The sequence below is a fragment of the Stigmatopora argus genome, chromosome 24, assembly GCF_051989625.1.
Source record: "Stigmatopora argus isolate UIUO_Sarg chromosome 24, RoL_Sarg_1.0, whole genome shotgun sequence".
Taxonomy (NCBI): domain Eukaryota; kingdom Metazoa; phylum Chordata; class Actinopteri; order Syngnathiformes; family Syngnathidae; genus Stigmatopora; species Stigmatopora argus.
The window spans coordinates 1,138,408-1,282,586 of record NC_135410.1 but is presented as its reverse complement, the minus strand read 5'-3'; the positions used below and the strand labels follow the sequence as shown (position 1 = coordinate 1,282,586).

The window sequence follows — 144,179 nt, the reverse complement described above, 5'->3', positions numbered from 1 at the left end:
GGGGTGACATGGATCGCCTGACGCTCATCCATCATCTGTGGGGATGCTGCTGGCTGGCTTCATGGTGAAGCCAGCCTTACTCTACAAGTTTGACCGTCTTCATGCTTTAAAAAACAAGAACAAAGCCTTGGTGCATGTGTACTGGACGAGCAACAGGAAAGCCTGGATCATGAAGGCCTTCACAAACTATTTCATCCTGAACGTGAAGCTGTGGGACTTGAAAGGGGGCTCCCCTTCAAGGACTTGGACTGAAACTCCCAATAACCTGTTTTTTTAAAATTTATATCAAGGGGAAAGGAACTATTTTCACTGTGAGTACAGTAGATATTATATTTAGATATTAATACATTAGTCTTTTCATATGATTATAACTGTAATATTTAATGAATACACTTCTTGATAATTGTACTTGGGATCTTGGGTATTTTTGTATAGGCGCAAAAACATTTAGTATGGTAGTAAAAATAGGGCTGATCCTACTTCATGGTTTTTCGATTATCACGGCCATGTTTGGTCTACATTATCTGTGATATTCGAAAGTTTACTGTACCACAGTTCTAGTTAGTGTTTAAGGACAGGGTGCAAAAGGGTGTTTAGGGTGATAATTTTTATTCCATATATTACGGTCACATAATGTGGAGATGTCCAATTATAAAAAGCCAACAGGAGGAAATGATTAAAAATAGGCACCGAAGAGAAGAGACAGGGGAATTAGCTCCGTCTTTAATTACACTATGTATAAATTAATCAAAGTGAGGGATGGGGTTCATTTCCTACTCATCTTTAATCACCATCAATACGAATTGTGAGGAACATTCTTTTCTGAAAATTCAAATAGCATACATAGCATGCCCTTGCCTTACTTTTTGTATTTGTTATTCACATTGAGAAACACTGATCAGTCATAGAGCTATTGATTTTATTTATGTCCACTACCATCACATTTACCTTCCAGTACTACAACATTTTCATAATGTTTATTTTTTTGTCTAAAAACAATAAAAAAAAAACTACATTAGGTTCATAAACATGAAAGTAAACTTAGAATAAATTACTTTGATATGTAAATTATGTATGGGATGTAAGAGCATAGTTTGGGTAATTGATTTAGTGTCTTCATTGGGAGAGGAATCACCGTAAGGGACCAAGAAATCAAGGTGGGGAAAAATCATTTTTCATCCTTACAAACTTATATCACAGACTTTAACAAATCAATGCAGGGTTGCAGCTCTCAAGCTCATATTGATATGGTTGATCTAACTACAGTCGTCCTTCTACTTACGAAATTAATTGGTTCCAGAACTTGTTTGGTAACTTGGATTTTCTGTAAATAGCGCAGCATTTTATATGTAGTACATTGTCCAATTTAAATACCACTTGAGCTTGTCAAGCTTCCATTTATATAAAAATATTTTTCCATCGGAAAACTCACAACTTTATCTTCACTGCATGTATTGCAGAGGAACTACAGCTTAGAGGGAACATTGTTTGTAAGTAGAGATATCACTGAACTAGCGTTAGCGGAACATTTGGCAAATCAGAAGGTATTGATGTTATATCTATTTTACATTGGCATCTGCCCATTCATCTAGAATACATTAAATCTCTTCATCGCTTCACGTTGAATACAGACTCATAGTCGTTTTAATGCGAACAAAACAACATTTTCCAAAATAAGCCTTTTACATGTGAAAAGTTGTGTGATATCAGCATTGGTCCGAACCACAGTTCGGTCGCTTTCACACATAAAACAAACTGTGGCATGGCTTGCTTCCAAGCGATGGGAGACCATCTTTGATATGTGGTCTCGAATCGGCTGTTTGATCCATACAAGAGCTGACTGATTATTATTCTCACCAGCGCAAAAGGCACGCACCATGGACTTTTTAGGTTTGGTCAGGATTAAACAGGGTAGGTATGAATACGCCAGAACCATTTACCTATGGGTTAATCTATGCAATGATAATGTCACAAGGTTTTCTGGAATTTTTCCATCTTACATAGAAATGAAAACATTGTGAAGCGAAACAGACAATGTGAGACTCCCCCAAAAAACATGCTGCTATAAAAATACTTCACATTCTATGGGGGTCAGGAGACTGTGTTATCTATCCCCTGTCATACTACCAGACTTTTATTATGGTAAAAAAATGGCTTGTGGACATCCAAAAGCAACATCTATAGTTTTAGATGCTGAATATAGCGTTAAATTTTAATCATAAAATACTAATTGTTTATTTAAATTGCCTGGGAGGCAAGATATTTTTGTGTCTGTGAGGGACATAACAAAAAATTGTGATGATGAGAAAAAGTTTGAGCCACATGCTTTCTTGGTTTTTGATGTGTACACTAAGGGGATTTTCACACTAGGAAAGTCCATGGTTCGCTTTCTTCGGTCCAAAGCAAAATACAATACAATGTTTTCTGTATGATGCAGTTCCTTTTCTCAATGCTTTTGGATAGGGTAACACTGTAAGACTTCATTCTACTTTTAGTGCTAAATATTTTAAATGTCTCAACATTTTATATGTGGATTTTAAAGCATAATTTTTATGTACTCTCTCTTTACTCTCATCATGAGTTTCCACCCTTGTTGATTTTGCTCTGAATGAAAAATCATACACGCGGATTGTGCAAAAAGCTAAATAACAAATGCAAACCACAATCAATGTTAGATTTCTCGCATCAAAAAATGGGTTGTGAAAATGAACGTTTACAAGACAATAGTTGTAGCAAGACAGTGAGTGAGTCAGTTTATGATGTAATTATTCAAAGTAATGTCAACATTCAGCAAGTAAAAAGAACAACCACGGATCCTCGAACTCATGGCTGAGTCACCCTCGCAGGCATTTTGAGTTTTCAGTTATAGCTGGAAAAAAAACACCATGATGATAATCGGACATAGGCCCTGTCGTCATCATCAACAACAAAAGCCTAATTGTCATCACACCCAGAAACTGCGTATGACAAAATTGGTAGTGCTTCTCCATAAGGTGCGTTTTCTCGGCAAAAGACCCAAATAAGTGATAGTTTCGGACTCGTAATGATGATGGCTTTTGATGATATGCATCCCCTTCTTTCATTGTCTTATGAATGACCCCTGACAGGTACACTATTAACTCACTCTCTGGTGAGGGGGGAACCCCCCACCCCTTTTTTAGATGGGGGAGGGGTCTTGAGTCAAATGAGTCTGGTCATGTCCCTTATTGGCTACCACATTAGTATGAAGTAATAATTGAAGTTCAGGATTGATCTGGCATTGTGTCATTTCAGTAATGGTGGATTACAATGAAAAGAAAAGTTATAAAATGTGATGGACGATAGCAACTCACTTTAGATTAGATTTAGGTATTTTGTTTGTTGTTGTTGTTTTTTTTTTTAATTGTTTCTCCAGCAAGTAACTTTTTTTTGTCCCATACGGCTGAAGTCTAATAGAACCTTAAAATAGAGAGAAGAGATCGAATTGCATCACAAGGTTAACTATGAAGAGATACTTCAGTGAAATAGCCACCTACGCGCATTGTACATTGCTATTGTCCCCCCAACTCCCTATAGCCAAGGCTCTTGTTTAGTTTTAGTTTATTATATTGGCTGTTAAAAACACTGCACCCACTTTCAGTGCGTATGTGGGTTGCACTAAAATATTAAACTCTGGATTGCTGCATGTCCAAAATATGTATATTACAATATGGGTATATCAGGGGTCACCAACTTTAGTCCCTGGAGCCCCTATCTAGTCCATGGCTCCATCCTCTACCACACCTGAATCAAATGTTTAACTGAGGTGTGTTGGAGGAGGTAGACATGGAAAACAGATTTGATTGGCTGGTTCACCAGTAGGCATTCCCCAAATGCACATACAAATAAAGAGTCAAATACAGTCTTTTGGAATTTTCACTTGAAAGGAAAACGAACAGTTGGGGCCAAGTCCCAACTCCATTCTGACCTTGCACATATTTTCTTTTGTTTATTACGATCGAGGGCCATGGCTATAATGTACGTCTCAACCCTCAGGGAAGGCGTGGAAACAGAAGTGAAACGTCATTAGTCAAAACAAATGGAGGTCTGGAAGTCTTGTGGAGTCTGTGGTGGACGGGGGTGCAGTTCCGAGATCAGATTCGCAGCACTGCAAGGCATTCTGGATCCTCTTTGTTTAGACCAGGGATGGCCAAGTCCGGTGCTCGAGAGCCCCTATCCAGTCTGTTTTCCATGTCTCCCTCCACCAACACACCTTAATCAAATAATTGTGATGGGTATGCAGCTTCTGGACATCTTGCTGATGAGTTGATCATTTGATCCAGGTGTGGTAGAGGAGGGAGATATGGAAAACAGACTGGATAGAGGCTCTCGAGGACCGGACTTGGCCACCCCTGGTTTAGACCAAGTAAGGTTAGGAGCAAAGCATTTACTTGGTTGCAAGCAAACATACAATAATATGAAACTGATAATGATGAACAAAGTAAGTTTAATAGTAAAGCAAAGCTTTTCTTCATTGCAAGCAAATGTATATTAATAATATGAAATAAAATTCTGACAGTGCCCTTCCTTGAGGACCGGAAATGTGCTATGCACCTGTTGCGGGTACCATTATAATGAGCATTATCCAAGGATGGAGGGGGCTGTTGTCATTAAAATTTCTGTACAAAATATAAGATTCTACCCTGTAATTGTTTTCTTTAACTCTTTTTAAAATTCCTTATATCCTGAATCTGTTTTAAGTTTTAAGAAAAGTTTGTGCACAATCACATTTCACCACTCTAACAAGACTTTTCACCACATATTCAGAGCACTTCTTTGCGCTGACTGAAGTTCCATCATTTGCATAATCCACCATATCTGGGGCCCCACAAGCAGGAGAGGGTCATATATATCAGAGATAATATATGGCTAACAGAACAATGTCTATCCATCCATTTTAGCACCGCTTATCCTTGTCAGGGTTGCAGGGTGCCGAAGTACATGCCAGTGGACCTTATGTGAAAGGCTGACTAAACCCTAAACCAGGGGTGGGCAAACTATTCCACAAAGGGCCGCAATGGGTGCGGGTTTTCATTTCAACCTATGAAGAGGACACAATTCCACCAATCTGGTGTCCTACAAGTGCAATCAGTGGTTTGCAATCAAGTGCTTCTTGTTTTCTGCCAAAATCTCATTGGTCAGCGGCCCTCGAGGACCAGTTTGCCCACCCCTGCCCTGAACCGATCGACAGTTAGTCACAAGGAAGACATTGAGGCAAAAAAAAAAAACTCACACTTACAATCACCAAGTTAATTAGTAGGAATCGATTCCATGCTGCCTGAGCTGAAGTGAGACTAATTTATCTTTACACCATCAGCAACTTTGTAGACTTAGAAAGAGTTGTGACAGTTTTTATCCATCGCTGCCCTCTAATTCCTGAGATGCTCAGGCATTAAGTATTCAGAAGATTTTCTTTGCTCCTATCAAGTGGCTATTCATATCAGTTCATTCACATTTCGGACTTATTAATAATATTAATGTTTTCAAATTTCTATTTGAAGAAAAACAACAACACACCCAAACAAACAAAACAAACTAAAAAAACATGGTTGGCAGAAAAAAAACACGTCATTAGAGCTGAAATGTTCAATTAATTGGTTCTAAATGTTGAATTAATCTTGTTTTATTATTTTTCTACAAATACAATATATTTTGGACTGTCATCTTTTGACAAATTCTGCCAATCACATTCTGTATATTTTGGAATAAAATAAAGAAAATGTTATCTAGTTGCTCTTTAAAAAAAGCATAGTAGACATTCAAAACACATTTTCCCTTTTTCTTTCTATCTTTCTCTCTACTTTTTGAAAAATGGCACAGATTATGTTCTTTGGTCTTTAAAGACGACTCACTGTCTTTTCCCCTGACTCTTATATTATTTGTGTATGAGACATGCAGCTGTGGTTAATTCTCAGATTTAATAGAAATAACAGTTTCAGACAATAAATACACTGGTGACGATGATAATGGTTGTTGTGACAGCTTTAATTGTAAATCTTAGAAAATGCACATTTAACATGAATGAGTGTGACCACTTCTTTATGCAGTCCATTTTTTCACACAGCAAGAAAATGTTTCCAACTCAACTGTGGGCTAAGATTCTTTCCAACTAAACTTTGGGTGAGAAGCCACAACATGTTCTTTCCTATATGGTCCAAAAAGTTCACAGTAGCAACATATTCTGGTTCCGCTGTTTTATTGACACATTTTATGTCCCATTAATTTACCTCTACCTTTAAATCAAATGTGCATGAATCACAAACAATGTCTGAACTGCCCTAAACTGGAAATACAGTCATACCTCTACTTACGAAATTAATTGGTTCCAGAACTTTTTTCGTAACTTGAAAATGTCCTACGTAGAGGTGTATTTATGTAAATTCTCTAATTCGTTGCACGGTCCTCACATGTCTACCAACTAAACCCTTTAAAATTGGTCAACATGTCGCAATTTTGTAAGAAAGACGTGAGAAACACAAAAATGAGAGAAAATGATCATATAATTATTTATTAAGGTCACAAATAAATAACAAGTATATATAGAAACCCCTGTTAAAATGAATGGGAACAAGAAAAAGCTAACATGATGCAACATAGAGATAGCAGACAAACATGAACACACATTTAATAAACAACACATTAAAAATTCAAACAACAACATTAATCAACAACAAGCATTTACATGTTATGATTTCTTTGAAATGTACATTTACACCCAATTTATAGGTCACTACTGGTTCTTACCTGCTTCTGCAGTGCTGGTTGACGAACATTTTAGAAAAAAAAACTATCCAAAAATGATTGCGTTTGACGACTTTTAATAATATTTCTAAAATGCACAAGACTCGTAAACACATTTTCAGGATGTTTTTTCCACTAAGTGGGAAAGTTCGTTTCTCCCCCGTTTTTTTCTGATTTGTGCTGTTGTGATGGTGGGTGCTTCCTCCTCGGCTGCCTTCTCGTTGAATCCCTCGTGTATTGCGTTGCATTTGATCAAGTTCCGTTTTGGTGCATATCGACCAACTAACTCGTCAACGTCCGTATTACTGATCACACGGCCCATTGCATGTCCCTGAAACACAATTTCACCCACTGAAGGCTGTGGTTCAGGTTGTGACACTCGGCCCCAGCTTCCCCAAGCAAAAATAAGTTTAAGCAGACAATGGGTTAAAGAAAATTGAGGGTTGTTGTGAAACAGCCAATGAGAGCCCAGTATATGGGGGAGTGAGCTTCTTTGAGAATCATTGCATCCATGCCAATATTTTCAAAATAAAATAACGGATAAGGAATGCATGTACTTTTTGGGGGGTTTCATAACTTGGATATTTTTCTTATCTCGAGGCACTCATTTGCATATAAAAAGCTTTCGTAACCTGGAAATTTCTCACCTAGAGACATCTGTAAGTAGATCTATGAGTGTATTCCTATCTTGCAGCAAGGTGTCCCCTACTGGCTAATAATACCGCAGTTAAGTCATGAATCCCGAGACATAAAAGAATAAATAAATAAAAAATATGGCGCTGATGATTGATAGATAGTGGCCCATGCTACATAGCTACCAAATTTCAAACTGACCGGTTATCGAATAACAGTAAATTAGAATATCAAATTTAGTGTCAATAAGAATAACAACTTAAGTGGCGACTTGACAGGCACAGCAGAGTGGCTCGAGCAGCAGGGGGATAGAATTGTTGAACTATCAATTAATCAGATGCATAGAACACAGCTGGACCTTGGGGATTGCAATGTTATATGCATTGGATTTTCAATAAATCAAATAAGGACCTCAATTTTGGGGTTTGAAGGTGAAGCAGAAAAGATAAATGGCAGAATAAAAATTCATTCATTCACTCTCATAAGCATTAAAGTGAGGTGTATAAATAGTTTCATCTGTTTACATTTTGATGGAAATAGAAGCTTGTTATGACATTTGTGTATGATACACACATTGCCAACTATTCTATTTTAAGAGAAAGGCATCAGTGCCAAGATTTTTAAGACAACAATTAGTAGACCCATCGTTTGATAGAAATAAAACATTGACACGCATCAAATATAACTGTAAAAACAAGCAAAAGGCATAATACTAATCATAAGCCAGTAAGACACTCGAGTTGCATTTGGTCATACCCTATTTATATGAATAAGACAAGGAAACTCCTGAGGCCATGCCACATGTCTATATAATTGACACTCCTATCAAGGCATCACATAGAACATATAAATTACTATGCACCAAGCTGATTAGACTCAATTTTTCACCTCTTCATCAACCATGTGTCAGAATTCTGTCTCTCTGAGTTGTACAACTTCTGCAAGACATCAATTTGGTCTCTCTTTGATGCTCCAGCCTGTCACATTGCATTGAGTCTGGTAGGGAGAATGGAAGTATACCACAAGGCATGATGTAAGAGTAGGAGAAAAGCTGCTTGTTTACATACATACCACCAAGGTAATAGAACAACTGTGCTGTAAAGTTTGCTGTTATAGTGTGCATTTTATTTGGTCAATCCTATATTTTCTTGATGGTCATTCAAATGAATCACATTCTTAAACTTTTTTTTCTAATGTGACAGCAAAATGACAAAAATAAATAAATAAAAGTTATCGAGTGATAAGTTTGACTTGTTGACTTGGAAATTGGGTTAAATGAAGCAATTCCTATTTGTTCAGATCATTCATTGGAAATGACCTATTTTGTCTCAATAATATGTAAGTATGCTTCTCCTACTATTGTAATATTGTAAAGCAAGAAGGCTGATTGGACACTCTAAATTGGCCCCTAGGAATGAGTGTCTCCTCGTGCCCTACAATTGGCTGGCCACCAATTCAGGGTATCCCCTGTCTATGGCCCAAAGTCAACTGGGATAGGCTCCTGCACCCCCCGCGACCCTAGTGAGGATAAAGCGGTTCAGAAAATGAGATGACAGATGAGATTGTAAAGCAAGACAAGGCAAATTTATCAGATTTATTTGTATAGAAAAATTCAAGAAGAGTAGTAATCAAATTTATTTATGTCACATGGATTTCAAAAACAAATGAAATGATGTATACTGGAAGACACATTAAATCATCAAGCCAGTTAAAATACTTAAAAAACTGGACGCGGCCTGGTGGGGCGAGTAGTTAGCGCGTCGGCCTCACAGCTATGGGGTCCTGGGTTCAATTCAAGGTCGGTCCACCTGTGTGGCGGTTGCATGTTCTCCCCGGGCCTGCGTGGGTTTCATACGGGTACTCCGGTTTCCTCCCACATTCCAAAAACATGCATGGTAGGCTGATTGGACAGTCCAAATTTCCCCTAGGTATGGGTGTGAGTGTGCATGGTTGTCCGTCTCCTTGTGCCCTGCGATCGGCTGGCCACCGATTGAGGTTGTCCCCCGCCTCTGGCCCGGAGTCAGCTGGGATAGGCTCCAGCACCCCCCACGACCCTAATGAGAATAAAATGGTTCAGAAAATGAGATGAGTTAAAACCAGAAACTAGGGATAAATGGAAAAAAAAGGATACTTAAAAGTTTAAAAATCAAGACAGTTTAAATAAAATATAAAAACAAAATTACTATATATTTATTGAAATTTGAAAGTTATGAATATGCCATGATAAACAATACTTTTTATTGCTGTGATTTAATACAGGCAACAGTTTGAGCATACTTCAAACCTTCAGGTAACTTAGACCAAAGAAGACAATAGTAACTGAATGCTTGCTGCCTCACCCTCTTTGGTTCGGGTTTGGTATGGTATTACACTTCTTATGTATTGCATTAACCTTTTTAACCCTTTTGCATGAGTAACTATGAGCCATTGATTATGTATTCATATCTGATTTCATTCATATCTATTTAAATATTTGTTGGTCCTATTCATATGTATCTTCTAAAAATTACGATGATTCTTTTTTCTACTGTAATGAACTAAGTTATATTTATTTATACCTCTAGCAGCATGTTGTGTTATGTGCTGAATCTTCACTTTTGCAACACCCCCTCCTGAGGACACCATTGTCCTTATTTTCGGGGTATGCAGCTTTTTAAGGTTGTCTCAACGCCAATCGTTGCTTAAAACGCAATCAAAAAGTCACATTATATTAATGAAAAAATTAACTCACATAGAGCATATTGTAAATCATTTTATGAAACAATATGAACCTGGGTTGGACTGAAAAGATCCAGTGGTCACTGATTTGTGCTGCTTGATTGAAATCTTTCTGCCGATGAATGGATAAGGTCTTTACCATTTTATCGCTGATGACCTGACAGTTATTTCCACTCTAGGATGTTGCAAAATTATCTTTATTTATCCTGTTGGGTGGGGAAGTAAATAGTCTACCACTGTCCTGTTGGACTTTTTGATATTCTTTGCAGACACTTTTTCATGTGCCTGCTTTTTTTTTGCACAGGTTGACATCAAGTTTTGGGCAAGTCCAGATCTATGGTACCCGGACATTTCGTCGCCGGACACTTCGTCGCCGGACACTTCATCCACGGACGTTTCGTCGAACGGACGCTTGGTTGCCAGACAGTTCGTCGAACAGACATTTCGTCGCTGGACATTTCGTCTACGGACAATTCGTCGCCGGATTCGTCGCCGGACAATTTGTCGGCAAAATTATCAATAAGTTGCGTATTATTGACGTGTGTGTACATGTTTTTCAATTTATGTGTTCCTGGGTGACAGAACGAAACGTCCTGTTCTCGTGTGTGTATAGACAAACTTGCTTCGCCCGTGCCCATCCCACATTTTATACTATTATTGTCATGTCCCAACACCTATGTTAAAATGGTTAGATTAGAACTTCCACGTAAGCATCTGATACACTGAATTATATTTTTTAAAATTTGTTCCATATATAAGTCATACCGCATTGCAAGACGCAGTAGTAGTAGTAGGGATTGCGTTATATATCCACTAGATGGAGCTCTAATAACAGAAATAGTGGTTAGGATCAACTAGATTGAACTGTGCTAAAGGGACTTTCATAGAATGATTAACCAGTATTGATCCATATATATAAGGTGGACTGTCAGCCTGTGAGAAATTGAAATATTTTAGTTAAAAAATAAAATAAATACGGTATTGATATTGTATAATTTATATGTAATGATGAATACATTTATGAATTAATAGAATGTAAATAAAAACAAATGTAATACAATTAAAATGAATAAAAACACTCGAGGGTTGATTCTTTTGCATAACAATTATGCATGTCATGACAGTGATAGACCCCCAATTCAAACTGAGAAGACAGGGTGTGAGTACTCATTTTTCAGGATTGAGAGAATGAAGGTTCATCTGCACCTTACAGTCAACATGAATCGGACGTCTGCCGCCGTCAATGGCAGCCGATGGGTTAAATGAGTGCTGAGTACTCATTTTTCAGGATTGAGAGAATGAAGGTTCATCTGCACCTCACAGTCAACATGAATCGGACGTCTACCGCTGTCAATGGCAGCCGATGGGTTAAATGAGTGCTCTATAAGGGTTAAAAATAATATAATTCAGTGTATCAGAGGCTTACATGGAAGTTCTGATCTAACCACTTTAACAGAGGTGTTGGGACATGACAATAATATTGTAAAATGTGGGATGGGCACGGGCGAGGCAAGTTTGTCTATACACACACGAGAACAGGACGTTTCGTTATGTCACCCAGGAACACATAAATTGAAAAACATGTACACTCAAGGCCAGTGTTCCCTCTAAGCTGCGCGCGTGCGCAATTGCGCACTACTCTCGTCTTCTCTGCGCAGCAGCAATCATATGGCGCGCAGTAAAAAAAAAAATCTGAGGTTTTTTTTTTTATATATATTTTTTTTTACCCCTTTCCCCATGATGGCGCCGTTTAAGCGGCAGCCAGTGGCAGTAGCTCTGTCCACTTATATTTTTCGTGTTTTACAGCATGTTTTACATGAAAAATTAGAGGGAACATTGACATGCACCTGCTTGTGGCAGGTGTGATACTGGTGTGCCCATAGCGAGCAATGATGATGTCGTGACCGGGTGATTCGACTAAAGACGTTTTGCCGACGGACGTTTGACAGACGGACAGGTCGCCGAATGGACGTTCCGCCGAACGTTCATTCGGCGACCTGCCCGTCTGTCAAACGTCCGTCGGCGAAACGTCTTTAGGCGAATCATCCGAGTACCGATGATGTCGCTCACACTGGTACTCAGTGCGCTCAGGAGGTTGACTTTCTGCTCAGACCAACGAAAAATTAGAGGGAACATTGCTCAAGGCAATAATACGCAACTTATTGATAATTTTGGCGACGAATCGTTCATCGAAAAAATGTCCGGCGACGAATTGTCTGTCGACAAAATGTCCGGTGACGAATTGTCTGTCGACAAAATGTCCGGCGACGAACCGTCCGTTCGACGAAACGTCCGGGGACGAAGTGTCCAGGGACGAAGTGTCCGGCGACGAAGTACCCGTCGACGAAATGTCCGGTCACGAGATCTATAGCTGACCATTTTATATTTTAGTCTCTGTTGCCATAGTATATCTATATGGCCCTAGTTCTTTGAGGCAAGGATGCTTCTGAATAAGTGCTGCAGCAACCTTGGCCGACTGCTCACTTATTGAGTAGGCAACATATAGAAAGAGCTTCTCAAGGATGTCTGAAAGGATTGTTACAGAATTGAGCTTTCATTTCCTCTGGTCAGCACAAGCTCTGTATTAGAAACACATTTAGGTACTGGAATCTGAGTGGCCCAGCGCTGTATACGTTGACTAAAATGTTTAGATGAAGAAAGAATCAGTGTGAGGATGAGCGGTTCAGAAAATAAATGAATGAAACTATTTTTACAAAATCATTCTTATTATAATAATAATTAATTATTCTATTTTTTACTAATTATTCTTATCATAAAGCCTTTCTTGGGACATCCAACAGCTCCTTTTTAATGGAGCATTTCACTGGAAATTTAGTTTTGTGCGATGTAGCTCGCAACACAAAATACAATTTTTGCATAAATCAGAAAATACCTTCAGTTCTATTTCATCCCTGCTCATTGCCAGTAATTTATGTGGAAAAATTTGAGTCATTGTTACATCGAAAAGCTTCACTATGCATCCCTCCAGTCAACATCAATTTGTATTCATTTACCATATGAAGATTATCCAAATCTTATAAGCAGTGCCAGCGAGTGACCCATCTTCATCCATCTCGACCCTTGTGTTGCTTTTCAAACTAACCAAGCCTGCAAGCTCCTCACTGTATAGCACCCTTAATGTATCTTGTATTGTCCCTTGAATAAAGCAAGTCTGTTATATCCCAATAAATATCCACTGATTTTGCCATCTGCTCTGCATTCACAATTCAGTTTCTATTTAGCTTCACCTTGGTCAGCATCATTGTTTAGACAAGGATGCCGAATGGGCGTGGTGTGAAGATGAACTAAATTGGCCTTTTTTCCTCACAATCTACTAAAAATATGCATCTAGCGTGATTGTTCCACTCAAATGTATAGCAAATGTTTAGGATAAAAATCAGATGCCGAAGCAATTTAACATAACTTTTAGCAGAAATCTGATATTTAGGACCAAACTGGATTTTTTTCTTGCGAACTAGATCAGATGTTGCATTGGGAATATTCACAGTTCATGCTACTATCATTTAAGAACACATTTATTCTGAGCAATTTACACTTTTTCAGAATAGTATGACTAATGATTAAAACACTGATTACCAAAAAAACCATCAACAGAAAATGATGGTAAATCACTAGCATTAATCGCCAACAGCAGAATTTTAAACTGTGTTTTTATTTCATGAATAAAATCAGAGCAGACTGTGGTTAATGTATTGTAATCAAGATAAATCAGTAAAGTACCCACCGAGGTGACAATTAGACTTTAAAGATCAGAAGTACCTTTCTAAGTAGAATGGAATAGAACTATTGATATTTTCTTTTTTTTAGTGTTGCAGTTGTGTCATAGAAAATCCAGACAATGCAATTTCACCCATACAAAGGTATTCATGTACTTCCTTTATCCATAGCAAAGCAATACGGGGATGACTTTTCTTCAATTTTGTGATCCTTATGAGCAATTTCTTCAGTTTGTATTTTGTGTTAATGAGTTACTGCTGAGTTTGATCCTGTCTCCCCATGGTACCAATATCCAGGGTTCAAGTGTTAAATTAGTAGCATCACAACACTTCCTGGTCCAGTCCCTGGCAAGGTCACTTGGCCAAAGCTGACATTCGGGGACAATTGAGCCAGATGGTCCCCTCTACACACATTCCCCTCTATTTACTTTGTGAAGCAAAGATATCAAGCATGACAGATAGTTTTTGATGTCTTCTATTTCACGTCATTTTTTTTTTTACTGTAGCGTAATAATATACAATTATAAAATATAATTATAGTTATAAATGGGAGAGCTGGCCGAGAGAGTGAGAGATAGAGAGCGAGAGAGAGCAAGAGAGAGCGAGAGATGGAGAGCGAGAGAGAGCAAGAGAGAGCGAGAGAGAGAAAGAGAGAGAGGGATAACATGACTACAAAGTCATTCAATGTACTACCCACTACGTTAAAAGGGGAAACAGTAAGAAGGAGAAAAACCAACAAATACCTAAAATTCATGTCAAAATCAAGGAGAAACCGATATAAACAACACTCAAATTAGGAATTATAAAACGGAAATGAAGGCATCACTTATCCTTAAACATCTTTGCCTTTAGCCCCCCCCAAACAAACAAACATGGAAATATATGGTTTGGACCAGATGCAAGCTTTCACACTAAATTTTGGTTAGAAGACCACAGCTTTGGGGGAATTACCATCATGCATTTACATCACAAAATATTAATTTAAATTGTACATGTAAAGGACTTTTAAAAGTCTTGACAATTTAAAATGCTATTGTAGATAGCATAATGCTATGTACTTTATATTAGAGAGAAGAGCAGCTTTGAAACCTAGAATAGATCTGTGAAGTTACCAGTCTTTAAATCCTTTACTTGAATGAAAGAAGCAGTGTAATGTGTGAATGAGTTTAAATCCTACAAATATAATGAGCTAATCAGTCTTTTTGACATTCATCTTTTCTTTTTGTCCATCATGTACAAAGACTTAAGGCTGACTAATTGGCCAAGAGGAATACTTGAATGAAAGGAGTGTGATATGTGTGTGCATGTGTTTAAATCATATAAATACAATGAACTAATCATTTTTTAAACATTTATCTTGTCTTTTTGTCCAACATATAAAAGGACTTAAGGCTGACTAATTGGCCAAGAGGAATCTTTATTTGAATGAAAGAAGCAGTGTGATGTGTGTGCTTGTGTTTAAATCCTATAAATACAATGAACTAATCTTTTTTTTTAAACATGTATCTTTTCTTTTTATCCATCATGTATAAAGACTTAAAGCTGACTAATTGGCCAAGAGGAATCAGTCAAATAAGGCAGACTTGAGAAGAAAAGTGGTTTTCAACATGTGGCGATAATAGGGGCTTACATTCTGTACTGAATAATTTTCTGATAACATTGACAGCTGTGACGGTCATGGCAGGACCACACGGGATTGAGGCCTTGTCGGCTTCAATTTCCTACCCAACAATCCTACGGTGACCTTTGCTACATCAATGGTTAAAGGATCAAACATACAAATGTGACGATGTTGCACATATTCACTTAGAAATGACAAGCAGAAGGACTCGGCTTCGCCGGTCACACCTGCTTGGGCGAGGTTGTTATTGAGCGTGTTTTGGTAATCTCTTTGTGTAAGTAGAAGCACCGTGGCTAATCCACACGTGGGCAGATAGCAATAAAGGATGAAAGTGGAAAAGTTTGGACAGAAAAAGAAAGTGTTTCGGGGAGCACCTGGAAACTCGCTGGCGGAAATTCTTCCAAAAATGACGTTTGTAAATGACGTGGAAAGGCGTCCTACTTTATGACTAATCAGCCATGTGTGCGTTTAGGCACATCATGTAAAAACAACGATGTATACATCAACTCTGCTTTCAGATCTCACAAATGAAAGATTCACTTTACACAATTAGAGAAAGTGAAGAAATCCAATCACTCATCTATTAGGATCCAACAGCCATTTCTGGACACCATAAAACATTTCAACTCTCTACGATGCACGGTTTAGAAAAATGTAGCGAGAGAATCTTAACATACACACACAAACACACACCCACACATCCATCCAGAAAATCACGCTTTATAAGGATTGTAGAAGAAGACACCTGACAGACAAAGTTATCTAGCATTTAATTTTTGGTTAGCAGGAACAGAGTAACATAATTCAATACTGCTATTTCCTTTGCGCCTCTTGACGGTGTGCACCAGTAAAAAAAATCCCGGGGGAATAAAGGCATTTTATCTGTTCCTAAGGGAATCAGCGGATTCCACTCCATTAATTAGAATAAGGGGAATGGCCCTGATCAAGCCATTCCTTCTCCATCTATTAGTGTAGGAATGTGTTCGGAATGAATTATGTTAGCTATTTCTTTTTGGTGTTTTATTTCCAGATTCTGTCTCATTATGTTGCGTTAAATTATTGTTTGATGTCCCCTTTGTGTTTCAAAGATGATGGCCATGTGCTGTATGTACCCCTATGTTTTGTGAATGAGTTACTCTAGTCTGAGTGCAAAAATGTAGACATCGGATTATTTATTGATCAAATATGACATTTTTTACAAAATCACAGGGAGATACAACAGTAGGTTGAAAGAGCCACACATGGCTCCAGACCCTAAGGTGCGACTAAATAAAAAAATTAAAATACTGCAACCCTTGAAACATTACAAAAAAAAAAAAAAAAATAGTTGTACATGTACCAACAGTTTAAAATTATTAAACCGCCACTGCCCTACAGTGTCATACATACTACTATACACAGAAAGACAAAGACATAATCCTACTTCCAGACGTTTGAGATTACCATGATGCAAAAACAAATACTTGAAAATTGGAGTATCTATTTTGTAATGTCACATTTTAATTATCGTTGCATGTATTTTTTCCTGTTTAAAAGGGTCATCCAGCTGAGTGGTAGAGTGGCTACTTGGTGGCTTCTATTGACTGGCTGCTACTGCTGCTTCTGTTTGGTGTGACAGGTGAGTTCAGTCTTATTTTGGTATTTTGGACAAGGCGGCCCGCGGTGGACTAATCAGCACGCCGGCCTCACAGTGCTGGGGTTGAGGGTGTGATCCCTCATTCCTCACTGTGTGGAGTTTGCATGTTCTCCCCGGGCCACGAATTCAAGATGTCACCTGCCTGGTGCCTATAGATAGCTGCTCTCACTTGTCTGTGGGATGATTGTTTATTTCATTGTTAACTGGAATTGGCTTGAAACCAATTCAATGTGTTTAATGCCTGCTGCCCGTGGTTGTCTGGGATAGGCTCCAGCACCCCCTGTGACCCTTGTGGATAAGCAGTAGAGAAGAATGAACAAAAAAAAAACATTTCCCATGACAGACTTCACATAGCAATACATTTGCTGATGACTTCATCAATTCCCGCTATGCTCACCGCACGGAGGTGTCAAACTCAAATTCTAAATGGGCCAAAACAATACAGTAATAACCAGGATAAAGTCGAGGGAGAAACTCAAGGTCTGTTATTTTAAACTTGACTGCATTTGTTCATTATCTCTGGGTTGAACACTGTTGTTCTTTGCTTGTTTATACAGAAAGGTCAAATATAAAAATTCACAAATGTCAAGAAAAACAAATTGTTCCAAAATCAGTCATGTATGAGGCTGGTTTATTATTTTATTTTTTTAAATGTTCTGGTCCAAAAATGATTACGTACTAATTCATTTATGTGATTTTATCCTATTTTTATAGCAAGGAATATAGACCAAAAAAAATAAAATCATACCAGTTAATATGATGAAGTAGTCATTGAGTTGCTGGATTAAATCATTCAGACAGAAGATGTGTTACACCCTGCATTTGCTCTTGACACACAGGGGGAAATAATCAGAACAGTGAGATGTTGTTGTTACTTCAATCCAACTTTTACTGTAATGATTCAACACAAAAACCCATAACATACAATTACACCCATATATATACACATTATCAACACGTTAGAACCCAAAACATAATGTACAATTACACCTATATATATATATATATATATATATATATATATATATATATATATATATATATATATATATATATATATATATATATATATATATATATATATTAGCAACACTTTAGAACCCAAAACACAATGCACACACACTCGTTCAACACACGGTCATAACTTGTTATATCTTTTCCTTTTACAACTTCTAGTAGTCCTACTATTATTCAACAGGGCAAACAATGCAATATCAATAATATAACATCCTTTCTATGACCGTTATAGACACTGTCCAGCATAATGGTGGCCGAAGGTAGCGTGCTAAATGCTATTCCATGTGCGTGACACGAGACTCTCACATTCACGCCCGTAATTCAAAAGTAAATAAACATTAATAACCATTATCTCTTTTCTCACACGCTAAACAGTGTATATTACAAACCCCAAACTCAACCAGCCTTTACAACAAACAGCATACCTTGACACACAGGGGGAAATAATCAGAACAGTGAGATGTTGTTGTTACTTCAATCCAACTTTTACTGTAATGATTCAACACACCTCCCGTGCCTCAAGCTATTTGCTAAGACATCAATAATCGAATACCGATCTTCTTTAACATGCCCCACACTTGCCATGTGGATCAAAGGATCAACAATCGAACACCGATACACACATTCAATCCAAACTCGTTGTGCATTCTCAACATTCAATCATTAATAAATCAAACACTCTAGTACAGGGGTGGCCAACCCGCGGCTCTAGAGCCGCATGCGGCTCTTTGGCTGATTTCATGCGGCTCTTTAAGCGATATTCTGGCGTAAGGCGTAAGTGTAAACCATGGTCAAACACACCGTAACAACCCCATTCAAGAGATTAATTTACCCGACCGCTAGATTCACGAGATCCACCAACTTCAGCAAATACCGCACTATCGCCACATACGGCGCTGTACGGAGCCACTGTCCGACCGCAAACGCCACTATTAGCCACAAATAATGCTCAGAATTGCACCAAACTTCATCAATAGTACACACAGGGTCCCAGCACGTAGACAGATATGCAACGCTGATTGAAAACTTGCACGAAAGCTTTGTGACCCGCTTCCGTGATCTACAACTGAAAAGACCACAGATTACGTTCCTTGTCGACCCATTTAATGCGGAGATGGACTGTTTGAAAATCCCGCTCGTCACAGATGAGGCTGCGGCGGAGTTGGAGATGATTGATCTTTGTGAGGAGGATCAACTGAAAGCTGTTTTCAGGGAAGGGACCATTGAGTTCTGGAAACGTGTTCCGATGGAAAAATACCCCAACATCAAACGAGCTGCGCTAAAGATCCTGTCGATGTTTGGGTCAACGTATGTCTGTGAGTCTGTGTTTTCCACCCTGAAACATGTGAAATCAAAGCATCGATCTGTTTTGACTGACACTCATGTGAAAGAGTTGCTTCGAGTGGCAACAACGGAATACAAGCCAGATTTGAGGAGGATTGTTCAGGACAAGGAATGCCAGAAGTCCCACTAAGCAGCATAGTAAGAGAAAAATGTCATTGAAAATTGTTATATTTTTTTTTGTGGACTTGCTTTAACTGAGAGTTTATGTGTGTGTGTGTGTGACAGTGCACACAATGTTAACTGTTGAAAAAAATAACTGTCATTATCTTGCTGTGGGTCATTTTCAATAAATCTGGCTGAGCAGAGGTCTGTGTGTGCTCATGTATGATGTGGCTCTTTGCAGTAACACAGTAAAAAAAGTGGCTCTTAGTCTCTGACTGGTTGGCCACCCCTGCTCTAGTATGTCACACTAATAGATCAAACACTCTAGTACAGGGGTCACCAAACTACGGCCCGCGGGCCGGATACGGCCCGCCGGCACATTTGGACCGGCCCTCTGAACAATACCAGAGACGCTATCGGAATTTTTTTTTTTTTTTTTTTTTGATTTTTTTTTTTTTTTTTTTTTTTTTTTTGGGATGCGGCCCGCTGGCACATTTGGACCGGCCCTCTGAACAATACCAGAGACGCTATCAGATTTTTTTTCCTATTTGGCCTTGAAGACTGGGACATTTTAATCTTGTGTTTGGTTCATTGCACCCCTGCTGAGCCCACAAATCATCCCAGTGAAGTGGGGCTTCGCATTGCTTCTTTGGTGACACGCGCGGGGAGAGTGTTTCCCTTTGATGCATGCGGGCACGTCCACCGTTGCATGCACGAGCAGTGTTACCGAGACATCTGGACGATCGCAGGTGAGGGCGGAGCCCTGGGACCATCGCGGACTATTCAAGCATATTAAAACTGCAACCTGTTTGAGAACGGAATAATGGCGAAAAAGTTAGGTGTGAGAAAAATTGATTCAGAATGCAGGATATTTAACCTGGAGTGGACAAACGATTATTTTTTTGTTCAATGCAAAGAAAAGGCTGTTTGTCTCATTTGTCAAGAGAGGGTGGCGGTATTCAAAGAATACAATCTTTGCCGACACTATGAATCCCGTCACAAAGACAAGTACGATAGATTGCAAGGCCAAATACGAGCAGACAAACTCTCAAAGCGAAAAAGTGGACTACTATCTCAGCAGAACCAGGCATCCGTTCGGGCCAGCTTTTGGGTTGCTAAATTGATAGCAAGCAGCGGTAAGCCTTTCACTGACGGAGAGTTTGTTAAGAAATGTATGGGTACTGTCGCGGAGGAGGTGTGTCCCGAGAAGAAAGATGCATTTAATGCCGTAAGTCTGTCGGTGAGTACAATGACCAGACGCGTTGAAGAAATCGGGAGTAATGTATATGCCCAGCTGCAGCAGAAGACGAAATAATTTGACTTTTTTTCATTAGCACTGGATGAAAGCACGGACGTGCAAGACACAGCGCAACTGCTCATTTTTATTCGTGGAGTTAGCGCAAACTTTGAGATATGCGAGGATCTGGCAGCCCTCCAAAGTCTCAAAGGGACTACAACGGGAGAGGATATTTTTGACAAAGTGTGCCAAACCATGGAGAAGTTGGGCCTGGACTGGTCAAAGCTAGCTAGCATCACGACTGACGGGGCTCCTAGCATGGTGGCCGAAACTCGCGGTCTAATAATGGGACGCATGAACCGGGAGTTGGAAAAAAGGGGTCTCACCGCCCCGCTACGAGTCCACTGCCAAATTCACCACCAAGCACTGTGCTGCAAAATGTTGACGTGGGATTCTGTAATGACGGTTGTGGTGTCGTGCATAAACTTCAGAGCAAAGGGAGAAGATTGTGCATGGCACAACAGAAAGTTAATGTTCCATGGCTTTTTCTGTTACAAACTGACACCGGCCCCCCATCAGAGAAGGGAAAAGTTATGTGGCCCTCACAAGAAAAAGTTTGGGGACCCCTGCTCTAGTATGTCACAGATGCTTATCAAATGTTGTAATTTTGTAAAGCGGATATAAGTGTAAAATGTTATCTGGCCTCAAACATCCAGAATTGCCTGCTGAAATATCTGACTTTTTTACTTTCAGGAGAGATGGCCAAAAGACACTGGAAAACAGGTTCCAAGAAATACAATGATGAGCATTGGGATGTGACCTTTTTGTGACTGCTTACCCCCAGAATGGAGCTGCTTTTAGAACAGACCGGCAAACCTTAGGTCATCAGGGATTAATTAGCTTTCTGAAAGCTGGCCAGCAGATGTCAAGGTAATCTTTGGATGGAAGCTATAGAGGTCAATGTAATATCTCACAGCAGAGAATGGAACTCTATGGGATGCCATACATAGAACTTTGCAATCCACTTTCTGTCGTGCACAGTGTGTGGAGGAATTAGGGTTAAGTATCAGTTTGATTTCATCCGATACTGGTAAGTAGTAGTTGATGGACACATTTTTATGTTTATTAATCTTTTGATTCTCCAGTTAGAACCAATGTTTGATGGAAATTTCATTTGAATTGGAGCTATGTATTATACTATGTGTCATTCATTCATTCATCTTACATATTGCACATCCTTGAAAGGGTTGCTGGTGCTTAACCCAGCTGACTTCGGGCGAAAGGCAGACTGCACCTTATACTGATCACCAGTCAGCCGTAGGGCACACAGAGAGACAAACAACCATATGCACCCACAATCATAACGCCACGAGCGGGAATTGAGCCCACGCCTGCCCGCACCGAAGTCATGCGAGTGAACCTCTACAGAGAAATGTGTGTATGTTCAAACCACGAATCAAAGTTGTTGTTGTTGTTTTTTTATTGGTGATGTTTAATATCTCGTTTGTTCGTACTTGCGTTGGAAAGTTGACACAAATATAATTAAGTCTTTTTTTTAATAAAAAGAATGTGTAACATTTTTATTTTTATTTAACTCAAAGTATCAAGTGGATACAGCCAATGAATACAGATACAGGAAGTGTAAAATGTGTAATCAACATTACCAACTTACAAATCAAATACAATTGTGGATTTTTTTCAAACTTTAATTAATAAATTTAAACTGATAATTCTTAACATGAGTCATCATATGTTAAGGGAGCAGTTGGACATTCATTTGCAAATTAAATAAGAACTGAAAGCATTTCCTAGATTACATTGTCAGACAGTGCATCAGTATAAAATATAATAGTGGTATCGGATGCTCACAAAAGAATGTGCAAAAATCTTCTCATGTAAGGGAAACAAAACAATTTGGTCAGTTAGTTATAGCCTTGACATTCTTAAATTTGAATTTTTAAATACCTGCTTAATGGCAAAGCATTCCCACTCAAGTATGCTTGCACTAACTCAATTTCTAAATTAATTATAGTGTTGTGAGTATTATTAGATGCATCAGGATCACTTGAGAATCTTGTCATGTACAGTATAACGTTTTGTTATGTGTAATTGGGGTTTTGGGATGGATGTGTGTGCGTTCCCCTTGTGTGTGCTGTCCGTGTGATCATTGCATGCGTCTCTCCTATTGAGTCCCTCCTGATTTACCATCCCTCGTCTGATCAGGTGTATGTATTTTATAATCAACCCCTGTCTGGCTGTGTGTTTGTTAGTCTTTGTCGGATCATCTGCTCTACCCTGCTTTGTCTGCGCGTTACGCTATGTTGCCATGTCATGTATCAAGTTCCTGATTTCCCCATGTTTCATGTGTATGTATACACACACACACACACACATATATATATATATATATATATATATATATATATATATATATATATATATATATATATATATATATATATATATATATACATACACATATACACATTTATAGAGATAGATAGATATATAGAGATATAGATTGGTATAGATAGGTATAGATAGATATAGATAGGTATAGATATGTATTGATAGGTATAGTTAGGTATTAATAGGTATAGATGGGTATAGATAGGTGTAGATAGGTATATATATATATATATATATATATATATATATATATATATATATATATATATATATATATATATATATATATATATATATATATATATATATATATATATATATATATAGGTATTAGATATAAACTTTAGTGTCACTCATGAAATTGCTTCAGGAACCGAGTCATTGGATCAGACAGAACTATGACATTCTTGGTAGCCGGCTGAAATGAATCATCTCATTAACAGTCATCAGAGACACTGGTTTCTCTTGCGTAACTGGGGCAGAGTTAGTAAAATGGAATATCCTATTCTCCGTTGAAATATAAAATTGCATCATATTAACATTATTCTCAGAAATTCACGATCAGTTGAGAAAAAAATCATAGTACAGCTCAGCTCGGCCTCCTATAAGCACCAATGCCACTATCCTAAACTTGGGCTGGCTAAATTGTTAAATGGGCCAAATCCCATCATGTTAAGTACTCAGTGAGTAATCAGATCTTCTGCTCATTCCAGTGTGGAGCCCATCCTCTTGAGTTTTCCAAACAGATTGGATATTTGTTTCAGGTCAAATTTCTCCTTAAGTATTTTGTATTTAACTTTTAAAGTTCATGTCGAAGCAATTTCTGATAGATCAGTGGTCTAATAGGCGGTTACAAATTGCCTGACAGATTCCCTGTCAGCTGTTCTTTCAAAAAGAAGCCAGGTGCCTTTAATGTAAAATAGCATTGACAAAACAAATGGTGCTCTAAGCCAACTATTACACAAGAAGCAACTACTAATGGCATGAACAACAAAATCTATATAGCACAGCTCAGGTTAACTTCACCGAATGAAGCTGCCAGGGCAATTAATTCAAGAGTATATTCTATCAATAGTAAAAAACAAATACAGATAACAGTAGCATGTAACATGGCTGAAAACAAGGGAGAAAAATGTGTGCAGCACAAACATCAGAATGCAGCATCTTAAACGTCTCAGCAAAATAACACTCAAAGTCCTTTCTTCCTTGTAATTTCATTAATGAACGGATACTGTCTACTGGTGGCCAGTGGGAGGAATATTTATGTCTTTGCCACTTGAAAGAAATATTATCTCTTTGTATTGTGTATCATAAATATGGCAGCAACGCTTTAAATCACATTGCGACATAAACCACACACACGAGATATGTTGAAATCAAAATATTCATATCTCTATACTATTAGGCTGTAAATTAATTTCAAAGTTTGTATATTATATATGAGCTAGAATAATTTTAAAATAAAGTATATAGAATGAACATGGGCGGCCCGGTGACGCAAGGGGTTAGCGTGTCGGCCTCACAGCTCTGGGGTCCTGGGTTCAAACCCAGGTCACGGCCACCAGTGGGCCTGCGTAGATTTCCTCCCGGTTAGTCCGGTTTCCTCCCACATTCCAAAAATATGCATGGCAGGCTGATTGGACACTCTAAATTGCCCCTAGGTATGGGTGTGAGTGTGTATGGTTGTTCGTCTCCTTGTACCCTGTGATCGGCTGGCCACCGATTCAGGGTTTCCCCTGCCTCTGGGATAGGCTCCAGCACCCCCGAAATCCTAATAAGGATAAAGCGGTTTAGAAAATGAGATAGGATGAGAAAATGAACAGGTCATTTTATGAGCCGTTCCCTTCAAAAGTCAGACAATACTGAAAACACTAATGGATAATTGATCAATCTTGAGCCAAAAGTAGGCATATATTGGGTACACGGTTGATTGGTCGCTGGTCTTTTGGTCGCCGATCTTTTGGTCGCCGGTCTTTTGGTCGCCCGGAAGGTAAGTGATAATTACCATTTAAATTGTTGCTCAAATTCCCTAAATACAAACTGTGAATTATTATTTAGTCATACTTAATGCCCTAGTAATTATTAGGCTAAAGAAAAGCTCCAAATTTCCCGGACTTATTGTTTTTTGTTGGAGAACTTGTCAGAACATGTAGCTTCTTAAAGGGACAACGCATGTACATACAAACTCTTATACACTCACACATCAGCTCAGTGATCTTGATCGTGTTCTTTTACCTTGTTTTGTCGCCGGGCTTTTGGTCGTCGGTCTTTTGGTCGCCGGTCTTTTGGTCGCCCGTTGTTGCGGTCGGGGCGACCAAAAGACCGCAACCAAAAGACGGCGACCAAAAGACCGGCAACCCATCGACAGCACACAATATATTGGGCACTGATACTGATGATAGGATGGGGACAACAATATATGGCAATATGAGAGATAATCACAGCTGAATTTATAGTATTATTAATTAAAATTTAATGTGAAATATTTGCCAATAGTCTGTGTCTCATCCCATATCCCTTATAGCTTTTATTACATTTAATACCAGGTCAAGAAAAGGGTAATATGATTTTGCTAATTATACATGTTAATATATATATATATATATACAAAATACAAATTACAAAACAGTAATTACATATTTGATTGACTAGCTGTCAGGTGTGTGTCAAGACGCTTAAGTGTCAAAATGCCTATAGTAATTTGATTGCTTTTAGAAATACTGACCCAACTGAAGCCTGATTAAAGATAATTGCTCCCCATCAAGCAATGACCTAGTCTGACAGATTGAATCGCTGCATACATTCACACCGACACAGCTGAATGGATCTCCATAGGTAGAAGGATTGCAGAAAAGAGCTCCTATGAATGCTATCCATCAATTTCAATTTAAAACATATTCTTGAGAGGCATTCAATCAAGACCAATGGTAAACTGCTGAGAAACAACACACATATATATATATATATATATATATATATATATATATATATATATATATATATATATATATATATATATACAGACGCTCCCCTACTTACGAACATTCAACTTACGAACAACGGTACATACGAACATGTCTGCAAATTGCGTTTAAGTCCAAAAATGTTCGCAAGTCCAATTTTGTATTTCGCCTTTTTCGGAGTAGTACTTCTTTCCGCCGCTAATACCGACGCCTGGCGCTGTGAGAGCTCAGCTCACCCAGCATCTACCTTCTTCTTCGTTGCAATGCGGAAGTGCGTGAATGTATCTCCAGTGTGCAAAGAACCTTTTTCATTTGTATCATTAAATATCTCATGCATCCAATATTGAATATGGTTGGTAAAAAGCTAAAGGCTTCTATTGAGGGAGTTGCAAGGAAGAGGCAAGCCATTTCATTTGAAACGAGTGGCAATAATAACGAAGCTTGATGCGCGTCAGAAAGTGGTGAGCGTTGCACATTCAGTACCATTTATAAACAGAAAGATCGAGCAGCAGGACCCAAATATTGAACGTTGCACAAAGTTTGCAAATCAATTGAATGATGCCATACAGTGCTACTGCATCATTTATGATGAAAAAAAGAAGAAAACTGTGCAATTGTCATTAGGTCGCTTCTTTTGGCCAGTTTCTAATACATAAATCTCTCTCTCTCTCTACAGTACTGTACATATTCTCTCCATTTTATTAAATGTTTTTTTTCTTCAGTACAAACCAATGCGTGTTACTTATACAAGCCTTAAACATACAAATGCACTTATATAAACCTTCAATATACTTATATCGGCCTTAAACATAAATTATAATACAAAATATAGCACTGAATCAACTTACAAACAAATTCAACTTATGAACAATCACTCGGAACCAATTGCGTTCGTAAGTAGGGGAGCGTCTGTATATATATATATATATATATATATATATATATATATATATATATATATATATATATATATATATATATATCAAGGCCTTCTCTGCTGGCCTAAGAAATATCTGAATCATACATTATATTTTGTCCATCAATACTTATTAAATAATTCCAAATTGTCTGTTAGCTTCCTTTCATTGCTTTTCTCGCTGGTTGCACTGCTTCCAGATGTGTGTTTTCATATTGAAGCATTCAACTAATCACATTTCAGCCATTATTTGTTGCCAGGGTCAGAAATCCGCCTCAAGGCCTTCACAATCAGTTCTGCAGGCTCTGCTGCATTAAACAAGCCTCAATAAGACTGTTGCTTTTACCAATCAGATTTTGAGTTGGCAACACAACAATGCTTTGTCGCAGGCGTAGGGATACGTCATCGCTTTCACCAACTATGATTGGCTAGTCATAGAGTGGATTAGCCAGAGCTACCAAACTGTATCTGGAGCGAGCTGCACAAGCAAATATATTGTTGCGTTGATTTAAAGCCATTTTCAAGACGGACTTTTCAAGAAAAAAAAGCTGGACATCATTAAGAAAGGTCAGACACCTCCAAAGCAAGCAAATCTGTCACAACCGGGAACGAACATACGACAGGACAGGCTTGACTTTCTGCATTAGCTTCGATGGCGATAGGAAAGAAGGAAGAAAGAAAGCAGGATGCATATTGTGTACAGTTAAAAATGATTTTTGGTGAGTAAAATATGGCTATATTCCTAAATAATATTTCAATTGTATGAGGTTATTATTGATTATTTTTTATGTGTCGCAGCTGTAGCTGCAGTAGAGGTTTTAGAGCCATAAAATAGTTTTTGAGGGTTGGATTGATTCGCTGAAGGCGTCGCTAGAAAATGCACGCCCTACCGCTGTATATATATATATGTATATATATATATATATATATATATATATATATATATATATATATATATACATATATATATATATATATATATATATATATATATATATATATATATATATGTGTGTGTCTAATTCTTTCAAATTACAAATATACCCCAGAGAGATGCTATGAAAATCATATTGCCAAATTTAAAAGAATAAAAATGCCAAATATATAAAACAGCCTGCTTGCGGATTGCACACATATCATACCCTGTGGCCATCCATTGGGAATAAAGAACACCCCGCCCCCTCTTTCAATTGCAAGCACATGCGTTATTTAATGACGTTACAGGAATTTACAATTTTGTAAACATTACCAGTTTGTAAATTTCTAATTTGAAATATTTTCTTCAGTTTCCTTGATGTTACATGCTACAGTTTGTGGGCAGTGCATTCTCCCAGACAGCAAGGGGTCTACGAACTACACATAACCTTGAAGTGTCCCACAAGCATTGAGATAGAATCACTATGCAAGCTCATGGGATTCTCCTCTGTTGATGACCCTGAGCTCTGAATGGGTTGACTTTCCCCTGAAGGAACATTCTACCCGCCACTTCCCATTCTTTCACATTTTGCCTGCTTAATTGATTCACCCAATTTTCAGGAAACTGAAGACCAAGTTTAGCCCATATGTCTCTTACCAATAGCTCTGACCTTGCTCAGCAAATAAGGGAGTATAGTTACGTGACGACACAGTTGCTGGTGGGTTGAAATCTCTCCTTGTGGAAAAGGTAGTTTCTAAGTGATATCTATTAACTAGTATAAAAACTGTGCTTTTCTGTTCAATGCAAACAAGACTAAACATAACCAAATCGGTGCAACTGAAAAAAAAGTTTACTTTGATCCCGGAGCCCATGTGTAGTTAGAATTAATGGCTGCAACATTTTTTGAAACATACTAATTGCTGATTTGATGAGGCTTTTATTCAAGCATTGCACCTGTTTATAAAACCAGGCCTTATGGTATGGAATAAAAAAATGCTCATGTGGATGAATCCCATCTGGCTACATTTTCCGAGATATTAGCAACATCAAGAGAACTTCTCGTTGCCCCCTAGAGATCTTCTGTCCAAACTGGATTTTTTTTAAAGTTCACCATTGCAAAATAACAAATAAAATTTTGTATTTAGGACGTACAGACTTTTCAGGAGATAAACAACATGCACTGCTGGTTATAAATGCATTATAACCAATTTTGTATTAGTATACTATATACTGGTTCTTAAAATATGTTCTACATATAAATGTATGCCCTAAAAATATTTTGGAATGGATTATAGTGATTTACTGTGGCAAAAGATTCTGTCATGCATCTTGTCATTCTAAGGCAAGGACAATTTATTTGGAGAGCAGAATTCAACACACTGTAATTCAAACTGCATAAGCATTGCTAGCACATTTAAAATCCATGTGTCAGGCCCAGGGCCAGACAGGTGGGTGGTTGCTCCTGTCACCCAATCACAAGTCCAGCAGCTGATGGGTTAAGCAAAGGCATGCGCAGCTCAAGCATCAAGGACTTTTTAGGCCAACCAGAGCATGACCACGTCTCTGGATCGTCTTAATCAGTTCACTGTTAAGTACCTTCTCCTGCTACCTCCTTGTTTGCCTCACCTGATCCCCGACCTCTTGTTTTGTTCCCAGGACTTTACACATGCTCAGGACCACGGACCATGGACTACAGTCACAATCTCGACCACGCATCTGGTACCTTTGCTTTGGATTCCTCTACGGACCTCTCAACTATCGACTTGCACGCTATGCAAGACGACACTACTACGCTTCTCCCCTTGTGCCTTCGCCTGGCCCTACCTCACAGACACTCAAAATAAACAGAAAGCTCCACATTTAGCTTGTGCGCATTTGACTGCTTCGGGGCCCTCAGTCCACGATTGTAACAGCATTAAGGCAAAAGTCAGACACCTGGGAAGAAACACTTTTATGATTTCGCCTCATTGAATAGCTCACCATTCAATTTGGCTATGTCACATTGATGGGATATTTTGATGTTAAATACTGTGTTTCTTCAAAAAAAAATTATATTTTCTGTGCAAAAATGTACAGTAATTGGTGTTTAGGGTTAGCTCATGAAAACTACTTCTACAACCCCACACAGGTTGGGTATCGTGTTATCAGGACCCCTTAAGACCTTCTTGTTTCCTTGGTTTGCAGGTAACAGTCAATTAATCAAAGCTCAGCGTCCAAAAGTAAGATGTGGGTACTCAATAAAACCGATACTTTCAGCCAGCAGAACGCTGCCTCATCGCCAGATTGACACTTTCGGCACAGCTGTCAGTTTTGCCACCTACATTACTTGCTTTTTCAAGAATAGTTTGTGATTGGATTTTTTTTTCTCATGCCTGGTCTCTTCTCTCAAGTTCACGTGATCCCATGGTGTTTGACCTCTTACTGAACACAGTACACTTACATGTTGCCATTCCTAAGCTTCACCGAGTATCATGTTATCTTATTGCTGTCGGCTGACATGCTTCTTCTCTAGCAATCCAATAATAAAGTTGCTTTTTTTACTCAGGCCTGCCAATTGTCTGCTTTCTTGTCCACACACCTCAAATCCTAACACACAGTTAAATTGGGTACCAGTTCCGACAGAACCACATTTCTCATCTCATCTTATTTTCTGAACCACTTTATTCTCATTAGGGTCGCGGGGGGTGCTGGAGCCGATCCCTGATATCTACCAGCCAATCCTGGGGCAAAAGGAGACAGACAACCATGCACATTCACACCCATACCTAGGGGCAATTTAGAGTGTCCAATCAGCCTACCATGCATGTTTTTGAAATGTGGGAGGAAATCGGAGTACCTGGAGGAAACCCACACAGGCCCGGGGACAACATGCAAACTCCACACAGATGGACATGACCTGGATTTGAACCTAGGACCCCAGAGCTGTGTGTGAGGGCGACATGGTAACCACTCACTGCACCGGGCCGCCGTAACCACATTTCATGTCGTGTAGTACCTATAACCTCACGTGTCGGGGATTTAAGTAAACACCTGAAGTGCTACCAAAATACCTTAACAGCAGAAGATAATTATAGGGAAGGGCCATTGGGATGAGTGGTTAAAGTTTCGGCCTCACAGTTCTGGGGTCGAGGGTTTGATCCCAGGTGGGTCTTCACTGTATGGAGTTTCCATGTTCTCCCTGGGTTTGCATGTGTTTTCTCCGGGTACTCGAGTTTCTTCCCACATCCCATAGACAAGCATGGTCGACTGGTTGAACAGTCTTCTTGTGCCCCAGGAATGGCTGGCCACCAATTCAGGCTGCCAAAGTTAGCTGGGATAGGCTCCAGCACCCCCCACAACCCTTGAGGGGATATGTGCTTTAGAAAATGAGTGAATTAACAGTAAACACCTTGACCCCCCAGAAATCCTATTAAAAAAATCTAAAGGAAATTGTGTTTCACACAAAGGGGTTTATATAAGGTAGATCTGGAGGTCGTCCACATCGGAGTGAAAGCATATTTTATAAGTTGACCAAGTGGCAGCATGTTCCGAATGGGTCTGGTGATGTATTCATGTGTTTCACCAGAAAATATAGGAAGAAGACTGTCGAAGCACGGCACCTTGCAAGCCAGCAGTGTGTCATAGTCAGAAGTAAGTAAATTTGATTTCATAAGAAACAGAATGATGATGACTATCTGCTGTTTAAAAACACTGAACTGATGATGTGGTACCATTGCAGAAAATCAGTGTTAAATATGCATTTAATCTGAAGCAGCACAATTTGAGGAGGACTACTCTCCACTACAGTTGATGCAAATGTTATACTTTTATTTTCTGTATAAATACAGTAAATAACAAAGCAAAATTCATTAAAAAAGAAAAAAAACAGACACAAAGAGCTGATTTTATGCAAAAATAGTAGAGTAACAGATTATTGAAATTATTGAAGTGCATCTGGAAATGGGATTTGAAGACCAGCTCAATTATGGATCCAGTTGTTTTGCCATCATGCCACAATTCACTGCTTAGAACATGTCACAGTAAAATACTGTATCGCCTAATAAGAAATATATTGTAGAGCCTGGCTAGCACATCCTCAAAGCAATTCTTTGGTAATTGATGTTTCTACCCAAAATGAGTCTGAGGACCAGGCTGATTTTTTTTTTACTCTTATTGTTGCTGTAAAGCCTTACCCCATCAAGCAATCATTCATTGGGTAGAAGGACAGTTTCTTTTTCAAGTACCCTTATAAGTTAGATTGCATTTGTTGTGTGCCCTGCCCTTCTCACCATTCACATGTGCCATCTAGTTTTTTTATTTTATTTTAATGCCAAACTTTAAATTATGATTAGTGACCATCATGCGCATGTGTGGAACATGCAAAATCAATCACAAGGAAATCTGTCTGCTGCACGTGTTAAATATTGAATTCCATCTATAATTAAAGTGATATGAATATATGAAAGTAATTAAAATTTTCTCTCCTCATTTCCCGTTTTCCTCTCATGTGACCCTGAGGAATCAATGCAAATGCAGCAGATATGTTTGTGCATGCGAGCGACTTCCTTGTCAAGTAGTTTTGTGCACCAGCATCCTGTTGATGGATTGCCAAACAAATCTACATGCAGTGTTTAGTACCTAAATTATAAATTAATTCCATTGCCATGAACAACATGCTTCAAGATCACCTCCGTTACTTTAATTAAATGTCCATATTTTTGAGGGACCCTTAATCTGTATAAACACCAATGCCGGATTAGGGACTGATCTCCTAACTGTGAAATATATATCAATCTTGATATTTTTTGCCCTCTCGCTTGCACACAGCTGGCTCAACAGTACATTAAATTTAGTGTATTCACGCCGCAATTCCCCGGCGTTGATGGCATGGGAGATATAGCTGATGTATTTTCTGCACCACTTATCCTCAAAAGGATCGTGGGGGTGCTGGAGCCAGCCAATTGTCGTTAGTAGGTGGAGGGACACTCTGAATTTGCTACCAGCCAATTGCAGGGCACACTGAGATGAACAAAAATTCACGCTACTCACTTTTAAAAAGCCCATCTACGTGTCCACAAGGCCCAAGACCGATCTTTCTCACTTTCTTCGATGAATTTGTTGCATGTTTGCTGAGCCTGGATGAAGGGATACGGCTTCATCAAGCCAGGTTAAGTTCACAGGTATGGCTTTCTCAACAAGTCCATGAAACAACTCACAAAATGGAACAATGGAGAGTGCATGCACACATTATTTTTTTTACTTCATTGTAGCAAGAACTGCTTCTTCCACAATATTAAAAACTAAAAGCAAGTACAGCCATGATGCGAGCACCCTATTTTAAGATTTTTGCTATACGACCATCGTGATGAAAGAAAAAGATGCTAATTTGTTATGTGAGCAAATTTACACTATACTAGTGACAAGTGAAATTCAGAAAGCCCCATTTGTGTAGAAAATGAAATAAGGGTCCGCCACATTCACATTACGAGCTTTGTTGTTGAACAGGTTTTGCTCGTATTATGAAAGTTCACTTACAAGTTCACAAGTAGGCTTTTTGTGTTGTGATTGGATTGGATTGGATAACTTTATTCATCCCGTATTCGGGAAATTTCGTTGTTCCAGTGGCAAGAGGGTGAGGATGCAGGAATAGGAAAGGCATTTTAGACATAAGTAGATAGGTAATAAGTAAGTTAATAAATAAATACATGAATAAATATATAAATAAATAAGCGTGTTGCTTAGCACATATATACATACACATAAATGTACATGCATGCATACGGTAGGTCTTAACACACAGCCATTTTTTTGTTAAAGAGCCTGACAGCTGATGGGAGGAAGGATCTGCGGAAGCGCTCCTTCCTGCAATGAGGGTGCCGCAGTCTATTGCTAAAGGAGCTTCGGAGGGACTCCACAGACTCATGCAGGGGGTGGGAGGTGCTGTCCATGATGGACATCATCCTGGTCAGCATCCTCCGCTCTCCCACTTCCTCCACAGAGTCCAGAGGACAGCCCAGAACAGAGCTGGCCCTCCTGACCAGCTTATTCAGCCTGTTCCTGTCCCTCTCCGTGCTCCCGCATCCCCAACAAAGCACTGCATAAAACACTGTAGAGGCCACCACAGTGTCGTAGAAAGTCCTCAGCAGTGTCCTGCACACTCCAAAGGACCGTAGACTCCTCAGTAGGTAGAGGCGGCTCTGGCCCCTTTTGTACAGGGCATCTGTGTTTGTGGACCAGTCTAGTTTGTTGTTGAGGTGAACACCCAGGTACTTAAAATTCTCCACGATTTCAATGTCTGTACCCTGGATGTTCACCTGAGTGGTCTGTTGAGTTAACTACAACTACAACTACAACAGGGGCCTATGTCCGATTATTATTATTATTATTATTAAGTTTATGTCAAAAATATGTGCTTCTCAAAAAGGAGAGAAAATCCTGGGTACAATAGAGGACTGGTTTAATGTGGAAGTTGCCCAAACATATAGAGTCATAAATTATAATGAATCAGATCAGATCTCATCTCATCTCCTCTTATCTCATTTTCTGAACCGCTTTATCCTCACTAGGGTCATGGGGGTGCTGGAGCCTATCCCAGCTAACTTCGGGCCAGAGGCGGGGGACACTCTGAATTAGTGGCCAGCCAATGGCAGAGCACAAGGAGACAAACAACCATTCACGCTCACATTCATACCGACGGGCAATTTAGAGTGCCCAATCAGGCATGTCTTTCGAATGTGGGAGGAAACCGGAGTACCAGGAGAAAACCAATGCAGGCCCGGGGAGAATATACAAACGCCACACAGGTGAACTGACCTGGATTTGAACCCAGGTCCCCCTCTGTGAGGCGGACGCGCTAACAACTCCGCCGCCGGGACGCCCATCAATCAGATTTAACTACAAATTAATAAAGAATGCCGATGAAGGTGTTACTTCAATTTTATAAAGATGTTGCTTTTATTTGGTTCATAGAAAAATGTTGGTATTTTAGTTTATGTCCAGCACAAAAATAAGACACAGCAAAATCAAAACTCTGGCAACAATTCAGCAATCAATCTGTATTAGTATTCAATGTAACACTTGGCAAAAAACAGATAAATGAAAGGGGAGATTTCTGAAGTTAAAAAGTAAAGTGAAATTAATGTGGAACTGTTCTGTCTTAGTCATGTGGTACAATATATTTTCTTCTTTTTACTCTTTCAACAACATGCAGTGCTGAAACAAGATGGGTAAACCGATGTAACACAAGCAGATGCTTGCTGGAGAAGATGAATTGCTCAAGACTCCTGTTAGAATTATTATGAATATTCTATATGTGTTGTAAGCATTTTTCAATAAGTAATAAGGCTATAAACCAATTCATGGAACCATGGACACTTTTCCTCCACATCGTCTTCTCAAGGCCCCACAGCTCGAGGACACATTGTTTTCACACACGCTTTTCGGCAGAACACAACGGGACTGTTTTGACGGGACTCCAGCAGAAGATGGCGATAATCGCATTATTGTTTGAAAATACGGCTTTGCTTTGTTTACCTTGAAAGCATTCCTCACACTGTTGTTTTTCTAACCAGCGAGGGTGTTATTGTACTGATTACATAACCATGTTTTTCGAGTGTCGCGATTAAATACAATGATTCAGTTACTGCAATTCAGAATGCACTGTGGACTAAGACGGCGTCGCATCGCATTTTCCTTGCAAGTTCGCCGCAGAGTTTGTTGAAAGATGTTTTTCCTTTTTTAATTAAATATTACTAATAATGATTTAAAAGGTTTGAATCATTATTCCAACATTTGGTCCTTCGAGTAGCCGGGGTCAACACACCGATAGGGAATCCAGACGCTGCGGTTTAATATCTGGAGTGACCGTGCACGGCGAGAATCCCTTTTCCAGGCCGGACTATTTCTCAGCAGCGCCTGTTTTCTAATCGGTTGACGACTATCCTCTTGGTAAGCATCTTTCGACATTTCTGCCGAGTCCGCGTGTGATGGCTGCATATTGTTGACGGGTTCCGAGTGCGTGAAGGGCATCACACGCGAAGGCCTTATTTTGAGAAGTAAGGCTCGCGTCCTGGGGATTAGCGATTTTAAAACCCTGGGTATACTAGTCGATGCCAGGTAACGAGACAGAGCATGAGTCTATAAAACTTGGGGCAGTTCGGGGTGTCCTGTACCGCGGTCCGGATAGGTACAAATATAACTCTGACAGTATATCAGGCTAGGGTATACATTTGTGTTGCGTGTGTTACGTGTGTCGTTCCGCGGAAAAAGAATTTGCTAACTGATAACTAAGTGCGAGCGCGCTCCCTTCTAAAAATGGGCAGCGCAAATGTAAAAGCGGCTATTGACGACGATCCAAAGATGCGTCTGCAGTGTAAAGATTGGAAATTTGTTGAAAATCAAAGCGCTACAAGGGTTAAACACCTAAACTTATGGATAAATAAATATGGATTTGCTGGCCAGCTTAATATGCATAAGATATTGAAATCTTAACAAAATGGAGCAGGAGGGATATAATGATACCTATTATTGGTTTATGATACATGGGTTAAGTCAGTTGATAACGGTGGGACTGGAAACACAGAGGCTGTGTTATTCCACAGAAAAGAGGACGGCTAGCCCGGTGGGGAAGGAATGTGTTGTTGTTGTTAAAAAGGAGGGCCCCCTCCGACAAATATGACCAGGTCGGGAGGGCCCGTGGGGGACATGGGGAGAAAACACTATCTCCCCAGGCCGGGGCGCCGCCAATGAGTGATGTGTTTATTGAACAATATCCCATGATCGAAGTTGCTAATACTAATGTGGGCAAGGAGCAGGCTCCTACTAAATTTGGATGTTCGAATCCAAAAGCTGATGGTGGCCCGTTGTGTCATGACGGGCGTAATTTGAATGTGAGAGTGCATGAACTGATTGATCGGGTTACGGGGAAGTTTAAAACAAAAGTTAATTATACCGTGATCAGCAGAGCTAAGCAGAGGGATGGTGAGCTTTTTGCAGAATGTCAAATCAGGATGACGGCTTGTTTTAAGGCCAACAGCGGCCTCGCTGAAGACCACGCGGTGGGCAGCATTTATCAGGAGCAGCTAAAAAATGTGTTGCATGCTCATTCAAATGTGTTGCATGCTCATTCAAATAATACTTATATATATTACATATATCGCGTGATTGCCTGGACAAAAATGTCTCTAAAAACAAGGCAGGCCTGCTCAAAATGATTTGAATGAGGATTTTGAACATGAGGATGTTGAGCAAATTTTAAACCAGATATCACATTCTTTGGGATTGAATTCAATTGGATTTTTTTGTGTGATGCTGAAAGTTGTAAAATGGCAATTAAAATGGTTATTTCAAAGAATGAAATGGCTTATTGTGGCTTATCCTGGTGTCGTCCCCGTCTGCTAGCGGGAATATTTTGGTTAACAGAAATACAAAACAGCAAATTAAATGTTTAGCGGGGTTGCCAAAACTGCGTTTTGGTCAGACTCTAAACTTGCCGAATAATGCTTTGATTGCGGGGGGAGCGCTCTGTTTTGATGCGGCTGAATATTACAATAATTGGCCTTGGGGGTGCTGAAGCAAACTTGAGGGCAGAAATGGGTTTTGCTATGATATAGTTGTGCTTGCAGCATATTGTGAGTATGGGGCTTGGCAAACTACGATGATATGATGATATAGTTGGATATCGGGAGAGTAATTAATTTAGTTTATTAATTTAGTCTTCTCTAAAAAATAATTGCTCACAGGAGGCACAGGAGGGGAAGCATTTGGACACAAAGAAAAGAGAGCACTTTGGAATTTGTAAACAAAAGATAAGGCTGCTGCTTCTGCAGCGAGCGTGAAGGTCACAGTCAGCGGGTAAGGGCGCGCTTCCGTTTAAACATTTCAGAATAAGAACAAAACATGGTCTGCAAGGGATGCAGAGTTCCGCGATTATCTTCGCATTTATTTTTGGGATTTAATCAGAAATGTCTTTCGAGGTGATAGAAGATCTGTTTGGCAAAGATTGATTTGGTAAAAGCTTTGGAATTGGGAATAATACTGTTATTATTGGTTTCTTTTTACTTTAATATAGGAGATTGGCTGGTTAAAGAAAAATGAATGGATTTTTTTACAATATTATGGCATATTGGTTACAATCTGTGGGTCCTTTATTAAGCATTGAAAATTGTAATTAGGAAATGCCTAGTAAAAGGTGGATTTCACTAATTTAATTATTGTAGATTTTTCTTGTGGTAACAGGGAGCTATAAGAAATGGCTCTTATCTTAAGTAAACATAGTATGGGGTGATTTGCAATTTATGTCTTAGGTATTAAGGGTTATTTGGTTGTTAAAGAAATCAGACATGAAATTAACAATGCGGAAATGAGAAATTTCATGGCATTCGTCCAAATTGTTAGGTAAATTGAACCTGGCTGGGGTAGATAAGATAATTGGTTAAGGATAGGCATAGTTTCCCTAGAAGAAACATGGAGCGTCTTTAGGTGCACAAAAGACTTTCCTTGTTTGACCTGAAGGGGGCGTATGCTTTGCTATAAGTCATATTGATGACTATTGGGACGTTATTACTGTCTATTGCTTTAGGGGCATACGCATTAAGCAATTATGGGGTTAATACAACTGAATGTTACGGTGATAACGATGGGCAATGTCTATGTTTTAAAAATAACAGCTCCAAATTATAAAATATCAACCTTGGAGAAATGCTTTAAGTAGATGGGTTGATTAGAATGGGAATCTAATACATTAATTATCTAGTTTCTTCAGGCATCAATCTTGATGATTGGGGGAGCACTCTAAATTTCTTGATTATGAGTGCCAGCGTGGATGAGTGTCTGTCTTTTGTGTTTTAATTGGCTGGCCACCAAGATATATCAATATTCTAATATCAAGGTGGAATATTTCTGAAATCGCTGATAAGCCTTTCAAGGACGGCGGTGGCAGAGTAGGACAGAAACAAAAAGAAAAGAATTTCGCCAAATGAAATTTTTTGATTTCTGCAATGGGAAATTTTGGGAACCTGGGGGACTAAACAAAAACAAAAGACTTATCTGGGAGGGCTGCCATTTTGAGTCATGGTAAATTTCATGCCTCAAAAAAGGGGGAGGTTATATATTCAATCTATATGCAGATATATGGCAAAAACACGGGCGATTCCCCCTTATGTCAAGCTACAAAATTTCCATTTCAAAGGATACACATGGAATATGTGGGGTACATAACAGTCCTAAAACAGATTGGGGAAACCTTGTTGCAGAAACTGGTCTAGATTGGCAAGCTTGGATGACACACGTGTGCAAAAAACCATCAGGCCTTCGATAAAATTAACCCATACGGTGGGGCATTACAAATCATAATTCAGACTGACAAATTAACTTGTGAATCTTTGTCTGACGTTTTTCCTAAGTCCATGGGTAAGAAGGTCGTCGGAGATGGAAACACCCGGATCCGCCATAGTAAAATTAAAATCTGAGATGACCAGAGAATTCATTTCTGCAACGGGGAGTTCCCAAACGGGAGGCGGTAAGAAATAATTGGTTATTGTTGATGGAAAATGCAGCTATTATAAATCAAACCTGTATCAAACCTGTATCAAACCTGTATAACATGTATGGGGGGCCGACCTCTCTTAAGAGTAGTACCCGCGCAAATTACCCCTGATTGTGTAAAGGAGATAATGCAAAATTTTTAGTGTTATATAAAGGTCTCATACTACAAGTTCTGTTTAGAAGTGTTACACAAAAGAGGAAATAATTTATAATTAGAATTATACCAATATTTATTACAATAATTTATACCAATTATTGTGGCATAAAGGCTCATTGAACTGTACTCATATATTGATCTTGGATTGAATCGAATTTTGCCAGACTGTAATATCTGTACATACTGTATCGTTTTTCAAAGAATTGATATTGACAAAAGATGTAAGCCCAAAATGTATGAAATGGAATAATGTCTACCCAGTTACAACGGCAGCAAAGGACAAGCCTAACTTTTCAACACATGTCGCGTTTAATCATTTTACCTGCTTAGTCCTCACAGGGCACGGACCGGCACTGGGAGCGATAAATGTGACGTGGTGTGCCCACGTCCTAAAACAGACTACACCCCTGATTCCACGTTCTGACCTATGGTGGTGGTGGGGTCAAAACAAATTATACGACTCCTGTCAAAATGACAGCAGGACTTTGTGCCTTGGTCTCACTGCTATTACCAGTGTCTGTTTTTCCATCTACAGTAGAGGAGATACAATTGGCTGCACAGAAATCCGGTATGATGGCGGGCCCCTCGCGACGGCGTCGCATGGAGAGAGGGTGATCCGACATACATTGATGCGATTGGCATCCACGAGGATGAGTATAAGTTGGCTAATCAGATCGCAGCAGGTTGGGAGTATATTTTTCTTTTAATTACTCCAAACAAAAATGTTGATTGGATAAATTACCTGCATCACAATGTCCAAAAACTTGGAAATTATACTGAACAGGGATTTGTGGCGATAAAGGAACAACTGGCAGCCACTAGTCTGACGGCGTTCCAGGATCGTGCAGCGGTTGAAATGCTTCTTGAAGGAGCAGGGGGCGTATGCAACGTTTGAAAATGTTGCACTCAACAACACGCCCCCCACTGGGTCCCACACCAGGGCCAACGATGGCCTGCAGACCCTAAACCGCAAGATGAAAAAGCATCCTGGAGTAGAATAATGTCCGCTGACAGATTTGTGGCCTCACTAATAATGATTTGGCCTAATTTGTGGTAGCCCTTTTTGCTACGATTTTGACATTATGTGGGTGTTGTATTATTCCCTGCTTAAGATCTTTGATGAGCCGACTTATAACCACTGCGATTGCCCCTACAAATTCCAAATTGCATGAATTATATCTCCTACTGAAGTGCTGACACTAACAGTGAATTCCAAGAGCATGGTAATTACGAGGATGGATTGGACGAAAATGATCTTATTTTCTGCCGAACGAGTAGAGCCTAAGCGGGTAAAATTAAAACAGCCAACGGTGATATCCCTCTATTTTGAATTTGTCATAAAATGAATAACAAACATATAGTAAAAGGAGGGAATGTTAGAATTATTATGAATATTCTATATGTGTTGTAAGCATTTTTCAATAAGTAATAAGGCTATAAACCAATTCATGGAACCATGGACACTTTTCCTCCACATCGTCTTCTCAAGGCCCCACAGCTCGAGGACACATTGTTTTCACACACGCTTTTCGGCAGAACACAACGGGACTGTTTTGACGGGACTCCAGCAGAAGATGGCGATAATCGCATTATTGTTTGAAAATACGGCTTTGCTTTGTTTACCTTGAAAGCATTCCTCACACTGTTGTTTTTCTAACCAGCGAGGGTGTTATTGTACTGATTACATAACCATGTTTTTCGAGTGTCGCGATTAAATACAATGATTCAGTTACTGCAATTCAGAATGCACTGTGGACTAAGACGGCGTCGCATCGCATTTTCCTTGCAAGTTCGCCGCAGAGTTTGTTGAAAGATGTTTTTCCTTTTTTAATTAAATATTACTAATAATGATTTAAAAGGTTTGAATCATTATTCCAACACTCCTCACTGAAAAAAAGGCGTAATCTCTTTGGATATTCATTTAATTTGGGTTCGAACTCAACAGCAAAACAAAGAAATACATCTTACCTGAGTTTACTGAAGAGGAATGAGAGAAAACGAAGTATGTACTGAATAACATTAAAAGCAATTGTTTACTTTTGTGATGTTTGCTGAATAGATGTTCATTTTTTAAGTAAATCATTCATTCATTAAACAACCATTCAGGCTCATACTGGGCCCTAGTGGCAAATTATAGTGTACAACCATCCTACCAAGCATGTTTTGGGGATGTGGGAGGAAACTGGAGTTCCCAGAGAAAACCCACGCTAGCTGCAAACTCCACACAGGAAGGTCGGAACCCACCTGGGATCGAACCCTGGATCTCAGAACTGTGAGGTCAACGTTGTAACCACTCACTCACCCATTAGGCGGATCAATCATTCAATTTCTGAACTGTTTATCCTGACCAGGGTTGTAGGGGCCTATCCAACCTAACGATGGGCACCAGGCAGGGGACATCCTCAATCGGTGGGCAGCCAATTGTAGAGCACAAGGAGATGGAAAATCATTCATGCTCACACTAGGGGGGAATTTATATTGTTCAGCCAGCCTAACAAGCATGTTTGTGGAGTGTGGGAGGAAAGCGGATTACCTGGAGAAAACCCGCGCAAGGCCAGGGAGAGAATGCAAATGTCCCACTGGAAGGTCTGGACCTGGGATCGAAACCTTGATCTCAGAACTGTGCGGCCGACACGCTAACCACTCGTCCACCGGGTATCAATCAATTAAAGAAATAAAATAAAATGATTAGGGTAGTGTAGTGGCTCTTCTGCCTGACTTCGGTTCGGGCAGTCTAGGTTCAATTCCCATTCGGTGGCAGTGTAATTGTACGTGTGAGTGGTTGTCTGTCTCTGTGTGCCCTACGACTGACTGGCGACCAGTCTAGCTGGGTGGGTTAGGCTCCAGCAACCCTTGCAACCCTTTCGAGGATGGGCGGTATGGAAGATGAATGAATGATGAAGAGGGGTTGCATACATTGATGCAGGTATTTGAGTGTACAAATTTTAACTTGTGGGAAGAGATTCCATGCTAAATACAGCAAAGTTTGATACTAGATTTCATAGGAAGTGTAGAAGGGATAGTCATGGAGATTTTAATAGTGATGTTAAATCAAAATGACAAATGAATGTTAACTTGACACCCTAAATCAGTTTATTACATCTTTCAGATGACAAATAGACAAACCAATGATGCATTTCTCAGTAATGAATAGAATTAATCTGGAACCCAGTAATATTATTTTACAAAACAATATAGCGGTTAATAAACTCAGGATTGATTTGCCCTCATATAATCATCAAGCAAAAACCATGAGTAATAAACTGATGCAGCTATGATTGTGGGGGTAGAATGGTCGAATGTCCGTTGTATCTATGGGGTTTATTAATCAAATGATGCAGACAGTCCTGATCTGTTCAGCTTATTGAACTTTGTGAAGATCATTTGGATCTCTAACATGATAAGAAGCCTATTGATTTTTTGTTGGTGAACACATACCTTTTGCCTTCTCTTGGTTTATCTTTTTCAATACACTATTTCTTTCGATATTGACACTAATATAGACCCAAAATTTGTCTGTAAGAGGAACCAAAACAGTTTTTTAATGTTATCTTTCATATCATTTTAATGTCTTATCAGGTTTACAAAACAACTTACATTTTCTGGTAGGTTTAGGTTCTTTCAGAGCTTATTTTGGGTCTTTTGATTCTTTGGCTTTTTCCCTCTGCGTGACATGTCCTTGTAAATACCCATTGAGTTCACCTGATGTTTCCCCCCACCTGTTTCTCCTTATTCGTTACCTCTCGCATACCTGTCAACCTCGGCCAATTGCTCCCCTTATTAATGATTACAATTCCCCTTATTAAGCAATAAAAAAAATTAAAAAACGTACAAATGGGCGGTCCAGCAGTTGAGTGGTTAGCGCATCGGCCTGACAGTGGGGGACCTGGGTTCAAATCCTGATCGGTCCACCTGTTTGGAGTTTGCTTTACCTGCGTGGGTTTTCTCCAAGTACTCCAGTTTCCTTCCACATTCCAAAGACATGCATGGTAGGCTCATTGGACACTCTAAATTGCCCGTAGGTATGAGTGTGGTTATAAATGGTTGTCTCCTTGTGCCATGCGATTGGCTGGCCACCAATTCAGGGTGTCCCCTGCCTCTGTCCCAAAGTCAGCTGGGATAGGCTGCAGCAGCCCCCTAGTGAGGATAAACATGTTCAGAAAATGAGATGAGATGAGAAAACTTTACAAATGCAACCCGGCACATATTTAGTCACAACGTCGCACGTAAAAGTCTAAAATTTTCTCCACAGTGGATGGCCTTCTGACGTGCAGCAGTCACCGATGATGTTTTCGTCTGTTACCAGTGACCGAGACGACCAGGATTAGAGCCAAAATGGGTAAAACAAGATCAGTTTTACCAAACACGTATTTAAAAAAAATACCGGACAAGAGTTGTTATACGGCGTACACAATTTGAAATGAGAAAAAACTTATCAAATATGGGAAAACGTATAGATTGACAGGTATGCTCTCGTGTCACCCAGCTGTTTCTGATTATCTAGTCAACCCCCTTCTGTCTATTTAAACCCTTAGTAATTGTCAGCCCCTTGTCAGATTGTCAATGCATGCCCATGTCCAGGACTCCTTGTGCTCCTCGTGTTTTCTCCTGTAAGTTTGGTTTTGCTATTTACTATTACTACTACTCTATTCACTTCTTCCGAGCTTTGTCGTATGATTTCTTTTAAGTGAAGTGGTTATTTTTATTAAATTAATACAAACTACACCCTTATCATGTCTGCCATCTTCCCTGCATTTGGATTCGGTCCATTCCTCCGCTTACCCCTCATGCCAAACTTAAGATTTTCCGGCTACTTTAGTTGGTTGGTCCTTTTGGTTGTTTTTCTCTAAAATCTCAATTCTCAATAATGCATCCCCAGATGTTTCCAACTGGTTTCTCTGAAGGCCATCAATGGATTGAATGTTAAATACAACAATGGCAGCTTTGGCGATCAGAAAAATGCTTACACATGATAAAACATTCAAAAACTTGCCACCTACACACTCAAATGATGCATCATAGCTGGATGTCATATTTGTGGAAAAATCCGACAGTGCTATTTATAGGACAGAAAAAAGTTGAATGAGAACCTGAAACTAAGAAATTTCTGCCAGTGACCGAGCTAAGTGAAGTGGCTTCAATCCAGGTGAACGGTGACTCGCAAATAAAAAACTCACTGACTGAAAGTGGTCTTTCAAAAAAAGTATTTTACAGAGCGGAAGAAATTGCACATGTAATATACATTTAAATACCTCATTATGTACACTCAATGCTAGTGCAGCTCAATTTGGAATCAGGTAGTACAGTAATCCCTCGAATATTGCGGTGAATGTAGACCAGACATGGCCGCAATAATCGAAAAATCCCGCAGTAGGATCACCCCTATTATAACTACTTTTTTTCCCTTCAGAGTCATATTAACCAGCGGAAGACAGGGGAGTGGCTTCAACTTTCCAGTTTCATTCTGGATTTTCACATTTTTATGAAGTTAAAAAAATAATACTACCGTAATAATTAATAGCAGAAACAATAGCAAAGTGTATATATATATATTACATATATATATATATATATATATATATATATATATATATATATACATATATAATATATATTATATATATATATATATATATATATATATATATATATATATATATATATATATATATATATATTTATATATATATATATATGCATCACATTATCGAGAACATTCAGGACAGGATGGCCTGAGTCTGTACATATTCCAATTTCACAATTTCAAATGAAGTACTACCAAATTGTAGAAATCTGTTTTTCATTTATGGGGTGCTGAACTAAAATATTTAATAATTAAATAACTGTAACTCACTAACGTTTTATATACACACAAACATATAGATGATGCGAACGACATTATTACACTGGTATGAAAAATAGTCCACCACCGGTTTTATGTTACATATATTTTAATATCAATTTTATCTACAAAATATTGACTCCTCTGTATTCTGGATTTTTTGGAAAGTTACTGAAGCAGAGGGACATAAAAAAAAATACAAACAAACCAGTAATTTTCACCATTCTTTGCGTTTGATGCTTACAGTAAAACAGAGCAGTCTGTTAGATAATGATTAGATTTTCCTATGATTTCTGGTATCTGAATTCCTACTGCAGTATTCTTTACTTTTGCCTTTCTCTACATTGAAAAAGAGAGCATTCTTCCACTAAATGACATACCCATAAGGGTAGTCTTCACAAAGCAGCAACTGCAGGCGGGAGTACATTCTGCAGTTACTCTCAGTTGCTTTGCTCATTATTAAACACTACATAGTTATCTGTTGAAAGACAGAACATATGTAAACAAATACACCATCACTGGTGTGTCCATGAAAGTCCATGTAATCGTCATCATGTGACAATTTAGTGAGACCTTGCATCAAGCAGCTGTTAACTGCAAAGCTTAGTGGTTTCATATTCCAGTGGATTGGGCAGACGGGAACTGAAGGCCTCCAAGGAGGCATTGATGCGAGCTACTTCACTGGCAGTCAGTTTCAGCCTGTGTCGGAGAAGACAGGCAAACAAGTCCAAACGTGGTTGCCCTTGAGGCGAAAGCCGGTTTACACGATCACGTATTTCCAAGAGCTGCAGCATTGCCGTGTCCTGTGAACCTTGTGTATAAGGGTAGTCCAGTTGTAGAATTATGTCACGTATAGCCTCTGGGTCAAAGTGCATACTGTAACCAAAAACCTGGATGCTGTTGATTTTCATGTAGCCCAGATTCCGTCCAGTATCTGTCATCTCTATAGGTTCATAATATACGGTATCATTTATTCCATTTGGTGTTGCTATCTTGCTCCGCAAGTAGACATGTATTGTTTCGAAGAATGTTTTCCACTTGTTACCAAATGTCAAAGTCCAATTGTAGCACTGAAAGGGCAGGTCGAGCTTCGTGGCTTGCCAGTCAGGAAAATTGTTCTCATTGACAGGAATGTACCAACTCTCTGAATGGCTACCACCAAAGGGATTAATATAGAGTGTAAGGGCAGGTTCCAGTGTACTGTTCTTTGTAAGGCAAACCTGAAGAGATATTCCTAACAGCATGTGGACCATGTTTGATTTATATTTATTACTTTTTAATGTCAGCAGCATCCTTTTTCTCCAAGAGGGGTCAAACCAGGTATTCAGACGCATGTCATTGCTGATGAAAATTGCATGAACCTGAAATGAAAAAGGTATAATCACCCATACTGTAAGGAATTTGGCTTGCATCTATTGTGCAAAATAAAACATGCATAGAGTCTTAAACCGTGTTACAATAAATATGTTGAAAAGCTCCAGCCTTGCCATAAGCGTTAGGATTTGTAATGTTGAGTAGTATGTCAAATTTTGAATAAGGTTCCCCAATCCTTTTTAAGCATGTTATGCTCTTTTTATTTGTAAAATGTTGCTAAAAAACTATGATGACAAAGAGTTATTGGTTTTACATTTTTTTAAATACCTCAAGCCTACGATCTGCTCGTTGAAGAAGGTAGCCTAGTTCCAAATCTTGGAGGTCTGTCTCGAAACCCAGGTAGTTTTCTGTGGAATCTGCCACCATTGGCTTGCAGACCCCCTGTATCAGAACAAAGGCTGGATTGCACCCCCCGCATCGGGTGTGGTTGTCTAGCGCACATTCTGCACAAGCAGAGCCTTCGCCAACAGAGCAGGGTGGAGGGAGCTGACAGGGGATGTGTTCATATCGACAGCTGCAGCTGTGGAGCTCCTCAGAGAATGCACCAAGCTGGTTGTTCTCTGAACAATACAAGAGAGACTGGAAATGACTCAGCCAGTACGCCTGAGACCTGCAGGAGGGAATGCAGGAAAAGAGACAAAGAACACATTTTATCCTTCCAGCTTTCTCAGCATTGACATTCAAGACACGTTATTAATATATTCAAAAGCTTGGAATGAATGCTGAGAATAACATTCTCAATGTTCTCAGCCTGCTATTTTTAAGTGCAGTTTTGCTGGTATATTTTATTCAGGTTCAGCGAGGAAACCTTATAATCCTGTTAATTTCTGCCACATAGTACACAATGGCGACTGTATTGTCTAACTTGTAACTATGTGTAATTATGCCTTTCCTGTATCTGCATTCTCACCCTCTTGCTACTGTGACAATGAAATTACCTGAATACGGGATGAATAAAGTTATCCAATCCAATCCAATCCAATGGAAAATCATGATCAAGATGTTAAATTGTTTTCAAAATAATAACAGTAGAGTATCAAAATAAATCAATTTAATTTTGAAAACAAACAGCTTAGTAAACCTTTGGACCACTAATGAAAGTGCTATGTAAAAAAAAAAGAAAACATATCAGTGTATGTGTTTGTGTTAACAAGAGGTAAGCTATCTTTTATGAATGTAAAAAAAAAGTTAAACAACATGTTTAAGTGTATGACATTCTTGACACACTTGAAGCTGAGTTGAAAGTAAAATGTATGCTAATCCAAAAATATTTGTGGGATGTGATGCATCAGTCCTCTAAACCGTTCCTGTGTGCTAGTGGCAAGTGACATCGTAATTAGCATAAGAAAGCACGCTCAGTATTCCCTATACTCATTTGTTCATTTTCTGTTCCGCTTAGCCTCACAAGTGTCATGGGGGTGCTGAAGCCTATTTCAGACAACTATGGGCTGTAGATGGGGTACATCCAGAAGTGGTTCCTAGCCCACCACATAGAATAAAGATACAAAGAACCATTCACACTCACACTCATAGGGAAGGATAATTAAGAACGGATTTGGGAAGCAACTGGGAGTCGCCTGATGGTGTAGAGCAGAGGTCTCCAAACCGGTCCTCGCTGTGGGTGCAGGTTTTTGTTCCAACCGATCCAACAAAACAGTTTAACCAATGAGGTTTCTGCTGAAAAAAGAAGCACCTGACTGCAATTCACTGATTGTACTTCTAGGATACCAGATTGGTGGAAAGGTTTCCTCTTACAAGTTGAAACGAAAACCCACACCCCTTTCTGGAATAGTTTGGGGACCACTGGTGTAGAAGTTCACTCGCCTGACTATGGTACGGACAGGCGCAGCCTCGATTCAAACTGATGGGGGTATGATTGTGCGTGCGGATGGTCGCAATGGCTGACTGACGACCAGTCTAGTGTGTAGTCTGCCTTTCACCCAATTTCAGCTGGGATGGTCTACGGGAGTGGTCCCCAAACTATTCCAGAAAGGGCTGCAGTGGGTGCGGGTTTTTGTTCCAACCTGTAAGAAGAAACCTTTCCACTAATCTGGTATCCTAGACGTGCAATCAGTAGATTGCAGTCAGGTGCTTCTTTTTTCAGCAGAAACCTCTTTGGTTAAATTGTTTGTGTTGGAACGGTTCGAACAAAAACCTGCACCCACAGCGCCCTTGAGGACCAGTTTGGAGACCTCTGGTCAACGGCAACCCGTGCAAACCTTATGAGGATGCTTGGTACGGAAGATGAATGAAGCAAGAAACCGGTCTATCTGCAGAAAAAAAAACATACAGCCCGAGAAAGATCATGCAAAATTCACACAGGATGTTCAGAACCCGGTAGATCGAATGCTTGATCTCAAACTGTGAGGCAGGCATGCTAACCACTCGACCATCATGATACCTATTAACTCTATGTAAACAATATTGGCTACAATTAAACAAATACATTAACACATTCAATTTCTTTTTGTAAAATAGAAGAAAAAAATGAGATTTTTTCTTGTTTCATTGAAAAACAACAACAAACAATAACAGGCTTAATCACCCAAGTTGTTTAATTTCTCTCTAATTGCCCTATTGAGCCAGAGGGGGACAAATCCAAATTATGTGGATGACTTGTTTTATGATCAAATGATTGTTCAAAAAAAAGGCAGGGAAATTCTGTGATAAGGATTAGTGTTTTCATAGGATTGGTAGCAGTGATGTCTTCGCTAGTTGACACAAAGATAATGTACTAAGATTTATTGAAAAACATGAATCTTCTGATGATTTTGCTTACCTTTGTCTCGGTGAGCGAATTTTTGGCTGTCGGTGACATCGTTTGCTTAAACCGAAGAGTTTAAAGATGACTCTTTCTGCACGCTTGGCAAGGACATGCATGTTGTTCTCCAGCTGCTCATATCGCCCATGGAATAAGTTGTCAAGTGACCACAAGTGTTGGATTGTGGACATGTTAAGAAATTGGTTTTGAGGCAGCCTCGCATAGAAGGTTTTGAATTCATCTGCAAGAAAAAAATATATGAATAGAGGTTGTAAAAATATCTCCCTATAATACATTTAATAAAACCAGTGTTTGTCTCGAGATTACATCTGGTGAACTATCTTATCTGCTCAGAGGTCGCACAGAAAATCTGTAGATATATACTTGAATTATCACTCTCTACTCTAATCTGCTATGGTACATTGTATGGTATGCAGTGTTCATTTTACATCCAGGACTGTGTGCATACATGGGATGTGCTTCCCCCAAAAGTGTGCATCAATTTAGTGCATCCCAAATAACTGTACATGTACTGTGGGTGATGTTTTTTTATGTTATATGGTAGAATGTAGCTTTATAATTTTTCAACGACCAATAACTTCAATGTGTAAATAAATGTACTATTTATTTTCAGTTTCTTTTCTTGAAGCAACAAAGCACAATATCGACTAGAACACTGTGATATGATGCTTAATATATTGTCAAAGTTTATTTCAGTTATATGGGTGGCCCGACGGCTTGAGTGGTTATCACGGCCGCCTCACAGCTCTGGGATCCTGGGTTCAAACCAAGGTTGGTCCACTAGGTAAGTGACCTGTATCCATAACAGCAGAATGCCAAATTACAAGTCCGTAACTATCACTTATTTAGGTCTTTTGCCGAGTAAACGCACCTTATGGAGAAGCACTACCAATTTCGTCATACGCAGTTTCTGGGTGTGATGACAAGTAGGCTTTTGTTGATGATGATGACGACAGGGCCTATGTCCGATTATTATTATGTGGAGTTTGCATGTTCTCCCCTGTTCTCCTTCGTGGGTTTTCTCCAGGTACTCCCACGTTTCAAAAACATGCTTGGTAGGCTGATTGTACACTCTAAATTGCCCCTAGGTATGAGTGTGAGCGTGAATGGTTGTCTTTTCGTGCCCTGTGATCGGCTGGCCACCGATTCAGGGTGTCCCCCGCCTCTTGCCCCTCTGGTCAGCTGGGATAGGCTGAAGCACCCCCCGTGACCCTAGTGAGGATAAAGCGGTTCAGAAAATGAATGAATGAATGAAAATATTTCAATTTTAATTTGTAGATCCTTCTCTCCTCGCTTGATCTCCACCGTAGTTCTGGCAGTTCAACTCTTATCAGGCGGTCTTGAAAAACAACATTTGGTCTATTTCTTCTTTCGGTCAATATCCTGGGTGGAAAATATGCCCTCCCAACTGGCTGTGTGGAGGGATGGAGTGGGGTTATTTGCGCAAAGGTGGTAGAGTTTGGAAAGTCTTCTTTGTCATACATTACAGTGCACCCCCAAAGAAGATGCATATTTTTCCTGTGGCACATCTGTGCATGCACAACTTCTTTCACCAGCTCCCATTCTTTCTTTGTTGCAGATAGTTGATTTTAGCTTTAGTTGACACATTCATGCCTGTAAAATCTTCTTGCATTTATTCAATGTGTTTATCCTCACCGTAATGGTCACAGAGTAGACCAATCTGACTCTAGCCATAATCTGTTATTGGGCTCATGAATATTAAAGACCGACGACCATTACAGAAAAAAAAACCTTAATACGTTCTTGTTGAGGGAATCTGCTCTTAATGCTGTCAACAAGAGAATCCCAAACAACTGTTTGTTACAATTTTCAGACTGAACCCAGGAGAATGCAAGAAATAGTGGTGCTGTCTAAATGCATTTGACACTAGATCAGTGGTTCTTATCCTTGTTGGAGCTACCGAACACCACCAGTTTCATATGCACTTTCACCAAACCTCATTTGTTTTATATGCACATTCACCGAATCCTAACTTAGTGTAAAATAAAATATATAATTTTTTCAAATTCAAGATATATAAATTCCTTGCAATACTGTTTGGTCAAGCAACAGGGCCACGTGATCATCTGCAGCCAGTGATGGTCAGGAATAGACATGATGAGTCGATGTGTCTTGATCTCACTGGCTGAGGTTCCACCAAACCCATAGGGTTCGATCGAACCCCGGTTAAGAACTACTGCACTAGATCATTTTCTTACTGCATTAAGTGTATTGTAGAACAAATCCTTAGAATGCAAAGCTTGGATCATCTAATTCGGAAATACATTATATCCATTATGAAGTACCTATATGGTCAAGATGATTTTTTTTTTACTGAACTTCAGTAAAAGCCACTCAGTGAAGCCACTTTTTTTGTAGAGTCCAGCAGCAGAAAGGCACCGGACCAAATGTATGACTTTAATTTTCATAACAGGCTCATCTAAAATAATTTCAACATCATGCAATGATGCCTCAATCTTGCTGCTACCATGTAAATAATAAAACAAACTTGTGAAGACTTATTGGTGGTTTTTGAGAGCAGCAACATTCTCTGCATCTTGGGATGTGCAGAGGGGAAGTCTTTGCCCGATGCAGTGCAAATTTGTGAGGTGAAGGTTGCTCTGTTGCAAAATAGCCTCAACCCACTTTTTTATTGCTCGCCATGACCGAGACGCCATCACTGCCCAAACATATGATTTTTTACTTTGGAGTGCATCACTTTGCCAGGAAAGGGGATTGCCAAAACCATCAAGGGATGATGGTTTTGGCAATGCCCTTTCCTGACTCTAAAGTACATGATACATTACACAAATAGTCTGTACTTGGTTTGATGGTGTTTGCATTCATTATTTGCACATAAAAAATCAAATATTTTTCCACTGGCTACACGAGTTGACTCAACTGCCAATACACAAATAAACGAAAAAGGATGGATCTTTGTCTTTAATTCCTCTTCAACACCTTTTGCCAAGCTTTTCAAAAGGGGGGAGTCGTACTGTACTTTTTGATTTTTTAACAATTCAAGGTCTTGTACTCCTAATTCGTGCATTTGTCAGTCTATAATAACACTATTCAATTTATGAAAAGGTAGGTCCTCATCACCATACACACACATATATATATATACAAATATATATATATATATATATATATATATATATATATATATATATATATATATATATATATATATATAATTTTATTTTTTTAAAGAGCTGTCATTCATGTGTCCTATTTTTGGAGTGATACTATATCCATTGCCAAATGTGAGAGCTGAGTTCCGCATGGCGAGGCAGAGTGGATTTCAAAAAATGATGGTTTTCTGCTCATTTATGGATGCCAAATGTCATATTATGTGTGATACAAACATTGCAATACAAATACAGAAAGTGGTCGACTTACAACCTATGTTCGTTTTTACGACCGCAAAAGTTGTGAAGCATGATTCATGAAAGTGCGGTGCAGATGTTTCGTACAACAGTTGTTTACACTGCATCTTAAAAAGCAAATAAGGAGATTATCCAGCTACTTTATTTTCTTTTAGATCACAGGTGTCAAACTGATTCCAGAAAAGCCCAAGAGGGTGCAGGTTTTCCTCCCTCCCTACTGAAACAGCGCAGACAGTTAGGCAGATGAGGAGGTCTGCCGGAAGAAGCAGTACCTGACTGCAATCAACTGATTACAGTTGCAAGAGAACATATTGGTGAAAAGGTGTCGTCTTGGTGGGTTGGAATGTAAACCTGCACCCACTCGACCCTTTCTGGAATGAGTTTGACACCTATGCTTTAGATCAGGGGTGGCCAAGTCCGGTCCTCGAGAGCCCCTATCCAGTCTGTTTACCACATCTGAATCAAATGATCAACTCATCCGCAAGCTATCCAGAAGCTTCGTACCGATCCCGATTATGTGATTCAGGTGTGTTGGTGGAGGGAGACATGGACTGGATAGGGGCTCTAGAGGACTGGACTTGGCCACCCCTGCTTTAGATGATGAGTGCACAAAACTCCTATTTCTGATGAGACTGCTCTTTTTTGGGTCACCTCAGAAATCCCAGTCTCACAAACGATAACCACAATTGCAATGTGGAAACACAAACTTACAGTACATTATCCACAACATGGATCAACATACGACCAGATCTGACCACTGGCACGTTTCCAAATGCCGCCTAGTGCGCTCCTTTCCCAGGGAACAGGGCCCTCGGCTCTCTGCTCTTCTAAAGCACCGGGCTTTGTAGATGCTGGACAGGGTAGGTAGGGGGTAGTTCATGACCTTTTGGGCTGTGTTGATCACCCCCTGCAGTCTTTTCCTGTCAGCTTCTGTGCAGCTTGTGTGCCCCACTGACACTGACACTGCGGAGGTCAGCATGCTCTTAATGGATGACTGGTAGAAGGTCACCAGCAGGTTGGTGTTTAGTTGCTCCTTCCTGAGTACTCTCAGGAAATGTAGCCTCTACTGCGCCTACAGTGGGGGTGGAGCAGCCTTATTCTGTCGGAAGTCCAGGATGAGTTCTCTGGTTTTGGAGACGTTCAGCGCCAAGTTGTTGAGAGCGCACCTTTCGCTCAGTCTAAGGACCTCATGTCTGTAGGCCATCTCATTCTCCCCTGTGATTATCCCCACCACCTTTGTATTGTCCGCAAATTTCACCATGATGTTCTCAGGATGCATGGGTTTGCAGTCATATACACATGTAGAACAAGTAAAGTAGTGGACTCAGCGCCCAGCCTTGGGGCGAGCTGGTGCTGAGAGTGCAGGCAGATAAGAGGTGGCGACCCAGTTTCACATGTTGAAGTCGGTTGACCTCGACCTATATGGCTTTCATTTTTTTCAGTACCATTTTTTCAAAGCACTTTGTGATGATTCGTGTGAGAGCTACTGGGCAGTAGTCAGCCAGATTGTTTGCGGGTGAATTCTTGGATACTGGGATGAGATGATGATGCCCAATTTTAGGCAGGTTGGGATGCTGGCTTGTTCTAGTCACAGGTTGAAAATGTCTGTGAAGACAGGTGTTAGTTGGTCAACACATGTCTTATGCACTTTCCCTGGTCCTGTGGCCTTCCTGGGGTTGACATCACAGAGCACACTTATCACGTCCACTATCTCCACGTTGAGTGGCGTGAAGCTTTTTCCAGAGGTTTGACCAATTTGACCATGTGACCGGGGACTCTTGTGGCTGGTACTCCGGCAGTATGGGGTACCGGAATCCCTGATATGTGAGCTCCGGTCCCTGTATGACCAGTCTTCAGAGTCTGGTTCTCATAGCAAACAATAACTCGGATCTGTTTCCAGTAAGGTTTGAACTCCAACAAGAATGCCCCATGTCACCGATTCGATTCATAGTTTTATGGACAGAATATCTAGACGCAGCCGTAGAGTTGAGAGGGTCCTGTTTGGTGGCCTCAGTATTGCATCCCTACTTTTTGCAGATGATATGGTTCTGTTGGCTCTCCATCTCCACCACTCACTTGAATAATTCGCAAACGCGTCTGAAGCAGTTGGGATGAGAATCAGCAGTTCCAAATCTGAGACCATGGTCCTCAGTCGGAAAAAAGATGACATGCCCTCGCCAGGTGAAGCATGACGTCCTTCCCCAAGTGGAGGTGATTAAGTATCTCTGAGTCTTGTTCACGAGTGAGGGAGTGTGGCGTCTGCAGTAATGTGGACTTAGCAAAGGTAGGTTGTGATGAAGAAGGAGGTGCACTGAAAGAGCGATCTCTCGATCTAACGGTCGGTCTAGGTTCCTACCCTCATCTATGGTCACAAGCTGTGGGTTGTGACTAAAAGAACAACATCTCTGAAACAAGCCGATAAAAATAGTTTCCACCGCAGGGAGTCCGGACTTTCTTTGATATGAGGTGAGAAGCTCGGAGTACAGCCCCTGCTCCTCCGGATTGAGAGAAGCCAGATGAGATTGCTAGGGCATCTGATTAGGATAACTCCTTGGTGAGGTGTTCCGGGCATTTCCCACCGGGAGGATGCCACGTGGCCAACACATAACACATTGGGGAATCTATGTCGCCCGGCTTGCCCCGGAACTCCTGAAGATCCTACTAGAAGAACTGGTTGAAGTGGATGGGGAGAGGGAAATATGGGCTTCCTCCACGACCCAACCTCAGATAAGCGTAGGAAGATGAAGAAGATGAAGGTTAGTTTGTATTCAAAAAGGTTGCTGGGATTTTTTTACAGTGGTAAAAAAAATATTTGTGCCCTACAGATGCAGGTCTGCTGACAAATGTATGTCCCATAAAAATTAATATGTCAGAGACGCAAGGACACACTAAAACAAGAAGCCTGGTTATGGTATCATACCTTGGCATACTGTAGTGTAATGTAATGTAATGTACTGTACTATACTCTAGTATAGCGTATTCCAACCACCATACCTTCAACATCTTTTTGGTCCCATTCTGACGACCATAAAAGGCTTACTTGAATGGATTTGGTGAAAAGACAAGAAATAGCTCACACAGATGCTTGACATGATTTCAACATGTTTCAGGTAGAACAGAGAACACTTTAAAACGATTTTAACATTTTAAGGACAGTGATCACTACAGTGGCTAAAAAACTAACCTTGCCAGCCCAGGTCACAAACTGTTGTGCAAGTAATGAAGAGATGAATTTTGACATTGAAAACACCAATTAACCATAATAGATGCTGATTTTGACTGGGGGTAGCTGGAAGCGATCTTCCAATTGCTGTCAATGGTAGCCAAAGAGTTATAGGATGTCTCAAGAGTTGTGTTTTTTATTTTATTTTGGTACCACACCCCAAAAAACGGCTCATGGCACGTATGAATTTCGTTTAGAATCTATGGACCACTGTATTTAGAGTAATTTCTTTCCTTCTCCTTTTTCTTTCGAAGAACTATGTGATATATATAAATATGGGCTAGTGGGTCGCATATTTTCATTTGTAATTGACTAAAAACCTTTATGAATGTAGAGATTACAATTGAAAAAAGCATACTTTCCTCATTCACCACTTTGTGGCTTTAGTACATTGCATTTTTTATTTTATTTTAAGTATCCAAATTAAAAATGTTCATAAAAATGTCCAAAATTTCAATAATAATATAAAAGATCGAAAAGGATGACTTTTTGCCTTTTCCTCTTTTGTTTGGATTGGGTTCCGTATCACGCACATACCTAGTGGAGGAAGACTACGACAAGCTTATTCCAGCTTTGTTTGGATTTCAAACCACCCTTGAAAATGTCCCCTAAGCGCTCTGGGCCATCAAAAGCATCCAATGAGCCCCCCAAAAAACGTGACATGATGACGTTGCTAGATAGAAAGGCAGGCAATAAATCTGCCCATTTAACACACCATTAAGACATAAATGACCATACCGTGCATTATATCAAGAAATAACAAGCATCATTCGGAAAAAGGCAACAATATCCTTTTCCAAGGACACCAAGCGAGTGGTAACCACTATGAATAAAAAATGAACGAGGATTATGAGGGATTTACACCATAGATAAGGAAGCTGCCTCTGTTTAGCCACTGAAGGCTTCACACACCTTTTTATTTTATTTTTTAATCAGGCGGAGAGGAACTATTTTCAACATGAGTATAGTACATACAGTATTCACAATTTTTTTAATTGATAGATTATATTCAGATATTAATACACTACAGTCTTTTCATATGCCTATAACTGTAACATTTAATAAATACATTTCTTGATAGTTCTCCTTGTGTACTTGTATTTTTGTATAGGTGCAAAAACATATAGCATGGTAGTCATAATAGGGGTGACTCTCTCTCTCTCTCTCTCTCTCTCTCCTCTATCTACGAACTCATCTCTCATCTCATTTTCTGAACCGCTTCGTCCTCATTGGGGTCGCGGGTGATGCTAAAGCCTATCCCAGCTGACTCCGGGTCAGAGGCGGGGAACACCCTGAATTGGTGACCAGCCGATCGCAGGGCACAAAGAGACAGACAACCTTGCACACTCACACCCAACTAGTTTATGTTACGTAACGAGCTCATCCGTTAAGTGACTCTCTCAGATGGTGAATTACAACCAATAAAAATATGTTTTTGTTTTGTAATATCTTGTTTTATGGTGTTTTTTTTCAGAGGGTGGGAACCAATTAATTTGTATTTAGTTCATTTCTATGGGAAACATTGATTTGAGATACGAGTAAATCAACATACGAGCTCAGTCCCGGAACGCATTAATCTCGTATCTCAAGGTACCACTGTGCACTTATACATGCAAGGTGTAGCTTCAGTACTCCTGGTGATTTATTTTTATTTTTTCTTCCTTTTAACCTAATGTTTAAGTGGTGGAAGCCAGCCATTAATTTAGTTTTCTATCCTTGCTTAGTGTTTAGATGACTATCTGTCTGGACTAGTCACAAACTGATAAGGTGGCAGTATGGAAATCACTGATATCCTTGACTGAAGGACATAATGGCACCTTGAAACTTTGGATTCTCGGCATACGTCAACTGACCTCACTTTACCCTTGACCATTAAAGAGTAAACTTGGAATGTAATTGTAGCTTTGAGATGAGAGAGGGAAAAATGTAATTTATTTGATTTTGAGTAATAATCACTTGTTCAGGATGACCGACCACAGCAATAATAACCAAACATTAGGCTCAATTCCAATTCCATACCCATTTTTTACAAAAGGAATATTTTGATGATTAATTGCCTCCTGACATAATATAAATTATTTGAGACAAAAGCGTTTTTTTCCCCCACTCGGTTATCATGAGTTTTGAATGGCTTATGTAAACACATTAAACTTGAGGAAAAAAAACCATCCAAAACCACATACCTAAGGTCACCTTTTAGATGCAGAAAAACAAATAACAAAAAATGGAAAAAAGAATATGGGATTGAAGATGCAATCCTTTCCAATTCATATACTTTCCAATGAATAATTTATATCATGAAAGTTTGATTTTGCTGTGGCATTTACGAGGTGTGAAGTTAAAAGTAATATTGCATGGGAAAGCAAGAATTGATTATCCTTAAGGATATCTCACCTGATTCTTCAAAATCTTTGTAAAGCTGCCCCCATGTCTCAGTGATTCTCTGCAGACTTTCCTCCATGGCTTGAATGTCCATATATGGGCAGTTGCATTCTGGGAACTTGACGTCACATCTGCACCAGCAGTTGTTATCTTTGCAAACAAACTCTCCTTCACCATTACAGGCTATGTAGCTTAGAGCAGCTTGCACAAAACTTTCTCTCAAGTAGTCTGGAAGGATAATTTGCAAACCTGGGGAACCAAACTTTGTTTATTACAATTTCAAAGTCCCTCTTCTGCGTAATTCAATTGAACAGTCAACAGTAGAGCTATAAATAGATGTCTGGCTGTACAATAAGGGTTGTACAGTGTGTTATGTCATCTGCAAATATGTCACTACAGTGCTAGACCAAAAGTAAATAGTTGTCGCAGTCGTTATAATATAAATATATATATAGTGGTACCTCGACATACGATCGTAATCCGTTCCGAGACTGAGATCGTATGACGAGATTCTCGTAACTCGAGCGGCCGTTTCCCATTGAAATGAATGGAAAACAAATTAATTCGTTCCAACCCACTGACAAAACACCAATAACAGGATATTGGATTGGAAAAACTGTTTTATTTCATCTAATTCGCCATCTATTAACAAAGTAACACATAACTAGTGGTTTAATAGTAATAAAATGTGTTTAATCTAACTAAAATTGGGCAGATTTCGCCGACGGGAGACAGAGACGTTTGGGGGCGTGGGGGGGTGGGACCTTTTTATCCACGACAACGCACTCGTAAACGGAACTAACAAATTTAAATTAACTTGGATGAATATATACAGACACTCAAACATACGTTTAATGTAACTTTACACAAAACTGAATTCTAATTTTGTTGTAATCTTTTGTTACCTTCGTTTTCCGGGTTGGCGGTTTGCCACGCCTCCACCCACACGTTTGCTATCGACCAAAAACAGGATATTGGATTGGAAAAAATGTTTTATTTCTTATAATTCACCATATATTGACTAAGTAATAAATAACAAGTGGTTCAATAGTAATAAAATGTGTTTAATAGAAGTAAAATTAGACGCATTTCGCGGAGGGGAGAGACAGCGGAATAAATGGAGGCGGGAGCGGGGGGGGGGTGTTCGGGGGACTTTATCCACAGCACTCGTAAACGAACAAACACATTTAAATTAACTTGGATTAATATATACAGACACTCAAACATACGTTTAATGTAACTTTACACAAAACTGAATTCAAATTTTGTTACCTTCGTTTTCCGTGTTGGCGGTTTGCCACGCCTCCACCCTCACGTTCGCTATCGATGGGCTGTTTGCTGTTGTACTACGTATTCCCTTCAAAATATTCCCAAAATGATTCACACAAATGTCCTCACAATAGGATAACCCACGACCACTTGCCAACGAGAAATAGTCTTGTAGTACATTTTAGCGATCGCTCCGCTGCTCATAAAGACCGGCTCGCAACTCCCTCGTTGAAATGGCTCTGGTCGCAGCCGCTTTGAGAGAGAGAGTTGCGACCAGAAATATTACAAAGAGGGAATTGCGAGCCAGTGCCGCTGATGTTCTTAGGAGCAGCGAACGAGAAGTAATATAATACTCCTTGTATTAGATAATAATAATAATAATAATAATAATAACAGGAAATGCAACAGCTGAGCTTACCCACGTATTGATTGTGGGTAAAGTTTTATTCTGAGAAAGAGTGCCATTGCCTGTCGGCGTTGTGTGCACGAGTATACTTCATTACCCAGAAAGCTCTCTTTTTCCCGCGCATGCGCGTTGTGCGTTTCCTGGTCTGAATAACTCATCCGGTGCTCGTAGATACACGAAAGATATGCAAAAAAGACAGTGCCATGGTCACCTGGCTTAGTCGCATCACGAAATTTTGATCGCATGACGGGCGAATTATTCGATCGAAATTTCCGTCGTAAGACGAGAATAATGTATGATGAGCGGTCGTATGACGAGGCACCACTGTATATATATCAGTGGCGGGCCGTCAGGGCCTTCAAGGCCTTCTCTGCTGGCCTAAGAAATATCTGAATCATATTATATTTTGTCCATCAATACTTATTATTCCAAATGGTCTGTTGGCTTCCTTTCATTCTTTTTCCCCCTGGTTGCACTGCTTCCAGATGTGTGTTTTCATATTGAAGCATTTAACCAATCACATTTCAGCCATTATTTGTTGCCAGATCAGATCTGCCTCAAAGCCTTCACAATCAGTTCATGTGGGCTCTGCTGCATTAAACTAGACTGTTGCTTTTAACCAATCAGATTTCGAGTTGGCAACCCCACAATGATTTTTCATAGGCGTTAGCATTTTGCTGGCTGGGACATGTCATTGCTTTCACAAACTATGATTGGCTATTAGGCGGGCCAAAGCAGTACCCGAGGCAGCCGAGATCGCAAACTCCACCCACAAAGGCCGACAGAAGCAAAAACAAATGGATTCTGTTTGCTCACAAAGCTATTTTCCAGACTGACTTTTCCAGAAAAAAATGGACATCATTAAGAAAGGGCGGTCAACTCCGAAGCTAGCAAGCCTGTTACAGCCGGGAAAATGGTGTGGGGCACTTTCAGCGCGCTAACTTAGGTCCAAAAGCAAATAGTATATTGTTGTGTTGATTTAAAGCCATTTTCATTCAAAACGGACTATGCCGGAAATATGACAGGACAGGCTCGACTTTCATCATTAGCTTCGATGGCGATAGGAATGAAGGAAGAAAGAAAGAAGGATGGATATTGTGTAAAAAGGATTTTTGGTGAGTAAAATATGGCTATATTCCTAAAAAAAATGTCAATTGTGGGCCAAGTTCTGATATCTGAAAAGCTCAAGTGTTTGTATTTAAGCTCCAGTGTTTGTATTTTCTCACAAAATGCTGCTAGGAAGTGGATTTTACCCCAGTTTAATTTTTGGCGTTTCACCATTGACGTCCATCGCTGTCTTTTCCTGGGAAAAATCACCCCCCTGGCCTGGTTGTAATGTCTCAAAAGCTCCAGTATTTGTATTCAATCAATAAATGATGCTAGGAAGTGGATTTTACCAAATTTTAGTGCATTTTTTGTCATATCACGTATGGACGTATCAACGTTCATCGCTGTCTTTTTACCGGGGAAATGTTACTCCGGGCCCGGTTCAGATGTCTAACAAGCTCCAGTATTTGTATTTAATCAATAAATGCTGTTTTTGGCTGGATTTTACCCCATTTTCGGGCAATGTTTGCCCGTACGCCATTGACGTTCATCGCTGTCTTTTCCCGGGAAAATCCCCCCATGGCCTGGTTTCAATGTCTGAAAAGCTCCAGTATTTGTATTTAATCATGAAATGCTGCTAGGAAGTGGATTTTACCCCATTTTTGTGCATTAATTTATTGATTATTTTGTGTCGCAGCTGTAGCTGCAGTAGATGTTGTTGTTGTTAGGTCACCCAGGCACCTGAGGATTACCCATAGCAGCGCTAGAGCTGTCACTGGAACGCGGATTAGTTCATCCAGGGGGTAGCCGGAGGTGTGGGGCAGTGCGAATATCTCTGGCTGGATGAAAAACGTAGGGCGCCACGTTCCTGGGTGGCAGCTCTGGGTGGTTTTGTTGGATTCGCAGGCCGCGACGGGCGGCCTCTCGGGAGACACCTCGTGAAGGTTCCAACTGTTGTCTCCCGCTGCAGTAGAGGTTTTGTAGCCATAAAATAGTTTTTGAGGGTTGGATTGATACGTTGAAGGCGCTACCAGAAAATGCACCGCCCGCCACTGATATATATATTGTGCACGCCTAAGCTCAATTAAAAATAAACCGTGGAATCCTAACAAAAACAACTTGGCAGCCCTTTAGTTGTTTCCAGATGCAACAAAAAAGCATTTTTTTGTGTAATGCGTAGGCAGAGAAGTGTTGACAGATTGGGCGAAATTGCCGCTGAACCGAGTGGATTTTTTCATGGTGTGATTGTTTGGACTATTTGTGATCTGGCAACCCTGGGATGCAGTGTGCCAGTGGCCAATGATTTCTATACTTCGGCTACGGTGCCTCATGTGCATGGGATTTAGAAACGTTAATATTTATTTCTCTGACGGACCGGCACCGATGACTTACAGCAGCGGTCCCCAACCTTTTTTCCATCGCGTACCGTTAAAGCTCGTTCTATTTTCTCGCGGAGCGGCTAATGGGGAGGGCGAAAATTTTGTTAGGGGGTGGTCTGGTGTACGAACGACGGCAAAAAACCCTAAAAAACAAGTCCCAATCATAAAAGCAATTCTTTATTTATTATTATTGTTATTATTATTATTGTACCAATTTCAAGTAGGAGGGTGAGATTGAAAACGTTAATATTTTTTACTCTGACGGACCGGCACTAGAAGGCTCGCGGACCGTTGGTTGGGGACCACTGACTTACATGACAGGTAAAGTCGGCCACCTTGCCATTCCAAGTCTAAGCACCAGCATGGAATGACACCACGGAATGTAAGTATAGTATTCATAGCTAGTCCTCCCCGTTTAAATTAACTGGATGTCCATCGCCCAATGACAGGCAATATGATAACTGTGTTACAAAACAATGGTTTTGAGACATGTTACACATGGCATTATTTACCCAATATGTCTTCATTGGCATTTTTATTGGTTTCTCTTGTATAAATAAACCTTTTTCATTATAATTTGAACTCTAGATGTCTCTCAAGATTCTGGACACTTTGTTATGATACTTTGTTAATATTGTAACTCTGTATTTTTAGTTTTTTTTCATGATATTTGTTTTGCTACAATAGCAATTACATTCTTTTTCCAGAATAGATTTCTAGTTATATTGTTAACAAGTAAAAATTTAAAATCTCAACTGTTTAAATTTTAAACTGATTGTGCCAAAAATGTTCTATTGCTCTGATATTTCCTATTAGTAGACACATCACTGATTGCTTATTACACACTGCCAGTGAGTCATTGTGTTCTGTTGTTGGTTGTAATTAACTCATAAATACAAAGTATTCATCAGAGAGAAAAAATGAATTTCAATAGGAGATCAAAATGAATATTATTAATGATCATCATAAGAAAAAAAAGGAAGTACAGAAGGAACTAACCTTGTAGCTGGACCTTATTTTCAGGGCTCTGAACCAGCACTGAGCTAACCGAGTCAAGGTTGTCATAGTTACTGCATCCCAGGGGACCAGTACGAGTTTCTGTCACCTGGGCAACAAGAAAAAAAAAACAAATAAGTCACCATTGATCATTCATCATTGATGACAATTGCAAGATGGCGGCGCGCACTGACGCAGCGGCTCTAAGCTCTCCAGTTCGGTGTCGTTCGTTATCTTACAGTCGCCAGGATTTACTCACTATCCGAAGGATATGCGATACATCCGATTTCTTAACACACTCTCCGGGATCTCCGTGGCTAGCCAGCCCACAAAAAGCACGTCGAAGGCGGCGAAGGGACAGAAAACAGAAGCGTGGATGCCGGGCGGGCCTTGCTGCTAAGCTGAAACAACAACCACACCGAGCACCGCTTCCCAGTATCCTTTTGACCAACGCCCGATCCATCACCCACAAAATGGATGAGTTGGAACTTCGTATTGCTACCAACAGCTTTGTTAGAAACTGTAATATTATTATCATCACAGAAACGTGGCTACACCCGCATATCCCCGACGCTGCGGTATCGCTAGCTAGCCGAACGCTTTTTCGAAACGACCGTTCAAAAGTATTAACAGGCAAAAGCAAGGGAGGAGGACTGTGCATGTATATACATAATGAATGGTGTTGTGACAGTAAAATTATTGACACTCACTGTTCCCCGGATTTAGAGTTATTAGCAATACGATGTAGGCCCTATTATGTACCAAGAGCGCTACATGTCGTCATAGCAACGGCTATCTACATACCTCCGAATGGTAACGTTACCACGGCACTTAACCTCCTGCTAACGGCGGTAAACAAACAACAGCTTGACCACCCCGATGGCGTTTTTATTGTCGCTGGTGATTTCAACAAGGCGTGTTTAAAGACTGTTTTACCTAAGTTTATTCAATACGTAAATTGTAATACTAGAGGAGACAAAACTCTTGACCGTGTCTATTCTAACATCAAACATGCTTATAAAGCCACTTCCCTCCCTCACCTAGCTGGATCAGATCACCTCTGCCTATCTCTCACCCCCGCTTACACTCCACTCCGGAGGCAAACAACGCCACAAATAAAGACAATAAAAACTTGGCCCGACAACGCACTCTCTCAGCTGCAGGACTGTTTTTCCCGCACCAACTGGGAACTTTTTGTACACGACAACCTCCAGGACTACACGGACTCTGTACTTTCTTACATAAAAAACTGCATTGACAACGTCACTACAGATAAACGAATACGGGTTTTTCCTAACCAAAAACCCTGGATGACCAATGAGACACAGGCACTCATCAAATGCCGTAACTCCGCCTTTAGATCAGGGGACAAGATAAAATATAGCGCTGCCAGAGCTGAGCTGAAAAGAGGCATTAAAAAGGCCAAGGCAGCATATACCAAAAAAATTGAGGAGCACTTCACAGAAAATAACCCAAAGAAGATGTGGCAAGGAATACGACATATTACCAACTACAATAACAATAATATGTCTGTTAATGCAGATGCCTCACTAGCGGAGAAATTGAACCGTTTCTTTGCCCGCTTTGAGACTGACAAATCAGACCCAGTCTCAACACCCCCACTGCAGCAATACACTGAAGTTCCGGGAACAGGAAGTGAGACTGGTAATGCGGTCCGTGAACACCAGGAAGGCTGCTGGCCCAGACGGAGTACCTGGATTGTTCCCTGCAACAATCCATCATTCCATCCTGTCTGAAATCTGCCACCATTATCCCTGTCCCCAAAAAGCCAACCATTGACAGCATGAATGATTATAGGCCTATTGCACTCACGCCTGTGATCATGAAGTGCTTTGAATAGTTGGTAGCCCGCCATATCAGGAATACAATCCCTCCCTCAATTGACCCTCACCAGTTTGCTTATAGAGCAAACAGGTCCACTGAGGATGTTATTGCCATTGCTCTACATACAGCACTGAGCCACCTGGAACACCATAGGAACTACGTGAGGATGCTCTTCATTGACTATAGCTCAGCCTTCAACACCATAAAACCGGACATTCTGACTGACAAACTCTCCCACCTTGGACTATCCTCTTCAATCTACTGCTGGATAAAGAACTTCTTGACCAACCGACCACAAACTGTTAGACTTGGTCCCCACCTCTCTTCCTCCATTACACTGAGCACTGGCTCCCCTCAAGGCTGTGTACTGAGTTCTCTTCTGTACTCCCTGTACACCTACGACTGTACACCCACCCACCAGTCTAACACCATCATCAAATTCGCTGACGACACCACTGTGGTCGGACTCATCTCAGGAGGGGATGAGTCGGCTTACAGAGATGAGGTCAACAATTTGTCTTCGTGGTGCTCGGTGAACAATCTCACACTGAACACCACGAAAACTAAAGAAATCATCCTGGACTTTCGCAAACACGGCACAGATCTGGCCCCACTCCTCATAAATGGAGTATGTGTAGACAGGGTCCAGTCCTTTAAATTCCTGGGGGTCCACGTCACGGACAAGCTCTCATGGTCTACAAACACCACGGCAGTGGTGAAGAAGGCTCAGACACGACTCCATTTCCTCAGGGTACTTAGGAAGAACAACTTCGGCACCAATCTTCTGAGAACCTTCTATAGAACCACTGTAGAGAGCATCCTGGCGTACGGCATCACAGTGTGGTACGCTGGAAGCACGGCGGCAGACAAAAAGGCCATGCAGAAAGTGATTAACACTGCCCAGAGGATTGTCGGCTGCTCTCTGCCCTCACTTGAAGACATTGCCAGCCCTCGTTACCTCAGCAGAGCCAAGAACATCATAGGGGACCCTTACCACCCTGGTCACAATCTGTTCCAGCTGCTGCCCTCTGGCAGACGCTATAGGTCCCACAAAGCACGGACAAATAGGCTTAAGGACAGTTTTTTCCCCACATCCATCAGAAATCTAAACTCGCGCTAACATAACACACATTCCCCTCTGCGGTATATGAACAGATGTTTGGTTGGTGATCTGCCTCCTACTAGCTGACTGAGGAAAGGTAAGTGGAAGACAGTGAGAGGTAAGCGAGAGGTAAGCGACCTGTATCCTCAACAGCGGAATGACAAATTACAAGTCCGTAACTTACACTTATTAGGTCTTTTGCCGATTAAACGTAGCTTATGGAGAAGCACCATCAATTTCGTCACACGCAGTTTCTGCGTGTGATGACAAGTAGGCTTTTGTGTTGTGATAATGACGACAGGGCCTATGTCCGATTATTATTATTATTATTATTATTAAAGTTTAACCCATTATTTTTGGTAGTGTGGGTTATGTTAGGGAGTGCATCTGGAGCAAAACTTGTACCAAATCTATCATGCGGATCAACTGTTTCGCTGTTGCGATCCCTGAAGGGATAAGTCAAAAAGCTAATCATATTCTGTCAACAAATAATTAAAATAAGAATTTAATAAAAAGAGTGATTGCTTCAATTAAGCCAAAAAGTGCTTGTGAAAGTTGTTTGCCAAGTGTTTGACTTCCAAAACCATTAACATTTACAAGAATGTCATCAACATATTACTCTCTCTCTCTCTCTCTCTCTCTCTCTCTCCCTCTCCCTCCCTCTCCCTCTCTCTCCCCCTCTCTCCCTCTCTCTCTCTCTCTCTCTCTCTCTCTCTCTCTCTCTCTCTCTCCCTCTCTCGCTCTCTCTCTTAACTGAATAATTGGAATTCTAATAAGTAGAATGATAAAGACTTCACTTCATATTTATTTTTTAAATATAGCAGTATTTATCATTAGTCCAGATAAAGGCACATAAAGCACATTTTCATTAATTGTGACATACTAAAAGTAAAAGGCTCAAATAAAACAATGTCTCTTTTAGACTTAATGTCTGATTGAGGATGTTTGCTTTATATTTTATTTCACCTTTCACTCTAATAAAAACAGTGTCAACTCCAACAAATTAAGGTAACAAATTGCATTGACCTTTTTAAGAAGTTCCATCTAAAACCTTTCAGTAAATCTACTGGATTTTCAATATTAGAAATGTAGTTATTTATGGACAACTAACAGGATGTATACATACAAAGAACAAAGTTAAATTGAGGTGAACAATGTTAATGTTAACAAACCTTTCAATGTAAAATTCAACCAAACCAATTAGATTTTAGTTAAAAAGAAGTGTACATTAAATTTAGGTTAATCAACATAATTTTAATAAGTCTAATGTTAAATTAAGACGAACTGACTTGGTCATAATAAACTGTTAAATGTTAAATTAAGGTGAACCAACTTAGTTTTAATAAACTGTTAAATTTTAAATTCATTTGAACTTAATTTCAACTCTGGTAATTTGAGGTAAACCAACTCATTCAAATTAAAAAATTACTCCCTGAAGAATATTACATATTTTCAATATATAGTCATAAATGTCCTTTTTCTGAATCAATCAAACCCTCAATAGCTACTTTTTCTCTTTAAAACCTTTACTGCAGCTACACCTGGAACAAGCACAAAAAAGCATCAATAATAACCTCATAAAATTGCAATATTATTTAAGAATGTAGGCACATTTTGATAACATGATTTTACTCACTAAAATATTGTTTTATTTCTACACAAAATCCATCTTCCTTTCTTTAGTCAGGAAAATTTAAATTACTTTGTCACACAGATTATCCATGCGTTTCCGTTTCATCAAGAAGTTTTTATCGCCATCGAAGCCACTTTTGTGAGTCAAGCCAGCCCTGTCGTACTTCCAACATAAGTAATTTCCCCAAGATCAAAGCTCCTACTTGCCCAAAAAAATGACACAGCTTCTCAGTCTTTTTAAAATGTCACTATTTTTCTTCATCTTTTTGTTGTGGAGCTCCGTTCTCTGCGCACTTGCTCGGTCAGCTGTAGATCCACTCTGCTTTCCTCCAAGGTTTTGAAGAGCACTGTGGCTTGTAAGGGCCTGGCAATACTTTGGTGTCTTGTTGCTGCCTTGGTTAGGCAAGTCACATTTACAAATTCCATTTCTCAAAAAACATGTTGATCTGTGTCAAATTTCAAGCACTCCCCAGCAATACAGTTTGCTGTGTTCCTCGCAGCCTGTGAGCCAGGGATACCGCGCCGTAGTTAGTGCACTGAAAGTGGCGGATCATTTTCCTGGTTGTGACTGTGTTGCTAGCTTTGGATCTTTCTTTAGCTTTGCTTGAAAAGTCCGTCCAAAAATGGCTTTGACAGTAAATCTGCAACCAACTCCATTTCTTCTCCTCCTTCAGCCATTGTGGGTTGACAAAACCACAATCAAAGCAACACACCAATATATGTATTTGCTTGTCCATCTTGCTACAGAGGCAATTTGCTACCAGTGGCTAGTACACGCTCACTGTCCAATAAATCATAGGGTGTGAAAACGCTGACGTTTCCGTACGCCTCCAAGAAAACCTTGTTGTCGCTAATCCAAATTCTGCTTGGTTAAAGCAACTGTTTTACTGGCACTTGTTTTATGCAACAGGGCTCACAGAACGGATTATGAAGGCCTCCAGGTAGATTTCTAACCAAGCAACAAAATTGGCTGACTTGTGGTTTCCTAATTGATTAAATATGAAAACACAATCTGGAGTCAGTGCAATTAGGGGAAAGACAATGAAAATAAGTTGACAATTTGGAATTATTTAATAAGTATTCATTGACCTTAAATAATTAACATCAGTCTATGATTCAGATATTTTTAGGCCAGCAGAAAATACCTTGCAGGCCCTAACTGCCCACCACTGGAAAAATCAACATATATAGAAATGCAAATGTCTATACCTGATCAGTAAGTAACTGGCAACAAGAGATGATGTGTGTTATACGAGAAAGAACACAATTACAACTGAACTTTATGGAATTAGAATACAGCATAACGTTTAGTAGAGCTCTTTATCTTTTAGATACATCACAATGGGACTAGCCCTCAGAGCATTAAGCTCAAGGGATATGTTTTGAAATGCCTCAAAAAAGTCATTTTTATTTTTTCCTATGTAGCTCAAGTTGAGTGAATATACTTGAGTCCCATGAGCAAGGCAACATGATCCCGCCGGGACAGTCAGGCCATCCAGGACTTCGACTCCCTCAATCACTAACGTTGCACTGGCTGGTTGGAACGTACCTCCGGTCACAAAAATTATTCTAGCTCCATCGCCTTCCTGGCATAAATAGGTCAGAATCGGTGTCAGTTCTTTTTGTTATAAGTACGTAGAAGTAAAAATAATTGCAGTGTATCTTAACTTAGAGTTTAAATTCAGCATTTATTCTGATCTTTTCAGGCCGGCTGTTTACTAGCAAATCAAAAACATTTTGATGGTTTACTTATGACATATAAATAAGCATTACTGCAAAATCCTGTTCGAACTGTATGAATATTCCTTTTTAATTATTTAATTTAAACATGTTTGGACTGGAAAGTTAATTTTAAACATGTTTGGACCTGTATAATTGTTGTTGCTTATATAAAGTGTTTTCCTTTGAAATGTTAATTTAATAAAAGAGAAATCCAGAAATCACAATGGATGCATTTTTTAACAATTTATTTGTGTGATACAGCTGCAAGTAAATATCTTAACACCTGAGAAAACCACTAACAATATTTGGTGCAGTAGACTTTGTTTGCAATTTAGAGAGGTCAAATGTTTCCTGTAGTTTTACACCAGGTTAGCATACACGACAGGAGGGAATTTGGCCCACTCCCAGGCCTACTACAGCCTTCATAAACAAAACGTTTTTTTCTGGCGTTTTTAAAAGAATGCTTCTTCTTTTTGTAGGTGCACATGAACAGAGATTAAACTATTAAAGACTAGAAATAGGACGGCCCAGCAGATGGGCGCGTCGGCATCACAGTGGGGGATCTGGGTTCAAATATCCAAGTCGGTCCACTTATGTGGAGTTTGCATGTTCTCCAACGGCACACGTGGGTTTTCTCCGGTTACTCCGGTTTCCCACTTTCAGATTCCAAAGACATGGAGTTAGGCTGATTGGACACTCTAAATTGCCCCTAGGTATGAGTGTGAGTGTGAATGGTTGTTTGTTTCATTCGGGCCAGAGGCGGGGGACGGACAACCATTTACACTCACACTCATACCTAGGGGCAATGTAGAGTGTCCAATCAGCCTACCAAGCATGTTTTTTTGGAATTGTGGGAGGAAACCGGAGTACCTGGGGAATACCCACAGTCCTGGGGAGAACATGCAAACTCCACACAGGTGGACTGGCCTGGATTTGAACCCAGGCCCCCTACTGTGAGGCCGACGCAATGACGCACTAACCACTCATCCACCGGGCACCCTAATTTTATGTTGAAAAAGCTAATAATTTTATGCTCAACCTAACAACATGTCTCAATTCTTAGAGTGCAGTCAGTTTATGTCACAAACTTATTATTCTATGATGAAAAAGCTCGTAATTTTAAGATGAAGTCAAAATCCATATTTTCTGCTGAATAAATTTATTTAATTAGGTTATCAACTTGTAATTATAATTAAGTCCATGTAGCAATTATATTATTTTATGATGATATAGCTTGTGATTTCATGCTCAACTGACTAAGACAGTGAATCATTGCTTAAAGTTGGCACAGAGTAATTTAGGAATAGCATCATCTTTCACTTCATTTATAAAGCATATTACTCATATCATATATCATGGTGTGCCCAAGTGATTCACATTTTTCTTTCCTTGGGGTTGGAGAAACAATTTGTCGAGCCACTAGCCGTGATCATGCTTTTCATTTGCCAGTTAGAATAATATGACAGAGGAGGTAAAACAACAAGAGTCAGTTGATCACTAGCAATCATATACAGTAATATCTTGACATACGAGTGACCCGACATACGAGCAACTTGAGATATGAGTAAAATTTCAAGCAAATATTTACCTTGAGATATGACACAAATGTTGATATACGAGCATACAGCCTATGAGAACCGCTTATGAGAACATCATCTCGTCCTAACTCCCTCGTGTAAATGTTTCTACGAGCACTGGGCGGAGCGTTGCATTTTGGTAAAAGTTGATTTGAGATACGAGTAAATCAACATACGAGCTCACTCCTGGAACGCATTAAGCCCGTATCTCGAGGTGCCACTGTATAGTCAAAGAGCTTTCAAACATACATGACCAAAGACAAGATACATTCGCGAATGATCCATGCTAATAATCACAGAGACGCGGCTACACCCACAAATACCCGACGCTACGGTGCAACTAGCAGGCCACACGCTACTTAGATCAGACAGGACGTGCGACACAGGAAGAAAAAGAGATGGTGGGCTTTGCATTTATTTGAATGAGGGATGGTGTAACAATAGCACTGTTCTGGTTAGACACTGTTCCCCAGACAGAAGTAACATCGGTGAGAGACACTTCTTTCTGCCTAGAGACATAGTCGTTGTTATCATCACTGCTGTCTACATCCCACCAGACGCTAAGGTAAGAACCATTCTCTCCCTACTAATGGACACAATAAACAATCACCAGAATGTCTACCCAAGTGCCGCACGCATAAGTACAGGAGATTTTAATCAGGCATACAGAGCCATACCATGCTCACACTTGGGACAGTCAGATCACGTCTCTTTGTTCTTGGCCCCAGCTTACATTCCCTTAGCCGGAAATCAAAGCCACAAAGGCAAACCATTATCGCATGGCCTGACGACGCCCTCCCCCAACTTCAAGTCTGCTTTGAACAGACACAGTAGGAAACATTCCACCATGAGGACCTGGGATCATTCGCAGACACAGTACTGTCTTACATCAAGTACTGCATGGCTATGGTCACTGTGGAGAAGACCATCCAGGTGTACCCAAACGGGAAACCGTGGATGACCAGCCAGGTCCGATCACTCCGGGCACGAGATCCAGCCTTCTGATCTGGCGACAGGGCATTCTACAGTGCAGCTTGCGCCAACCTGAAGAGAGGCATTAAGGCTGCCAAAGCAGACTACAAGGGGAAGATAGAAGGGCAACCTGACGACCCCCGAAAGATGTGGCAGAGCATACGGAAACTCACAGACTACAAGGGCCGAGCTGTGACTCCTGCAAACTCAGCTGCGGCACTGGCAGAGGACCTAAACAACTTTTCTGCCCGCTTTGAGTCCCAAGCCCACCACCCAGTCACACCACCTCAACCTCCAGTACATCCCACACCAAGCTCAGGGAGAAGCTTCACCCCGCTCACTTTGGAGGTAGTCGATGTGAGACGTGTGCTCCATGCCGTCAACCCCAGGAAGGCCACAGGACCAGATGGAATACAGGGCAAAGTACTAAAGGTCTGTGCTGACCAAGTAACACCAGTCTTCACAGGCATTTTCAACCTTTCACTAGAACAAGCCTACATCCCAACTTGTCTAAAATCGGCCACCATCATCCCACAACCCCAGAAGTCACTCGCTAACAATCTGGTCGATTACTGCACAGTACCTCTCACAGCAATCATCACTAAGTGCTTTGAAAAAATTTGTACTGAAACACATCAAAGCCTGTCTTCCCCTCATCCACGAGGGTAATAGGTCCACCAACGAAGCAATAACCACCACCCTCCACGCTGCACTGAGCCACCTTGAAAAAAGAGGGAGTTATTTCAGAATTATTTTCATCGACTACAGCTCATTCTTTAACACCATAAGACTGGACATCCTTATACCCAAGCTGGCCAACCTGGGGCTCCCACCTTCCACATGCTCCAGGATTAAGGACTCTCTGGTCAACCGACCCCAGCACATGAAGTTGGGTCGCCACCTCTCATCTGCGCGAACGCTCAGCACCAGATTGCCTGTGCGCTGAACCCACTACACTACTCGCTCCACACACACACGACTTCAGATCCACGAACCCTGAGAACATCTTTGTGAAATTTGCGGACAATACAACGTTGGTGGGAATGATCACAGGGGAGAATGAGATGGCCTACAGAGATGAGGTCTTTAGACTCAGCATGTGGTGTGCTCTCAACAACTTGGCGCTGAACATCTAAAAAAAAACCTTAGGCCCTATTCAAGACTTATTACTACAGTGGTACCGCTACATACAAGCAGCTCTACCTATGAGATGCTCGAGATACGAGGAGAATTTCGAGCAAATAATTAGCTCTAGATACAAGAAAGATTTCAAGATGCGAGAGAGCCAGGTGGCCATGGTCTTTTTTGACGCATCTCTTTCGTGTATAACAGATATCTAAGAGCACTGAACAGTTTTTTCACTCGAGTTTCTCCTACACATGGACCAGAAAACGTACAACGCGCATGCACGGGCAAAAAGAGGGCTTTCTGGGTAATGAAGTATACTCTTGCACACAACACCGATAGCCAATGGCACTCTTTCTCAGAATAAAACTTCATTACCCACATTCAATACGTGGGTAGGCTGAGCTGTTGCATTTTTTCAGTGTTTTTCCTTTCTTAGCCTGTTAGCTCCCGCGATCGCTCATTCAAGACTACTTCTCGTTGGCAAGTGGTCGTGCGTTATCCTATTGTGAGGACATACAACAGCAAACAGCCCATTGATAGCGAATGTGAGGGTGGAGGCGTGGCAAACAGCTAACCCGGCCAGGAGAAGGTATAACAATGTAAAACAAAATTAGAATTCAGTTTTGTGTAAAGTTACATTAAACGTATGTTTGAGTGTGTCTGTATATATTGATCCAAGTTAATTTAAATTTGTTTGTTCTGGTTACGAGTGCGTTGTCGTGGAAAGTCCCCCCTTTTTCAGAGGGTTGGAACTAATTAATTTGTTTTTAGTTCATTTCAATGGGAAACGTTCGTTCAAGAAGATCGACAAACGAGCTTAGTCCCGGAACGAATTAAGCTCGTATGTAGAGGTACCACTGTTCTACTTATACTACTTATTTATTATGTTAACCACTTATTTATCCATTACTATTTATTGATTATTTATTGATCATTACTATACATTTTGCATGGCAACACGCTCGTAACATAACATAAACACATTTAAATGAACTTGGATTACGATGCAGACACAGTCAAAATAAGTTTGATCTAACCTTACACTAAACTTAATTCTATTTTTTTTTACATTTGTATACCTTTCTTCTCCCGGGTTGGCTCTGTTTGCTCCGCCTCCACCCTGAGTTTCAGATGCAACCTATCGATGGTAGTTTGCTTTTGTATTCCCTTGTCCTCACAATAGGATAACGCACGACCACTTGCCAACGAGTAGTATATATAACTCTCGTATTAGCGATCGCCTCACCATTCGCAATGACTAACGGGGAAAAAACACTGAAAAAATGCAACACTCCGCCCAGTGCTCGCAGAGACATTACAAGAGGGAGTTGCTGGGAGCGAGACAGTGCCCATGATGTTCTTATGAGCAGCCTCTCGCATCCGCTGTCTGCTCGTATATCAAAATATGTCTCGTATCTCAAGATAAATATTTGCCTGAAATTTTACTCATATCTCAAATTTCTCGTATGTCGGGCCAATTGTATGTCGAGGTACCACTGTATATTGATTATCTATGTGTTTATTTGTTTGTTGTTGAGTCTATAGACTCAGCGTGTGGTGTGCTCTGAACAACTTAGTCTCCAAAACCATGGAACTCATTCTGGACTTCAGACGGAACATGGATGCTCCGCTCTGTTGATCTCACTTAGATTACTTATGTATTTTTTTTTATTGATTATTTATTTGTCTGCTTGTTATTGTTATTTGTGCACTACATGCTGAAAGCTTTAAATCTCATTATAAAGTAAAACTTTCAAATCAATTAAATTCAATACAACAAGACCCAATGCATAGAAAAATGTTCACAAGCAACGTAGGAGGGCTGCATGGGGGAAGGGGGACAGCATCTGGGGGATTGTGTATTGTCATAGTTTTTCTGAACTTCTTCAATAATATTTCCATTACATAAAAAATCCCCTGCTTCTTTCATAATGAAATTTATTGGTGAGATCAATATGAGGAAAGCAGATACAGCACTGGCATTCCGTGTGCATGATTATTAAAAGCATATCACATCATGTATTATTTGTTAAGCCATATGATATAGTACATAGCATAAATAGTGACTGATGAACATTTAATACTTTACTTTAATACTTTAATTTCATGATTAGATTGCAGCTGCTATTATTTTAGAAATATTTTATATAATATTATTGGTTTAATGTATTTAAGCATGGCTTGATTGTGGTATGAACACTGTGGGACATTGTCCCTAGCTTTGCTCGTTAGTTGGAACATTCATTTAAATAAAAGTGAGCAATGGATGCTGTGCCAAAAAATAAACGGCGGTGGATAATTGAAAATGCATAATATATCAACTCAATACTGACAATTAGACAAATGTAACAAGCAAAAATACAGAACTGAAGCATATATTCTGATACAATTCCCTTTTTTTAAACTGTAAAGAATATTATTTTCTTCTCAACACTTCTAGTGTATTCAAGAGGTATGGATCCAGCCTAAAGAGCACCTCAGTTATGTCTACTGGAGAAAAGGTCACACAATTGACTGATGATTATGAACCAACACCTCAGATATATTGGAAATATTTTTCAAAGTGAGCATGTTGATGCATATCCTTCTCTGACCATGCAGAAGCATCCAGAAATGTTTAATTTTGCAATGTTTCAAGGTGTAACATTTTATCAAGAACACAGGGAGATGAGTGACTCATGGTGTTGTGCAAGAATATTCAGCTAAAATGTGAGTAGGTCCAGTTTTACAGTTTTTTGTGTTGAACCAAATGTCTAAAAGATTGTAATATTCAAATAACCACTTGTGTACAAATTGTCACTTCATCAAAAATTCAGTAAAGGCAAATTATTCCAGTAAATGTTATTGGAGGACTCCTTTTTAATTTTAAACAATCCACATACAAAAACTAAAACGAGATGGAATAGAATTTAAACTAAGAGAACAAATGGCCAAAAAATATTTTAAAAAATACAAAATGATTGGGGGTGGCCCGGTGGAGCGAGTGGTTAGCGCGTTGGCCTCACAGCTCTGGGGTCCTGAGTTCAAATTCCGTGTCAGTCCACCTATGTGGAGTTTGCATGTTCTCTAATAATAATCAGACATAGGCTTTGTCATCATCATTGACTCGACAAAAGCCTAATTGTCATCATACCCAGCGACGAAATGACGAAATTGGTAGTGCTTCTCCACAAAGTGAGCTTTCCCGGCAAAAGGCCCAAATAAGTGATAATTTCAGACTCGTTGGCACTCTGCCGTGATGGATACATCGCATCACCCCCTGAGCGCAACCAAATCCCGGCGACTGCAGAAAAGTTTGCCTCGCAGATGCCAACAACAAAAAAAGGATCATTTTCCTCTCACTGTCTTCTCACTTACCTTCAGTCAGCCAGCAGGAGACAGATCACCGCGCAACATCCTTCATGTTACCTCACCCACAGAAGGGATTGTGTCTCGTGCTACCGCAAGTTCAGAGTCCTGATGGCCGTGGGAAAAAACTGTCCTTAAGCCTATTGGATTGGATTGGATTGGATAACTTTATTCATCCCGTATTCGGGAAATTTCGTTGTTCCAGTGGCAAGAGGGTGAGGATGCAGGGATAGGAAAGGCATTTTAGACATAAAAAGATAGGTAATAGATAGGTAATAAGTAGGTCAAGAAATAAATACATGAATAAATATATAATTAAATAAGCGTGTTGCTTAGGACATATATACATACATACATACACATAAATGTACATGCATGCATACGGTAGGTCTTAACACAGCCATTTTTTTGTTAAAGAGCCTGACAGCTGATGGGAGGAAGGATCTGCGGAAGCGCTCCTTCCTGCAATGAGGGTGCCGCAGTCTATTGCTAAAGGAGCTTCGGAGGGACTCCACAGACTCATGCAGGGGGTGGGAGGTGCTGTCCATGATGGACATCATCCTGCTCAGCATCCTCCGCTCTCCCACTTCCTCCACAGAGTCCAAAGGACAGCCCAGAACAGAGCTGGCCCTCCTGACCAGCTTATTCAGCCTGTTCCTGTCCCTCTCCGTGCTCCCGCATCCCCAACAAAGCACTGCATAAAACACTGCAGAGGCCACCACAGTGTCGTAGAAAGTCCTCAGCAGTGTCCTGCACACTCCAAAGGACCGTAGACTCCTCAGTAGGTAGAGGCGGCTCTGGCCCCTTTTGTACAGGGCATCTGTGTTTGTGGACCAGTCTAGTTTGTTGTTGAGGTGAACACCCAGGTACTTAAAATTCTCCACGATTTCAATGTCTGTACCCTGGATGTTCACCTGAGTGGTCTGTTGAGGATTCCTCTGAAAATCGATGACCATTTCCTTTGTCTTACTGGTGTTGATGTAGAGGTGGTTTTGCCTACACCAGTCAACAAAGGCTGTGATGACTCCCCTGTACTCCAGGTCGTTCCCGTCCGTCACTCGTCCAACAATAGCGGTGTCGTCAGAGAACTTCTGGAGGTGGCAGGTGTCTGTATTATGTTTAAAGTCCGATGTGTAGAGGGAGAAGAGGAGTGGAGAGAGCACTGTGCCTTGTGGGGCCCCCGTGCTGCAAGCTACCACATCAGACGTACAGTCCTGGAGTCTCACATATTGTGGTCTGTCAGTGAGGAAGTCGATGATCCATGCGGCTAGGTGGTTCCTTACTCCAGCCTCTTCCAGTTTCCCTCTCAGTAGAACCGGCTGAATGGTGTTGAAGGCACTGGAGAGGTCAAAAAACATCATTCTCAGCGTGCTTCCCGCGTTCTCCAGGTGTGAAAGAGACCTGTGCATCAGGTAGGTGGTAGCATCTTCCACACCAATGCCTGGACGATAGGCGAACTGCAGAGGGTCCAGCTCTGCATTCATCAGGGGGCTGAGGTGATTGAGGATGATTCTCTCCAATGTCTTGATCAGGTGAGAGGTTAATGCTACCGGCCTGAAGTGGTTTGGCTCCCTGGGGTACGCAGTCTTAGGAACTGGGACCACGCAGGAAGTTTTCCACAAGGTGGGGACCTTCTGCAGACTGAGGCTGAGGTTGAAAATATGCAGAATCACTATACCAAGCTGATCCGCACACTCTCTCAGTAGTCTGGAGCTGAGGCCGTCTGGACCGGTAGCCTTCCTTGCCTCGATCTTCTTGAGCTGTTTTATCACCTGATCGACAGTAATGCAGAGACCGGTGGAAGAGGGGGAGGAAGAGGAGGAGGAGGAGAACGAGGGGGGAGCGTTGCTTCTGGTCTGGGGGGTCAGGGGAGTGGGGGCAGGACTGAATCTGTTAAAGAACTGATTCAGTTCATTGGCCCACTCCCTGCCGCCAGACTCCGGGTCTCTCTCGCTGTTGCCTCCATGGCCCGAAATAGTCCTCAAGCTCCTCCAGACCTCTTTGGTGTTGCCTCTCTGGAGTTGGTTCTCCAGCTTCCTCCTGTAGATGGTCTTACCCCTCCTTATCTCTCTCTTCAGCTCCTTCTGGACCATTTTCAGGCTCTCTTTCTCCCCAGACCTAAAAGCCCTCTTCTTGTTCAGGAGGGCCCTTAGATCCCTGGTGACCCACGGCTTATTGTTGGAGAAACAACGGACCTTCTTGGAGGGTACAATGTTCTCAACACAAGTTAATATAATCTGTGATGCAGTGGGTCAAGCTGTCAATGTCATTACAATGTGAATTGCACAGCACCTCCCAGTCAGTGGTCTCAAAACAGTCCCTCAGTACCATGCTGGTCTCCTCGGTCCATCTTTGTATGATCCTCGTGGTAGGTTTTATTTTCCTCACCATAGGGATGTAGGTGGGGATCAGATGGACCAGGTTGTGGTCTGAGCGGCCCAGTGGGGGGAGGGGGACTGAGCTGTATGCCTCCTTTGTGTTGGCATACAGCAGGTCCAGAGTTTTTTGTTCCCTGGTGTGGCACTTCACAAACTGAGTGAAGGTGGGGAGAGTAGAAGCCAAGGGAGCATGGTTAAAGTCACCAGAGATAAGAAGGAGAGACTGGGGGTGTGACGTTTGCAGCCGGGACACAGTGGCGTGAAGCAGCTCGCGGGCGACCGTACTTTGTGAGACCTGTAGCATCTGCCAGAGGGCAGCAGCTGGAACAGGTTGTGATCAGGGTGGTATGGGTCCCCGGCTCTGCTGAGGTAGCGAGGGCTGGCAATATCTTCCAGTGAGGGCAGAGAGCAGCCGACGATCTTCTGGGCAGTGTTAATCACTCTCTGCATGGCCTTTTTGTCTGCTGCCGTGCTTCCAGCGCACCACACTGTAATGCAGTATGCCAGGATGCTCTCCACAGTGGCTCTATAGAAGGTTACCAGAAGCTTAGTGTCCAAGTTGTTCCTCCTGAGTACCCTGAAGAAATTGAGTCGTTTTGGGGCCTTCTTCACTACTGCCGTGGTGTTTGTAGACCGGGAGAGCTTATCCATGACGTGGACCCCCAGGAATTGAAAAGAACTGGACTCTGTCTACACATACTCCAATTATGAGGAGTGGGGCCAGATCTGTGCTGTGTTTGCGAAAGTCCAGGATTATTTCTTTAGTTTTCGTGGTGTTCAGTGTGAGATTGTTCACCGAGCACCACAAAGATAGTTTGTTGACCTCATCTCTGTAGGCCGACGCATCCCCTCCTGAGATGAGTCCGACCACAGTGGTGTCATCGGCAAATTTGATGATGGAGTTAGACTGGTGGGTTGGTGTACAGTCGTATGTGTACAGGGAGTACAGAAGAGGACTCAGCCTTGAGGGCAGCCAGTGCTCAGTGTAATGAAGGAAGAGAGGTGGGGATCAAGTCTAACAGTTTGTGGTCAGTTGGTTAAGAAGTTCTTTATCCAGCAGATGGAAGAGGATAGTCCAAGGTGGGAGAGTTTGTCAGCCAGAATGTCCGGTATTATAGTGTTGAAGGCTGAGCTATAGTCAATGAAAAGCATCCTCACGTAATTCCCATGGTGCTCCAGGTGTCTCAGTGCTGTGTATAGAGCTATGGCGATAGCGTCCTCAGTGGACCTGTTTGCTCTATGAGCAAACTGGTCAGGGTCAACTGAGGGAGGGATTGTATTACTGATATGGCGGGCAACCAACTTTTCAAAGCACTTCATGATCACAGGCGTGAGTGCAACAGGCCTACCGGGCCTGTGTGAGTTTACTCTGGGTACTCTGGTTTCCTCCCACATTCCAAAAACATGCATGGTAGGCTGATTGGACAATCTAAATTGCCCCTAGGTATGGGTGTGAGTGTGCATGGTTGTTCGTCTCCTTATGCCCTGCGATCGGCTGGCGACCGATTCAGGGTGTCCCCCGCCTCTGGCCCGGAGCCAGCTGGGATAGGCTACAGCACCCCCGCGACGAGGATAAAGCGGTTCAGAAAATGAGATGAGACAAAGTCCTAGTGTAGTGGCAGGCAAAAGAAGAACATTTAAACTCCATACAAGAAAACCGGAGGCCAGGATTGAACCTTTTCAAAAACATGGTGTAAAAATTGTCTACTGTTGAAGGCCAGACAGCATGATGCAAATCTTCCTTTTTCTGAACAATAACAATATCTGATATAATCCCATAATAATTCAGATATTGCATTAATATACTATGAGCACGTGTGCAGTGCAGTTAGTTTATGGGAGTTCCCTCATGTGATAACTGAGAACTTCCAGGGTTCAGGGAAGAGACTCTTGTTTATGGATTTGCTTACAATCCTAGTTAATTGAGCTATGGGAGATTCTTTGTGTTATTTCAGAAATGTTACATCCATATTAAACACATCTTTTGCTCTGGAGGTTTTGAGACCAGATACCGCTTTCTCAACTTTTGACTGCAAAACTATGTTCAGATTAAGAATGGGTTCATTGGTGTTTAGTGGTTGTGGTGGGTGATATTCTTTTTGATGGATGCTAGCCGTGAGTTCTTGAATTGAGTCTACAACATAATCATTTAAAGTCGTAGCTATGTCCTTTGGATCACTGATTGTTTTCTTCTTCAATTGTAGTTATTTTACTTGTTTGTGCTTTGAAGTATTTGCTGCCAGTTTTTTAATATTTTCCAGCTCTCTTTGAGTTTGACAGCACATATTAGTGAACATATTTATATTCATTTAATGAACATATATATGTAAATATGTAAGATTGTAGCCGAGGGATAATTTCCATATTTACTCCCTTGTATAAGTTGAAGATCAACGATGACACATGCTAATTATGTTTAATTTGATTCTGCAATTTCCTATATTTCTTTGTTTCTTAGAGAAGTAAATGTCTCATCTCATTTTCTGAACCGCTTTATCCTTATTAGCGGGATGCTGGAGTCTATCCCAGCTGATTCCAGGCCAGGGGCAGGGGACACCCTCTGGATCGGTGGCCAGCTGATCACAGGGCACAAGGAGACGGACAACCATGAACACTCAGCCATACCTAGGTGCAATTTAGACTGTCCAATCAGCCTACCATGCATGTTTTTGGAATGTGGGAGGAAACTGGAGTACCCAGAGGAAACCCACGCAGGCTCGGGAGAACATACAAACTCTACACAGGTGGACGTGACCTTCATTTGAACCCAGGACCTCAGAGCTGTGAGGCCGACGCGCTGACCACTCCCTCCACTGGGCCACCCGAAGTAAATGTGTCTGTCATTAATCCTTTTTGTTTTGAGAGAATGTATAGTTTCTTCGTTAATTCCTGCATGTTGTCATTTAACCATGGGACCTGGGAAGCGCCGATCGCTCTTCCATCTTATTGGGGAGAGATCTCACGTTCCCCACGATAATAGATGGAATGCTTCGTCTGAAGCGTTGCTTCTTCTCCCGGTACTTTCGTCCAGCTCTGCACCCACTTCTCTTTTTCTTTGACTCCGCAAGGATTTCCAGGGGCACCGAGGTGTTGCTCTTTTTGTTGCATTGTTCACAGCTGATCACGAGTGCGACAGCAGAGGCATGGTTTAATGGTTCCCAAAATGTCCAGAACTAGCAGAAAGTAACTAAGCTAATAGAACAATGACTTCCTCTCATACGCGACGGGTGGAGACGAGTCGTAAGTCATAAAAACATTAAAGTAAATAGTATAAAGTACAAAGTAAAGGATAAAGGAAATTATTAAGAAATATTCAAATGTAATAAAAAAAGAGTCCGGCTAACGGACACATAAATCACTCCGAGACTCACCCATTGCTGGTTCATCATGAAGAGGTTTAAGTCTGGCAAAGGGGCGAGTAGGCTCAGTTAAGAGACGTGTAGCCTCAGTCAACTTTCCGAGTTTAGTTAATCGGCCTGGTCTACAACCTCTGCTTCACTTCCTATTCCGACCCCGACATCTTCATTGCTCAGATCTGACAATAATCCACGGTGGTGCTGCCGATCTCGCTATCTCTTTCGGTATATTGTGCACGTGATGGAAGTCGTTAGAAACCGTAGTTACATGCCGGAGATCGATATTTAATAAATACATGCAGCTGTATTTGATGTTAAAGTCCGGTATTAACGAACAATAACAAAAAAAGTAGGGAAAGTTTAATGCTGCATGCATTTTGTTATGTAACACTTATGGACAAATATAGTTTTTCTTTAAAATTTGGAGGGTCTCGTGCACTCATTGATTTTCTGAAGCGGGGGACACCCTCATTTGGTGGCCAGCCGATCGCAGGGCACAAGCACAAGGAGACGGTCAAGCATTCACACAAACACTGAGACCTATGGGTAATTTAGCGTGTCCAATCAGCCTACCATGGATGTTTTTGGAATGTGGGAGGAAACCAAAGTATCCGGAGGAAAACCCCCACAGGCCCAGGGAACATACAAACTCCACACAGGTGGAACGACCTGGATTTGAACTCAGGACCCCAGAGCTGTGAGGCCGATGCATTAACCAGTCATCCGCCGGGCCGCTTGTCACGTGCACCTGTCATCGCAAATACTTAATTTGTCCCTTGCTCATAGAAGATTGCAGTAAAATATTTTGCCCAGACAACAGAATGTTCACCAAGTCTAACCAAAATTATTTCTTGAAATGCTTAATCCACTCAGCTCTCATCGTTTAATCAGACAAAATGTTATAAAGGCTCAAATCCGGAAACATTTGTGTTGTAGCCCTTTCCTATGCAACTTGTATTAAATATTGTTTTATAAAACTGATAGGAAGGTTGGAAAAATAAAATAAAACGCTGGCAATAATGAAACTACATGGATGAGGCCGCTGCACATGGGAAAAAAAGCCAATTAGCGGGAGATTAAACTGGGATTGAGACAGTGTTCTGGAGTCTTTGTGTAACATAGCTAAAAGAGATTCTGAAAATCTGCTCAGCTGCTCACAAGGGTGACGGGGCGAGCTGCAACCTATCCCAACACACTGACACAAAATGCTATGATTCTACTGGGACTAGAGCTGGGCGATAAAACGATAACGATAATTATCGGGAAATATTTTTGTCAACGATAATATTAAAAATGTTTGATAAAAAGTCAATAATTTTCAACTGTAATTCTACCACCTGACCACCACAGAGAACGGGGGCGCTGTTGCGACATGGACACCAGTTCCAGACCAACGCTCAAGAATAGAAGAGGATGACGAGGAAACATGTTTTTAGTATGTTAGCAATAGACGCTAACACGGAGCATGAACAAAAAACAAGCACTTACTTTCATATTTGAATAAGGAGGAAAGTAATGTATTTACTTAATCACAGAAGTTTGAAATTTCAAATTTGAAAAAAAAGATGTGATAGTTATTGCTATAATTGCCCATGTCGAGTGATATTTTTTTTGTTGTGAATTTTTTTTTGTCATATCCCCCAGCTCTAACTGGAATAATTAAATAATTTAGAGGTGTTGCTGCTGTACACTCGTTTGCAAAATGTTTTAGAGTTGAAGATCGCGGCTTGATAAAGGGAACATAACTACAGCAGAGATATAATACAAATGCCACCATAGAATCGTTGAATCGGTATTGCACCCGTAGTAATGCATACTCTTTAAAAGTCTGTCATAGTAAAGAAGGAGCTGACAGGCAAAGCTCTCTATCTATTGGTTGATCTATATTTCGACCCTCACTCATGGTCATGAAGTCTGGGTTGTGACTGAAGGGTGTCTGAACTCTGTTACAGACAGGGTGAAAAGCTGATAATGATGATGATGTAGACATACACTAGTATGCTGTATATCAATGTGATTTACTCATGCTAAAAACTAATCCATCTCAAGTACTCTATTATGTGAGCGCTGAGAATCATTTTTTTCACCCACCCCAATAGTAATGGACTTTTCCTGCAAGATGAGCTTCAATTTCACCTCGCATGCTGACACTAGGCTGGTGGAGCTTCAGGGGGATGCTTTGCCTTTTTCCATTCCATCCTCAACTTGTTTGATTTCAAATCATGCGGAGAGCGCTTATAGTGATGCATTCTGCTACTGTGTGGGTCACTGCCCCATGGAAATGATACACCAAGTGGGGGCATTATTCTCCTTTGACTCATTTCAAAAAATGATGGAGGTGAATGCACTTTTTGCCTGTCAGTTATGCCAGATGACTGCCTCAAGAGCATGAAAAAACACTTTTACTACATCGCCAAATGTCTGTAGTTACGAAAAAAGAACACATAATCTGCTTCAGCTCCTAGGATGTACCCTCCAAGCAAGCAGCAAGAAAAAGCCTACCAGCATTGCAAATGAAGCTCTGACATTCAACAGAAAGGCTAACTCAGGTTCCACTACAGCAACCACACATCATTCCCTGAGTGTAGCTGTGTTCCAAGGAATAAAAAAGACAGAAATAAGGGTCACCCTCTCGTCTGTCACCATAATTGCTCTGTGCTACCTGAAGGTGACAACCGATGGCAGCAACCTGTCACTGGCACCATTTCACAAGATTCATTTATCTTCCCCTCACCATATGCGCTCATCAGCGTTCCTGCTGACTCAATGTGCTGCTGGAGATTAAATCTTATAATGAGCACGGATAAAAAGTCTTATCTCCTTGCTGTCTTTATTTTTACAACTCTGAAATAAATTAATTGTAAAGCGGAAAGAGTCCACATATCAAGAACCAGCATCCTTACTATACTACTCTCTTTCCCATAGTCCAAAATTAAAATGGCATTAAAATCCAACGAAAATCTCTTTTCCACTAGGAAGGTATGGCAAACTACAGTGTTGTACCTTTTTCAATATAGAAAAAAAATGTCCTTTGAATTTACTGCATAAAGCCTTCATGAAAGATTTCACTGAATAGTTGCAATCTTATCCCAAATGCAAAAAGATGCTTATGTGATCTGAGAATACATGATTGTAATTAAACCCATATATGACCATTTAAAACACTGAGGCCACACTAACTCCTAATGCACCTTTGCTTTTTTATCTTAATGCTTATAAGTAGAATATGTTATCGTAATTATCAGGTGATTAAAAACAATACATAAATGAAATATCTCCTAATTGCATACAAATTTGCGAACACGTACTATAGCATGACAAAATTAGTTATTGTTAGGGATTTGCTAGAAAACTAACAAAAATGAAACACTTTAAAGTTAAATTAACCACTGTGTCTTGAGAGAATCAACTTTCTTTCAAAAATGAAACATACTTTCAAAGTTAAATAAACCACTGTCTTCAGAGAATCAACTTTCTTGATCTAGCGATCAATAGAAATATATTGGATGTAATTTACCCACTATAACATGATGCAAAGGGTAAAGACAATGCAAATTACTGGCATTCAATGATTTGAACTGTAAAGAAAACCACGCTTTTGTCAATCATACAGGATGTATATTTAAAATTGACAATAATAATAATAATATTAATAATGAAATGTGTCACAAGTAGACCTGGGCGAGAAAATGATAATGGTGATAATCAAACATTTTTGTCCACAATAATAATAACAACCTTGGATACATACAAACTGCAATTTCACAACCCGAACACCACAAGAGGTGCTGATGTGACGTGAATGCTAGTTCCAGACAAATGTTCAATCGACGAAGAAAAGGGTGAGGAACAGCTAGGCAGAGTTAGAAATAAAGCTGTGCACACAGAGTATGGATTTAAAAGGATTATAACACCCAAAATGAGCGGTTATGAGATGCAGGACAGCATTGAGCCTATACACTAAAAGATCCAACTGAAGTCTCCCCATAGTTTATTTTTATTTTTTTAATGCCTCTTAAATACCTGTGCACAAACAGAAGCCTTTTGAACAACACATTTTGACCCACTCTCCTCATTTGAGGACAGCCTTTAATTATTTTCTAACTTGATATCAAGGAGTGTCCCCATTTCATGCAAATTTTATGAAAATGTTGCAAACATTGGATCGGATTGGATTGGATTGGCTAACTTTATTTATCCCGTATTCGGGAAATTTCATTGTCACAGGAGCAAGAGGGTGACAATGCAGATATAGGAAAGACATTTTAGACATAAATAGATAGGTAATAAGTAAGTTAATAAATAAATAAATACATGAATAATAGTTGATTATTTTATTTATTTCATATTGCACAGTAACTTTTGGTTTGAAAGTAAATTTATAAAAGTAAAACATTTCTGAGCTGCCTCGTGGAGTAGAAGTACACCCGCCTAATCTCGGCTTGGAAAGGCGCAGGCTCAAATCCCGCTGGTGATGGTCTGATTGTGAGTGCGTGTGGTGATGCTCTGTGTGCCCTATGATGGATTGGCGACCAGTCTAGGGTGTAGTCTGCTTTTCGTCAAAAATCAGTTTGGTTAAGCTACAGCAACCCCCACAGCCCTTTCGAGGATGCGCGATATGGAAAATGAATGAATGAAAAATTCATTACTTTTCACCGTGTAAGGGGGGGGTTCTTATCTGTATTGCCCAACAGAACAACAAAAACACTATAATCTTTCATTCATTCATCTTCCGGACCATGCCGGTGCCTATTCCATGACTAAAGGAAGACTTGTACAACATAGACTGGTCGTCAATCAGTCATAGGGCACACAGGGAGACAAAGGACCATCCGCGCTCACAATGTTACTGCCACCTGCGGAAACCGAGCCCCCGCCTGCCGGCACTGAAGTCAGATGAGTGAACCTCTACAAAAGAACAACAAAAACACTTTATAAGCTTTCATTCATTCATCGTCCATACCACGCCAGAGCCTATCCCATGACTTCAGGCTAAAGACAGACTAGTACAACATAGACTGGTCGTTATTCAGTCGTAGGGCACAGAGAGAGACAAACGACCATCCGCGCTCATAATGATACTGCAACTGGCGGGAATTGAGCCTGCGGCTGCCGGCACGAAGTCAGGTGCGTGAACCTCTACACCACGCGTAGGCTTACAAAAACACTTTTAAAAATCTTATTTTTTAATCTCTTTTCTTAAAGTAAAGTCACATGTTTGCTTTCATAACTGAATAACAAGGAAAGTAACGTATTTAGTTATTCACAGAAGTTTGAAGTATCGTGATAAATATCGATATCAACTGATGTATGTATATATATATATATATATATATATATATATATATATATATATATATATATATATATATATAAATATATATATGGTGTATGTTTTGCCATGCCTGGCTGCGTGTATTAGTGCGGTGCGCCTTGTGTGTGTAAAATACAGAAATAGCACTTGTTACTGAGACTGCGCCTTTAAATGCGGTGCGCCATTTAGTCATGAAAATATGGTATATATATATATATATATATATATATATATATATATATATATATATATATATATATATATATATATTTTTTAATTTTATTTTTTTATTATTTTTTTTTTTCATGATAACTTTATTTTTTCTACATATTACCCAGGCCTTGTCACAGGTAATGTTACATTGTGTTACATTGTAGACAGATAAATACTAACAGCCTTTAAAATCAAATAGATGTCTATGCTTCTCCAAAGATTACCTCCTTTCAGTACAGCAGTTTTTACCTTGATGGCATTGGAGGCAATCTGAATGTGATGCAGCTTGCGCAGAGTAGTCTCCCTGTCAATGAAGTAGGATGCGGCCAGCTGGTGTAGAGCTTCCAGGCTGACAGTCGATGAATTACTTGAGTAATCGCTCACTTCTCCTTTTTTACTGAGCTTTCTCTTGTCAACAAATATTGTCAACGCTTCTTCTCCTGCAAAATAACAAGATTTTTTTTTCTTACTGAAATTGTGCAAACAAGCAATTTGTGATTGCATGGCAAGCTACTATATATTGTGGATGACACCGACATACAAAATACGAAGAGTGCTATAATAAGTGATAATCTAACGCAAAGGGTGCTTCATTCATTTAAATCAAGAGGCTCCAACTCCGGTCCTCGAGGACCCCTATCCAGTCTGTTTTCCATATCTTCCTCCACCAACACACCTGAATCAAATAAGCAGGATAGTGATCAATCTCCCGAACAGCTTGCTGATTAGTTGATCATTTGATTCAGGTGTGGTAGAGGTAGAGATATATGGAAAACAAACTGGATAGGGGCCCTCGGGGACCGGAGTTAGAGACCCTTGATTTAAATATTGCCCAGTGCAAGTCTTCCCAAGCAATGGGACATATGTTCTTCCTTGAAAGAAAAAGATCCTCTTGGATGAGCTTACTGCGCGATGGGAAGAGGGGGTTCGAGAAGGCATTTGGGAAAAAAAATCTGAGGGCTCAAGGGATGGGGTATAGAACCAGAGATAGAAAGACTAGCAAAAATAAATAAATAAATCACTCAAGTAAAAGTACTGTGACCTTGTTGAAATTTTAAAACGAAGAAAATTTACTGGTGTATCCATTGAAGTAAATGTAAAAGATAGCTAGATGAAGATGTAACAATTTAGCAAAACAGTTTTTTTTAAAAATCTGTTATTTTTCTTTCTTTTTCCGCTAGATGGGGCGCGAGAGCCTGTTCTATTGGCCTGTAGTCACACAAAAAATATCTCAAGTAGAATGGAATCAATTGTTTGGTTAATCTGATGATGATGAATCGGACTTTGAATTTTTAAAAATATATTATGATTATGATTTAGACTTGAAGGATTCAAAATTGTAAATTCCATTTGAGATTTGTGTTCATACCAGGAGTTTGTTTTACCAGGTTTCCGTACCATATGTTGTGAATCAATGTTTTGTTATGGCGACATGTGTGCCAATTACCAGTACCGCTGCAATCATTGGTGTGAGCTGAGAAAAAGTGAAAAAAAATGTATACCAATTTTTCGTTACAAATATTACATATATATTCCACTTGCGAATTTCAGCTTGAAGGGCGCAAATCTTGACGCCACGAAGTGGTGAAGGTTGACAGCATACTCTCTTTCCATGAAATGTTTGGATTTTTTAAATAGTCATAATCAATTAAAACAATTGCTTTTTTGTTATTTGCAACACTGTTTTAACAGTGGACTAAATGTGAAGTAATGTAAATTTACAATGATAAATCGACCCCATTTCAGGAGTACCCTTGTCCAATTTCCGGAGTGAATGTAATTCATGCAAAATCGATATAAAATGTAAAAAAGGAACGTAGGACAATTTAAATTAAACTGTTATCATCATGTTTTTTCATTAATTAAAATATTGTGTTTTTGCAAAATATGGAGAGTATAGCATAATGAAAATAAGTTTATCTTTGTGTTTGGGTCCTTTTACGTGCATTTTACAGTCAGTAATTCCACCATGTCTGACGCTAAAGTCACACTTGTGCAATGTGCAAATGTTGGTCCTTTTTCAACATGGGATATTTTGTCGAATATGAACCAATAAATCCTGATGTCGCACAAGACATTTGTCAGAACTTGTAACTCGGATTATTTACAATGCACTCGTGTTACCGAATTCATCTGGTTTACAGTGCAGTTGAATCAAATGTGGAAGTAAGATGCGTCAGCCGTAGCGATGGTGTGAATTTTGAGGCATTTAAATTGGAAATGTGGTACTTTTTTCGAAATGTCTGCAAAATAAATTAAAGTGACATTTTTTTTTATTTCCGGAGTTTAGGGAGGTTGTCTGGAGTCCTGGAGTTTGCGTTGCTTGTCCAGGTAAACTCCAGAAATTCCAGAGAAGTTGGGAGCTCTGTGAAATGTGTCTGAGCACCCATATACAGCATGGTATGAGCACAAAATGCAGTACTTGATCCACTTTACTTTGGTTGCCTTCGCTGTTTATCATATTTGCCAGGATAATGCAGTGTTAATGCCCATGAGTAACGTTTCTTCCCACTTGAGTCCGGCTGCTGAAGAGCAACCTCTTGTAATGGCAAATATAATCATTCATTTCATTAGCTCATCTTCGTTTTGTTTGCCAGTATTTGTTTTTTAATGTGTTAGCTATCCATTAAGAGCCACACAGGCATTTTTCTGGCAGCAGTCCAATCTAAACTCCTTACTCGCTTCATTTCATACCACTAAGTACTGACCAAAAGCCAAGATTCTGATGTGGCTGGTCAACCTGTATTGTGTATACAGCAGTGGCGGGCCGTCAGGGCCTTCAATGCCTTCTCTGCTGGCCTAAGAAATATCTGAACCATATTATATTTTGTCCATCAATACTTATTATTCCAAATGGTCTGTTAGCTTCCTTTCATTGCTTTTCCCCCTGGTTGCACTGCTTCCAGATGTGTGTTTTCATATTGAAGCATTTAACCAATCACATTTCAGCCATTATTTGTTGCCAGATCAGATCTGCCTCAAAGCCTTCACAATCAGTTCTTGCGGGCTCTGCTGCATTAAACTAGACTGTTGCTTTTAACCAATCAGATTTCGAGTTTGCAACCCCACAATGATTTTTCATAGGCGTTAGCATTTTGCTGGCTGGGACATGTCATTGCTTTCACAAACTATGATTGGCTAGTAGGCGGGCCAAAGCAGTACCCGAGGCAGCCGAGATCGCAAACTCCACCCACTATGGCCGACAGAAGCAGAAGCAAAAACAAATTGATTCTGTTTGCTCACAAAGCTATTTTCCAGATGGACTTTTCCAGAAAAAATAGGACATCATTAAGAAAGGGCTGTCAACTCCGAAGCTAGCAAGCCTGTTACAGCCGGGAAAATGGTGTGTGGGGCACTTTCAGCGCGCTAACTTAGCTCCACAAGCAAATAGTATATTGTTGTGTTGATTTAATGCTATTTTCAAAACTGACTATGCCGGAAATATAACAGGACAGGCTCGACTTTCATCATTAGCTTCGATGGCGATAGGAAAGAAGGAAGAAAGAAAGGAGGATGGATATTGTGTAAAAATGATTTTTGCTGAGTAAAATTACAAATATGGCTATATTCCTAAATAATATTTCAATTGTGGGCCAAGTTCTGATATCTGAAAAGCTCCAGTGTTTGTATTTAATCACAAAATGCTGCTAAGAAGTGGATTTTACCCCAGTTTAATTTTTGGCGTTTCACCATTGACGTCCATCGCTGTCTTTTCCTGGGAAAAATCACCCCCCTGGCCTGGTTGTAATGTCTCAAAAGCTCCAGTATTTGTATTCAATCAATAAATGATGCTAGGAAGTGGATTTTACCTAATTTTAGTGCATTTTTTGTCATTTCACGTATGGACGTATCAACGTTCATCGCTGTCTTTTTACCGGGGAAATGATACTCCGGGCCCGGTTCTGATGTCTAAAAAGCTCCAGTATTTGTATTTAATCAATAAATGCTGTTTTCGGCTGGATTTTACCCCATTTTCGGGCAATGTTTGCCCGTACGCCATTGACGTTCATCGCTGTCTTTTCCTGAGAAAATCACCCCCTGGCCTGGTTTTAATGTCTGAAAAGCTCCAGTATTTGTATTTAATCATGAAATGCTGCTAGGAAGTGGATTTTAGCCCATTTTTGTGCATTAATTTATTGATTTTTTTAATGTGTCGCAGCTGTAGCTGCAGTAGAGGTTTTATAGCCATAAAATAGTTTTTGAGGGTTGGATTGATACGTTGAAGGCGCTACCAGAAAATGCACCGCCCGCCACTGGTATACAGTCAACAACGAGTCAACAAGTTTAACAACGATAATCTTTTAAAAGAGAAGTCTCATGCTTAAAGTAATTAAGTGTTTCATGAAGCAAATCTATTTTGTAAAGTGTGCTCTGTCATCTGCGGCAATTCAAGCCCGCATTTTGTGAACACCCAATCACTTTGATTTTTTTTTAATGTTCAGTGTTTTAGGTGATCTTTTTGATTGAGGATTTGCTGCGGATTTGGTATTTTGTTTAAAAAGTAAAAGTAAAATAAATGTGTTGGCTCGTATCACTCAATCTTAAAGAAAAAAAACTAATTAATGTTATTTAAATCATTATTGGCGAAATGTACTCATAGGTGAATGGAATCGGCAACATAAAATCCTGATCGCCATAACCCTAATGCAATACGAAATTGCCTGTGCTCAGAAGAAACACTATCATCATCACTTTCTTCCGATTATCCGAGTTTGGGTCGCAGGGGCAGCAGCTACAGTGGAAAATCAAGACTTCCCTTTCTACAACCACTTTATCCAGTTCTTCCGGAAGGATTCCAAAGGAGCTACCGGGCCAGCTGGAAGACAAAGTCTCCACAGCGTCTCCTCGGAAAGCCCCATGACCTCCTCCCAGTGGAACGTGTCCGGAACACCTCTCCAGGGAGGTGTCCAGGAGGCATCTAAATCAGAAGCCCGGGCCAACTCATCTAGCTTCTCTCGATACGAAGGAGCAATGGCTCTACTCCGAGCGAGAGTCCAGATATCCAAAGAAACACTCGTATTACAAACTCGTATTATATATTCATTCCATATATACAAATGTGCAGCCATAACAAGTGAAGTTATTTTAGACATTCAAATGTGTTTATAAGGTGAGTGGTACGTGTCAGCCTTTTAGTTCAGATGGCGTTGGTAGGAACACTGTTGGTGCACTCATTACCTGTAATGTTTTGTTGGGGTTGTGGTGGTTGGGTGTGTTTTCTTGTTTGTCATGTCTGCGTGATTGTATGAGTTTCACCTGCTGTGTCTTTCTGGCTCTCCTTCGCTTGTGTGACCCAGGTGTTCATTATTGTCATCAATACCTGTCTGTGTATTTAAACCCCATTTTTGTTTGCGTTGGCGTGCAAGTCGGCCTTTGTCGGTGTGCATCTCCCTAATTTTTGTCCAGCACTTCCCTTTCATTGCCTGCTTCCTGCTCCTGGGTTTCACTCCGCAGCCGAGGCGCAACATAACATTACCAGACATTTCCTGTATGAGTGGTTAGCACGAAGTCCTTGTGGACGAATGGTTAGCAAGTTGTCCTCACAGTTCTGGGGTCTAAGGTTTGATCCCAGGTTGGTCCTCACTGTGTGGAGTTTACATGTTCACTCTGGGTTGCAGAGGCTTCCTCCGGTTTCCTCCCACATTCCAAAAACATTAATGGTAGGCTGATTGGACACTCTTAATTGTCCCTGGGTATGGGTGTGAGTGTGTCTCCTTGTGCCCTGCGATCGGCTGGCCACCGATTGAGGGTGTCCCCCGCCTCTGGGCTGGAGTCAGCTGGGATAGGCTCCAGCACCCCCCGCGACCCTAATGAGGATAAAGTGGTTCAGAAAATGAATGAATGAATATATATACAATGCAAATCAATTTCTCTGTTTACCTCCAAGTGTAGCTGACAGTAGGAAGTGTGTACCATATTTCTTGATCAGATTATCATTGATCAATTGGGTGCTGGGCCTGCGGCCAAGGAGTCGAATATTCCTGATAAACTCAGATGTCAAAGGTAAGGGGGACTTTGAAAACTCTCTTCTTTCTGATGCCAAATTGTTCACCTTCCATCTCCCGAACTCCCTGGATAAAAACAAACAAATGAAAAACAGTCAAAATGCATATTTGGAGTATTTATTAATAGGATTTGAAATATGTTTGGAAATGTTTGATTGGGTGCACTAAACCATAAACATAAAACTTTAATAATAATAACAATAATAATAAGATGCACCGATGTAAAAGTGCATTCCTATTTGTAATAATCGAACTGAAATGAATGATGATAGACAAAAAGATGCTCTTGCTACTGTATAATAAACTATGAACTAAATTCACAACTGAATACTCTCCTCAACCACGGCAGTTATTCCTGAAATGAGGGCAATGTGTAGAGGAGAAAAAGGAACGCAATATGAAATGGCACAAATGTTTACCAATTACAGAGCTGGCTTTTCGCTCATTGTCCCATCATGTTATTTCTAATGTATTTACCCGACACACTGGCAAAATCAACTCTGAATTCTGTGATTAAAGGTAAAGTGGCTCTTGCTTGTTACAAGCTAATATATTTGATCTTCCCAGAAGTGTACTGTTGGTATTGATAAAAAACTGACTGTATTTTTTTTAGGTTCACAATATATGTTACGATATCTCATCTCATTTTATGAATCGGTTTATTCTCACTAGGGTTACGGGTGGTGCTCGAGCCTATCCCAACTGACTTTGGGCCAATCGCAGATAGATCAACACGAGAACGAGCAGGTAGTGGATTGTGGGAAGTTCCCTGGAAGTGTTTATTTAAGGGCCTACAAGAGGAAATGGAGTCAACACAGATGGACGGGACCGTTCCGGAGCATCGAAAGGACCAGCTACGGAGATCGTCTGGAGGACATAGGAGACACCTGGTATCATCACCAAATTTGGAAGAACCCTTCAACCCGCGGCGTACGATCTACCTCTACACGTCCGTCAACACAGTCTTAAATGATGCAAGTACAAGGCATGCCAACAATGGCTCCTTTCGAGGAAATTGCAATGTTTTGCAGTTTGTGCCATTTTCCTGGTCATATTATCATCACTCTTTGGTTGCACACCTTGTGCTGACCCCCAGAGAAGAGCTGGTAGACTTCCATGGGATGGCAGGGATGGATTTCTGTATATAGGAATAGGTATCTGTTTGTTGCGTTTCCTTTCATGTTGTATTGTTCTACTAGCAAGACTGTTAGTTACTAGAATGATATTTGCTCCAGCTGCTCCACAAATGATCCTGGATGATGCAGTTTTTCCGGTGCTACCTTTATTACCTCCTAAAGATGATTGTACTACTATTTTGTGATTCTAATTGTCATTGAAATCAGGAGAGGGATTGAAGAGAACATTTCTTATAATCACGTTTTGTTTAATTGTTTTCAAATAAGTAGGTTTTTAGCTATCTTTTGGTTTGGAGACAGAACATATGAGGAATTTGAGATCCTTTGTGGGCTGTGTAGGTAAAAATAAGTATTTTACATAGCTAAATCAATTATCTCGGTAGGGATGCCCAAAGGGAGGAAGTGTGCCTTTGTTCCTGACTGCCGAGACAGCCAAGGGGGGTCCTTGTCTGGGGAAGGCTTGTCACAGACAGGCCTTTTGTTAATACTGAGGGGAAGGATATTTTTGAACTCCTGGAAAGAGCTCATCCCGGTCTTTTTTCATTTGTATTTTTTTCCTTATTTACCAATTTACTTGATTTTGTTTGTATCATTTTATTGTCTTGGAGTCAAATGTATTCTGTCCACTTGAGAGAATAAAATATTTTGCGAATAGAAGAAACCCGTCTAGCTTTTCATTGCACCACACACAAAAAAATAGCTTCTTCTACAGAACCAAATGCAAGGAAGAATGCTGACACAAAACTAGGGTTCTTCTTTACTTTCCATAAAGTCGTATACAAAAATAAAAACTTAAATACAATAACAGGTGAAAGTGACAAACTAACAACTTAACCAACAAAATTCCATTAACGGCGGATAACACCAAGGGGACAAGGAGCACTGCAAGTGAACAAGCATGAACAGAACTGAGCAGACACAACCAGGACATAGCAGACAAGACAAAAACTGAACACACAATTTGACAATGGACTCAGGGTTTAAATAGACACACAGGGTTTGATGAGACAATCAGAAACACCAGGGTGAAACAAGAGGCAGGGAGCAGAAAAGAAAACAGGGGGGAAACAACACATGAACTCAATGGGTAATCCCAAGGACAAGTTACAAAAGGAAAACACCAAGAATACAAAACTCTAAACTAAACCCCCAAAGAACCAATACCAAACACAAATGATGCTTCCACTCATGTTTAGTACTCATACTAATTTAATGCTCTATTATTTGTATTTCATATTCAATGAAAAGCGAAAGTGTTTTTCTATCATTCAGATATTTTTGTGCAGGAAATAATGTCCCTCATGAGAAAGTAATTACAGTCTCACCAAGCTATTTAGTATGTGGGGATACCTAGATTTGCTCAAAACCCTGGGGAAATATTCAGAATGAAGAAACGACAGAGAGCATCAATAAAGATTTTCATAGACTTGAGAACGGTACTCGGACGTTTCGTCGAAAGACGTTTGGTCCCCGGACGTTTGGTCAACCGGACGTTTGGTCGACCGGACGTTTGGTAGAACGGACGTTTGGTAGAACAGACGTTTGGTAGAACGGACGTTTGGTAGAACGTACGTTTGGTAGAACGGACGTTTGGTAGAACGGACTTTTGGTTGCTGGGTTGTTACTGTTGAAACCAGCTCTCAAAATTATAATCATGAGAGAGAGAGAGTTTAATATCTAAATATCTAATATCAAAATATTAACAGTAAACTCTCTGTCATAATTTGACAGCGAGCGCCGGTCCACCAAACGTCCGTTCTACCAAACGTCCGTTCTACCAAACGTCCGTTCTACCAAACGTCCGTTCTACCAAATGTCCGGTCGACCAAACGTCCGTTCGACCAAACGTCCGTTCGACCAAACGTCCGGGGACCAAACGTCTGGTCACGCTTGAGAACCAGCAACTGAGGAATCTGCTCTAAAACACTCACTAAACTCTTTTCAGAGCACCTGTGTAGTCCCCTATGGTTTGGCAAATGTGCTGATGCTCATTTTACTTGAGGAGCTATTATGTCAAGAAAAATGCCTGTATTATATTTGGTAATATCTTAATTGCCGGGAGCCTCCTGCAGGCCCTGATTTTGCAAAACATACCGAGGCTAAGATTATAAAAAATTAAATTGGTTTTATACTGTGATTTGTAAATTGTGAATTACATCTGCTTGTCCAGTTTATAGTATGGCATAGTTTTTTTCATATTTATTATGTATTTCTTCCACTCAAATTTGCACCTTTAATATGATATAAAGCAGGGGTAGGGAACCTATGGCTCGTGAGCCAGATGTGGCTCTTTTGATGGGTGCATATGGCTCTCTGTCAACCTGTGATGTAAAATATGCAAATAGCTGGTGAGGGAGCTGAGTCCCGAACACACCAATAAGAAGCGTCATGTCGGCACTGTGGCATTGACACTACGTCTAGCGTTACTTTAATCTATTTTTTTCATTACACTCTTCTTCATGCATACTCACATTGTTCCTCATTGATTAGCAAGTGTAACAATGTTGTCAGAAGAATTTAGATACTTTTTGTACTTTAAAAGTGGTGAAATGACTAAAAAATGCACACATGTTCATGCATTTTCTTTTAAATTATAAGTATGGCTCTCGATGAATAACATTTGAAAATTGGAATTGTTTAAGGATCTGTCAAAAAGGTTCCTGGCCCCTGATATAAGGTTAGGTAAAATTATTACAGGCCGCCTGATAGTGTAGAGGTTCTCTTGCCTGACTTCGGTACGGGCTCTCTGTGTGCCCTTTGGCTGACTGGCGACCAGTCTAGGGTGTAGTCTGCCTTTCACCCGAAGTCAGCAGGGATGGGCTCCGACAACCCCTTCAACCCTTATAAGGATGTGCGGTAGAGGAAGATGAATGAATAAAATTATTGCTCATAGGCTTGTTAGAAGTATACATAATTCTAGTTCTGTTTCTGAATCGTAAAAACAGGTACTCGGACGATTCGCCGAAAGACGTTTTGCCGACGGACGTTTGACCGACGGACAGTTCGCCGAAACGGGATTCGCGCGCTCGCCCCGCCCCCAGATCGTGTGTGTACATGTTTTTCAACCTCGGCCCGTTACAGATAACATTCATTTAGGAATAACAAGGGCATGTACTGTCCCCCGCTGGACATATTTCTAAATAAAAGTACGTACAACAATGTGCTGCCAATTTTTTTATATATTTTTTTTAATCCTTGCGTTTAAAGTAGTAGCCATTTGGAGATCATGCAGAACAGTACGTGACAGAAGAAATAGAGAAAATAAAGTAGTAGTAACAGTAAGTACTACTGTAATGAAATTGTAAATCCAGAAATCCTACTCCAGAAAATTTACACCAGCATAGAAAATGTTGAGATTAATCTTTGAATTAAGGTTCTCAGCAAATCATTTTGAATATATATTTCCTAAAATAATGGGAAATTATTTAAAATTAAACTAGAAGTAAAAGTGTGTTCCATGGCATTTTCAGGTATTGTTCTCTACCCTCGAGTCTGTCCAGGGCACTTAGAATTTCACATAAGTCTTCTAGTGTTGTTTTTTCTCAGTGTCAGACATCAATCCCCAGCTTTGATAAATTACATTGCGTGTCCAAATGGCTACTACTTTAAACGCAAGGAGAAGATTAAAAAAATGGCAGCACATTGTAGTACGTAATTGTATTTCGAAATATATCCAGTAGGGGGCAGTACATGTCCTTGTTATTCCTAAATGAATGTTATCTGTAACGGGCCGGATATGGCCCGCAGGCCGAGGTTGAAAAACATGTACACACACGATCCGGGGGCGGGGCGAGCGTGCGAATCCCGCTTCGGCGAAACGTCCGTTCGGTGAACTGTCCGTCGGCCAAACGTCCGTCGGCCAAACGTCCATCGGCGAAACGTCTTTCGGCGAATCGTCCGGTCACGGTAAAAACAATGCCTGTAACTACACACTACAAACTGAGGCTCAGGAAATTAATACAGAGTTGGTTCCAATATACTAATACTGTTATGAACACACTATAACTACAAAGTACATATATTAAACTAGTATTTGGCAACACGGAATACAAATGTTCCCACAGCACTATCCTCTTGCCTTTGTCAAACTAGAGCCTGAAATTGAAGGTGACAAATTGTGAGTGAATTTAATTTGGCAAGATTCACAATATATTTACTTTTAAGGATCATTTCCCCTTGTAATATAATCACTATTAATCAACGCCACATTGTGATAATGTGTATGGCGTCAAACACCACCTTGCAGCTGACAGAATCCTCTCAAGGGATTCTGTGATAATGTGGAGTAATAAGTACTAAGAGATCTCTAATCACTTGCCCACATGATGAGACTATTAATCTTCCTGCCTATGCAGTTCAAATCCAGTGGACAACTACCTTTTGCCAAGGAGAGACAAATTAAACACTTCTAACGTAGTGACTGATCAATGATTGGATAAATCATATTTCAGCTTGAGACAGTGGTAACATTCCCCTTAATTTTCAGAACCCTGAGTGACATCATTCTATATGACAACGTGGGAGTAGGTGTCAGTAAACTGTCAGTCTAATGCCCAATTGCCTAAATATATTACTAAAGAGGGAGGAAGTTCATGTAAGAAGTAGAGGGGTCATTAAAAGATTGTTGCAATCTCAATGTCAATATTGTATCATCTGGATATGGTTCAGATTTAAAGTGTTGGGTGGTGAGCAAAAATGAAATAAAATCGACAACACATTCTGGAGGACAGTAAGAACACAGAGGTGTATACTAACTGCATTTTGAAAGTAAATTCATATTAGAGGTAACGTGTTCTCTTCGAACACCGTTGTGGATTTTCAAACATGGGTCTTTATGTTCATCCCTGCCTGGTTTAGCAACGGGGTGACTTAGCATTTTACCTGACAACACACACAGGCAGGCACATTTAAAAGAAGGTGGTTTGTGCTGCTACAGGAGTTCATATAGTTGACTCCATCCAATGCCAATCGAAGCGTGGAAAGCCTGTCATTGCTTTAAATGCTGCACATTCCAATGTTGCACAGAGACATCTAAAAGTAGACAGCAATCTGTACTGTACACAGTGATCTGTACATGACAGAAGAATTGTCAGTGTGATAACAACAGATGAAATCAGCTACACAATTTTATTGAGTTGGGGATAACCGCAGGCAACTTTGCCTTTGCATTAATTTGGCACAATATGGTAAAGTATATTGCTTACTTGGGTAAGTGTGAAAAAGAAGCTATATTAGCAGAACTAATGACCAAGTGGCTCAAACAGTACTGTATTTATATATTTATATATATATATATATATATATATATATATATATATATATATATATATATATATATATTTATATATATATATATATATATATATATATTTATATATATATATTTATTTATATATATATATATATATATATATATATATATTTATATATATATATATATATATATATATATATATATATATGATAAAATTCAAAACAAAGACCAAATATGTCATATAAAATGTTCATATTGTCGGAACAATAAGACAAACTTGATATCTAGATCGCTGCCTGCCCACTAGCTTATTAAAGCTATATTTTTCATCATTATCTATGTCACATGCATTTTACCCCTTTTTGCTCTCCACGCTTAATTAGTCTCGAAGGTATAAGCATCTCTACGCGTCCAAATGTGTGAGGCTGATGTTCTATCACTTTACCACTGTGCTGCCTGACATTTGTAATTGAAGTGATTTTTTTTTAAATGTATTACACTATCTTCACCTATTTGAACAGTCTATATGGCCACTGTCATTGTAAATCATTTGAAAGTATGTTCTAACCCATTTTAATTCAGATATTTGGATTGGAAAATTGATTGGATAATTTGAGAGCCTTTTTGGGGCATATATTAGCCATTCAGAATCAGTCATACAGTATTTAAATCTATACACCAAACTATAGTCCAACTTTTTTATTGCTGTTTATAATTGAAGCTATTCTTTGATTAATTACACAATCTTCACTTAGTATTTGGACTGTATATACTAATACTGTAATAGTAAATATTTTGATAGTATTTTTAACCCATTTTGATTCCGGTGATTGAGGTGAAAATTAGATTTGAAGACTTTGTAAAAATGGCTAGTAGTCCAATAAAACATCTTGAAACTGTCATATTTAAGATATTCACTACTGAAATTGTTCACTGACAAAGGTTTTCCTTTTAAAAAGGGTGCAAGTTAGATGCTTTTTTGCATATATTTGCAAATATATCCTTCAATAGACACTGTTCTTCCATATATTCCTTATTTGATTGTCAAAGAAAATAATTAAATTCACAAAATAGAAAAATGAAAAAAATGTATTTTTCAATGTGTATGGGAAACTGGTGGGCTTTTGCATATAAAATGGTTCCCAAGAATAAGGGCTCCTCTATGGCAATTTAATGGAACATATCTACCGTAATTGAGAGGGCTACCTTACAGTTTTTTTTCCTTAAATGCAAAAATAAACCTTTCTTGCAAACTTGTAAAACATTTTAGTCATTTTTAATTGATATAATTTAAATTTCAGTTCAGTATGCAGTTAAGTGCAGTAAATATCAAGGCCATTGTATTTAATTAGCAAAACTGTAACCATGGAACCAACTTCGCCTATCACCAAATCACAATTGTTTCTTAAGAGAAAATATTTGAAATGTCACACACTAAACTCTCAATCTTGAATAAATCTCATTCAAACTGCTGGATGACGTGGTTTTTGAGTATATTAAGAACTTGCCGGTAAGAAGGGTTTTGTATTTTCTTTCGTCGTGTTGACAAAATAAGTCTTGATTGACACATTGTTAGTGTTTATCAATTACTTAATGTGTACTCACCAATTCCATTAAGACAAAGCTAGATGGAAAAAGCATCTCACCCCTTTCGTCTGTGCCATATGCAAATGTTCCCAATACTCTCAGCTAAGGTCTTTTGAAAACAAGGCAATTTAAAAAGATTCCATAGTATACCTTGGCAACCACAGTTAGTCTACTGACATTTTCTATGGTAAATTGGTGATTTAATCTATTTCATATTGATCTGAATATAAGACGACGGTTTTGTATTGAAATTAGACTGAAAAAGTGTCAGTCATCTTAAAATCGGGGTTTAGGCATTATACACATTTACAACTTTAGATGGCGTCAGATACCTTTAAAGTGAATGCTGAACACGGATGGTTAATTGAATTGATTGAATTAATTGAATTGAATCACACTTTAACATCAAATACAGCCGCTTAGATTTATTAAACATCGGTCTCCGGGACATAACTACGGCTTATATTGGCTTCCATCGCGCGCACAATATACCAAAAGAGATAGCCAGATTGACAGGACCACCGTGGATTATTGTCAGATCTGATCAGCAAAGATGTCGGCATTGGAATAGGAAGTGATTCACTCAACTCGGAAAAGCTAACTAAGGTTACAATTAGCCGGATTAGATGACCCTACACCGTTAGCTACACCATTAGCTAAATTAGACAAACTTGCATCGTTAGATACGTTACGTCTATTAGATGAGCCTACTCGCCACTTTGCCGGACTTAAACCTCTTCGAGATGAACCAACAATGGGTTAGTCGCCAAGGGATTTATGATGGCCTATGGGACCCACGACATGAACCAAAAGGACTCCTCGTGGTCAAAGTGTGACCAAATTCATCATCTATTAAGTAAATCAGACCTTGATTTTTTATGCTTAACCGAGACGTGGCTAAATGTAAATTCACCGATGGAGGATTTCAAACACCGGGTTACAATATCTTCAGAAGGGATCGTATGGTAAACCGTGGCGGGGGAGTGATTTTGTATGTTAGGGAACACCTTAAATGTAAACAGATAGAATGGCTCAATGTACACAAGCTTGAATGCATCAGCCTTAAAATATCACTGTCCCCACAGATGTCAAATACTTTGATTGGCATATATAGACCTCCATCCGCCTCGAATACATTCTATACAGACCTTTTTTTTTCCACGACAATGCACTCGTAAACGGAACAAACAAATTTAAATTAACTTGGATTAATATATACAGACACTCAAACATACGTTTAATGTAACTTTACACAAAACTGAATTCTAATTTTGTTGTAATCTTTTGTTACCTTCGTTTTCCGGGTTGGCGGTTTGCCACGCCTCCACCCTCACGTTCGCTATCGATGGACTGTTTGCTGTTGTATTGCCTTCAAAATATTCCCAAAATGATGCACACAAATGTCCTCACAATAGGATAACGCACGACCACTTGCCAACGAGAAATAGTCTTTAAAGAACGATCGCGGGAGCTTCTTTCCTTAGAAAGAATAACAGGAAATACAATAGTTGAGCTTACCCACGTATTGATTGTGGGTAATTTTATTCTGAGAAAGGTTGCCATTTTCTATGGGTGTTGTGTGCACGAGTATACTTCATTACCCAGAAAGCCCTCTTTTTGCCCGCGCATGCGCGTTGTGCGTTTCCTGGTCTTAGGAGAAACTTGTCTGAATTAATCGTTCTGTGCTCGTAAATATTGTTATACACGAAAGATATGCAAAAAAGACCTGGCTTGGTCGCATCACGAAATTTTGATCGCATGACGGGCGAATCGATCGAAATTTCCGCCGTAAGACGAGAATTTTGTATGACGAGCGGTCGTATGACGAGGTACCACTGTACTGTTAAATATGCAGATGCCACCTTAGTTTACAAAATCTTCCAACACAAAGCTCCTCCTCCACCGCAAGATTTTGTACAAAAATTTCCCAACAGATCAACAAGGTCTGGCATAAGTGACTCTTTAGTTCCCTTCAAAAAGAATGCTTTCAGCCAAAGCACCTTCTCTGTCCGTTAGCACTAGAAAGAATCACAATCTGTGGTTCGCTGTCCATTGGCTAGCATGAGTTGGGGTCAAATGGGGAGCGATGAGGAGACTGAATGTATATTTGAAATTTTGGCAGAGGCCAACATAAAAAAAAATGCTGTCACATACATGAAAATGCCGATTCATTTGTGATGTTTAGCACTAGAATGAAGAATTAGCACAAGTACAGCACATTGGAGCTTTATGATTTTTTAAATTCTGTATTTTGCCGTGTTACACTGCGCAGACCATTTTGTCCAATGATTGAACAGTTTTTTTCCACATGTGCGGGTTGCAAGTCTTGTGATAGCATCAAACCAAAGAAAATGAGCTATAGACTTTGCTGGTGGTGCCGTTCCCACTAATATAAAAAATAAATAAATAAAGGACCGATTTTCTACTCAGAGAATTTATGGCCTGAAATGTCTTTTGCCTTCACCCTCCAGCTGAATGAATTCCTTTTGTCTCAAATCAAATGATCAGCACAATTAAACTTCTTTAAGTTAGCTTGTGCTTTTGCATTTTTTTAGAAAAGCTCATGGGTTTCCATCTCACCATTTCTTACCATAATCAAGGTATTCATTTGAAATTATTTTAACTCCTTTACATAATACATAGGGCACAGTGACTGCCTGTGTGGGTTGTTAAAAGGTATTTGTCTATGTTAAAGGTGACCTTAAGCTGTTTTCCAATATTTCTGGTCAACACCTCACCTCAATGGCTGGATTGAAATGGGCATGCACTGTGGAAGAGGGGGTTGGCTTTGTATACTGACCTACATGTGTGCAACCCGTTGGGGGGTTTTAGATCCAAAGGTGCGTACAGGAAGGGGATGGAAACCATGTTTATGACTTTTAGTGATTCTGAAGTCATAGAATTCAGAAGTCCTGGCCTTTGTTAGCACTGTTATTAAAGCTACTGATCCAGCATCCTCTGCCACCAAACATTAACAAAGCAATGAAAATGATGGCTATGGATTATATAGTGGGGTCATAAAAGCATTATTAATCATACACTCGTTCCCAGAAAGCCAAATAATGTATGTTGTGCTTTTTGATCAAATAAATCATTATGTGAATGTAATGAAGTAATCAGTGATTTCCAAGAACTCACCTGTATATCTTGTATCTGGTTGAAAAGCCTTGTCTGTTCTTCTCCAGAAAGTCAATATACTCTGGAGAGTGGTGGAAGGGCCCCTTGTCCGACAGGAGCCAGTCCAAGGGGCCCCCAGACTTGTCATTTGGCAGTGTAGATGTTGCTGCTGCTTCCAGAGACCGTAAAAAAACCAAGCAGAGAAAGTTGATACTATATATGGGCCATAGAGCCATCAGAGACTAAAAGAGCTGGTGAGGGATGTGGGTGCTGCAGGTGGTTGTGGAATTGGTAGAGGGGAAACATTCAATGGCTAAAGTTTATTTTTGCAAGCTGGCTCCTCCACTGATATACCAGAAAGTCCTGCATCACATCATAGTCCGTGAAGCACCTGAATGAAAGAGATACGAAAGAAAATAATGCACAAAATACAAATGAACCACAGATATATATGTTTTGATACTGCCTAGCTTTAATTATGTCAGTAATTAATGAATTGTATTTGCTGAGTTTATGAAGGGACATTGTCATTATATTGGACGATAGCATATGAACAATAAGCCCTCAAAGAAAAAATCTGATAAAATGTGTATGAAAATAAAAAACCCCAAAATTCAAAACATCTACTGGTCAGACTCATGTCTCTCAGTTTTTCTACCATCTTAACCAACCTTTCAGGTATTTCTTCTTCACAGGGACATTTAACTGCAATGTGCATGTTGCAGTGAGGCATTAAGTTCAATTATATAGTAGTATTCAGATAACAATCTATCAAGTTTACTCGGGCATGTGACTGCGCCAAAAGCCATTATTCTCAGAAAAAAAAACACTACAGGCAATCTGGAAAGAGGTGTTGTGGGTGGATGGAGAAGCCAAATCTATGCAAAATAATGTTTGCAGATGTGTGATGTGAGTGTGAATTGTCCCTTTTAAAAGCTTCTCTGAATTGCAAAACTCCCGCTTAAACAGGCACACAAACCTATACCAACACCCTGATATGTGTGTATGTATATACATATGTACTTATTGAGGTAGATGGAAAATAAGAATGAGAGGCTGTCTGAGTTATGAGCACCGAATGAACACAAAATTGCTTTTGGCATAACAGTAGGATTTTTACGTAATTTTACAATAAAAAAAGTAGTAAAAGCTTAAAGTCATTATATTACTATAGAATTTTTTTCAATGGTTTATTTGCAACCAAAAGCATGGAACAACCACTGTAGGCCGTAGCTGACAAAACAAATATCAAATACTCTCTCCCTTCAGTCAGAGACAAACCTTTGAACACAACACCATCACGCCGACTTCATCAAGGCTCTTGGCGACATGCTTGGTGTTTTCGCGTGACGGCTTGATTTCAGTCTGAACGCATCATATACGTGTAAACCAATTTTCGCCGGTGTCCATCCTTTTTCCGATCATTTTGTGATTTTATGCCGCTTTTCAATGGGAATTGCTTGGGGAACACCCATCGCAGGGCACAAGGAGACAGACAACCATTCCAAATGACGCAATAAAGATGAAGAATGTGTTCTTTGTAGTACTTTGAGAAATCGGCAAGAAATGTTCAATATGGCTCACAGTTTGAAACAAATTCTCCCAGAGATTGATGACAACATGGTCATAGCCATCAAACATGACAACCATCTTGACAGGTTCATGTCCTTGTATCAAAGCATATTTGTACAAGAAAGGCAACAGCGGTTACAACTCCGCATCAACATCTTCCTTTGCATCGAAAACCTCTATCAAAAGCTCCCCCTGAAAATCTCCCCTATGGTGTCTCTTGAAGATTCCATCGATGATCCAATGCCTCTCGAATCTGATGAAAAATACTTGGATTAGCGAGCTCCCAATAACCTGTTTTTTGGATTTAAATCAAGCGGAGAGGAACTATTTTCAATGGGAATACAGTACTTGAAGTATTTACATTTTTTAATATATAGATTATATTTCGATATACATCAGTCTTTTCATATGCCCATAACTGTAACATTAAATAAATACACTTCTTGAGAATTGTACTTGTGTACTTCTATTTCTTTATAGGCACGAAAACATCAAATCAAATCAAAAGCCTTTATTGTCATTATACCCAGCTGCGTATAATGGAATTGGTGGTGCTACTCCACAAAGTGCGTTTTCCCAGTAAAAACATAAATAAGTAATATAAAAATATAACAAGTCACGTCCGGGCAAGATAAATTCTAAAATATTGCACAATCTAAGATATTGCACATTGTTATTGCACACCCCGAAGTTATTGCACAGAAAGGATTGTGTGTCGTGCTAATGCAAGTTCAGAGCCCTGGTGGCTCTGGGAAGAAAAAAAAAACTGTCCCTAAGTCTATTTGTCCGTGCTTTGTGAGACCTGTTGCATCTGCCAGAGGGCAGCAGCTGGAACAGGTTGTGACCAGGGTGGTATGGGCAGACTAATCCCCCCTGAGATGAGTCTCCAAATTTGATGATGGAGTTAGAGTGGTGGGTCGGGGTACAGTCGTATGTGTACAGAGAGTATAGAAGAGGTCTCAGTACACAACCTCGTGGGGAGCCAGTGCTCAGTGTAATGGAGGAAGAGAGGTGGGGGCCAAGTCTAACAGTTTGTGGACGGTTGGTTAAGAAGTTCTTAATCCAGCAGCAGATGGAAGAGGATAGTCCAAGGTGGGAGAGTTTGTCAGCCAGAATGTCCGGTATTATAGTGTTGAAGCCTGAGCTATAGTCAATGAAAAGCATCCCCACATAGTTCCCATGGTGCTCCAGGTGGTTCAGTGCTGAGTGTAGAGCTACGGTGATGGCATCCTCAGTGGAGCTGTTTGCTCTATAAGCAAACTAGTGAGGGTCAACTGAGGGAGGGATTGTGTCCCTGATGTGGCGAGCGACCAGCTTTTCAAAGCACTTCATGATCATAGGCGTAAGTGCAACAGGCCTGTAAACTTTCAGGCTGTCAATGGTTGGCTTTTTAGGGACAGGGATAATGGTGGCAGATTTCAGGCAGGCGGGGATGATGGATTGTTACAAGGAACAATTGAAAATCTTTGTGAAAACACCAGTCAGCTGGTCAGTACAGGCTATGAGCACCTTCCCAGGTACTCTGTCAGGGTCAGCAGCCTTCCTGGTCTTCACAGTCTGCAATACCTGTCTCACTTCATGTTCCTGAAGCTTCAGTGTACTGCTGCAAGGTGGTGGATGTGTTGAGACTGAATCCGATTTGTCAGTCTCAAAGCGGGCAAAGAAATGGTTCAGTTCCTCTGCTAGTGAGGCATCTGTGTTAACAGACACCTTATTATTGGCATTGTAATTGGTAATGTGTCATATTCCCTGCCACATCTTCTTTTGGTTATTTTCTGTGAAGTGCTCCTCAATTTTCCTTGTATATGCTGCCTTGTCCTTTTAAATGCCTCTCTTCAGGTCTGCTCTTGCAGCGCTGTATTGTAACTTGTCCCCTGACCTGAAGGTGGTGTTACGGCATATAATTAGTGCCTGTGTCTCGCTGGTCATCCAGGGTTTTTGGTTAGGAAAAACCTGGATATGTTTATTAACAGTGACAGTGTCCGTACAGTTTTTGATATAGGGAAGTACAGTGTCTGTGTAGTCCTGGAGGTTGTGGTGCTGGAAAAACAGTCCTGCGGTGGAGAAAGGGCGTCCTCAGGCCATTTTTTATTATCTTTGTTTGTGGCCTTGTTAGCCTCCGGAGTGGGGTGTATGAGGGGGTGAGGGACAGGCAGAGATGGTCGGATCCAACAAGTTGAGGGAAGGGTGTGGGAGGGGTAAACTGTGATTTCTCACCACTTTGCGGCTTCAGTACATTGCGGTTGTTTATCTTAAGTATAAAAAAATCCCTAAACATGACAAAATTCAAATGTCAAAATTCACGCTGAAACTCGAAAACAGAAGACAGGAGATGAAAAATAGCAGTAAAAACTGGCAGAAGTCAGGGCACCGCTTCTTCTGCGCTGAGTGTCACCCATTTCAGCGCTGAAGAAGAAGTGGTCCCCTGACTTCCGCCATTTTCACCGTGGAAGAAGAATGACGCGCCAGTAATAGAAGCACATGGTGCCTTTTCTTCGGATTACATTACATACATTTCGCATCATGCACAGAAAGACTACGGCGAGCCTCTTCCAGCATTGTACGGATTTTGAATCGGTGTTGAAAATGCCTATTAAAAGTCTTGTGTCATCTAATGCATCATAAATTAATCTACCATCCATTATGTCAAGAAGGAAGAAGCGAACATTTGGTAACCATGAGGAATACAATCATCGTTAAGATGGAGAATGCCCTATCGGGAGATGATTCCTCTGGATACCAAAATGATTAGATCCAAAGCCATGACCTTTTACGATAGGTTAGCTCCTGACGAAGACAATAAAGATGAACCTCAGCCTTGTTCCAGTGCCGCGGGTGAGCCTCCTCTTCAGATCGGGAGGCAACGAAACGCTACATCGAGGAAGCGTTCCCTCACATAATTCAAGAGAACGGTCGGTTCGCAAGTTTTTATACATGGATGAGACTGGCCTTTTTAGAAGTGGATGCCTTCAAGGACATTTTTATTGAAAGATGAACTGAAAGTGCTGCGGTTCACACGGATTGCCTGACACTCGTCATGTGTGGGGATGCTGGTGACTGGCTTGATGGTAAAGCCAGCCTTAATCTAGAACTTTGACCATCTTCATGCTTTAAAAAATAAGAAAAAAAAATTGCTGCCTATCTAGTGGATGAGCAACCGGAAAGCCTAGATCACAAAAGCATTCACAAAGGACTGTTTCTTAAACTGTTTCATCCCGAACCCGAAGCTGTACCTCGCTGTAAGGGGGCTTCCCTTCAAGGTCAACCTGCAACCAACACAATTGCACTGTCTTACAGAACTTTTAAATATTATCCCTAAATGTTTTGAAATTGATATCAATTTACCAGTATGATAAAATCCTGCCAGTTTGAAATCATTTTACAAATCATTCTAAATTAAAGGAGACTATACTCTGACGGGCAACCGTCGAAAAGGTTTTTGGATGAACAACAATCTACTGTTTTGTATTCCTCAGTGGCTCTCTTTTCCTATCCTGAAAACATGTTTGTCACTATGTTTCTGTTCAAACCACCCACTTGCTTCCTCCTCTGCATTCTAGAATATCTTTAAATCCCCATTTTGAGTCATAGCCTACATGTTTTTTACACAATTGCAATCGCAATCCTGTCTGCAAACATTCATCATCCTCAGACAGGTCCATGCCAGTTTTATAATCGCATTATCTTTTAACAAAGCCATCCGCTGAGCCTTTGTTGTCAGATGCCTGAATGATATTACATGCACAACATAGTACTCAGTTTACAAGAGCACAATCAGTCAAAGATTAAATTACATGCAAATATATATTTTCAAATTAAACAAACTATTGTAGTCAGAGGGTCACCATTATTGGAACCCATTAAGTTCAAGTGCATAATGTGGAATATCTTAAAGAAAAAAATAGAATACGTCACATTTTTTAAAAGTTTTCTTTTGTTTATATAATTATAAGATCTAGAATATATATTAAGTGCATTCCCATTTATTTCTGATGCTCTTGAAGAGCAGTTTTTTCCAACCACAGTTCCGCGGCACACTAGTGTGCCGTAAGAATTTACAAGGATTCATAAATTGTAATATTCTGAGAGGATAATCTTAATATTACCTGATTAAAATCTCATATCATCTCATCTCATTTTCTGAACCGCTTTATCCTCATTAGGGTTGCGGGGGGTGCTGGAGCCAATTCCAGCTGTCTCCGGGCCAAAGATGGGGGACATCCTGAATCGGTGGCCAGCCGATCACAGGGCACAGGTTGACGGACAACCATGCACACTCACACTCATACTTAGGGGCAATTTAGAGTGTCCAATCAGCCTACCATGCATGTTTTTGGAATGTGGTAGGAAACCAGAGTACCCGGAGGAAACCCACGCAGGCCCGGGGAGAACATGCAAATTCCACACAGATGAACATGACCTGGATTTGAACCCAGGACCCCAGAGCTGTGAGGCCAATGTGCTACTCACTCACGCCACCTGAGCCAAAATAACCCAGTTTTAAAGTCATTTCTTCATACAGCTGTCGGATTAAAAGAAAAAAGGCTGAAAAACCGCTAAACGTCAATTCTCCAAATATCCGCTTTGATAAATCGCAGGACCAATAATTGGTCGATCTATAATAGTTGAGTGTGAGCATGAATGGATGTTCATCTCCTTGTACCCTGCAATTGGCTGCCAACCAATTCAGGGTGTATCTTGCCTACTGCCCGTATATACTGGGATAGGCTTCAGTGCCTCCATGAAGCTTGTAAGGATAAGCAGAAGGAAAATGAATGAATAATTTCTTAGTTTAGCTCTGCTTCATGATCAAGTGACAAATGATCTCTTGACAACAAAAAGTTTTAGATGAGTATTTATTAGTTTTACCAATTGCAGTATTTGCTAACAGGCGTAAATGTAAGCTATTTGCCATTCAGTTGGCACCAAGGATCCAGTGTTGGCCGCTGCCTCTTTCTCACTTACTTTGAGTCGTGTAATGGTGATTCTGCCCGCCGGTTTGAATTTGTATGCTTCACAGTCTCCCCAGATTCATGTTCTTCGAGACTTAACTTCCTCCTCTGGCCCATTTTCAATGTTGTATAACGACTCATCGCATGATAAGGTTAACGAGTCACGACTACTGTTTTTTATTGAGTCATATTCCTTCTGCTGGAATACTTACCTCTTAACCCTAACCCCTATACAGACAAAAACTACCCTAAATTGTATTTGTATTACACAATTTCAATAGTTTTGAATCTCTGTGCATCTTGGTATTTTGTTTTTGAATACTCTTTAATACATCATTTATTTAATGTGTAGAAATTTGTTATAGCGGGAATTAAAAAGCTATTACAAGTATTTGTTTAACATTGGATGCTCACACTGGGAAAAAGTCACAGTTGAGTGGATTTGATTATGTGAATGCTATTGAAACAGCTAACAGTTGCTTATGCTCGCCATTATCGGTAACCCTTATTTTCTTCATCCATATTCTCTACAAAAATGTTTCCCAACCTTTTTTGAGCTGCGGTACAGGTTTTCCATAAAAAAATTCTCAAGGCACACCGCCGGCTGAAAATCTTCTAATTCACCTAAATCGCCTATTCTATTAACAACATAAAGTCGTTCTCATCAAAGTTTTATCAACAGGAATCACATAAACCCCCAAAACTATTCCAAAATCTTCCAACATTTTTACACTGACCTAATGTCACCAAAAGTTGATGTCTACAGACCCCGAACAACCTCCGGTTCACATTATGTAAAAATAAGTAATGTAACATTTTTAATCTCATAATGTAATGCATTTTACTCCTGATATTTCTTAAGTCTTCTTATTGGCCTGAAAAGCAATGTTGTGCTCACACAGACTTTACTTCGCCAAAAGTTGATGCCCTTGAAACCAAACAACTTCCGTTTCACATAACGTAAAAACAAGAGAACAACTTAAATCTTAGAACATTACGACATTTTTTTACTCCCAATATTACTGCAATAAGGCAGCCCGGTGACGCGAGTGGTTAGCGCATCGGCCTCACAGGTATGGGGTCCTGGATTCAAATCCAGGTCATGTCCATCTGTGTAAAATGACAAACCTTTAATAAATGCATCTTTGTCTGTGTGTGTGCGTGTGTGTGCGTGTGTGTGTCTGTTTGTTCCCTATTAACTCTAAAACGGTTAAGCCAATTTATCTGCAAATTTACAGTTGTGTTTTGAACGTCCGTGGATGTCATAGAATAGGTTTTGTATCGATTTTTTTCCGACAACTATTGAAAATTGATAATAATAAAAAATTGGGTTTCCAAAAAATGGTCCGTTTCACACCAAATTCGACACACGTTCGCAATCTCCCGTCAGTGGTGTTAATCCGGAGTTTTAACATCATGGGTCTCTTAACAGCAAAGAAAAACGATAAAATATAGAAACCAATACGCTCCGATTGCGACTAAACCGTATGCTGGATTTCAACAAAAATTGTCAGGGTTTTGAATCTGGCCATTCAGAAGGTCCATGCCAAGTTTCACAGTTTTTTTTTGACAGAGCCACAATTCGACAATCAATAATACTTCAAACCGTTATTTCCTGAAAACACTGTTTACAGAAAAAATAAGGTCAGCGTGCAATGAAGCGGAAGGACGAATTGGGGCAAAACTTAGCGGTGTCTTTTACTCCACGCTCAAACTATTCATTGGCATACCATGTGTTAGTATTGGCTTGTTATTGTTTTTCCATTGCTTTCTCCCTGTGTTCTGATGTTCGTTTCCCTACTCTTGTTTGTTCCTCCTGTCTTGCAGTTTCGCTCGCGCAGCTACGCGCCATTTAGAATTAGTTCCTGTTTTGTCTTTTTAAACCCCACTGATTTTAATGTCATTTGTCGGATCGTCTGCTTCATTTTGCTTGCCAAGTGTCCACGTTACCTCGTTCCTCAAGTCCCCGTGATTTCCCTAGTCACGTTTGGTTTAGTGATTTGATTTCTAAGTCTTTGTTATTTTCTAAGATCCTGCCTAAGTTATTAAAGTTCTAGTATGAGCACTACTCCCCTCGTCCTCGCCTGCTTCACTGCAAATTGGTTCTATTCCTCGTAACCTCGTCACGAGGTCTTGCCAAAGACGTAACATCATGCATACAAAGAAAAAAACACAAGCAACAACAACCTCGGTTGGATCTTGACTTCTTCAAAAACCCACATCCCTGATTCACCCTAACCAATTGCCTCCAGCCTTACAACACGGAGTGCGCAGAAGTACTAATGTTAGTGTGCAGTGAAAAGGAAGTGCACTTCCCATTAAAACATAGGCCCTGCGCACGGTGAAACCGCACGTGGCCACGGTATGCGCACGTTGGGAAATTTGAACAGTATTGATTGGCGTCTTACGCATCTACTTTGACCCCCCCCCACCCCACACACACACACACACACACACACACACACACGAACGAGCACTACTTCCAAGCCTTACTCAAGGCCCGGCAACGATGGGCTCTTCTGCTTGTTGTAAATAAACTCTCTCTCTCTCTCACACACACACACACACCAGCAGCAACACAAATATAACCCCCTAACCTCTATGGCTTTGCTGCTATAAGTATAAAGTTGAATTGTACATTAAATAACATACAGTGAATTCAATAAGTATTTATATACCCTGCTAGGTTGCAACCTCCCCCACTTAGAAATCATGTAGAGCAGGGGTCCCCAAACTTTTTCCTGTGAGGGCCACATAACTTTTCCCTTCTCTGATGGGGGGACGGTGTCAGTTTGTAACAGAAAAAGTGTGACGATCGTAGGGGAGCTTAAAAAAGGTATTGTTTTCTAGAAAGCCACACAACCAAATAACCCTTTCCAGGTTCCTTACAGAAAAAAAAGTCAGGAAACAAATAATAACACTATTAATGAAATAAATAATAACTAAATAACCCTCTCTGAGTTCTTCACAGAAAAAACTGGAAAGAAATAACACTATTTATGAAATAAATAATAACTAAATAACTCTCTCTGGGTTCTTCATGGAAAAAAAAGCCATGGAACATTAACTTTCTCCCCTCCACAGCTCTGGGTCAAAAAGAACAATTATCAAACAGGTTGCACAGTATTTATATGCTTGAATAGTCTGCGATGGTCCCAGGGCTCCACCCTCACCTGCGATGGTATTGTTCAGAGGGCCGGTCCAAATGTGCTGACGGGCCCTATCCGGCCCGCGGGCCGTAGTTTGGTGACCCCTGATGTAGAGGTATGAAAATGTTAAATTTTTTGTACAATTTATGTATGATACAGATTTTTTTTTACATTTTTTTTTCTTTCTTTCTTCTTTTTTGAAATGCCACTTAAATATCTGTGGACAAACAGCAGCCTTATTGAAGTTTACCATAACCCATTTTAAGCCACTCATCACTTGAGGACAACCTGCAATTCATTTCTTGCTTGATATCAAGGAGTTTCCCCGTTGTATGCAAATGTTATGAAAACATTGGAAAAATCTAAAAAATGTTAACTTGGATTAAAATGGGTTAAATTCATCCAACTTTTATTTATGTAATTTTTAAATGGCCCCCTGAGGTAAGGGGGTTTTGTGAGGCTAAAAAATTATCTGCTTGCCAATGGAAATGATGTCTTCAGTTGATTATTTTATTTCGAATTGCACAGATACTTTGGGTTTGAAGGCAAATTTATAAAAATAAAGGTGCCGGTCAAAATCATCAATTCCTCATGTTTATATTCATTTTTCTGATAAAGTAAGGTTACTTAGTTACTTTCATCGTTGAATAGCAAGGAAAGTAATTTATATACTTACTACATTTGACTGCCTTTTGTCATCACAGAGTTCTTTATTTAAAATTATTGGTGCAAATGAAATGAATAAGTGGGCCCTGCTATTCATTGAAAAACAGAAGATAACAATGTGGCGTGCGGTTGACTGATATTGCAGGGCAATATGACCGGGTGTAAACCCACCAACTTGCGACGAGTCTTTGGCATGGGCTCTCTGTACTGAACGGAGAGACTGTTAGTCTTTTGGAGTTGTATTTAATGATAAGTCGCTTTGAATTTGTAATTTGAATTTTTTTTGTGTGTTTATGTGTTTGTCTGCTAACATTAGCTTCCCCCTTACTGTGCTGTACTACTGCACAACTAAACCATGTTTAGCATGCTTGTTATTCATTTTAATAAATTAATAAATGTTTTTTATTATAATTTTCTTCAAAATGTGTCTATTTCTCGCATTTCATACAAAAGTGGGACACTGCTCATTATTAAAGGGTTTAGTTGGTAATTTTTTGAGGACCATGGAACGAATTACAGAATTTACATAGAAAGTACTGCTCTACTTACGAAATACTCAAGTTACAAAAAAGTTCTGGAACCAAATATTTTCGTAAGTAGAGGTACGACTGTTCTTTATATGTAAATTATCTAATTCATTCCACGGTCCTCACACAACTACCAACTAAACGCGTTAAAATTGGCCAAAGTGTCACAATTCTTTATGGAAGATGAGAGGAAACACACAAAAATGAGGGACAATTATAAGAAAATGATTTATTAATGTTGTAAAATGAATAACAAGGATACAATATATCTGTCTTGAAACATAGGGGACCAAGAGGAAGCTAATGGTATACAAACGATAGATAGCACACAACCACTGTCCCGTCTTGTTTTGGGTGGATTTGTGTTTGGGTGTTTGCTTTTCGCCTCTTGTGTCCCTCCGGGCCCCGCAGAGCAAGACACAAGAGGAGAAAAACAAACAAACCCCCCCCCCACACACACACACAAACACACACAAACACACATGCCCACAAAACTCTAACAAGACATGACAACCACACGTCTTGTAAATGCAACATTGAGGTTTCATTAACAACATTAATCAACAACAAACTAACGTTTTATGATTTATTTGGAATTAAAATTTTCACCACTTTTATTAGTCCCTACTGGGTCTTACCTGTTTGGATTTCACTTGCCCTTCTGCCGTGCTGTTAACGTTTTGAAAATAAAAATATCCAAAGACAATTGCCTTTGACGACTTTTAATAATGTTTCTGTATTGCAATAGACAAATGTCGTCAAAGTTGGCGTTCGCACGACTCGTGCATACTTTTTCTGAATGTGTTTTTTTTTCTACAAAGACAGAGTTTGTGAAATTTATCCAGCATTTCTTTGATTTTTGCCGTTGCATAGCTCGCTGCTTCCTCCTCGTCTGCTGCTTTATCCACACTTGGAAAAACTCAACAAAAAACACTGTCAGAACTACGTAACAACGAAGGGCGGTCAAAAGTACATAAGAGAGAATCCTGAAACATGGATAGTGGTTGTTGTGAGACAGCGAATGAGAGCCCAGCAGAATGTGGCGTACTTCTAAAGTGAGAATCAATGCATTTGCGACAATATTTTCACATCAAATAACGGATACGGAAATGCATTTACTTTTTGGGGGATTTTGTAACTTGGATCTTTTTCGTACCTCGAGGCACTCATTTGCATTAAAAAAGCTTTCGTAACCTGAAAATGTTGTACCTAGAGGCATTCATAAGTAAATGTATCACTTATTTGGGCCTTTTGCTGGGAAAACGCACCTTATGGAGAAGCACTACCAATTTCGTCATACGGGTCATTTTCACATAATTCAGCAAATAACGGTAAAGATATGGCCCTGGACTTTCCCTTTATGTGTTACAAAGTTATAAAAATTAATTACTACTGCTTTGTTTGCCACATATTATACTACATTTGGCACCAATTTTAAGAGAAATCTATTTGAGACACAAATACATTGAGAGCCAGTTTATGTTGAATTTGTCCACTCCGTTAGATGTCCAGAATCTAGTGTCACAGTTTATAGGAATGAAAAGTCGGGTTATGATTTATTTGTTTGTCTCTATTTAGAATGTGTTGTTTAGATTTGTTTCAATAGTATTTTCACTCAAGTTGTCTTTGAGAAAAATGCAAAAGAATTGCAACTGCAAACAGTTTTACTGATGTACCTTTCATATCAGTTAGTGTGTCTTTACCGTTATCACATGAGAAATACACCAAAAAATTCACAGTAAATACACCAGGTGGCTGGTGTGGGAGAAGTACCAGGATGTTGTCAGCCATATTGTCAACGCCAGCTAAGCAGAAGCCATGAGAATGAAACTAAAACCAAGGTAAGGACCATACCTGTGAAATGTCGTAACAATTCCATGTCTTTACCGATGTCCTAAAAACTTGGTGAACATAATTACTTTGCTTTTTAATGAACTGGGCATGGTGTATGCATGCAGAACACTATCATTTACTGAGTGCCAAGAAATACCATCTACCAATGTCAAAGGCTGAGGTGGAATGTTGTGTCTTTACCGTTAATAAATTTTGTCTTTACCGTTATAACGGGAAAATGACAGAGAAGCAATTACAATTATTTCAAAGGAGATTGGAAAATGGATATGACGTTGTACATATGGATCTATCAATTCTGAGTGTTACTGAAAGACAAGAATATGCATATTGGAAATCTTGGAATGCTTTGATGACAAAGGCCTGTCAACAAGGACGTGGGAGCAATGGAAAAGAACCTCTGACGGAGTCAAGTGAGGAAAGTGACAGCGACGACGGAGTTGAGCGAAGTGATGATGAGCAAAGTGAATGGAATGGCAGTGATGACGAGACAAGCATAGCTTGCTACCCAGACTCGCCACCTCATGATGTTGTTCAATTAATTATGTTTTCATTAAAGTTCCAGCTAAGATATTTCCAGGCAGTGCTAGTGTTGCTAATTAGAGATAATCAGAATGCTTGAATTGCATTTTGTAAATTATTCATTTTCTGAAAGTGTCTTTACCGTTATTTGCTGAATTATGTGAAAATGACCCATACGCAGTTTCTGGGTATGATGACATTTAGGCTTTTTTGTCGAGTCAATGATGATGACAAAGCCTATGTCCGATTATTATTATTATTATTATAATTATAATAATAATAATAATAATAATAATAATAATAATAATAATTATTATTATTATTATTATTATTATTATTATTATTATTATTATTATTATTATTATTATTATTATGTGGGTGGGTGATGACATAGTTGAATTTTACCGTAGCTGTGCAATACTGTTAAAGGAGACTAGCACATCCGGGCCATACACTCACTATTGCATATAAGGTTAATAAGAAAAATAATAACTTGTTGTATTTTTTAATTTGATTGACCAACAGTGTTTAATGTACATCCATTCATTGAGCACTCGATCTAAAAAATGTGAGAAGGACGTGCCAACCACGTGTATAAATGTATAATGTATATTTATAGAAAGAAAAGGAAAGCACTTTAGTCAATAAAGATGAAGATTGTGTAACGTAAATTTTTCAAAATAATACATTTTAAAGCTTTCTAGTCTAGTTTAGAAACAGTGATACTCTTGCTCAATGTTTTTTTACCATCAGATGTTTATATTGTCCTATTTCTACCTCAAATCCTTAATTTCTTTTCGCAATACTCTCCAAATGTCAAGTTTGCTCCTGGGATCTGGTTGCCAACCGCCTTACTAGAGCTTGGCTCTCACCTTTTAGAGGACACAGTACATTTGATGAGGTATGGGAATTCCCAAGCTTAATCATTCATGACAGTATACCACCCATTAACAATGGAAACAATGACAATATCTGCCAAACATCTGATTTGTAAACTATTGTATGCCAAACTGGAAGTGCCTGAATTTTATGTGTGTGACTGTTCTTTTTTTTCTTCTCGTTGCACTCTATTGAGTGTACTATATCATGACTTCAGGCCAAAATATGAAATAGAGTGTAATTGTGGAGCAAATACATCAGGAATAAATATTAGAGTGCAAAGTCAACCAAACAATTAATTGAGAATTTCTTGTTTGTTTAACCTATGAATATGCAATATTGTTATTTTTCTCTGAGTACGGATACCGGCTCTTTGTTATATGGACAAAGGCCTCCTTCAATGTCTTACAGTTCTGCATGGCCACAAACTCCCCACCACCTTTTAAAGTACAGGTGAAAACATGGTGACAAAATTAAGCATGTCCCTTCCTCCCTAGCTATTCTGATAAAGTACTGTAAAAAGGTGTTGACAAAACCTAATAATATTTTTGGAGGATAGACAACACATACATACCTATCCCTCTGCCGAAAGGAAAAAAGTCAAACGTATGTTTATATATTTGCCATTTTCAAGCAAAGGCCTTTTGACATGACACACAGACCCCCAGTCTGATAAATGATTGACAGCTGCTTGTCCTGCCTCCTGACGACGTCTCTTCACAGAAGCATGGAAAACTCTTTCATTCCAAGACACACAACTTGATAACACTATCTTCTAACCCAAAATAACGTGCAGTTTAATTCAGCTTTGTTAAGTGCCTGAAGTCAAATTTATGTGGGTGTTACAAAATAAATAATACCCATGAAGTAAATGTATATTATTGACTGGAGTGGTACATTACAATTACACTGTAGATATATTTATCAGTCATTTACCCCTTTGGAGGTTGGCACATTATTAAAAAAAATAATTGGAATTATTTTGACAGGATCCACTTTGTAAATTGACTGTAAGCCAACCCCTAAACCATTGTAAAAGAAAGAAAACAGAAACTTTTAAACTCCTCTCCTCTGTTCTGTTCTGACTAATGAGGGATTTTTTTGGCACTAATTAACCTAGTTAACTTTCCGGCTACAACCGTCAACAATACCTCTCGTACGAGTGCCTAGGGTAAAACAGCCTTTGTTTGCAATATGGCTGCCAGTTGCATTTATCCGGCTGTCTCACAAACAAATACAAAGAAAGAGCTCTCATAGTGTCCTGGGAGAAAGACATCAAAGATAAAATTGTCACTGTGTGGAGGCGCATGAATGGTCATGAATAAACATGGCAAGATCTGAAACCTATAACTTATGAACACAACATGAAGAGGATTTTGTAGAAGGATTGGCTTTTGGAGGTTAAATGGTTTTCCATGAAAGTAGGGCAAAAATTGTCTCATCTCATTTTCCGAATCGCTTCATCCTCATTAGGGTCGCGGGGGGTGCTAGAGCCTATGCCAGCTGACTCCAGGCCAGAGGCGGGGGACACTCTGAATCGGTGGGCAGCCGATCGCAGGGCACAAGGAGATGGACAACCATTCATGCTCACACTCATTTGTAGGGGTAATTTAGAGTGTGCAATCAGCCTACCGTGCATGTTTTGAGAATGTGGGAGGAAACCGGAGTACTCGGAGGAAACTCACGCAGGCCTGGGGAGAACGTGCAAACTCCACAGAGGTGGACCGACCTGGACTCGAACCCAGGACCCCAGAGCTGTGAGGCCAACGCGCTAACCACTCGCCACACTGGGCCGCCCAGCAAAAATTGTGTCAATTTAAATTCATTAAAACCATCATTATTTAATTCTCAATCTGTCTTGTTTTCACTTGTTTTCAGAACAGGTATGATTAATTTTAGCACACGATATGTATAGTTCATTTCAATTTAGTTGCTCATCTATAATATACAAGCTATGAAAATAATTTGAATCTTAAAATAATCTGAACTCCTCCTATATCCCCAAAATATGCAAGGTAGGCTGGTTAGACAATCTAAATTGCCCGAGACTAGTGTGAATGGTTGTCCGTCTTGTGCCCTGCGATTGGCTGGCAACCATATCACCTCAGCCTGATGCTCATGGTTGGCTGGGATCGGCTCCAGCACCCTTCGTGATCCTTGTGAGGATAAGCGGTCCGGAAAATGAATTAATATTAATATAAAATCCAAAAACATCATTTTGACGTAAGTCGCAAAAGATTTTCGCATCGCAATATGGTGAGGCAAAATGGTGCCGCTGAAATTATGTCACACCTGTGTATGACTGACTAGCGACCAGTTTAGTCACAAAGCACGGACAAATAGGCTTAAGGACAGTTTTTTCCCCACATCCATCAGAAATCTAAACTCGCGGTAACATAACACACATTCCCTTCTGCGGTAATAGGAAAAGATGTTTGGGTGGTGATCTGCCTCCCTACTAGCTGACTGAAGTAAGGTAAGTGAAAGACAGTGAGAGGTAAACGAGAGGTAAGCGACCTGTATCCACAACAGCAGAATGCCAAATTACAAGTCCGTAACTTGCACTTATTTAGGTCTTTTGCCGAGTAAACACAGCTTATGGAGAAGCACCACCAATTTCGTCACACGCAGTTTCTGCGTGTGATGACTAGTAGGCTTTTTGTGTTGTTGCTAATGACGACAGGGCCTATGTCCGATTATTATTATTATTATTATTATTTACCTTGCGCCTGAAGTCAGCTGGGATAGCCTCCAATGACCCTGACTAGTGTTGAACGCAAATGGGTGGTTTTAGCACACCCTTGTGAAGTTTGCCTTGTTATAGGGTGCCGTGGTACCATTTGCTGTTTTATTTTGAAAAGTGTTACCCCCCTCATCCACCTGATGCTGAAAGGGAGACTGAGTATTTGTACAGGCTACTGAATTTTCTCGACTATACGGTGCACTTTAAAGTCTAAGATTTATAATAAATCGTAGATGTAGTGAAAGTACCGTATTTTCACACCTATAGGGCGCACAGACTGATTGGGGGCTGTCCCAATTGCAGGTACAATTTCTGTTTAAGCATTTCTATTAAAAAAATACCATGTCTTTCAAACCAAGTGTCTCGTTGTTCGTTAGTGTGGCAGACTCTGTCTCATGCCAGGGTTTTTCTATCAGCCGAAGCGGCCACAACTGCCCGTGTAGATGCCTGCTAAAAATGACTATTTTATCAGCCTTTTCTTTGGCCGATGGCCGATGATGGATGATTTTCATGTATCAGCCCAATATTTCGGCATGTTCTGTAGGTGTGAAAATATGATACTTGAGCTTTACATTGTTTTTGTCCTTCCTGGTGGAAGTTTTTGCTTTGTGTCAATTTCCTACTTGCATGTATTTATTTATATATATATATATATATATATATATATATATATATATATATATATATATATATATATATATATATATATATATATATGGCCATGCTATTTTACTGTTCATCCATCCCGATTTTTTTTGCGAAGATTAGCGCAGGGAAGGCTTAAAGCACTGTATGAAGCTAGCATGTTTAGCCTTTTGATTTTTCCGCAACAGTGTTTCAAAACCTTTTTGGAGCTTTGGCACACTTTTTACATTGAAAAAAATCATCTAATTTAAAACTACGTCAGACAGATTAACAAGGAACCATTTTGATGTCCGCATGTCTTTTCTTTTCTATGCCTTCCTCTTGTATCATTTAAAATTGAATGTTACATTTTATGAGTGACAGCAGCCACTTCAGCATATTTTACAGAATAAATCCCACATTCAACTCCACGTTGCCCAGGAGAGATGTTTCAATGTAATTCCCAAATTCACATATTTGTCTTCATTTAAGATACTTTTAATGCCGGAGTAAATCCCAAATTCCTCAATGACATATTTTACTTTGAGAGTGCTCAGATATCAACCTTGACTCATCTAGCCCTGCTTTATGCCACTTCAGTTCCATGTTTCCAAACTGTTTTGTAGATTGAAGACAAACTTCAGTTTGCTCATTATCATAATATAATGGGCTGCAGATAATGAGCAGAACAGTGAAATACAACCAATCTACCAGTATTTCTTCTCTTTTCATCATCGTATTTGTGTTTTTCAGCCTTTCTTTATCTTCTTATGTCAGGCTTATTATGACTCCCACGTCCCAGAAAATGACGTTCCAGCAATTCACGCTGCTGTTTCATTGCATGTGCTTAATTTTATCATCAAAGCTTGTTTACAGATCTGTACTCCATGTGTATGGAAATCAGCTTTGACTCTACATAGTGGCACCAAAGGGACTTTCCGAAAATCTACAAATGTGCCTCTATACAATGTCACTTGATCGTACGGTACAATTAGCTCTATTTTCACGAGAAATGAGCTACATTCACGTCATTGGATTGGATTGGATAACTTTATTCAACCCGTATTCGGTAAATTTCATTGTCACATTAGCAAGATGGTGCGGATGCAGAAATAGGAAAGGCATTTTAGACATAAATAGATAGGTAATAAATAAGTTAATAAATAAATACATGAATAAATATATAAATAAATAAGCGTGTTGCTGATATATATATATATGTACACATACATATATGTATATATATATATATATATATATATATATATATATATATATATATATATATACACATATATATATATAAGCACATATATACATACATACACAGATGTACATGCATGCATACGGTAGGTCTTAACACTCAGTCATTTGTTTTGTTAAAGAGCCTGACAGCTGATGGGAGGAAGGGTCTGCGGAAGCGCTCCTTCCTGCAATGAGGGTGCAGCAGTGTATTGCTAAAAGAGCTTCGGAGGGACTCCACAGACTCATGCAGGGGGTGGGAGGTGCTGTCCATAATGGACATCATCCTGATTAGCATCCTCCACTCTCCCAAAGGACAGCCCAGAACAGAGCTGGTCCTCCTGACCAGCTTATTCAGCCTGTTCCTGTCCCTCTCCGTGATCCCCCACAGTGTAGTAAAAAGTCCTCAGCAGTGTCCTGCACACTCCAAAGGACCGTAGTCTCCTCAGTAGGTAGAGGCGGCTCTAGCCCCTTTTATACAGGGCATCTATGTTTGTGGACCAGTCTAGTTTGTTGTTGAGGTGAACACCCAGGTACTTCAAATTCTCCACAATTTCAATGTCTGTACCCTGGATGTTCACCTGAGTGGTCTGTTGAGGATTCCTCCGAAAATCGATGACCATTTCCTTTGTCTTACTGGTGTTGATGTAGAGGTGGTTTTGCCTACACCAGTCAACAAAGGCTGTGATGACTCCCCTGTACTCTAAATCGTTCCCGTCCATCACACTAACAATAGAGGTGTCGTCATCATGGCATTTTTATTAACACTAGTTGGGTGAAGGCACTAATAACACTGATCAATAATCTGAACTGGTCTTTAATGCTTATAAAGTGTTATTTATGTGTGTGAGTGTGTGTATATGTTAAGATTCTCTCCTGCGTTTGTCCAAACCGTGCAACATAGAGCTGGATTTTTTTATGGTGGCCAGAAACGGCTGTCGGATCCTAATAGACGAATGATTGAATTTCTTCACCTTTTCTAAGTGTGTAAACTCAACTTTTATTTGTTACTTACAGCTGAAAGCAGAGTTGATGTATGAATCGTTATTTTTACATGATGTGCCCTAAACGCGGGCTGATTGGTCCGCCAGCGAGTTTCTCAGTGCTCCCCGGAACACTTTTTTTCTGTCGTCACGGGAGTTATAAAACATCCACCCGTCGATAAATCACGCTTTATCTATTCCCTAATCCTTATAAAGCGTGATATACAGATGGATGTGTGTGTGTGTGTGTGCAGCTGGAAACTCGTTGGTGGAAATTCTCCCCAAAATAACGTTTGTAAATGACGTGGAAAGGCATCTTGGGTCAGCGCGTCCAGCACCATTGTGTCTCGCCGAGTCTTTCCGTCACGACAGGAAAAAAACGTGTTTCAGAGAGCAGGAATAGATAAAGCATGATTTCTTGGTGGATGTTTTATGTTAACATGCTCACGCTACTTTTGTCCAAACCCTGCATCGTAGAGAGTTGACATTATGGTGGCCAGAAACGGCTGTCGAATCCTAATAGACAAGTGATTGAATGTCTTTACCTTCTCTAAGTGTGTAAACTCAACTTTTATTTGTTACAGCTGAAAGCAGAGTCGATGTATGAATCGTTATTTTTACATGATGTGCCCTAAACGCACCGCGTGGCTGATTGGTCCGCCAGCGAGTTTCTCAGTGCTCCCCGGAACACTTTTTTTTTCTTTTGTGACGGGAGTTATAAAACATCCACCCATCGATAAATCACGCTTTATCTATTCCCTAATCCTTATAAAGCGTGATATATGGATGGATGTGTGTGTGTGTAGCTGGAAACTCGCTGGCGGAAATTCTCCCCAAAATAACATTTGTAAATGACGTGGAAATGCATCTTGGGTCAGCGCGTCCAGCACCATCGTGTCTCGCCGAGTCTTTACGTCACGACAGGAAAAAAAAGTGTTTCAGAGAGCAGGAATAGATAAAGCGTGATTTTTTGGTGGATGTTTTATGTTAACATGATCACGCTACTTTTGTCCAAACCCTGCATCGTAGAGAGTTGACATTATGGTGGCCAGAAACGGTTGTCGGATCAAAACCGTGCATCATACTGAGTTTACATTTTTTCCTAATACCCTAATAGACGAGTGATTGAATTTATTTACCTTCTCTTAGTGTGTAAACTCGAACTTTGAGCATTTGCAAGTATTATTGATGAGTATGCCTGACCTGGGATATGTTAGCTTGCTGTTCTCTTGAGCTATTGAAGATATAGGTGCTAATAACAGTAATACAGTAATAATTAATAAATGGAATTTGTTATTGGAAAAACTAAAAGGTGTTCGTTAAACAAAACGTAAATACCTATTGTTTCTGTAATTTTGGTGCCAATACGTCAAATTGCTTGGGAGCTATTGGAAGATATTAGGTGCTAATAACAGTAATAAATTAATAATTAATAAATTGAGTGGGTTGTTGAAAACCTAAAAGGTGTTCGTTAAACAGAAGGTAATACCCTATCTTTTCTGTAAACTTTGTGTCAATCTGTCAAATGGCTTGGGAGCTATTGAACAAAATAGGTGCTAAAAACAATAATAAATTAATCTGTAATCCTTATAGAACATGATTTATGGGTGTGTGAGTGTGTGTGTGTATGTTAAGATTATTTCGCTAAGTTTGTCCAAACCGTGCAACGTAGAGAGTTGAATTTTATTATGGTGGCCAGAAATGGCTGTCGGATCCTAATCGACGATTGAATTTCTTCAATTTCCCTAAGTGTGTAAACTCAATCTTTTATTTGTTAAACAAACATTTTTCAAAAGAGTTTTTTTAATAGTGCAACAATTGTTGCCGGGCCCCCCTGCTTGTTACAAATATGAGCAATGAATTATGTCAAGGTATACAGGTACATAAAGCCATTTCTCAAAACATTTTCTCGGTTAATTTTCTTTGTGCTGGTTTCAAATGAGTTGTGGGTGCAAAGTGACATTGATTATTTTGTTCAATTGCAAGGTCTTGGTGAAACTGAGCGAACCCTGAGTAAAATGAGATGTTGGTTCTGTATGGTTCATTTCAATGATAGTGAATCATCTATAACATACAAGCTATGAAACTAATGTGCATCTTAATATAATCTGAATTCCTCCAAAATCCCCAAAACATGCATGGTAGGCTGGTTGGACAATCTAAATTGCCCCGAGATGAGTGTGAGCGTAAATGGTTGTCCGTCTCCGATAGGCTCCAGCACAAACCTTGTGTAGATAAGCAGTACAGAAAATTATTAAATGAATGTATTAACCACATTAAGAAAAGCTAGAGTAACATTCTGTTAGAACTTAGTGGTGAACTAGGGTCAAAGGAACTAACTGCTAGAGCTGCTCCACCATAATCCTGCAGAAAGGGGGTATTTGGTCAGACGGTCACGCTCATATGTAGCGGCTCTCCTGTCTGCCGAGAGTGCGCTGTAGTATAGCATTTTGAATTCATAACCCTGCATTACTGTCTATAGCAGGGGTGCTCAAACTTTTTGGCTCAAATATCTACTTTTTAAGGAGTCAACGTCAACTCTGTGAGACTAGTTGACTGGCACTACTGGGGCTGATCAATACGACCCCATTGGTGAACAGTCACCGCAAACACACCATCAAGAACGTGACCAACTAAAAATTCCTCCTGCATATTGTCCACATTTTTGTCGTTTGATTTTTACTTCCGTCTTTGTCAGTCTTCATTTATCTTTTTGTTTCACATTGACTCCAACTGAAAAGGTTGAATGGTTGAAAGCTAATCGTTACAGCCTGTCGCACCATTTTACGTTGCTAATAATAATGGCACATTATTAGAAATATTTAACTCTAGTATTATCCTAAACTGCAAATTATTTTTAAAGGTTGTCTATATAATAAATGAGTTACTACTATTTAAAATTAGACATATAGAACCAACATGTTATTTTACTCAAAGTTCCCTGTAAGCAGGCAATTTTAGCATTGTGACCCAACATAGCTACCATAGCCATGTAATTTTCTTAGCAGGTCCATATACATCCATGCATCAATAAGATCAGTTCAATTATGGTGAAGTGGATACATATTTTTCTTTGTCTGGGGCAGGAGAATGCTTAAAGGCAAGATATATATCATTTCAAAAGATGAGACAGTGTGCCTTTTAGGCTTGGACACGGTCAGGTTCACCAGTCTCCTGGGATAGATGAGGACACAGCTGAACAGGGAAACTGTTGTGGCCCAATAAACAATCTGACACTTCGGCACTTGAGCCCAAAACTGGGAAGAGGCAGTGAAAATCACAGTTGTGATTGAGTGTCTTCCATGGAAAATTATGCTCCAGAACCACCCTGATCCTCCTTTCTCTGTACCTCTCACCTAAATTTAATTCCACTTATTATGACTACCCCAGGCTAGTATTTGACAAATTATTACTTGCTCTTAAGACATTTAGTTTATTACCAAAATCCTGCTTCATGTGTTTCATGTGTATAATCTTAGAGTCAAATGTGTAAACATGAGATGAATGGGACATTGTCAATAACAAGTGGTAAGTACTTATAAAGCATATTTATCTACATATTTTTACCATGTTCAAAGTGCTTTACATCTGCACCCATTCCCCTACACATTCACACACCAATGGTGCTGCTGCCATGTAACGCTTTGCGAACTCAATGGGGGCCAAATGGTATTCAGGGGAACTTCAACAGTGGTCAGTCATAATTTGGAAAGCTGACTCTTTGGTCCCAGGCAAGCACAAGCTACCAAATGGGCCACAACCACCGTTGATAATAGTGTAATAAATATGTTGTATCATATAATCCAGCAAAGCATAAACACCGACTAGCTGTGAAATGTGTCAAGTGTGTTTCATTTAGGATGCAGCTGTGTAAAATAATGTTGGCAATTATTTTGGTTGTTTTTTTGTTTGTGAATGTCTGTGCCCAAGGGCTAAGGGCAGTGGAGCTAACGAAACCCACCCGTTTCATATGGGCATTCACAGAACCCTACTTTAGTGAAAAATAAAATTTGATTTTTTTTCTTCATATTCAAGATATATATCTTCTTCCCAACACTGACATAGACGTCTAAATCAATTAATTACTACTCGGAGGACTTAATTCTACTGAAAACATTCAGACGTCTAACAAAGTCAATGGAATTGAAAGATGAGCATTCGCAGCCAGCCATCCCAGTTTAAATGAATTGAACGTCTGTTGTCAATGGCAGGTATCGAGTAAATGTGCTGAAATAAAACCAAGGTTTACATTAGGAGTTTTGAGTGGCAATTAAGGCGGCCCGGCAGGTGAGTGTTTAGCGCGTCGGCTTCACAGCTCTGGAGTCCTGGGTTCAATACCAGGTCGGTCCATCTATGTGGATTTTGCATGTTCACCCTGGGCCTGCGTGGGTTGCTTCCCACATTCCAAAAACATGCATGGTTGGCTGATTGGACACTCTAAATGTCTCCTAGGTACGGGTGTGAGTGTGCATGATTGTCCGTCTCCTTGTGCCCTGCGATGGGCTGGCCACCGATTCAGTGTTCCCCGCCTCTGGCCCGGAGTCAGCTGGGATATGTTCCAGCAGGATAAAGCGGTTTAGAAAATGAAAAAAATGAATGAATGAATGAGTGGCAATTAAACAAGTGTTGTACCTATACTAAAATACTTACCGCAGTCTGGAGTGTCAGGTGAAGTTTATTCCCATGACATGCAATTGCATGCCGTTGCCTTGTTATCGTTGAAACTCTACTAATTATCTCAGACTACCTCCCTCCAAAAAGGGGAAACGTCAAGAGTATGACTGACTAAAATCCGTCGTGTGGATCTAGACCTGTGAAAAACTTTGAGCAAGCAGCCACCCGCTGGGCTCAATGGGAGAAAGTCGCCTTATTCACAGTTCCTCGAAGCACAAGCGTTGACCTTTCTCTAATGACTTTACAAAATGATATCATCCGGCGGCGAGCCAGTCAAGAGAAGCGCGGAGTGGAGGAGGGAGAGACCCTGGAAAGGAGCGCGAACATGAGGATACAATTCGGCAGAGAAGCCGTCGATTGATGTTCTGGAATCCGACAAGCAAACACACTCCCACGCAGAAAAATATGGGCAAAAATCCATATGACTACCAAGCCGACGGGTTTCTACCAACTTGACCCGCCTACTCCACAAGACCGTAAAGGAGCCGATGCACACAAACCGGGGAAAGTGTGCTGAAAGAGTCCGAGTGCAGATCACAGGCGTGGGCGACTCGTCTCTCCCCCATGCACCTCTCTCACTTAGTCACATGTTTAACACACAAGTACCCTTCTGTAAGAGCTGCCAGGGGGGACTCGAGCGTGGGCGACGTGGCGAGAATTGGAGTAAGCGTTTTGTCAATCGTCCCGCGCTTCTTCCTTTAGATGAGATGCACCAGCGCGCAAAAAGTCAAATGGAACCATTGTCATTAAAATGTGGTATGCTTAGATAATTCTGCAGTGATTTACAGTATATTTAGACATTTCGTTTCATATCGTCCTTACGGGTGAGTAAAATGATGTCCATGTTCAAGCGACAGTCTTGAACACATAAATATAGTAGCCTGTCCTTTATCGTGTGGCACTGCACTCGGGGGTGGGTTTCTGTCAAAATGGCCAAGCAAAGAGACCATAAACCAGAAAGTGAATGAATAGAGGCTGACATTTTTATAATGACTACAACAGCAAAAATTATAGCATCAGTTCAATCTCACCAAATTGTGCAGTGAGTCCCATTTTACTTCAGAATGCATTGATCAAAATGTGTTGCTGCATGAGGTAGCCTACATTTAAATTTGTCAAGAAGATGGATGCTTTTCCCTGCATTTTATATTAATTACATTTTCACTGCAGCCAGTAACCAATAAAACACCTTTGGCTGAGTTATACGACATTGACACAGCCCGAGGAAACATCATGGATCTTTTAGGGGTAAACTGCATGTGATCGGGATGCAATACTCAAAACTACTTGTTTTGAGTAACAGCAGAGTTCAAATGGTACTTGTTAAGTCGTCTTCAGTCACATACTGTACTAAAGTGCCCTTCTTTCTGATTCTGACTTTGACTGTGAATATTTAATGCTCCTTTTGTGTGAATCATACATTTAAGTGCAGATAATTCTACATTAACATAGCACAATGTGAAATTCATGTGCTTCATTTTCTCCGGAAGAAACTGATTTTAATCTGTAAAAAGCAATCACATTTCATAACTCTACAGGCATAAGCGCCTCAATGGCTTGCTAATTAGTCCACTCCTGTATGAACTGTGGCCATTTAGTATGCTGTGCAGTGCTGTAGGTGTCTGTGTCTCCAAAATTAAGTTGCATCCCACTGGGGAGTTCTGTCAAACTTGTGTGAAATAGCCCCTGCCTGTTTTCTCCTGCTTACTTTTTTAAGATGCTGCTGAAAAATGTGATGCCTTGTTCATTCGTTCGTTCATTTGTCATTCGTTCATTTGTTCATTCGTTCGTTCGTTCGTTCGTTCGTTCGTTCATTCGTTCATTCGTTCATTCGTTCATTCGTTCATTCGTTCATTCGTTCATTCGTTCATTCGTTCATTCGTTCATTCGTTCATTCGTTCATTCGTTCATTCGTTCATTCGTTCATTCGTTCATTCGTTCATTCGTTCATTCGTTCATTCGTTCATTCGTTCATTCGTTCATTCGTTCATTCGTTCATTCGTTCATTCGTTCATTCGTTCATTCGTTCATTCGTTCATTCGTTCATTCGTTCATTCATTCATTCGTTCTTTCGTTCGTTTGTTCATTCGTTCATTCGTTCATTCGTTCGTTCATTCGTTCATTTGTTCGTTCATTCATTCGTTCATTCGTTCATTCGTTCATTCGTTCATTCGTTCATTTGTTCATTCGTCCATTCGTTCATCCGTTCATTTGTTCGGTCATTCGTTTGTTTATTCATTCGTTCATTTGTTCATTTATTCGTTCGTTCATTCGTTCGTTCATTCGTCCGTTCGTTCGTTCGTTCGTTCGTTCGTGCGTTTGTTCGTTTGTTCGTTTGTTCGTTTGTTCGTTTGTTCGTTTGTTCGTTTGTTCGTTTGTTCGTTTGTTCGTTTGTTCGTTTGTTCGTTTGTTCGTTTGTTCGTTTGTTCGTTTGTTCGTTTGTTCGTTTGTTCGTTTGTTCGTTCGTTCGTTCATTCGTCCATTCGTTCATCCGTTCATTTGTTCGGTCATTCGTTTGTTTATTCGTTCGTTCATTCGTCCGTTCATTTGTCCGTTCATTTGTCCGTTCATTTGTCCGTTCGTTTGTCCATTTGTTTGTTCATTTGTTCATTCATTCGTTCGTTCATTTGTTCGTTTGTTCGTTTGTTCGTTCATTCGTTCATTCATTTGTTCGCTCATTCACTCACCCATTCTCTTTTTCATTCACTTGTTCATTCACTTGTTCATTCATTTGTTCATTCATTTTTTGAACTGCCTTATCCTCATTAGGGTCACGTGGGGTGCTGAACCCTATCCCAGCTCACTCCGGGCCAGAGGCGGGGGACACCCTGAATTGGCAGGACACAGGCAGACGGACAACCATTCACACCCCATACCCAGGGGCAATTTAGTGTCCAAACAGCCTACCATGCATGTCTTTGGGATGTAGAAGGAAACCGGAGTACCCAGCGAAAACCTACACAGGCCCGTGGAGAACATACAAACTCCACACAGGTGGACCGACCTGGATTTGAACCCAGGACCCCAGTGCTGTGAGGTCGATGTGCTACCCACTCAACCCACCGGGCCGCCCATGATGCCCTATTTGTAAAATATTATTAGTTTGATATTTTCATTAAGTAAAGCCAACAGGACCTTTCAATACTACGGACTGCAATGAAAATCCATGCATGAACCCAAAATATCATTTGTATGGCAATCAAGTCACCTTAAATGGCAGGTTATCTTTATTCAGATTGTGTCTATATACGGGTCAAACAGAAGGAGGAGGTCAAATGAAGTTTAGCTGGCAAACTCCCAACAAAACCTTTGCTGTGGAGAAAACGATTCAATTCCCTTTTGGAGCCAATTTAAATCTTGATAGAATGAAGGATGAATTAGTCATTTTCAAATAAATGTGCAATCTTGTTTTGTGGCAGTTTAATCTATTCATTTAGTTCTCTTAGCTATGCTTAGTGTTTGACGATAATAATATGTGTGTTATTGGGACCACAAAAAACATCATTGTGTTTTATTGACTTCTTTCTTAGCGTGTAGCTACATTTGGACAATTTCATTATTTACATTTCTATATCAGAGAGTAAACTGTAATGTATAATAATTGTAATTCATGATTTATTAACTTTGGCATTATTGAGAGGGGGAGAGGTAGAGGGGGAGAGGGAGGGAGAGAATGAGAGAGGGAGTGAAAGCGAGAGAGGGGAGAGAGAGGGGGAGAGGTAGAGGGGGAGAGGGAGGGAGAGATTGAGAGAGGGAGTGAAAGTGAGAGAGGGGGAGAGAGAGGGGAGAGGGAGACTACATTAACATCCTAGATGTAATTCATCATTTTGCACTTGGATTTTTTTAATGCAGATGTCTTCCAAAGCCATCATGGTGTTCTTCACAATAAATTTGGATTGCCAGCTATACGTTTATGGAGGGGAGCAACAAGGTGTGGTCTTATTTATAAAGCTTTACTTCTGCGGCTCCAAATCGGCCTTCAGGTCGCTGCGGCTCCCATTATTTATTTATTTTCCATTTGATTTAGCACAAACTATTTAACAAATGAAGTTTCTGCCTAAACAAGCAGCACTTGAGTAAAGTCATCTGATCACACTTGTAAGACACTAGATTGCTGAAAAAGTGTTGTCTTGTCTGGTTGGAATGAAATCCTGCACCCACTCCACCCTATATGGAATAGTTTGGTCACCATTGGTTTACCTGGTATTTTTCTTATTTGGTTAGATTTCCCATTTAATCTCACTTAAAGTCTGCAACCTGCATGCTCGATTAGAAACAAGGTACCCTTGTTTTAAATGTTGCCAGTGTGAGGACAGAAGTTGGGAAAATGCCAATCATCATCAATTGAAAATGGAAGACCTGATTTCTCCAAATAGTTTTAACAACTGTCTTTTGAATGTAATTGTGATCAATGGCCATTATGTATTGTGTTTATATTTTTGTTTGATGTATGTGTATGTAAACATGGCTTTCTTGGGAAAGAGACCTTGCTCTCATTTGACCATCCTGAATAAATAAAGATGAAATGAAATAGTCAATTTGGAATATAATTATTGGCTCTAGTGGGAAAATGGTAATCTAGCACTGGTGGTATATGGCACTGGTTGCTATGCTAAAATAGGGAGTGGCCTGGGGCTGTTTAACACTGGTTTGGATGTGAAAGGAGATAACTCTGCTAATGAGGAGAGAGATGCAATATAAATGAAGCGTCTGCAACTGAGCGAGAGTTTATTTTATATTTTCCTCCTATATCATGTCATGAGACATTTATCCAGTGTCCTAGAGCTAGTGTTACTGAGCATAAGATAAATGATCTATCCATATGCGCCATGCTGTTTTAAATGTACAACTTCACCTACTGTAAATGCACCAAGCTAGGTGTTCCAGTGTAGTGAGGAGTGTGTGTGTGTTATCTTGTGTGTGCCGTCCGGGTGATTGTGTGCATTTTGCCTCTTGTATCCCTCCGGGCTCCCCTTCCTTTATTTGGCCAGGTGTGTGTGATTGGTAATCAGCCCCTGTGTGTGTATTTAAACTCCTGTGTCTGAAATGTCTGTTGTGGTAGTATTACCTTGTGTTTTGTTTGGTCGCCTTCATATAAGTCATGTTTTTGCCCCTTCTTTGATGTGCGTATCCTCCCAGTTTAGTTCCCATTTTGTCCCTGGCTTATTTTTGTATGATCATTTTGTCATTAAAATGAACAGCCCCCACAAGCCTTGTGAGGATAAGCAGTTCAGGAAATGAATGAAAGAATGAATGTCTGCTTTGTCAAATGTGGCATGGGAATTGCAGTGACAAAATGTACTGTAGCTTATGTTGCAATGTGATTGATTTATGAGACACCTATTTGTTTGATTATTTGCACCGGTTCCCCATATAAAAAAATTAAAAAATGGGGTGATTAAAATGCAATGGTTAAAATATTTTAGTTAAATATATTTTGGATATTTAATATAGTTTTTTTAAGAGAGAGAGCCTTTTAAAAATGTGTTATTTCCTTGCCCTTTTTTTATTTTTATTTTGTATAAAGTACTGAGATTCCAGTTCATAGGTTGTATATGGTTTGTTCCACACAGGAAAATCAGGATTAGTCAGTTTTATTTGAAACAACGCTGTGCTGCAGTATAGATAAATTATCTCAACTTGTGGTTTAGTAAAGGATTGTGTGCTGAAAGTAAAGGCATGTGAAGTGACCCAGTCCACATTACCCCTGTCACAATCTGTATTTTCCAGCTTGGCCCGATAGATCCATGGTCCCTCACTTGACAGAAATAATAAAAGGCATAGAAAAAGACTGTTATGTGACAACAGTGTGGAACATTGAGAAAGGAGGAAAGTGCATAGCTCAGCAAAATGTGCAGCTCCATTAAAATTAGATTTACAGCTGGTTTCAAACAAATCTGTATGCTCTAGTGCTGCAAGTAGAGGTGGTTCTGTATTTGGAGGACATTACACATTGACACTCTACATCTTCGGACTACTGAATCATTTATTATGGCTACCACTGCCTCATACTGTCTACAAAGTGATGGCTTTGGCAATGTGCTGTCCTCAGGTAATTTAATGGCATAAGTCGGTTGTGTTGCTCTCTGCCTAACCCTAATTTTCATTTCGCTCTTTCAATAAAAAAATATTTTATTACTGTTAAAAGATCACCTGCATACGTAAGTTTAAAACAGTTTCAAAAGACTTTATTCCAGCCTGGGTCTATTGCACCTATTTGTTTAGTTGGAACTAGCTTCACAACTGTAACTAGTGGACTGGTGACATAAATATGATGTCATTGGACCTTTCATCAAGCAGCATGAACTGAAAATTGAGTGGAATATGGCAGACAATAGCTTCACTCTTCTGGAAAGACCTATTACAAAATGTTGTAGTATGTCTATAAAATTTAATTTTCATTTATTCAAAGAAGTTTTGTAAGGTCAGCAGTTGAGAGAGAGCTTTGCCTAAATTACACCTCCTTCAAAAGATGTTTGATGGTGTTGATGTCAGATTTCTGCGCTATTCATTTATTTTTGTTCTACAGCAAACTTCTTTTACATAAAACAATTGGTTTATACTCTTGATACAGTAAATGTGAATAGACCCATGCATTATTCATTCATTCATATTTCGTACCGTGCAAGGTTGTGGGGATTGCTGCCGCCTATCCTAGCTGACTTCGGGCGAAATGGAGATTACACCGTAGACTGGTCACCAGCCAGCCGTAGGGCGCACAGAGTGACAGATGACCATCTGTCCATACAATGATACTGGCACCAGCAGGAACCAACCCCGTGCCTGCCCGCACCGAAATCAGGAGAGTGAACCTCTACACCAGGGGTGGGCAAATAATTCCACAAAGGGCCGCAGCGGGTGCGGCCCTTTTGTTCCAACTCATAAGAGGAAACCTTTTCACAAATCTGGTGTCCTATTAGTGCAATCAGTGCATTGCAGTCAGGTGCTTCTTGTTTCAGCAGAACTATAATTGGTTAAATTGTCTGTGTTGGGCGGCCCTCGAGGACTGAATTGCCCACCCCTGCTCTACACCATCAGGCGGCATAGCCTTTCATCCATCCATATATATATATATATATATATATATATATATATATATATATATATATATATATATATATATATATAATATATAAATATATATATATATATATATATATATATATATATATATATATATATATATATATATATATATATATATATATATATATATATATATATATATATAATCAGTGGCGGGCGGTGCATTTTCTGTTAGCGCCTTCAACGTATCAATCCAATCCTCAAAAACTATTTTATGGCTATAAAACCTCTACTGCAGCTACAGCTCCGACACATAAAAAATAATCAATAAATTAATGCACAAAAATGGGGTAAAATCCACTTCCTAGTAGCATTTCATGATTAAATACAAATACTGGGGCTTTTCAGACATTAAAACCAGGCCAGTGGGTGATTTTCCCGGGAAAAGACAGCGATGAACGTCAATGGCGTACGGGCAAACATTGCCCGAAAATGGGGTAAAATCCAGCCAAAAACAGCATTTATTGATTAAATACAAACACTGGAGCTTTTTAGACATCAGAACCGGGCCCGGAGTATCATTTCCCCGGTAAAAAGACAGCGATGAAGGTCGATACGTCCATACGTGAAATGACAAAAAATGCACTAAAATACTAAAATTAGGTAAAATCCACTTCCTAGCATCATTTATTGATTGAATACAAATACTGGAGCTTTTGAGACATTACAACCAGGCCAGGGGGTGATTTTTCCCGGGAAAAGACAGCGATGGAAGTCAATGGTGAAACGCCAAAAATTAAACTGGGGTAAAATCCACTTCCTAGCAGCATTTTGTGATTAAATACAAACACTGGAGCTTAAATACAAACACTGGAGCTTTTCAGATATCAGAACTTGGCCCACAATTGAAATATTATTTAGGAATATAGCCAAATTTGTAATTTTACTCACCAAAAATCCCTTTTACACAATATCCATCCTCCTTTCTTTCTTCCTTCTTTCCTATCGCCATCGAAGCTAATGATGAAAGTCGAGCCTGTCCTGTCATATTATATTTCCGGCATAGTCCGTTTTGAAAATGGCATTAAATCAACACAACAATATAATATTTGCTTGTGGAGCTAAGTTAGCGCGCTGAAAGTGCCCCACACACCATTTTCCCGGCTGTAACAGGCTTGCTAGCTTCGGAGTTGACCGCCCTTTCTTAATGATGTCCATTTTTTCCTGAAAAAGTCCGTCTAGAAAATAGCTTTGTGAGCAAACAGAATCTATTTGTTTTTGCTTCTGTCGGCCATAGTGGGTGGAGTTTGCGATCTCGGCTGCCTCGGTACTGCTTTGGCCCGCCTACTAGCCAATCATAGTTTGTGAAAGCAATGACATGTGCCAGCCAGCAAAATGCTAACGCATATGAAAAATCATTGTGGAGTTGCCAACTCGAAATCTGATTGGTTAAAAGCAACAGTCTAGTTTAATGCAGCAGAGCCCGCAAGAACTGATTGTGAAGGCTTTGAGGCAGATCTGATCTGGCAACAAATAATGGCTGAAATGTGATTGGTTAAATGCTTCAATATGAAAACACACATCTGGAAGCAGTGCAACCAGGGGGAAAAGCAAAGAAAGGAAGCTAACAGACCATTTGGAATAATAAGTACGTATTGATGGACAAAATATAATATGATTCAGATATTTCTTAGGCCAGCAGAGAAGGCCCTGACGGCCCGCCACTGATATATATATATATATATATATATATATATATATATATATATATATATATATATATATATATATATATATATATATATATATATATATATATATATATATATATATATATATATATATATGGATGGATGAAAGGCTATGCCGCCTGATGGTGTAGAGCAGGGGTGGGCAATTTAGTCCTCTATGGCCGCCCAACACAGACAATTTAACCAATTATAGTTCTGCTGAAACAAGAAGCACCTGACTGCAATCCACTGATTGCACTAATAGCCAGTGGGAGTAGCTCTGTACACTCTTATGTTTGTCGTGTTTTACAGCCCTTCTATCTTTTTTTAAAATTACATTTTAATATTTCTAAATACATCCCTTTTTACTTTACTTTGTAGTTTTACTTTTTACTTTAATGATTTTACAACTTTCCTTGTTCTGTTAGCCTGGCTTCTTTCGGCTACTTCTTTTTTTGGAACCATTCAGCCATGCCTACGCTTTCACACATGGGACTAGCTGTTACAATACGCAGCAGAAGGAGCAACACCTCGGTGCCGCCGGATTTTCGGAGCTGGACAAAAGTGCCGGGAGGAGAGGCAACGCTTCTGACCAACCATTCCATCGTGGGATAAGATGGAAGAGCTGTTGGCGCTTATTAGCAACGGAGTCGAGGAGTTCTGCCCTCATGCTGTTTTCTTCAGCTCCAGACTACTGAGGAACTGTGCGGATAAGCTTGGAAGAGTGACTCTACATATTCTCTACCTCGGTCACAGTCTGCAGAAGTCCCCCATCTCGTGGAAGACTTCCTGTGTGTGGTTCCAGTTTTTGTCCAACTTTATGCCTTTTTGAGTCTATCCGTTTTTGCTACCGAAACTCGTAGCTCGTTTTGTGTTTTTACAGCTTTTCTGTCTTAATGATTTGGTGATTCTTGATGATTCCATTGACTTTGATTTGCTTTGTACTTTGTGCTTTTTGCTTTTGCTTTGTTGTTCTGTGGCCATTGACTGTACTGTCTAACTTATAACTATGCCTTATCTTGCTACTGCCACAATGAAATTTCCCGAATACGGGATGAATAAAGTTATGCAATCCAATCCAATCCAATCCAATAATGTGCAACCCATTTGATGAATAAAAGTGTGAATTTTCATGTAAAACACAATCTTCTGTATAACCCCAAACCTTTGAATTGTTGTACATACATCCACGTTAGTTAGTACTTTGCTTATTACTATAAGGATAAAACTCTTGTCCTCTAATTCTGAATCCATATGAAGCTGTTTCTTTATTCTGATCTCTTGTGGCATGCTTTTGTTTATACGTGTTGTACAATTTGTACAATTTAATTGACTTTTTTCCCCCCTGAAATTTCCGTCACCAGGAGAACCGGCAGCTTGAGTGGTTAGCACGTCGGCCTTACAGTTCTGGGGTCCTGGGTTCAAATCCCGGTCGGTCCATGGAGGCATAGTTTGAATGTTCTCCAGGTTCACCGGTTTCCTCCCACATTCAAAAAACATGCATGACAGGCTGGTTGGACAATTTAAATTGCCCATTGGGATGAGTGTGAGCGTCTCCTTGTGCCCTGCGATTGGCTGGCCACCAATTCAAACTTTGCATCCCCCCCTCGTTCCCGAAGTCAGCAGGGATAGGCTTCCCCCACAACCCTAGTGAGGATAAATTTACCAATTTCGTCATACGCAGAGATGGGTATCATGACAATTAGGCTCTTTTTCGAGTCAATGATGATGACACAGCCTATGTCCGATTATTATTTTTATTATTATTATTATTATGAAGCGGTGTTACGATCGTGCCGAGACGTCGTGGCGCGATCGGAGGAATTTGGACCCAGTAGCGGGGAAGCAGGAGGGGACGAGACGAACTGTGCTCATGATAGTAACTTTAATGACTCAAAACGCCTTACAAAATAACAAGGATTTATACATCCCAAAGCAAAACAAAACCGGAGCATGGAGAACAGTACATTTGCAGCGATGTATGCAGTATCACGCAGTACGATCCGACAATCAATAACACTTCCGTCGTGTTTAAATACACACATCCGGAAATAATCATGAATCACTCGCAGCTGCTCGAACCTAACGGCAAGCCAGGAGGGACAAACGAGCTGCTCCTGACAGTACTTCCCCTCTAAGGGACGGATTCTAGACGTCATAATGCCGAATGTCCATGAGAACAGAAAAGCAGGCTATACCGTTAACATCATCCGGGGGGCGTCCACGCCAGCCCATGACGAGACGAGGGAGTTGCCGGTCCAGCGGGCGTCCGCGCCGGCCCGAGACGAGGCGAGGGAGTGGTCGGTCCAGCGGGCATCCGCGCCGGCCGGTGACGAGGCGTGGCAGTGGCCGGATCGGCGGGCGTACGTGCCGGTCTGAGATGAGGCGAGGGAGTGGCCAGTCCGGCGGGCGTCCGCGCCGGCCGGTGACGAGGGGTAGGAGAGGTCGATCTGGCGGGCATCCCCGCTGGCCTTTTAAGTGCTGGCCAAGCCCCCTGCCCTTAACAGACACCAGAATCTTAGAAAGGTCGTCGAGCACCTTACCCTGGCTGCTCGGGGGGCCGGAGACCCCCTCGTCCAGGGGCCCCAGAGCTGACGTAGGGCACGAGGAGAGAGACAACCATTCACACTGAGACTCATACCTAGGGGCAATTTAGAGTGTCCAACCAGTCTACCATATATGTATCTGGAATATGAGAGGAAACCGAAGTACCCGGAGGAAACCCATGCAGGTAAACATTCAAACTGCACACAGTTGGCCCGACCTGGTTTTGAACTCAGGACCCCAGAACTGTGAGGCCAATACGCTAACCACTCTTCTGCCGAGGATCACAGGCGTGGGCGTCGGGAAGCGAAATACCTGAAAAAATTGTTGATAAGGAACGGGGAAAACAGGCAAACTGGAAGTACTGAGCTCAGGTTTGGCCCTTGATCTAACAACTGTGCAGCAGACATGCAAACCACACTTCCATGAACATCATTTTTTAAATTCATTTTTACTGATACCTCATGCTTTGTTTAAAGCAAAGTGCACCATTCATGAGTAGCATTTGCTCAAGCAAAGTTGGATATCCTGTGTCAATGTCTACTTGCAAATCAATCCTTTTGTTTTAATCTGTTTGCAGTGCATGATGACAGGGATTTGCTGCATGAGCACAATTAATAATATGTCAGCAATGTCAATAGACTGTCAGTCATTTCTATATTTAATAAATTGATTTTCAAATACATCTTCATTTCAGTCAACTGCAAAAAATCTTTCAGAATTGCCCTTTAATAATAATGTGTGTTTATGGTTAAATGGCATAAAGACTGACAATTGATTTGCAAATATTATTAGTTCATCATTAAACAAATGCTACTTTTCCTACAACAGTATTATTATACCATAAATCTAAATCACTCTGTGACTAGTGCATCTACCTCTGGCTGTGCTCAGTCCCACCTGCTGGGTACCTCATCCCACACGGCAGCAAGTTTGACGAGGTTTTAAAGATGTATCCATCCTCCCACATACTTGAATATTTCATGTCAAATACCCATAGCACACATATGAGACCAATTTGAGCTTCTCAAAATGTATTATTGCTTTCAAAAGTGGAGATGAGTTAAAAACAATAGTCAAAAAAGATGAGACATCATTGTCTCATATGTGCTATGTATCTTCTACTTCTCAAGTGCTGTTTAAATATCATTTGCGTAAGTTAGGTCTTCCTGCCTTCACATTCACACACTTCCTTTTTTTGTATTTAAAATATATTTTTCACTTACTGTATGTCATCACCACAGAGTAACTTATATTTTTCATTGGTCAGTAAAAGGCAGCCCACATGGCATTTCTTCTTTTTTTTTCCTGACAAAAGCAAGGGCATGGGAAAACAGAAGGAGGAGGCAGCTGACATAACCTACTCCCAAAGATCCTGCTGTCACTTGTCCAACAACAACTATACGCCATGCGGTTGCCATCCAGCCCCAAACTGGCAGCACACTTTCGGCTTTAACTGCCTGCCTAGAGTCTTTCATCCATCTTTGTCTGGGCAGTGACTGGGATGTGCCTGGCCAGCGACCGCTATCCAGCAACATTGTGGTAGCATTCAACCAACGGCTGCCATCCAATCCCATTGTAGCGGTGCGTACTGTCATCAAAAGTCTTGCCTTCCTATTGCCTGGGCTTTGGGTACCAAATTTTCCTAGCTGTTAGTATTGGATAGGTTATGTGGATATATGTACCAAAGTAGGGAACAACACAATGAGCAATGCTACATTAAGTCAGTAACAATGTAATGAAGACATGCAGGTTTTTGCCATGGCTTTGTTTCAGTGCTTAATGCAGGTATCATATCAAAGCTTTTTTCATTATTGCATTTCCATGAAGTGTGCTTGTCCTTTTAACCATTAAAATTCAATAGAAAGAGCTTGATTTTCATTTATGACTACACAATTGGTAAAGTTTGGAAATACAAAAAATGTGATAACATTTGACCTAACTCTAAACAATAACAAACAGGCATTATTCTAAATGGTCTCATCTCAACTAATTTTCAGAACCGCTTTATCCTCACTAGAGGAGCCTATCCCAGCTGACTTCGGGCTAAAGAAGGGGGACACCTTGAATTGGTGGCCAGCCAATCACAGGCACAAGGAGACGAACAACCATTCACGCTCGCACTCATACCTCGGGGCAATTTAGAGTGTCCAATCAGCCTAACATGCATGTCTTTGGAATGTCGGAGGAAACCGGGGTACCCAGAGAAAACCCACGCGGGCCCGGAAAACATGCAAACTCCACACAGGTGGACCGACCTGGATTTGGACCCAGGTCTCCCACTGTGAGGCCGACGCGCTAACCATCTTGCATGAACAAATTTTTGTTTTTGTTTGAAAAACAGGTTGTCAAAAATTCAAGTAAATTAGAGAGAAAAAACATTGATGAAATGTAGGATCACTTGTCGTCACTATGGGATGGGTTTGGTGGGCTCTCCCAGCTGGCCAGGCAGGGGGTGAAAACAATCACAAGACAATTGCATGTTACAGCGACAATCTATCATAAGACTGTGAATCTTTTTCTCCCCAAAAAACAAAACAAAAAAACACTCAGATTCATATTTCAATTCACAATCTATGGTCCGGGCGGCCCGGCGACCTGAGTGGTTAGCATGTCGGCTTCACAGTTCTGGAGTCCTGGGTTCAAATCAAGGTAGGTCTACCTGTGTGGAGATTGCATTGTCTCCCCGGGCCTGTGAGGAATTACTCCAAGTACTCTGGTTTCCTTCCACATTCCAAAGATATGCGTTGTAGGCCTATTGAACACTCTAAATTGCCCCTAGATATGAGTGTGACCGTGAACGATTGTCTGTCTCTCCGTGCCCTGCAATCGACTGGCCACCGCTGATTCAAGATGTCCCCCGCCTTGTCCCCAAAAGTCAGCTGGGATTGGCTCCAGCATCTCCCTCTTTGCTTCACTGCTTCAAGGAGCTTCATTTGGCCATCACAACTTTTGTCTATCTTTCCATGCTTCTTAAAAACTCCAACTTATTACAAAATCTTGATATCAGGTGGGGAAAGCTGTAGATTTAA

The 144,179-nt window shown here is 40.1% G+C and overlaps 1 protein-coding gene across 3 annotated transcripts; it reads right to left on the bottom strand.

Annotated features, from left to right (window-relative positions):
• Positions 1-45,621: 45,621 nt before the first annotated feature.
• Positions 45,622-130,378, bottom strand: LOC144069345 (BMP/retinoic acid-inducible neural-specific protein 3-like). 3 transcript variants are annotated; one of them, XM_077594667.1, is made up of 9 exons: positions 129,824-130,378; positions 105,485-105,854; positions 94,245-94,435; positions 88,614-88,804; positions 63,781-63,886; positions 58,693-58,929; positions 49,684-49,906; positions 47,172-47,514; positions 45,622-46,891 (listed from the first exon to the last, which is right to left on the bottom strand). In XM_077594667.1, the coding sequence occupies exons 2-9, from the start codon at positions 105,697-105,699 to the stop codon at positions 46,121-46,123; spliced, it is 2,277 nt and encodes a 758-aa protein (XP_077450793.1). In that variant the 5' UTR covers positions 105,700-105,854; positions 129,824-130,378; the 3' UTR covers positions 45,622-46,120. The 3 variants fall into 3 exon arrangements, with proteins under 3 accessions (XP_077450793.1, XP_077450794.1, XP_077450796.1); XM_077594668.1 differs by lacking the exon at positions 58,693-58,929; XM_077594670.1 differs by lacking the exons at positions 105,485-105,854; positions 129,824-130,378 and adding an exon at positions 93,621-94,171 and having other exon boundaries at positions 94,245-94,372.
• Positions 130,379-144,179: the final 13,801 nt, after the last annotated feature.

Excerpts from the sequence above, each read along its gene's own strand:
- LOC144069345 (XM_077594667.1), bottom strand. The coding sequence starts at position 105,699 with ATGGCTCTATGGCCCATATATAGTATCAACTTTCTCTGCTTGGTTTTT. Across the intron at positions 49,907-58,692 it reads CAAAGATTTTGAAGAATCAG|ATGAATTCAAAACCTTCTAT; the intron begins GTGAGATATCCT and ends TTTTTCTTGCAG. Across the intron at positions 46,892-47,171 it reads GAGCAGATCGTAGGCTTGAG|GTTCATGCAATTTTCATCAG; the intron begins GTATTTAAAAAA and ends TTTTCATTTCAG.